The 144,179-nt window shown below is 40.7% G+C and overlaps 3 protein-coding genes across 13 annotated transcripts; 2 read left to right on the plus strand and 1 right to left on the minus strand.

Moving 5' to 3' along the window:
• Positions 1-16,136: 16,136 nt before the first annotated feature.
• CMPK2 (cytidine/uridine monophosphate kinase 2) lies at positions 16,137-22,456 on the minus strand. Its single transcript, XM_074819997.1, has 5 exons — positions 22,084-22,456; positions 21,663-21,777; positions 20,686-20,887; positions 19,297-19,530; positions 16,137-17,529 (listed from the first exon to the last, which is right to left on the minus strand). The coding sequence occupies exons 1-5, from the start codon at positions 22,177-22,179 to the stop codon at positions 17,409-17,411; spliced, it is 768 nt and encodes a 255-aa protein (XP_074676098.1). The 5' UTR covers positions 22,180-22,456; the 3' UTR covers positions 16,137-17,408.
• An 8,861-nt stretch (positions 22,457-31,317) lies between these two features.
• RSAD2 (radical S-adenosyl methionine domain containing 2) lies at positions 31,318-40,116 on the plus strand. The gene is made up of 6 exons (XM_074819998.1): positions 31,318-31,837; positions 32,040-32,201; positions 32,660-32,889; positions 34,196-34,345; positions 36,262-36,294; positions 36,846-40,116. The coding sequence occupies exons 1-6, from the start codon at positions 31,495-31,497 to the stop codon at positions 37,008-37,010; spliced, it is 1,083 nt and encodes a 360-aa protein (XP_074676099.1). The 5' UTR covers positions 31,318-31,494; the 3' UTR covers positions 37,011-40,116.
• A 1,195-nt stretch (positions 40,117-41,311) lies between these two features.
• Positions 41,312-110,312, plus strand: RNF144A (ring finger protein 144A). Of its 11 annotated transcripts, none has more exons than XM_074819999.1 (9): positions 41,312-41,491; positions 79,546-79,631; positions 81,898-82,043; positions 97,359-97,463; positions 97,673-97,733; positions 98,826-99,033; positions 100,887-101,034; positions 102,334-102,423; positions 105,580-110,312. In XM_074819999.1, the coding sequence occupies exons 3-9, from the start codon at positions 81,909-81,911 to the stop codon at positions 105,709-105,711; spliced, it is 879 nt and encodes a 292-aa protein (XP_074676100.1). In that variant the 5' UTR covers positions 41,312-41,491; positions 79,546-79,631; positions 81,898-81,908; the 3' UTR covers positions 105,712-110,312. The 11 variants fall into 11 exon arrangements, with proteins under 11 accessions (XP_074676100.1, XP_074676106.1, XP_074676108.1 ...); XM_074820007.1 differs by lacking the exon at positions 79,546-79,631 and adding an exon at positions 56,508-56,559 and having other exon boundaries at positions 41,329-41,491; XM_074820000.1 differs by lacking the exon at positions 41,312-41,491 and adding an exon at positions 50,525-50,645.
• Positions 110,313-144,179: the final 33,867 nt, after the last annotated feature.

Genomic DNA, 144,179 nt, shown 5'->3' on the forward strand with positions numbered 1-144,179 from the left:
GCCTTTGTACTACAAAACCCAATCTTTCACCAGAACAGACATTAAAAACATGCACAAAGACTGTGCCAAGGTAAGTGTCTGCACTGTTTCGGCCACTGTTGGCAGAAATCCAAGGTCTAGGTAAACTGTTTTGGAAATGGTTCAGATGCTCAGGCAACGTCTAGTCTACAACCAGCATGTGACCTTCACCTGCTGCCATGAGATTTCCAACAAGACAGCTGGCAAGTGAGGAAGTCCATCAGCCCACGGAGGCTCAGAGGTGTTGATGCTGCCCTTCTGCAGGCATCAGCTAAAGCAGTCTGAGGATGGCCTTTGTCTCCAGGGAGAAAATATCTGCAACAGTGAAGTTTTTTCAGTCCTGTCAAACTGAGAAGTGTTTTCCATATGCTGAAGATTTGTTGTTTTATTTATGATGCTGTGATGGCGTACTGTAATGAAACAGTGCAATATGGGCTGTAGTCTCACTGGAGCAGAAAGCAGAAATTATCTTAATTTATTAAGATGAAGACTTTAAGTATTGCTAATTCCTTAAAATAATTCCTAAATGAGGTAACTAAATCTACACAAGACATTCGCTTCCAGTCTGTGGAACAGGGCTGGCTCTCAATGTTGCAGTGACGAGGAAGTTGTCAGATATCTCTGATGACAGAGACTGCATAGATGTTTCAATTTAATCATGTACAGAAAAATTTTAAAGGTTTTAATTCTAGTCCCCCTCCATTTCCTATAAAATTCAAGGGTACTTTCATTAATTGAAAGACCTGACAGTGATGTGAGATTTATAAATCTGGACTTTAAATTAGGTAATTTACATTACTTGGGGTAATCCAAAGCACATTCTTAGTTTGACTGGCAGAGGCTTTGTGTCCCAAAATGCTGAATTCAGATCTTTTTCACAGGCCTCTTGGGAAGACAGCTTGGGCAGAGACTGCTATCCCAGAATAGGCTACAGGCCTCGGCTACATCTGCATGTTCAGCTGAGCACTGGTGCAGGCTCACCTATAATTGTTAGCACAGTTATGAGGATGTTTAATGAACTAATACAGATGTCTCTGTTTTCAGGATGACAGCAGATGACTCAAGAAGCTGTAGAGACCCCACCTTCTGGATGTTGTCAATCACCATTTACCACTCCAGAAACCAATATTTGATATTTTCAACCCTTAACTTGAGGGCTTTAGAGAGGTTCCTAAAGTGTGACGGTTTGTTTGAAATAGTACAAGCTATAGACAGATCTTTCAACCACTGCAACACCCAGATGCAATTTCTGCCTCAGTTCCTTCAACAGTTGTGCATGTTTTCTGCACACTGGACTGAATCAGCTGGGACATCACAAATCTTGTGTAAAGTTTCTCCTGGAGAAATGCTGCTGAATCTCCTCCTTATCAAGGCACAATCAATTTTGCTAATTTGACTAGAAATCTTAGTGCTATATTGTCCGGTAAGAGCTATTCAAATGTTGCTAGTCCGTGCATTGAACTCGGGCATGATGACATCTTGCACTTACATTCATAAGACATGAAAAAATTAAGCAAGAGCTTCATTGCAAGTGTTTAGTACAATAAGTTCATAATTTTAAATTCATTAATTGCAAATAAACAGACCTGTAATAGGTGAGGAACACAAACAATACCAAGGAGTTTTTACATCCATTATATTCTCACCTTAACAAAGCAAAATTATTTAAAATTACTTTGGTGGCACAACAAGAACTGGTTGACTATAGAAGGGAAGATACCACTGCTTAAGAAACAGTATTTGCCTCACACTAGTAGGTAAAATCTGTCTCATGCACTCTTTTTGGCCATCAGTTGTTTTTGTGATGGAGCAGCGGAGGGTGTACAGTTGGGAAAAGATCTTTTTTTAAAAAATTTGAATCTCCTACTTTGAATGTCTGATAATGCAGCCAGAGAATGCATTGAGGGGAGCGTGCCGATGAAGCACCTGGATGAAGTCAACCTAGCCAACATTTTTTTTAAGTGAAAAAAGTAAAAGGTTATACAAGTAAGTGCAAGAGCAGCTTCAAGAATACACACACACACACCAGAGAGTACCACTTGCCTTGCAGTCTGCTGCTGGGGCAATGTAACATTATCCAGCCCTTTGCATGGGTCTCACAGCAAAGCCACAGTTTGGCCTTGAAAGAATAAATCTCCATCATTATATTATGCCCAAATTGTCAGTGTTAACAGGCCAATGGTTAGTTTTGGAAGTCACATGGTGTTGCTGGTTAATATAATGGCCAAGCATGTGTAAAGTGGGAATTCTGAATATCGCGGCAGGATATTTATAACTTAACATAGCTTGTCAAGGCAAAATTCAGCGTTACTGTTAGTGGCAGAGTGGTGGCAGAGTCTATGTTGGGTTTGGGGGCCAAGGAAGTGGAAAAGGGGACAGGAAGGTGGAAAGAGGCAAAAGTTTCAGTGAAGAAAGCTTAGGTAAGAGGATGCTAAGGAAGAAGTGTGGCAGAAAGGAAAAGCAGCAGAGAGATATAGATGGAAATGCTTTCCTTTCCTGCTACTGCTGGTATGGGAATAGGGGCAGCAATTTTGTCTGGGTAGGAGGAGTGCATTCCTTCAAGTAGTAACTATCCCATATACTCCTGCATGGAGGCTGGAGCTGGGGAGTATATGAGGTGGAATAGCCTGTCTCAAGGCAGCTGCCTGCTCTGACCCTGCCTAGAGCACTTTTGAGATGTCCTGCCTTAGATTTTGGCTGTCACAAACAGCTGGAGCTCCACTGACTTTGGAGTGCCACCTCTTCCTTTTCTTCTCTCATCCCTGTAAGCAAGAGAGGCAAAGGCACATTGCATATGTCACGTGTTGCGAATGGGAACAGTCACTTGTGAGTTTTTAAGTCACGTGTTCATTGCAGAATTCACATCTTGTTTAATGGCTGCGCTCACTGTGCTCACAGCATTGGCTGTGCATGTCAGCCTGCAAAGTTGTGCCGCATTCACAGGGGAGCCTGAAAGGGTTAAGAGTCTGGCTGGAGCATATGCACAGCTGCAAGTTCAGATGAACTCTTGCAGACATTGTCCTTCACTGTTTGTACAGGGTTCATTTTCTACTGCGCTCCAGCACACTCACATACCCCTGCTCGCACACATATACACATATGAGTACCCCTCTGAGAAGATTACAGTAACCAGCAGTTATAATTTTACTTAAGCCTTTATAACGTTTTTAATTAAAAAGGATTTAGTGCTTTTCTAGCATGACATTTGATTGCACTCTAGATAATGCACCCTTGCCGATTCTGGCAGCAGTAAAGCGTTTAGAAAATATATGAAATATTTTTATAAGGAATTTTGCCTGATCTGTCTTCAGTGAAAGACACAATGATTTCAAACCATGTGTATTCTTGTGAATAAAACAACAACATATGTCAGAGCAAGATAACTGAAGAAAATCACCTTGTCCAAACTACTGTCCATTCAAAACTGTGTTTTCATTCTTGCTGCCTAGATTCATGTTTATGTTTCATATAAGAATTTACTCAATTTTTTTGCACCATTTTGAAGTACTGACTGAAATAAAGCCCGCTACAAGCTGCTTCTTGCCTGTCTGGAAAAGCCTGGGTCTGATGCCCTTGTCATCCATACCATTTTAATTTATTTGACTTAATCCTGATTTTCATCTCAAGCAGAATCACAGATCCTCACTCTTCAGAAGCTGTCAGAATTATGCTTTATTATTATTTTTATCACTATTAATATTTATATTCCTTTGATTTATTTGCATGTATTCCTTTATCCACTTTGGTCAGCAATAATCACACTTCACTTAAACATGGTACCTTGTTAATCTCTGACACTGAGCTCTAATGATATGCTCTTTCCTGGATTTATGCAAATTTGAAAGCAGATATGCTGTTACTAAGGTCCTCACACACTTTGATGCCATGGATGCATTTCCAAGATCAAAGAAAAAAATTCTAACACCACTGAAGTAACCTGAAGGTAGCCATTGACAAAAAGAGCACCAGGTCTTTCTCAAAATAAAAGATCTCTTAGACAATTATTTGTTTGTTTGTTTTGTTTTGTTTTTTTCTAGTTAGGCAAAGATTCTGACATTTCAGACTGTTTCCACCCAAATTGAAGCAAAAAAAATTTTTTTTTTAATCAGCTATGAGCAAAAAAATCCTGGGTAAAGCCAAGTTGCCATTATTGAGCAAATTAAAATCTTTTCTTTTTTTCAACTTGTAGCAAAAACTGTGTATATTTTGTGATGAAAAATATTGAGAAAGTTTTACTTTGATTGTCTCTTTTCAAAATAAAACTTCAGTGGAATACCCTTTTAGAAAGAGTCAGTCGTGGGAAACAAATCAGTAATTTCACGACAGATTTGTCTATGGCTCCATCAGGATAGTATGCGAATGCTTCCCAAATGGATTTGTCCTGATAGCATCCTTATGACATGAATAGTTCTCACCCTTCTTCTGCTATGGATGAGGAAAAAGGTACAAATATTCACATCAAAACCTTCTCCTCATTTGTTAAATCCTGATTTGAAATGCCAAGCCCCAGATTTTTTAGCCAATGTTGTTTTGTGGTGCTTTATTTATCATAGGGCGCTTTTTTTACTCCGAGCATAATTCCCACTGACTCCAGTTGTCACCCTGAAAGCTCAGTGTGGCTGCAGACCAGACACCAGATGTCCCCTGGTAGGCACTACAATGAAGAACACATACACTTAGTTACCACCTGTGAATAAAAAGTGATTTATGCCTCTTGCCCAGGGATGTAGGGTGACCTGACCCTGCAAGAGCCCTGGGGCTTGGCTGGACCTGCCTGAGCCTTGGCCCATCTGCCTGCACAGAGAGAAGGAAGGATGGAGGTGACTGGCAGGGGACAAGCCGTGTGTTGCAGGAAGGAGGTGGCTCCTCAGGGGACCAAGCATTGTCCAGGAAGAATGGCCCGAATTCGATATCTACTTGAAAAAATTGGCCCCACATTGGACCTGCTGTCAAACTGTTTCTTTGGAGGGGCTGGGGAGAAAATTGTTACCCCCACTGAGGATTGCACAGGGCTTCACAGTCCGAGGGCAGAATTGAGTATCGCTCTGCTTTAACAACCCATCCAGCCTTCCCCTGGCTGCAAGCCCTTCATTGCTTTCTATTGTTAAAGTGAGACAAGGGTTGTTTTTAACAAGGCTTTGCTAAATCCCCATATTGATCCATTTCCTGAACCCCATGTATTTCATTTAGTGCACAAGGTGGGGATATAGAAGAAAACATTTTGTTGGACTGAACCTGGTAAATCCTGTCTTGTTCACCAGTGGCCGGAGCCTCAAATGACAACAAGCTCTGTCCCTTGGCTCCATACAGAGCGTGGTCCTCCATTGTGCACATTTGAGTATGTAGGTCATTGTTTTTGGCTCATCCCAAATTTTTTGATCCTGAGGCTGATACCACAAAGCTCTTCTAACTGCCCGGCAGTCCTGGTGGTGAGCTGGGAGAGCCAGCAGAGGCAGCCCTGTGCCGTTGTGCCCGATGCCTGATGCTGGATGCAGATGATGAGGCTGCAGGGAGACCTCTGCTCAGCCGTCAGATCGTGCTCTCCAATGGCAGCATCAGGTCTCTTTAACAAGCCTCCTCTGAGCTGCCATGAACTGAAAGGCTGCTGAGGCTTATGACTTGGCCAGATGTTGATAGCTTTTTTTCAGGTGAACAGTACAAGCATGTTTCTGACACCTGGTCAGGAGTGGCCCACAACTCAGGTCTCAGATGTGGTGCAAACTATGGAGATACTAGAGTCCTTCAACAAAATGGTGGCTGAAACTTTCTAAAATGGGTGAAGCAGCTCATCTTTTCCTGTATGCCATGCTGGGGAATCAGTGCACCATTTTTGAAATGTTTTTCCTGGATGCTGTCTAACACTTTTCCAAAAGCATTCACCCAGGGCAAGCATGCTGCAGGGGATATTTCAACTCAGAAAGAATGACAACGTTATGAGAAACTAAAAACGGGGTCTTAAAAGGACATATTTCAGGCAGCTTTCACCGTAAATACCACTACTTAGACTGTTTAGAAGCAGCATGGACTTTCACAGTACATGTAATTTTTGAGGCACCACAACTGATTTTTCAACAGTAAATTTTTCCCCTGCTTTAAAATCAAAACTCAATACAAGCTTAACTGGGGAGGTAACATGTTACCTCCACAATGAAATTTTGTAATATCTTTAACACCAGTAATTCATATGACTCCTGCCATTATTTGTGGCCTGAAAGATATCAGAAGAAGGAGGGGGAGGAATTCCTACTGACTTGAAAGAGGTTTTAAGAACCAGTGTATTATGGAGTACAGTCCCCTTTTTCTTAATGACCCAATTTGGTTCAAAGAATGCTTCAAGGCATTCAAAAATGCTTTAAAAGCAGCAGGTTCTCAACTACATATGTCAAGTTGCAGCCAAGAGTGAAATTTTATAGCTCATTGAAAAATAAGATCGTATTATGGAAAAATCTGACACGCCCTTAATTATTGCAGCCTGAACGAACCCATTACAATAAAGCAAACTGATAAAACTCAGGAGACACAAAAGACAGGTCTGTAATAGGAAGCCAGATCAATGCCATGCGTGCCTCACTGCAGAGCTCTGGGGATCTTGACTTTTTAATCAGAATACCTGGCTTGTAGCCTCAGCAGCATGCCTTCTGCATGGCTGCATGGAAAACCAGCCCAAGATACACTTGAACAAAAACCAGCATCATTAAAAAAAATCCAGTTATTTTATGCTAGTTGTAACAATCAAAGCTCCTGAGCCCCAGGTACCTGCAACATATAATCTTCTTACACTCTTTAGTGTATTGAGCATGTTCAGTTTCTCTGTGAGGGGAAGAAGTTATAACGCATTCATTTCAGACATACAGAGTAAATGGGGCATAGGGGAAATAGGACTACAGTATAATTTAGGTACTTCAGTTCTGCAATTTTTCTGAGTATTAGTTACCTAATTATCCCTGAGGATCTGAGTTTGGGTGATTTGCTCACAGTCACACAAGAGAGCAGTGACAGAAAAGGCAAACCTTGCTTCAGCAGTGCTGTTGTGAAGATAAAGTGCTTAAATTCTGTGCAACCGAGGGTCATATTAATCATGCTATTTAATATTCCTCTTTTCCTTTTCTCTTGGAGGGATGGTATAAAGGTACTTGTAAAAGCTACATCTTTGTGTCATTCGGCAGTTTAGCAACTTAGCCAGTGTTCTCTATAAAAACAAATCAAGAATTGAAAAAAACCCAACGCCTACCACATGTAGCAGAATGGCTTTAAGTTATCTTTTGATTTTCCACCTTTTAATGCAACCGCATACCTTCTGAGCCAGCCCTCCCTGTTCTTCCAGCTCTTTATGTTTTATGTGTTTCTATCACTCTAAAGCTGACTGTGCTTATCCAGAGGTATAACCCCCTCTTAAATCACAAACTGCCTTATTTAGTGCTCTCGCTCCCTCTCGTGGCCCTATATTATCTGTACACCGACTCTAAAGGATGCCTTGCAGAACTGCAACCAACTTCAGAAGAGGCAGAGTTAGTCTAATGTGCTGCAGATTTCCCTTTATGTGCAAGCATGCTTGATACACTGGATTAATAGAAGGAGTAAAAGAAAAGAAACTTAAAAGAAAAGGAACTGGCATCCCAACAGAGTTAGGCACGCAAATGGAGCAATGTGGGTGGGTCAGAGCCTGATGTCTGATCCACAGCGCTTCCCTCTTTGATGGAATTTATGGCACGGTGCGTTTTGAAATCAGACTGCTCACATCGCCCGTGCCAGATCCGCTCCCTGAGTGGGGAAATCTGGGCAAGCGGCAGGAAAGTCTGTGAGGTTCCCTCAATGAGGCTTCCAGGAGATTGTTTTGTCAGATGTTGGCCACCCTGCAGATAAAGCCTCAGGGTCTGTAGATCTCGGAGGGAGCCTGCCAAAACCAAGAGTCACCTACCTTGGGTGGCTGGGGCTCTGACCTCCCTCCCCACCTCCTCCCAGACTTTGTGGAGGGGAACCTGGCTCCCTTCACCTCCCTTCGAGCCCCTGTGGTCCTGCAAGAGGAGGATTTCACAGTACAGCAGTCTGCCTCGGGCAAAATTCACTCCTCAAATTCACACTAAAAATCCTTTTTCCAGAGGTCAAAAAAGAGAATCTTAATGTCAAGAGGCAGCGCTCCTTTCTGTATGAGTCTCTGCACAGATCACCAGGGACAATAGGTCATGTGTGCAGGCAGACAGCCAGTGATGGAAAAAGCATGCAATCTGAGATCCCTGCTTCTGTCTGGGATGGGTAGACAGCTCTTACAAAAGAAAACGTTTGACAAAAGAAATAAGAGATATTTGTCTAAAAGAAATGCTGTTCTTTCATGCCCTTTTATGCTATAGAACAGATTATGAAGACAGGGAGGTCTTCTGAAATTCATTTAAATATTTCCCATACAACTCCATTGCTTCAAATTTTTGATTCTTTTTATTGAATCACTTGAAAATGAGTATATCTTGAGTCTGTAAACCTCTTCCACTGCTTGAAACAGGGTGAGACACTTTCTCACCACTGACCAACATGCAGGACCTGCTAGGCTGAGCCTCAGCATGCGTGCAGCTCTTGAGCTTAGTGCCCAAGGCTCTCTATATTTGAATATTAGATTCCAAATCCACCATGTGGATCCTGTTAATTCCACACTGAGAAAGAATATCAGAGCTCAGAGTGATAATCTGTAATGGACCTAACCCAAATCCCTAGTCGAAGCAACCGTGACCTCTGAAGAAGTTCAGACCCAGATCCAGACTTCTGTGACGTACCCCAGCTCCACAGGCTGTGCCTGTAACATTAACACAACCACAATCCCAGGAGACAAAAGCAAACCCCAGACTTGTTGATGCCCCATCTGTGCTTGATTTACTGAAACTGGATTCAGGACTTTCCTTATCACAATTGGCCATACTACTTGGCATGGCTGGAAGCAAAGGACATGATTTGTTTTTTTCCTGTGGTGTGCTAGTATGTTCCTGTCTATTTTCTTCCCAATACTGTAAGCCAAGGTAAAGCAAGGTTTGATATTTACTAAAAAGCTGTTTCGCTGTAGGGTGGAAACTAGAACAAAGAGCTTGATTACAGAAATCTTTCAACTCCTCCTTCCTACTGGTCATCTGTTCACCCCCTCTTGGGTCAATACCTCCAATTCTGCTGCTATTTTCTGCTCCTTAACCTGACAGTGGGAAATGTTAAAATCATTCACCTCTAAAATTTTTCCTGTGGGATATGAGCCAACACCATCTACAATATATTCATTTCTCTCTCAGTAAGTACAGCTGCTGAGGAAGAGAACAAAACAAAAGCAAACCCTCAAACAGAAAGGTGAAACAATACTGAGAACAAGCATCCCACAAAGCTTTCAAGCCTGCTGTGGTTTTATTGATACAGTCCCCTCTGTGAGCAGGATTTCTTATTGCTTTAGCATTTATAGTCCTGTGCGAAGGCAGCGAGAGATATATGTATGAGAGAAGTTGAGCTTCAGAAACTTCTTGAGCAGTTTCTTGGGCTGCTAGGTTTGGTTTAAGCATTTTAATCATGTCCAAAACACTCCTTCTATCCCTATTGCTGATGATTTCTAAAAATTGATCAACACATCATCTTTTTGCTGTCTGCCAAAGATGAAATCAGAAGTTTGAATGAAGTACCTGCATTTTACATGCAGAATGTAGACTTTGATCAAGGAACTCATTACAGCAATTACACACAGCTTAAAGGTCTCCAAAAGTACCGAAGTGGAAAGACTGAGTAGAAGGTCCGTATTAAATCCTTCTCCCCATCAGATGCATTACTCACATCTGCCCAGGAGTGCAACCACACCTTGGTGGTACCCTTCCAGTGAAAAGACTGGCCAGGGCTCACCCACCAGCCTTGAGAGCACCAGGACAGCAATGCTCCTCATTTGTACAACAAATTTACAAAATACATTCCAGGGAGGCATAACCACTGGTCAGATCCTTACTCTGCCTTCAGAGGTTCAATCCCTTGTCTCTTTTCTCTTATAAGAGTCAGGCTAAAATTGCTTTTGGAGTAAGAGTGTTCTTGCTCTTGTAGTCCTGTGGGGAAAAGATTAGGAAATCACCACCCTTGTCTTTCCTATGTGAGAGAAGTCACGCTCTACTAGAGGATCACAATACAGACTGAGTAACATATGCAGTGGTTTTAGAAGTGTGCTAAATGGCACTCAGATCTAGGGAGGCAAAACAACATATGTGGAGCATTGCACCCGCTGGAGTGTCCCTTGCATGGATCAGGTTATGCATGCATGGGTCATTTCTCCCCACTGGTGAGCTATACAGGCAGCCTGGGTGAACTTCTGGGATCCACTGACCCACAGTTGCCATTCCTTAGGGATGCACATGAAACTTCCAGGCATGAGGCATTTAAAAAAAAAAAAACTGTCATATAACTAAGCTATGTATTCAAAGACAGATTTAATTCCCTATGCCTTCCCCCAGCACGGATGTGCACACATACACACGCACATGCACACGTACACGTATACACAGTTGAGGATGGTGTGCATCCAGCCCAGGATCCTTGCGTACTTGCAATCTTGCAATCTTGCATCAGTGTGATTCTCTCATCACTGATGAGGTTTTGAAACAGAAACGTCTCTACCATTTGCATTTTCTTCATTTTTTTTTCCATTGTTGATTTTGTATGGAATATTTACTGTGCTTTTTGTGGCATGACCTTTCAGGAGGGAAATGTGTGTTCCTCTGAGCCTGCCTTTTGTTTGAATATCCCCCATTTCTCCTGTCTCGTTCTTTATTATGGCATGGGCTGAGCAAATGTAGAGCAGCTCCCAGATCTCCCAGGTTGTTTTGTTCGTGTTGGAAGACTTTTCCTGTTTTCCTTTGCCCTCCCCAAGGGGCTTTCTGCAGCCTTCTGCCATTTTGTTTGATCGGGTTTCTGAGGCATGGGCAGTGTCCCAGGGCTCTGTGGTCAGGGTGGACATCAGGGACTGTTCTGGCCAGTAAATTTGTGTGTACCATTCTGTAAATGGCTGCAGACCATTCTGCTCCCCTTCTCCAGGACAGTTCTGCAGCTGCTCTTTTGTTTTGCCCTGAAAAGAACTGCCCAAAGAAATTCTTTGGAAAAGATGAGGGTAGCAACCCCTGTCCGTTCTGAATATTGTGAAGTCATCCTGAAAAACCACCCTGTAAATCCAGTGTCTCTGGAGATTTATGTGAGCACAGATTTTGTCCCAACAGATTCAGATTTATAGGAAAACCTTTATAAAATGCCAAGCAATTTCTTCTAAGATCAAACACTTTGAGAAAGTGAATCTATTTTTGGTGATCTCTGGCAATGCTACATATAGGTGCTTCCTTTGAATTGCAGCTGCAGATAAATAAGTTCTAATTTCCTATGCAGAGCCCACATTCAGATAATTTCCTAGCTGTCTGCCTAGTGAAACTCCCACACAGAAAAAGAAGAGGCTTTTTACGGTACCTTGAGAGCAGTTTGTTGCACAGATGATGCATTCTCCAAGGGAGGCAGCTGTAATTGTAAAGTAGATGAACTCTAGAGCTGAACTCTGCTGTGTTACAAGAGTCATATGGGAATGCTGATGGTAGCTGAGGAGTTGTGCTGCTACAGGGAAGCAGAGTCAGACCCAGTTAACAGCTTTTGATCCCAAATACAACAGTTAAACCCAATGGCAGTTCAGAAGCTGGGAACTGCTAAATAAAAGCTAAATAAGTGCTTTCCCTTCGCTAAAATAGCCTATATTGCATTTACCAAACAAATCTCGTGGAAAATGGAAAAGCAGAGCAAAACCCATATTGTTTGGGCAATACACATACATAGTACACAAAAATAATAGATGAACATTATTAAGGAATGTCTATATAGCTCATTTGAGAACAGACACACTCCAGTAAAACATTGCTGTAGAGTGAGAAAGCTCAAATGAAAATATTAGCACAGAAACATGTTTGCCAACCTGACGCAGAAGCATTACATACCATTTTGGAGGGAAAACTAAAAATAGTTTTAAGATGTTTGGGGATTTCTTTTTTGGAAGGACAAGATGGGTATCAGAGGTGTCAGAACTTGTGTTGCCAGCTGGAATGCAGGAGGGAAAGGGAAGTTTCTGGGAGCTGCAATCATGTACTGGAGCATTCATCCTGAAACCTTACAGGCTGGGAACAAGGAGTACATGCAGCTGGATACAGGTCAGACTTCAGAGACAGCAGAAGCACAGTATCTTCTGTGTGTCAACAAACTGAAATCTGCTTGCATCAGCAGGTGAGACTCATTAGCGTGGTGCATCGTCACAGAATCACAGAATTGTCTAGGTTGGAAAAGACCTTGAAGATCATCCAGTTACATACCACTCCAACCTCATGCAAGTCTGACTGATACCACTAGAGTCAAGGAAAGCTTATTTGGACATGGTCTTCTACAAGAGTGTTTGTATCAGAGTGTTTGCCTCAGAGTTGCTGGCCTAGGAGACTTACAGCTGTGGGACGTGGTCTAGATCCTCTGCGGAAGCTGTGTCTTCCATCCTTTCAAGAAAAGATGTGCCTGCTTGATTACAACATCTTTCGCAAAAAAATGAAGGCCCAAGTAAATGCACAGGCTGCACTAACCTTTGACCTGTACAGCCCCAGGGGTGGGGAGAGCAGCAGAAAAAGTAAATTACCCCACTGGAGCTCATTCTGTACCTACAGAGTGCTTAAAATGGGGCTTTATCTGGCTGGCTTTTTTCATAAACAATGAATTTGCAGACGTAGCATTTTTCATCATATTTCCCCTACTTCAGAGTACATGACATGCACTGTCTCTATGGCTGAATAAAAGGTCATGACTGACCAGCTGGTAACACAGAATGCATTTTTCCACTAATGACAGGGTATTCTAGCTTTTGTTTCACATGACAATGACTGCATATTTACATAAACCCTACATCTGTTTAGTTAAATTAAGCCAGAGGGTGATGATCTTTGTCTTTACAAAAGAGCTGATTTAATTTTATTGAACATAGCTTTCCATTTAAAAGATCAAAGTCAGTGCAGCCCCCTGCAGCAACAATTCAGTCTTACGTGTTTCTTCAAAAATTCAAATTACGAAAATAAGGGAACTGGGACTGAAAAAGCTAATGAATTTTAACAGACAACTAGCAATTATTCATTCCTTTAAAAAAAAAAAAAAAGGAAAAGGATAATGGGCTTGAAGAGGGACATTTTTTCTTCCATCAAAGTCCCATGGAATGTCCTGACTCTTCTGCCACTGAAACTGTCAGGAATTGATAGTGGAGGCAGCATGTGCATTTTGAGGCAAATTTCTAGAAGCTGGTAATGCTATGCGGAAAACACACAAAATACAGAACAGTGAAGAAAACCTAAAGAACTGAGCTCTCTGGCTATCACGTGTTAGTCCCAAGCACTCAGCACAGTAAACTCCTACTTGATAAAACATCAGTTTGTATATAAAGTCACTTGTTATCTCTATAGAAAATAATGGTAAAAGTCATGACTATGAAACTTTATCTGTAATGGGGATATATATTTCATGTCTTCTGAAAGAGCCTGCATGTCACTGCCTAGCATCTGACTTCAAGGAATTAGTCTTTTTCTTGCAAACTTTTATTTTCGGGAGAAGAATGGCTGAACATGAGCCTTACATTTCACTGCTGAAATTTGGTAGTTGCTTACAAGTGGTTACCTCACCTCTCAGGCTGACAGCAGCACTTAACTACTCCCAACACTGGGTGAGAGCACCATGACTACACCCCATGCTACGGCAGGATGGGGCCAAGCACACACCAAAATGCAGTCTAGTCTGCTCCCATCCTGTGGTTACCCCCTTCAGAAACCTGGGAACATGGACCAAAAGGAGCTGTAGCATATTCCAGGTTAGCCCTCAATTGGGACACTGAGGAAACCGGACCCAAAGTCTGTTTTGGTTCCAAGGAAACCTTTCCAATAGATACATGCTGCTTCTACACTGCATCTATTTAATACAGCCACATTAGCATTTCAGCTTGGATCAGGAACGCACTTCTGAAGCGTTCCTCCTGACCACCCCTCCTCACCACCCTTTGCTTCGCATCGTGGAACATCCTGGCGTCTGTGAACTGGACTCCATCCATCCAAAGCTAAACCAAATCTGGTGTAGGAGCACAATTACTGTGCTACAACCGCTAACACAAGACCAGTCAATGTGATAAGATTCGAGCTGGTCTGAAATATATCTCTGAAATACATGAAGGGCGCACACTGGGTCCTCTGTGCCAGTTCCTCTGTGCTACTGATCTGCCCTACTTGTTCCAGGCCACCTGCTAATATAGGCACAGCCCAAAGAGGCTGCACTGCTGCTTTCTAACCCTCTCACTGCTTAAATGGGTGAATAGTGCCATTTTAGGCACCATATGGTATCCCTGCAGGCCTCCAGCTGCCACTCTGCAGATCAACAGCTCAACCAAATGTCTCGTGTCATATCTGGCAGCCCCATGCAGACATCTCAGATACCTTAGGGAGACTAACTGTCTGTGGATGTCTATGTTTAGGCAACTGAATACCATTTTATTTAAGTATCTATTCCCCTCTAGACCAAAAAAATAGAAGCAAATGAGATTAAAAATGAGAAGAGAGGTGCTTGAATTACTATGGTGAGTTCTATAAAATAAAATAACATTTCTCATAAAATTCTCTCACCTAAAATTCTTGGAGACTTTTTTGTAACTAAAAAGTACACAAAGCTTAATTTGGGCCAACGAAATTATTGGTTTGTACTTCAGGAAACATCTGAACTTTACAAATAGCATTTATCATTCAGTAAGGGCTGGTTTCACTGACTTTAACAGAACTATTGAGAAGCTTGAAACTAAGTCTCTGTGTGTGTACTTTACTGGTCTAACACCCCAGATGCTCTGAGGACTGTAGTATCAGGATCTTTGCAGGATCACATCCCAAAGCTAGGTCTGTACTTGTAAGTTAGTAAGTAACTAAGTTTGCTGGGGTAGTAATAAAAGAAACAGGCTTTGGCATGTCCTCTGCCCTGAGGATGACTGACAGAGAGCAGCCTTCATCTGTGCTAGCAAATTCCTGGCCTCCAGGACGCGCTGGCTGCAGATAATCAGAGATGCTCCAGGGGCTGACCACGCTTGGGACTGACAGAGGCTGATGGCCACAGGCCAGCGCTGTGTCATGGGCTGATCCCCCAGTTTTACACAACGATCGCACTCCAAAACTGCAGAAAATCGGTCTTACCTACCAAGAAACAGCCTAAGTTTCTGAATCTGCATGGAAATACTTGGAGCTTCAGATCTTTTAAGCACTGAAGCCAAAATTCTGACCTCTTGTGGCCATCAAACTGCCAGCAAAACAGTTTCTAACACATGAAGCAGGTGATGCTCTCGCTGGGTGTACAAGAGCCAGCATTTGTGTATTCCTCCTGCTCCTCTCTCAGACCTGCCTGCGTTTCAGCAGCCAGCGACAAACCTCTACATTTGTTATAAATGTAAATTAAAGTAGTAGTGCAGTCTTTTTAGACACTGTGGACAAAAATGTGGCAGAAATGGGAAATATGGGAGTGATTATGCACACCAATATCCTGCATGTGGCACACAACCTCTTGACGACCTTTAATTCTAACAAAGACATGAGAAACGGAACATTAGTTTGGTCTGCCTTGTTTTGCTGTTCTGCTCGTCTGCCTAAGCAACTTTGGGTTAAAGAAAAACATGGACTATGAATATATACTGCATGTGTGCAATTAATAGTGTCTGATGCCACTCGTTGCATATATATTATCAATGCTCTTTTAAATACAAACCTATACTTTTAAGAACTCAACATTAAAAACCATGCCTCATGTTTGGCTTCATGTGCAAGTTTGCATAAGGAGAAAAGGCATTCAGTGGTGTTTCTCAGCTCAACTGATTTCTAACCTGGAAAAGCTAAGGCTACACAATGTTTAGGGCAAGCACACTGCTTTTACCCTAATTACCCATGTGCAGTGATGCCCCCTATATGTGAATTTCCAGGACTGAATACTTGAATATTTCAGAATTTCTAAAGTGGAGCACCTAGAACAATGTATTTTCTGTCTGCATGTATGGCAAATCCCAAGGCCACTGTTATGCAAATAATACACCAAATACAAGAGCGTATATTACTAATATGTATAAATGTATTATATTAATTGCATATACTCACAAACATTAAACAGTGAATGAATAAAATCTAGTTTTAGAAGTTTTTCTTTCCATCATATGAATATCTTGCATATACAGATTGGATATAGGAACTGCACTACTGCGTACATTTTTATTTACAGGACAGATTCATTGATAATTGCACTTGCTTAACACAGAGAAGTAAGCAAAAATAGTGCTTTAAATCAAATTTACATTTTAGTTATGTTCTTTCTGGATCTGCAGTTCATTTCTGACCCCACAAAGGCTTATCCATGTATTTAGTTTTACATTTAGCAGTAACAATAGTGTAACTAATGTACATAAAAATAAGTCTTTGCAGAGCTGAAGTCTTGATGGTAGACTCCTTTCACATTCAACATGTGCAAAAACCCACACAAGAAAGAAAAGGTGAAAAGGTACAATCATTCCCATTCCTCAGATTCTCAGCAATTTTTCATTTCACATTCTCTTAAAAGAACACAAATACACATTAGCAAATATTAATAGGATAGAGAAAATGTTTTGTTCAAAAGTATTTTAGCAATCATTTATAATTTAATTTCAGGTTCTTCTCAGGTCTCTGTTTCTAACATGCCAGCATTCTCCTGTTTCCCTCTAAAATGAATTGGTATTTCAGTTGCATATGTTGACAGGCTTGGACTTTATTACTTAGAAGCCTAGATGCGCACTGGCCCTCACTTACGACACATTTTTTCCAGGATGCCTATCACAGCAGCAGCTACTCATCCTCTAGTCCAGTAAACAACACTGGGCCACTCGATTATCTGTTCCTAAATGTTATGATTATTTTATTGTTTTACTGATGGATGACATTTCAGCCTCTCCTTGGGCACCTAATGCTCCTGCTGCAGTCCAGTGCAATCTGGTACACAACAGATGCAGGAACAGGTTCTCCTGGTGATGAAGATGCAACATGATAGTGTCTTGAAATGTCACAGTGACAGGGAGCACTTTGAGGTACTTCATACCATAGTATGTTGTGGCTTTACTAAGACTGTTGAATAACATGTGCGTAGTATTTTGCCTTATACAGAAAAGTACAGTAGGCAGCAGTGAAACAGATAACCTGCACAGATTACTCTTGACAGAAGAAAGAGAAGATTATTCCGTGGGATGAAACACATAATGGCATTTTCAGGTACCAAAACAATAGGGGCAATAAAAAGCATCTTTTAAGTGCACTAAAAATTATCTTTTAAGTGCTATTACACAAAAGTTGCTTTCACAAAGCACAGTGTTTCTTAATTAGCTGTAGCACTGTCTTGAGAACTTCTTCCTTGGAGGGGCTGGCATCAACCTCTTGGCATGCAGGATTCACCATCCTTCTGTAGGACTCTTCAACTCTATTTAAAAACAAAACAAGAGAAATGAAACTTCAAATTACAGGGATATGAAATGGCATTAGTCATCAGTCTTGGGAGAAAGTGTTCACACTGCAGAGACAAAGGAAAAAAAATCTAATATGAAGCTAAGAATGAAATCTATTGCAAAGAGCAATAAACTCATAGTAACTATTACAATATGAACCTCAAAGGGCATAGTTTCCTTGACATTGATTCCCAGAGCTCTATCCATATTCACATGGCATGACATTAAAGTATTTCCTTCTTTACAGCTTTGCACTGGATACAGTCTGGTATAGCAGTACAGTGGACAGCCTGCTTCTAACACCTGAATTAATTTATTCAGAGCCTGCTAAGGTGTCTCTGAACTATATGGCAAGGCATTGTGCAGGTGTGCTCACTGACTGATCTCAGCTTTGAGTTACTGGATTACAGAGTTGACCCATCGTTCAACCCTTTCCTCTGATCAGCTCTGCTAACCGAGAAATAATGGGATGAAATACAGGATGAATACCTCCTTGCTTAGACTATGAGCCTTCTCATTATGCAGAACTCTTCCACACTTAGCCTGTGAGAATGTGAATATCATTTTCTATGCCCCCACAATTAATAATGCCAAACATTCAGGCCACAAGTCATAAGACGAATCAAGCAAGATTCTGGATGTTCTCACATCCAGGTTGACATAATTAACAAGTAGAAATAACCAAAGGCTTTCTGACAGAAATAAGAAGTAACAGAATTAGAACATGCAAGATTCTTAAACGGCAGAGCATGTTCCCTAGCTCACCCATCCCTCTCCAGGTTCCACTATATAAACTGTGTGTCCGCACAGAGTTTCTGTCAGAATTAAGCAGTGGATATTTTTAAGGTATATCATCACCAGCGATGTTAAAACCCTACAGGTAGATTTCAGCTTTGCAATTTGTAGATACGGACACTGACATTCAAGTGTCTATAACTGAGGTATCTACATGAGCACTAGGTATTTAAGTTTCCACTGCAGACAGTGATAATCTAATCAATACATTAGGCAGAGTCTAGACAGCAATTCAGCACACCCTGAAGTCGGATACCTAAGGTGCAATTCAGTTGCTTAAGCAAATGTATCTAGTACTGCTTGAGATTCTCTCGACTATCTCTTTTAGCTTCCAGCTGCTGGACCAGAAAGTGTCCACAGGTTCTGCATCACATCTGCCAGCTTCATGCAGATGTCTCAGACCATATCAAATGGCTCTAGATACTTATGCTTAGATCACTGGGTTCCAAGCAGGTGGTGAGCTGAATCACTTTGAAGGCTCCATTGAATGTATTGACTATACTGGGACCTGAGAGACTTAGCACAACTAAAAACATCTACAAAAGAAGATCTAAATTTTACTCTCTTAATCTGGAGCTCAATTCCAGACTTTTCTGGGGAAGTTGTATGTTTCAACTTCTTGCCTCCCAGTTCTGGAATTTTTAGGTCTCTCTCCTTCATGACCTCAATGAGAAAAGTGCTACAATAAAAGCAGCAAGTAGCAAAATACAAGTATTTTAACTCAAAACTCCTTTGCAGGAGAATGAAGCTCTTCAACTTCAGCTTTCAAACAATTTCAGTTGGAAGTGACAGAATTTACCCTCCTTGTCAGCCATGAACGCTTTCCAAAAAAACCTAACCCAAAAGCTTAGACATAGGAAAACCTTGTCCCAGTGAGTGGGACGTTTGCTACTGACCCCACAGGAGCCAAGATTGCCTCCATCCTCTTATCCCTCACTAAAGTGTACCTTTGGCGAAACAAGCTATTAGCTTCCAGCTCAGCTTCCTCCTTTGTTTTCTCCAGCCCCCGACGCTGAAGTCTCTGAACTCGTTCCTCAGGGTCAACAGTCAGGAGAAGAACAAGATCGGGTTTAAGCAGATCCTCAGGCCACTGGTACACCTTGTCGTTAGCTGGTGGAAGATCCTGGACTTTCCCATTTATTTCAGTGGCAATTGTGTAGGCAGCTGTGCTGTGCCAATATCTGTCAGGAAAATACAGAATGAAGAGAGAAATTTTAAAGAGGACACTAATTCTTAGGTAATATAGGAGACAGGTGTCGCTGTAACAACTGCAATAATGACAAGGTAGGTGACACTGTGATTTTGAAGGGAAATGTAAAGAACAGTTCTGTGCTATCCATTATTTCTTAACAGAGTGCTAATACTCAACACAATATGCAGAATTACTGTGAATTTTTAATTAAAACATATGGCAGAAGCTACACATTATGCAAACTTTGTTCCAAATAATCCTATCACAAAAAAGTCTTCTCATATAATGAGAGAGGTCAAAAGAACAGACATTATAAGTCAAAATCCAATACTCTTGAGTTCCTTCTTTGTAGTTCCCATTCTACTTCATGCAACAGACAGTAGAGAAAGTGCAGTCTTCAACCACATGTGAATGAAGACAGATTTTAACAGTTGTGCATTTCACTTGCATTTAACGTTCCCACCACTATAAGTCACTGTATTTTATACATTTCAGTGGTTTTGAGGCTGGTTAAAAACAGCATTCACACACATGCAAACAACTGTGTATGCGTGTTGTGGGGGGAGGTTACAGTACATCTACTGAAACAAGCCAGGGCTTTCAAAGTGCATCTAGACTTTCTTTATTAAGAGTAATACTGAAAGCTGCCTACATTAGTGAAAATAAGAAATATATAAACAAAACCAAAAAAGTGGGAAGCATATTTCTGGCTTTATATCCTCAAAGAGTGAGTCTACCTAAAACTCGGTCATTCTAATCCGCCTGTATCCCAGACCCATCTTACAGACAGACATGATCAGCAGCCCTGATTCTCCTCAGGTTTGTCACAGAGCCCTGGTTTGGCTCAGGCTCCACAGCCCATACCTCCACTATTCCTAACTGAAGATGTACAACTTTTCAGGTGTCCTAAAGACAGTTATGAGTATCACACTGATGGAAGTCCCCCATCTTACTGTTATCATAAGTATTACTCTTTAGAGTAATTACTATTTATCTGACTATCTGCAAAGTAGCACTTCCAAAAAAAAAAAAAAAAAAGAGAAAAAAGAAGAATCCTAGAGACTATCATTGACAACTTCTGTTTATAACACTGAACAACCGTATGATAGCACTGACGTTAAGATGACTTCTTAAATATACAAACCTGTCTATGATCACCGGTGCCTGAGTGGATGCTTTTGCTATTTCTGAAGCAAGAATGTAGTTGCCCGCAGCATAAAATGCTCTTTTAACGGGTGCTGGCTCATCATCAAATATTGTCCTCCACTGGCTGATGCAAGCTGGTGGGGAACTTAGCAGAATGCCATTGAGGGTGTCCTTAACAGACTGGGTTACAGTGGTTTTGCCTGCATTCCATTTAGAGGAGGAAACATTTGTTATATTGTATATCAGATATAACTGAGTTTTAAAAACTGGAAAATGCTTCTACCTGTTCACTTGGAGCACATGTTCTGACACCTGACTATGTAACCTGAGTATCTTGTCATAAGGTTTTCAGTGGGAAATGATTATGTCTGGTTGCACTTCCTACTCCAAGGGCCTTCCGCCCCTCCCTCTTGCCAGCTTTCAGTCTTCACTCCTCTAAATGCATTAAATGTATGGCAATTTCTCTACATACCCATTTATAATATTTTTCTAGGTCACAGTTCATGTGGATGTTGACATGCTGTCACCCAGTACTTTCTTTTTAGAGGGAATTTTCAGTCCTCTTTAACTGAAAAGTCAGAAAACAAAGTTATTCAGAGGCAACTTGTACTTCTCTCTGAGACAAACTGCTGCCAGTTTCCAAGACTACCACTGCTTCAGTTCATTTATTTGAAAACTCTCTGGTAAAAGTATGTTTTATAATCTGCACAAGAAATTTAATTTTCAGTACTCTACTCTTTGTATTCTTTCGTTTACATAGATAAGGAATTCATCCACTGAATGAAAATTAGCATAGGCCGTTTGATCTTCTACAAGTAAGAGAAGATGGACTGGTATTTATAACTACTGATTCTTTCAAATCTGTCACAGGTTTCCAGGATTTTTTTGAATTTTTAAGCCTCACGCCTGGCTGAAGGCTGTTGCTGTTTCCAACAATTTCTCATGTGCGATTCTTCAACCGTCCATTGCTCTTACCTGTGGCATCCAGCCCCTCAAAAACTACGACGGGAAAACCTCCCTTCTTCTGGTGCTCAGGACATTTCTCCAGCAGGTCGAGTAGGGCTCCAGCCTCCGGGATACGCGCCGCGCACTGCAGCGAGAGATGCGGCCCCTCACACCCGCCCGCCGGCCAGGCTGCCGCCCGCCGGCCGCTGAGCCTGGAAGAGCCGAGCGCGGGCACCGCTGCACCGCACCCCCGCACCCCGCACCCCCGCGGCCCCGCACCCCGCGGCCCCGCCGGCTCTCACCCCCCGCACTCCACCTCCGCACCCCGCGGCCCCGCACCCCGCTCACCCTCCGCACTCCCGCACCTCCGCACCCCGCGGCTCCGCACCCTGCGGCCCCGCCGGCGCTCACCCCCCGCACTCCCGCACACCGCGGCCCCGCCGGCGCTCACCTCCCGCAGGCGGGCGCGGACGGCGGGTGCGGCGGGCGGCAGGACGCGGCGGGGAGACCCGGGGCCCGGCGGCCCCGCGGCGCAGCGCCGCAGCATCGCCGCCCGGAGCCGGGGCCGGCAGCAGCGCGGAGAGGGGCGGGCGGCGGCGGAGCCAGCGGGAAACGAAACCAGCCGCGCCGGCCGGGAAAGCGCCTGTCCGCGGAGAACGAGGGCTGCGCCTCGGAGGGGAGGGTTTTCTGCCTCCCCCCACCCCCCCGCTGGAGTGGCACTGGAGTGAGCGGGCTTGGCCTCCGCGGGAAATGCTCTGTGAGTGGATGGGCTGGAAGTGAAAGTGAAAAAGAAGGTCTTAGTCTCTGGATCGGTCTGCCCCTCCCCCCCCGAAAAAAAGAAAAAAAAAAAAAGGTCACAAATAACACTCTGCTGCTTGGAATCGGCCCAAAGTCATAAAACAAATGAGCAAGTCATAAAACAAATCGAACTGGTTTGCTGTGTTTCAGTGCCCAAGTAGCACCAAGCTGTCCAGGGCATGTTGGTAACTTAACCCCGTTATTTTTTCACTCAGTGCCTTTGATAACAAGGCCAACGGACTCAAATCATTTGGGAAGTAAAACGGACTTTTACAAACCTGCGGTGTTTTCATAACTTTGTGATGGCTAATTTCAGCTTTCACCAGCTCAGGGGCAGGAACTAGAAGCACCGCAAATAGCTGTAACACTTATTTAGTTTCATGTCAGCTGCTATGAGTAATGTTGCCCAAAATGTGGATTTTTCAAAAGATGTAACTTGAAATGTAGGTCAACCTGCACCTCTGCAGAATCCTGCTTCTCCCTTTCAATAGTTGGGAAAACTGCCACTTAGAGAAATTTAAAGTTAAGCTTCTGATGCATCTTCGGAAACATACTCACAAGCAACTACACTCTACAAGAAATTCCTCAGAAACTTGATGTCTTCATCTGGTCAGCTGCACAAATATCTTTTGCTTAGCGCATCTGCAGGGAGAGGGGAGCAGCTGGTAGGCAGTATCAGTTAGCTTGAGATCAGCTCTACTAGTTGGAAGCTGCCTATGCTGAGGAAGCTGGTGGAAGGCTGGGCCAGAGCAGGAACTGGGAACACAGCCTTGGAGGCTCTGCAATACAGTCTCAGCAGCAAGTACCCAAACTAGCTTTTTCAGGCAAAATGCACCCTTTTTCATACCTAAGAACTCTTGCGTCATTCCACATCACTCAAACACATGGCTATGGCTGGGTATGGATGCCAGAAGACACAGGGTACAACACGGTTCATTATACAAGAAGCCAATACATGGTAATTTTAAGAACATAATAATATGCACTACTGAGTCAGACTATTGGCTCTTCTCACCCAATATTTTATCTGGCAGAATTACATGCTGTGCATAAGCCTGGCTTATCTGTGATCCCTTCTCCTAGTCCTCATGTTCCTCCAGCATTCACAGTTACCAAATTAGGTATGTTAGACAGCACATCCTCACCTCTTCCTTTTAGCACCTATTTATGGACCCTTGCTCATACATCTGTCTAAATCTCTTTTTGACTTCGCAATACAGTCTACCTCCACAAACCCCCATGGTCTCAAATTCCAGCAATGCACCTGTTGCATAAAAACAATTTTATTTTATAAGTTTTAAACTCATATCCTACCTTCAACAAGTGCCCCTTCTAATAATATTACTGACTTTGGTGAATAACAGATCAACATTCGGCTTATCACCTTCATGATTTTGTAAAGCTCACTCAGATTTCCCCTTCAGCTTTTTCATGTCAGAAATGAGAGACTAAATCTCTTGTAAGGCAGCTGCTTCCATCCCCTTGATCATTTAGATACAGGGATAACTTCTTTAACTCTGCTGAAGTCCTGCCAAGACGCGGAGACCTGAACTGTGTCACTAGTCAAGGTATGGTTACATGTTTCACAGAGCAGCAAACTAATGCCATCTGCCTTGCTCTCAATACTTTTCTGGATGATACTAAGATTTTTGTTCACTTTTTTTGCTGCTGCTTCCCACAGAGCCAATGATTTCAGAGGGGTAACAGCAGTGACTCCAAGATCTCTTTCCTGAGATGAAAGTGCTACTACTGAGCTCAGCATTAGGTATACAAGGTTTCATCTATTTTTTCTTTCTTTTCTTTATCTACACTGAAGCTTATCTGCCAATTTTCTGTTAATTCATTTTTTTGATGTCCAGTTGACTTGCAGATAAATTTTGCTTCAAAAGCCCTTGAAAAGCTGTCTGTCTTCATCACTGACTTATCTGGCTCCTTGCTCTTCTGTTTTCCTGTTTTCCTGATGCCACTGTTTCCTTTCCCCTCCCTGCTGACTAAATGGAAAGAGCTTACTTTCATTTTCCCTTTTCCCCTCCCATGGCCTTGATACAACTGTTTACAAGCATTCCTGAGCTTAATTGGTGGTGCATCTTTCTTCATTTATAATATGCTTATAAGATCATTTATAATAGGCGTGTGATGTCTGTCCTCCTGGCTAATTACTTAAAAGTATCTTCTTACAAGATTTTAGGTCTTTCTCATCAGATTATACACAAAGAGTTCAGCAAAAAATGTAGGAAAAGAGAGTTGCCTTTTATGTCCAAGACAGCTCTTTGTATGTAAAATCAGTGTAGAGAGTATGAATCTGTTTTGAAATTATCTTATGGAAATTATTTTTCAGTTTCTTCACAAGGACCTTTATAATTTTGTCTTCTGTATAACATGAAATGATGTTGAAGAGCAAATGTGCTAATTATGTGAAAAACACTGTTCTGGAGCCTCTTCACATCTTCGAGGGCCCACTGTACTTGTATGTAGGTATAGGAAAGAGATACAGACACAAGAAGCCATATAACCATTCAAAAACTTTTTGATCCACATGAACTGGAAAAAGAAGAAAAAAACTGCAAATAAATCAATCTGTAACTTTAAAAATTTATCTGAGTGCACAGTCCTATAATGTAGATAAACAGCTGTCTGAGACACAAGGAATTACATAAGTCGAAGGCCCATACAATACATAGGTATGTAAAATACACACAAATAGAATATATGTATTTTCATGCAGAATAAACTTTAAAGGACACCAGTAAAGGGCCCTGCAGTAAAGATAAAAGGTGTGCAGGTAAGATCATAAGACCACAGAAGTTAGTATAGTGTCAGGCCCTCCTCTTCTGCCCATGACAGTGGCCAGTGCCAGATGTTTGGAGAAGAGTATGGAAAGGACACAGAAGGATCCTTCTCACATCTTGTCCCAGATTCTGGGAGTCATCTGTTCAAATACTTCCTGAGCTGCAGATCACATACATGCCATTAAGGGCTCATGGTAGACATCTTTCAAATGTGCCAAATCTGTGTCTATATTATGTGTTTCATGTGTTCCATAACTTGATGGCATGTGGGTTTTAACTCTCTATTTTGTAATTTCAGTGGCACCCCTTGGATTTGTGCATCCCGAGGAGGGATGAGTCACTGCAAGTACAAGGTCCTTAACAGAACCCCATTTATGGTGCTGCAGATACAATGGAGAAGACACCAATTCCAGCTGGGAGTGGAACAAGAAGAAATACATTTATCAAATGCTAAAAATGACATCTGCCATTGTGCGACTTGCCTGGATGTCCTTGGACCATTTCTGGTCCTCACAGGTAACATGATAACGGTTCTTTCTTTAACCTTATTTATGTTTGTCATGGTTTGAGCCCTGAGGACAACTGAGCACCACACAGCTGTTCATTCACCCCTTCCCCCCCAGCGCTGGGAAGGAGAAAATGAAGCAAAAGGCTCAGGAATCAAGATAAGGACAGGGAGGGGTATCTCACCCGTTATGACTATGGGCAAAAGACAGGCTCATTAGGGGAAGGAAACAAAAAGCATCACTTTAATTCAAAACACTAATGACAACAACACTTAGCAGACAAAATAGGACAGTGAGAAGCGTTACCACATCTTAAAAACACCTCCCCCCACCCCTCCCTTCTTTCTGGGCTCAGTTTTGTCCCCGATATCTCTACCTCCTCCTCCCAGCAGCGCAGGGGACAAGGGATGGGGGGGTGTGGTCAGTCCTGCCACTTCTTCCTGCAAGGAGGGAGGAAGCCTTCCTCTGCATTCTTTCACCTGCTCCACGTGGAGTCCCTCTCGTGGGAGACAGTCCTCAACAAACTACTTCTGTCGTGAGTCCTCTCCACAGGATGCATTCCTCTCAAGAAGCTCCAGCGTGGGTCACCCCCATGTTTTGCAATCGTCCCAGTGCCGAACTACAACAGGGAAGGGCTTCTTCTTTCCACAGAGTCCCAGACCTCCTTTAAGCACAGCCGCCTGCTCTGGTGTGGGGTCCTCCACAGGCCACAGGGGAATCTCTGCTCCACTGTGAACCTCCATGGCTGGCAGTGGGGGCGGCCCTGGTGTCTCACCACGGGATACTCTCTGCTCCAGCGCACCTCTCCCCCTTCCTCCTTCTGCTTTCCACTGACCTTGGTGTTCACACAGGTGTCCTTCTCATAAGTCCTCCTCACAAGTCTCCACCCCCTTCTTAAAGACGTTACCGCAGAGGCGTGGCCACCATTGCTAATTGGCTCGGCCTTGGCCAAAGGCGGGTGACTTGGAGCCAGGGGAGCTTTGAGAAGCTTCTCACAGGGGCCACCAATGTAGCCCCCTCACCCACTACCAAAAACCCCACCACACAAATCCAGCACAATGTTACTGGCATATGTCACAGAATCACAGAATCACAGCATTGTCTAGGTTGGAAAAGACCTTGAAGATCATCCAGTCCAACCATCAACTCAACATTAACAGTTCCCAACTACACCATATCCCTCAGCGCAATGTCGACCCTACTCTTAAACACCTCCAGGGATGGGGACTCCATCACCTCCCTGGGCAGCCCATTCCAACACCTAACAACCCGCTCTGTAAAGAAATGCTTCCAGTCTAAACCTTCCTTGGCGCAACTTGAGGCCATTACATGTCAGTAATTTGCTTTCCTTAGCAAGATACTGTTTGACTGGAACTGCCAACTAGACACACTGGAGAAAGCAATCTCTTTATTTAAATAAATAAAAATACATTATTTGGATAAATAATATACCATTGTTTAAAAGTTTTGCTTTCCTAGCAACTAGGGAGCACAACCGTGTTATCCATGTTTATCCAGTTGGATTCTTCCATGCTAGTTGTGTACCTATGTATCATCCAGTGCACCATTAATAACATTATTGACTAATTTTTGAAAAATTGTATTTATCTTTAAAAGTTTTTTTGGTGCAGATTTGTAGAACTGAAACATTTTGAGTACTGGGACTCCATCATACGACTGTAAAATGACTTCCTTAAGAAAGAAAGGGAAGGAATCAGACTTTCTACTGCTTTCAAAGAACATCATGCTTTCCTGAGCCTCTTCTAGAAGGCTCCAGGACAGAAAATTTCATTACATTTCTTGCTTGCAACATTTCTTGTAGATCCAAAGCTAGTGTATAAAAATGCACATTGTGTTTCTGGTAGGTCTCACCATAGAGTCTGTGAGCCACAACAGTTTGGGAACTAAAATGTGGAACAACTTCCTTGTTGCTGCTAGGACATCCCAGTTTACTCTGTGGGGCTTTTCAGTAACGCAGAGAGTGACATCTGCAAACATACTTAGTTGAGGCAAAAAATGGACACAGCTTTTATAGCTGTCATTTTCTATGAAAGCATAGATAAAATGACAGAGAATGGAAAGTCTTGAGTAAGCTTGAGTGTTAGGTTCTCTGCATGTTTTGTTCCTTGGAACAGAGATCTTCCCTTTCAAAGGAAGTGGTAAAGTTTTTGTTTACTGATTCACTGAGCAACAATCTTCTGACATGTTTTTGGAGTGTTTGTGTATCAGATCTAAGTCTTGTGTTAAGAGAAATTGGTAATCATCAAGGATTTTTTACTGATTTTGGAAATGAAGTATTTCGAACCTAATTTTTCTATCCAGCTGAGGCACTAGTCAATGAGATCAGGGCTGAGGCTGCAATAGGTCAAGGCCATTGTGCCAGTCTCAGTGGATCTTCTACAATTCTCAAACTTTAGAAGGTCAGGGAAGTTTCTGAGACAAGGTGAGCTAAATGATAGTTTAACAGTAAGATCTCTATGCAAAGCTATATGCAGAAATCGTGAGCTTGGTGGCAATCATACATATATATATACAGACACACATATATACTCAGACACAACACAGAATATTTCTTGAGATGCACAATTTGAAGTGTTGCATTTCTCTTTAAGATCTTATGCTTACCTTTATCCTTAGTGTGGTGGTTTAATCCCTGCCGGGGTCTGAGACCACATGGCCGCTGCCCCTCCCCCACAAAGGGAGTGAAATACAAAGCCCCGGGGCTGAGATAAGGGGAGGTTTAATACAAGAGAGCAACAGCAACACAACAAACAACAACAATAACAATAACAGTAACAATAATAATAATGAACAGAGCAAAATATCTACCAATACAGCAGTGAGATGCGCGATGGCATAACACACGTGTTAACCGACCATCTCACTTGGGCGCCCAGATGTGACTTCCGCATGGTATCTGAATAACCCGGCTAGAGCTCCCCCCCATTGCTGGGGAAACTTAACCCTATCCTGGCTAAAGTTTTCCACCTCAAAGGAGAGAGAAAGGCTGTACTCCCTATATCTACATTGGCTCAATTTGACATGAACAAAAGATAGCAATGAGGTGAGAAAGGAATTTGGATTGGATCCAGAGAAGATATGAAATGGGATAGAGTTCCTAACGTGAAGCAGAAGGGGTGTATGGAGCAAGGGGGAAACAGTGTACCAGACTTCTCCAAATTAATTGAAACACTGAAACAACCATGGAGCAACTTTGATGTCCAGTTTCAGTCTAAACTTGCACTCTTTTCTTACTTCTTTCACAATTCCATGTTCAGGTTTGTGATCAACAAACCCTCTACTTCATTAGAAAATCCTGCTTTCATCCTTAAGCTTGTGTCTTATGTAAACCTCAAGAAACTGGAAGGGCACATGGATAATTCATCCCAAGGTAACTCACGGAAATAGTCTCTGCTGACAAGATCTGATTTTGGAAAGCCTCAGGAACTGAGATGTTTCCCATTATGCTGCAGCAATACATTTGTGAGGTGGTATTACTGGGGCTAAGCACAGCAAGAAGCCTCCAGCAAGTAACAGCTGATAGAGATAAGAATAAAAACTGGCTGAAGGGGAAAACCTGAAGCCCTGTTATTCACTGATCCAGACATTATTAATCCAGTAGATCATCTCTAGGAAAGTGAAGGAAAGGTGATGTGAATTTATGGATAGCAAATGACAGTATTAATTAACATAAAGGAAGCACTTTTTATTCACAAGTAGGTTTTCTTTCCCATTAAAATTTGCAAACAGGATGATGCTAGTTCTCCTAACTCTTTTTCAAGGGAAAAAAAAAGAAGTCAACATGAGGGCAAGACTGCTATATCAGCAGTTCTGGCAGGTCAATGGAAGTGAATGAAGCTCCAATTTAAGCCTGCCATAGCCAACATGCAGTTGGTAGGTGTTGAGATTTGAGTATGGCTCTCTATCTTGTCAGCAGGGGCAACACTAAACTGCCCATGCAAGAATGAGGACCAACATCACTTGGCAGTATGAAGCTGAAAAGCTGTAGAGGACCTCTTGGTGTGTCTAGACACACTGGAGGACTGCACATAGCAACTGGTGCTATGATGGAGGTGCTCCTTCTCCAGCAATAGCTGTTGTGCCACTGAGGAATTGAGGAATCCAGAGAGACCTTGACAGGCTTGAGAAGTGGGCCTCATGAAGTTCAGCAAGGCCAAGTCCTGCACACGTGTCAGGGCAATCCCAAGCACAAATACAGGCGGGTGGCGAATGGATTGAGAGCAGCCCTGCAAAGAAGGGCTTGGAGTGTTAGTTGACAAGAAGCTCAACCTGACCCAACAATGTGCACTTGCAGCCCAGAAAGCCAACCGTATCCTGGGCTGCATCCAAAGAAGCATGACCAGCAGGTCGAGGGAGGTGATTCTTCTCCTCTGCTCCACTCTCATGAGACCCCACCTGGAGTACAGCGTCCAGCTCTGGGGCCCCCAACATAAGAGGACAGGAACCTGCTGGAGCAAGTCCAGAGGAGGGCTACAAAGATGATTAGGGGGCTGGAGCACCTCCCTTATGTAGGACAAGCTGAGAGAGTTGGAGTTGTTCAGCCTGGAGAAGAGAAGGCTCCAAGGAGACCTTACAGTAGCCTTCCAGTACCTAAAAGGGACCTACAAGAAAGCTGGAGAGGAACTTTTGACAAGGTCATGTAATGACAGGACAAGGGATAATGGCTTTAAACTGAAAGAGAGTGGATTTAGATGTAAGGAAGAAGTTCTTCATGGTCAGGGTGGTGAGGCACTGGAACAGGTTGCCCAGAGAAGTTGTGGATGCCCCATCCCTGGAAGTGTTCAAGTCCAGGTTGGACGGGGCTTTGAGCAACCTGATCTAGTGGAAGGTGTCCTTGCCCATGGCAGGGGGATTGGAACTAGATTGATCTTTAAGGTCCCTTCCAACCCAAGCCATTCTATGATTCTGTGAATATGGGAATTGGCAGCTTGGTCCCAGTCTCTCCCGGTGTTACCATGAGGGGCAGCCATCTGCCCTGCCAACATGTCACTTCAGGCAGCTGCCAACTTTTTCTGTTGTTAAGACTAACCTTATATTCAACTTGGTGCAGTAGCTTTGCTTGAGGTGCTTTAGGCAGTATTGGAGACCAAGAATTAAAGAACCTTCAGGTACTTCCTTTTCATGAATGTGAAGTCATCAGGCTCCCTAACCTGGAGTGCTCTGCAATGCAAACTTGTTTAAATTTACAGTAGCTCATGGCTGTCTCTGGGAAGGATGCAGCGCAGTTATACAAGCTCAGCTTTCCCCGTTTCACGAGTCACGCCGGTTTTGACCAGAAGAACTGAAGCCACTGAGCCCACACACATCGATGGGGTCCGCAGGTGCTGAACAGCTACCGGCCCCGGGCCGCCGGAGGTTTTCGGGATGGCCCGGCCCAGAATCCGGGTTGGGGGGCGGGGGGGCATGGGGGAGGAGGGAAAAAGAGAGAGCCAGGCCCCGCGGCTCGGTGCCAAGTTTCTCTTCTGCGGGAAAGGAAAACGAAACCGAGCGCTTCCCCGCGCTCCGGCGGGGCGGGGCGTGTCTGGAGGGGCCGCCGCGCTCTTAAGCGCGGAGCGCCGGGCGCCTCGCTGCGGTTTGCGAGACGAGCCGGGTCCAGCCGAGTCTACTCTAGTCGAACCGAGCCCAGCCGAGCCGCGACCAGTCGAACCGAGCCCAGCCAGAGCAAGTCGAGCCGAACTGAGCCCAAGCGGGTCCAAGTGAACGGCAGCGCATCGAGCCGAGCCGAGCCGAGCCGAGCCGAGCCGAGCCATGGCCCTGGGCTTGCTGGTCCGGCTGCCGCTGGCGGTGGCGCGGGCGGTGCTGGCGGCGCTGCGCGGGCGGCTGGGCGCGCTGTGCTGGAGCCTAGCGCCCCTCTCCCTGCCCCTGCCCCTGCCCCTGCCCGGCCGGCGGCGGGTCTCGGCCCCCAGCCCCGCCGCCCCGGCGGGACCCCGGCGGGAGTGGGACGACGCGTCCCCGACGCCCACCAGCGTCAATTACCACTTCACCCGGCAGTGCAACTACAAGTGCGGCTTCTGCTTCCACACGGCCAAGACCTCCTTCGTGCTGCCCCTGGAGGAGGCCAAGCGGGGGCTGGCGATGCTCAAGGAGGCTGGTGAGTCCCGCGGAGGGCGGCCAGTGGGAGCCCGGCCGGGGGGATGCGCGGCGGCCGCGTCCCGCCAGGACCAAGTGGCGTCGAAGAAGTTTTGGCGAGCGGTGTCCCCCGCTAGCGCTGCAGTCGGGAGGAGACAGCGTGCGGGAGGAGCCGGCAATAGGCAGGCAGAGGTTCACAGCATCTTCCTTTGGTCCTTTTCTAGGAATGGAGAAAATAAATTTCTCGGGAGGAGAACCGTTTCTTCAGGACAGAGGCGAATTTGTAGGCAAACTGGTCCAGTTTTGCAAGCAGGAGTTGAAGCTGCCAAGTGTCAGCATTGTTAGCAACGGCAGCCTGATTAGAGAGCGGTGGTTCAAGAAGTACGGTAAGGGAAAACCAGCGCGCACCAGAAGCACTGGCGGGTTTGGGAGCCTCCTCGGGGCAACTTCACCGAGAGACGGTTTTTGGTGCAAGTGGGAGGTGGTTGGTGAGGCGTTCATTTACTGTAAACACAAACCAAACGTAAATACCAGTGAAATATTGTTAATTGTATGTTGTGAACATAGGCAGTTTGTACTATTGCCTCTTTGGTATAATAGTATAATAAAATAATAGCTGAGACTATCTCCATAATGCTGAGGACACACACGCACACACAAAATAGGCGTTTTGCTGCTGCTGCTGCTGCTGCTGCTGTGGCTTTTGTGGTTGATGTGATAACTCCACAGAACTGTATTTACATGGCACTTTGTGACAGATCACAAGGAAGTGAAAGTGGGCAAGGGTCCTGCCAGCTTTTACTTGAGAGACTGAATATTAATCAATTTTAAAAATTGTTTTCAGGTGAATATTTAGACATTCTGGCAATTTCATGTGATAGTTTTGATGAGGATGTCAACGTTTTAATTGGCCGTGGTCAAGGAAACAAGAACCATGTGGAAAATCTGCATAAACTGAGACAGTGGTGCCGAGAGTATGCTGTTGCTTTCAAAATAAATTCAGTGATCAACAGATTTAATGTTGAGGAAGATATGAATGAGCAGATCGAGGCACTCAATCCCGTGCGCTGGAAGGTAAGAAAGTAGTGTATAGCATGGGTTTCCTGTTCAGAGAAAAGTGATAGCAAAGTGAAGTCCTGGAGTTGTCTGAACCTCTAGTGACCTCAGGCAGATTTCCGGCTCCAGCTGAGGCTAGTGCTAGCTGACTTCTTGTCAGTGTTACATGGTATTGAGACACATTCTGTCTCTTTCTGCATTTAAATGGAACCCAACATGTCAAGAATCCTTCTTGTTGTGATATTTACAGGAAATTACCATTTCAGTATAATTAGATCTATTTTTTTTACGATATTAAAAATAAGATAGAAGGTCTTTAACATTTGAAAATGTGTCATAGTGTAGACAAAATGAGGAAAAGTTAGTGTACAGTGATACATTAGAGTTAATATATCATTAGCAATATGTAAGTGTACATTAGACATCAATGTTCTGTTATAGAGTATTAGTGGCGAGTGTGCATATAGTATGATATTTTCTACTGAAAGTGTATTAAATACATTATGTTATCAGTTTGAAGATGGATAATGTGACTTACAGATATGGGAGAACTTGTGGAATAATTTCTCATTATTTGTTTCATGGAAATTGGTATACACACATGATTTCCCAGGGAAAAAATATCACTGCAAGTGAAATCTTGGTCCTACTAAAGGAGTGTAAGGAAAATATGACATACATTTTAATATTTTATCAAGCTTCCTGGCCTACTTTCTTAGCAGGGTTACAGAGCTTGTTCATGGCAAAGGCATCATTTTTCCCCCAAAATCTATTCTGAATGTATTTGAGGACTTGGCCTTTAGAAGACGCTCTTAAATAGACAAACTATTATATTTTGTTTCTGGGGAGTCATCCCTGTCTTTTCTGTGATCATCTGAAGCTAGTTAAACTTACAGTCACCGATCAGGTTAAAATCTTTAAGAATAAAGATTGAGTTGATAGTCTGCGTTGTACATAGCACTTACTGATATTTATAATACAGCCATACTGTTTGAGATTCAATCAAAAGCATATTTGAGCTTTGATTATAGCTCAAATACCTTATTAAGACCAGAACAGTTAAGATTTCTGTGAAAACCTGATCAGGAACCATGACTGTATAGTTACATTTAGAACTATGTAATGTTAATTTGCTAAAAATAAATCTGCACCGTGCCTTTCGTGTAGTATTCACTTATCACAATTTGTGTCAGTGTGGCTCCACTGACAGAAAAATTACAGACATTGCTACTGAGACAACTGAAGGTTTTTGTCATGGTGACAGTCTCTTATACTCAAGGCAAGTGAAAACATAAAATCTTAACCGGGTGCCTTCTGTCTTCAGGTATTCCAGTGCCTGCTCATCGAAGGGGAGAACACTGGTGAGGATGCCCTGAGAGAAGCAGAGAAATTTGTTATCAGCGATGAAGACTTTGAACAATTCCTGGATCGCCACAAAGATGTCTCCTGTTTGGTACCTGAATCTAATCAGAAGGTAAAATTGAACCTGTCCTTTTGTAACTTTATTTTCAAATAAAGTTGGAAAGATGGAAAGGAACTAGAAACTTTCATGGCAATTAACACTTTCTCTATTAGTATTGGCTTAGAAGAGGTACAGTACAACATTGTCAGCAACCAGTTTTGTTATGGTGGAAGCCAAGGTTTTTAATTTTAAGGCTTTTTACTGGGCACTAAGTTATTAACAGAAGAGTAAAAACTCATTAATCCCAGTCCTGTGGAAACCACCGGGAGTCCTCTCACAGTGTCGTGTGGGCTTCTGCTCAGTGAGATGGATGTATAAAGTATCAGCACGGGAACTGGAGAAACTTGATTTTTCCATAGCTGAATGGTGAACTAAACCATAATTAAGCCCTTTGGAACTGAATAGCTCTCTTCCCCACCAGGGCACAAGATCCTCAAAAGGTTGAATGTTAGTGTAAATGCGCTTCATACTCTAAGCATAGTTTTCTAATAGAGATTCACCATGATGTTACCCTATGGCAGTGTCATTGACCTGCATGAAGTAAGATACCATCCCAGTCAGGATTATATTGAGTATCGAGGAACAAGAACTAGTATTTTTGCCTGACACATCTTACTGGGTACTCCCTGCCTCAATAAAGTCACAATTTTAACACTGTCTGAACTCCTTTGGACTGCACATTCAGGCTCTTTATTCACAAGCAGACTTCAGAGCCCAGCAGTTAACTTGATGAGCTGCCATCCAGATTACAATGGCTCAAGTAAAGGACTTTAGTGCCTAAGGGTGGAGCTCAGGACATTTTGTAAGATCCCTAGAGACCCTATACATTGGCATGAGGAGAGTTTGAAGACTCACTGTTAAAAAAGTTTATGAACTGAGTGAGGAGATACTAAGTTGAACCAAGTTCAGGAATGCCTTATAAATCCCATCTCGTGTTCCTTTTCCTCTCCACAGTTTAAGACTCTCCATTTACAGTTTACTTCTTAATGTATAGAGAGCTCAAGTGAGAAGACTGGGTTGCCTTTACTGTGTAAGACATAGAAGTAGGACTGTGCAGTCTAGTGTTTAAGGCATTTGGTGGGAGAGAGTACTCATCAGAGAAGGTGTATTAGATGAGAACCCAGAACTGTTTCTACATTTTGTTCCATGTAAGAAGTCCTACAAAAAAAGAGTATACTTCCCTTAGTAGGTTTGGTTCTGGAAGACTGTTTCTGATTTCTGTTAAACCTGTGTGAAAGGTGGACACCAAATTGACCAGATTTCCTGTTCTACACAGCTGCAAGCTCCAGCTACCCAGAGAATATTAGGGAGGATCATGTAGGAGATGCCCAGTTAGCTGAGCAAACATGTCTTATTTCAGCTGTTGGCCTATTTCTTGGTGCAGACCTGAGAGCTTTTTGAGCTGGGAGAAGACCTTTGTCTGCTGGGAGAAGACCTTTGTCTGCTGGGAGAACACCTTTGTCTGCTGGGGTGATAATTAAACACCCCAGCTTAAATGGTCATGTCATTTATTTTGGAAAATGACATAATCATAGAATCATAGAATGGTTTAGGTTGGAAGGGACCTTAAAGATCATTACAGTATGCAAACCAGTGTAAGTTCTGCTAGTGCAGAAGGTAATAGAAAACTTGGATATTATTTAAAATGCCTTTATCCAGTTGGGCATCCACATTTCAGTTAGATGTTTGAGAGGTCATATTCCAAGGATTACTGGTTTATTCATTTATTAAATCATGCTAGTAATCCTGTCATTTATATCTATAAATTCGATCCAAGCTCCCTGAAACAGTGTTAAGACACTACCTGTTTTTATTAAAGATTTGGATCAGGCTTTGAATGTATAGTTGTTTGTTTCAGCCTCAGTTTTTCACTAGAATGGAATTTTAGTTTCTATATTAATTTAGTTTTTTCTTTTTATCTATTACAGATGAGAGATTCATACCTCATTCTGGATGAATATGTAAGTCTTTGTTTGATACTTGGTATTTATATGCTAATATATGTATGTATACCACAGTGAAAACCAATTCAATTTACTGTGCATTCTATACAATAATTTTACCATGAAGTACAAGGAATAGACGTGATTTCTTGCCATCAGACATACTAAGAACTTGAATGTAAGTATGACCTAGGGAGGAGTTGCCATCAGGTTGCATGTATAATCATTGCATCACAAATCTTAAAAGTATAGATGTGTATCTTTGCAGGGCATCTTTTCTGGTTTTCTTTAATTTAAAAGTCTTGAACGTTAAGTTTCAAAAAGCCTACTTAGTTTACATGCAACTGAAGAGCAAACACTTAATCTTCAGGAATTATGGTGTGGCTTTGTTCCTGCTAAAATGTGTCAGTGTGTCTAACCTGAGCTTCTGAGCCTTCTAAGGACTACAGTGAAACTGTTCATGCACTTACATAGGCTTTTGTGGGATTGCAGCACAGCTTGTTTAACACTGTAGAAAAATTAAGCTTTTACAAATTGATTTTCTAATGTCTTATCTATTGATGTTCCAGATGCGTTTTCTAAACTGCAGAAAGGGACGGAAAGAGCCTTCCAAGTCTATCCTAGATGTTGGTGTACAAGCAGCTATAAAATTCAGTGGATTTGATGAAAAGATGTTCCTAAAAAGAGGAGGAAAGTATGTGTGGAGTAAAGCAGACATGAAATTGGACTGGTAACTCAATATACTGAGTTAGGGCAGGTGCATTATGTAAAGAAAATGGTGTGTATATATGTGCGTGTATATACGTATCTAATGCTTTAAACTACACTTGGTATACAGAATGATATTCAGTGTAACTCTATATGTGAATGTGTTATACGTTTTTAGAATGTAGATTATGTTCTTATCTATTGATTGGTTGAACGTTACCAAGTACCTTCAGAGCCTTCATATAAATAGATCTCTGAAATCAACTTTCTAGTCCATTATATGAAGGATTTAAGGTCAAACCAATTACATAATGTCACTCAGAAAGGAGTTTTAAGATAGTACATAAGTGTGCATGCCAGAAAACAAATCAAAGACCACCCCAATCTCTCATTATAAACAGCTGTAATGATGGACGAGTGGAAACTCTTACCAGGGAACGTATTCTGCCTCTTTCTATGGACAGGTGAATTGCAGTTCCTCACTAGATCACAAGAGGGCCAGCTGGCAGTCCTTCGGAAGCAGCCCCTGCCTTTTTCAGGGGTAATAGAAGGTCAGAATCTAGGAATCATTATCTGCAACAATATATTTAAAAGGAAATCAAGATGAAAAAATCGGCAATTTTCATTCTTTAAGAGTTAACTGTAAAATCGTCTGTTGTTCTTCTCCCTCTCCTCCATACACACACGTGATATTTGCAAAAATGTGGAGGGATATAATTTTCTGTGAGAATGTATTTTTAGTCATGAATGAATATTATATTTGTCCTAAAACATATAAGTGCATTTTACCCAATGACAAGTAACTTCTTATTTCACACTGGCAATAGCCTTAGTTCTAACAACTATTTACAGTGAAAATAATGTTTGCATTTTATTAATAACTTCCTCCATTTTCCTTTTAACTGCAAATATTGATTTATTATTTGTCATGTTTTTCTCTCCCCGTACATACAGTTTTGATGAGATTCCTTCTGAAATTAATTAATGCTATGTGACACACCTAACATGTTTCTTCTGTTGCATTCAGGCTGTGTTATTCACATGTTTTTTTTTATTTTGCTAAGCCATGGAATTACGAACAACAAAGTTCATATATCACATAACCTTGCTTGGCTCAGGAATCATTCTTGCTTGCTGGTTACAAATGTGCAGGTATTACGTGAAATTAATTGGGTTTTGTGATTTTAAGAGCTGGCAGCATCAACATAAAATAGAGAAAAGTCAAAACCCCCTGAAAAAACAATAATCTAACATGCTGCCCTTGTGCTTGGTTTTCTGGCAATTGTTATGGCATTGTAATTGCAGTTCTCCAAATTTAACTAGTCCCATCCCCCCCACCCCCGCAAAGCTCTGTATGAAGGGCATGGGGATGAGCATTGCACAAAGCACAAGTGAGCTGACACTACTCATTCGTCCTGTCCATTGAACTCAATGCCTGGACTGTCTCACACATTCTTAAATATTTGCAGTAGTTGGGAGCTGCAATTACACATTCTTTCATTTTTCTGATAACACTAGTTGATTTTTTTAAAGAGTTTTTCAAGAGAAATGTTTTGCACTTGCCTAATGCATCTTCAGAGTTGAAGGGGAAAGCCTTTAAGTAGGAGCTGCTACTTCTGAACAAAGGAAGGTGCATTTCTGAATACACTGTGAAAATGTTTCCATTTATAATTCCTTTGGTTTCTATTTTTACTATTCTAACTGTAAGTATACTGTCTCAGTGGTGCTCTTTTGTCTCTTTGTATTTTGCAATCGCACACTTCCTAGACACTTACATTTCAGTATTTTTTTTTCTTGTATTAATACTAAGTGACATTCAAAATGTGGCCCACACACATTAACCCCACAGTCTTTTTGGCAGCTGTTTCGCTGACCTCAGTTGGAGTTCTGCCTGAGTAGCAACTATGGGCAGCGCAAATTTATGTAACTGTGGGGTTTGACTTCCTCTGCATTCCCATTGCTCAAATGTTAAATCTAGCCTCTTCCTCAGCATCTACACTGCATGATAGAAAAGAAGCATTTTCCTTTGCTGCTGGCTCAGTCCCAGCATGGGGAAAGATTTAGTGCATCAATGTACCAGTAAATCTACCAGCTTGCTGCTTCTGCAGAAAATGCCAGCTGTATCACAGCACGCAGATGTGAGGTACACAAACTCCCATTCAGATCCAGAAATCCTGCCATTCTTGGCTTTGCATGTTACTCTGTAAACGGCTATTCTTTTGCTGCAAGAGATCCTCTGTGCCTACGGAGGAAGCTGCAGGATAAACAAACTGGAGCTGAAAACGTGAAAATCCGGTAAATAATGTAAAGGCACTGAAGATAGCTTTATCAGAAGGTTCTAAATTCTTACATTCTTAAAATCTTAAGGATTTTACATCACCTTTTGCTACCATGCACAGTTAAGAAAAAGTTTTTGCTTTGTGTGATACTCTTTGCAAAGGAAATGCCAGTTGTGTAGTTTGACAGACAATCATTGAAATTAATGAATTGGTATTTTCATATGCAAATTTAATTTTTGTGTAAAATCTCAAAAATTTTTTTGGCTACAGTTTGATTAACCTTTTTTTTTTTTTTAAAAAAAAAAAAGTCTATAAACACAGTTCACATTGGACCAGAAATGGACTTTAGGCTTTCATTCTGTAGATGGGCCTAACTTTCAGCATGGAACTAGGAAAATAGTACCGAATTCAATAGGGCTACTCCCAGGCTTAGAGATTACATGTACATTGTGACCCTGGAGAGTCAGGATTTAAATTTAAGTCCTATAAACACAGATACGCTTAATTGTATTTTCACATGTAATCTCATAACTGCAGCTAAGCACTTGCTAAAGATGCTGAATTGGGAAGGAACTTACACTGTAGTCTACTAGCATTATGCAGGTGTTCATATTTGTAAAATTTGTAGAGAACAAGCATTTGTGAGAATGACTTCAGTTAAAATTATGAATATACCTTGGGTAATGAGTAAAACTGTTGTTTAAATGCATTTTAAGATGTCTTCAGTGTGAAGGATGCTGATATATTTAAATGTTACATATTATGAATTTTTAAATGATACTGGTACATAATTAGTGCTAAGTATTTTACATGAGGATGTCGCACGTTTCAATAAATGTTTCTATTTTCTTAAGTTTGCCTCTAATTTATTTTTTTTAAATTTTTAAAACATAACCCAGAGCCATACTAGCAGAATGTGTGACTGCATTCACAAGAGACCTGTAATTCTGGATGCAGTCTGTATTTAGCACAGGAGGCTGCTTGCACGGTGCCAAGGGCAGCATCTAGGCCGAAATGGAGAATAGTGGTGATTCCCCTGGTGATGAAAAGCATTTGTTATAAGCTTGAGTGGACTGGGCTGTGCTGGGAGAAGACAGCTAAAATATATCTTGTGCTGTTCAGATGACAACCTTTACGAAAGACACAACTGCCCATAAATATCTGAGGAGAAAAAAAAATTATGTTCTGTTATAGTAAATAAGATAGAAATGTTAGTCTATTTAGTAAAGACTTCTCAAGCTCATCTCCTGTCTTCAGGCTGCAGTACAACCTCTCATATACTAGTCAACCTGAAATGGAGCTTTTCTCCGTAATTGGTTGGTTGTGGGGTGGAGGCTTTGCATCCCCCCCGCCTCCCTTGCCTTTGCCAGGTTTTTTCCTGCACATTCTAGTGGAGCGAAGGTGCCCGGGAGCAGAGCTGCAGCAGGATGCTCCCAGCCTCCCCCTTCCCCGACCCCACGACCTCCGTTACGGAAGAAAGCCGGTCGTTGCTCCATACATAGACCAACAACAGGAAAGCACCTGGTTTTGCTAAACAGTGCTTGCAGCAGCCGGGCCCATCACGGTTTCCTTACGCTTCCCTTCTCCCCTTCCTCGCAAGCAAGGCAAACCCTCCTGCCCTCCTTTGGAGAATCAATCCACCGGCGTTCCTCTCCTGCCGCCGAATGACCTGCTGGGCCGGGGGGCGTCACCCTAGGGCAGCCTGAGGGGCGAGTCCTTAAAATAAATGAAAAAAACCCCATGGGAAAACCGTCGGCGCGGCAGGGCGCGCCCATGGGAGCGGCCGCCGCCCGGACCCGCGCAGAGAACGCGCCCGGCGCTGCCAAGCGGGAAAACCCGGGATCCCCGCGCCGGGAGGCGCCGCCAGGGGGCGCCGCTGCGGCGGGCGCGGGCGGGGCGGGGCGGGGCGGGGCGGGGCGGGGCGGCCGCTTCAAAGCGCGCGGCGGTGGCCGCGCGGCGGTTAATGGCGCCCGCCCAGCCGCGGGCGCGCCCGCCCCCGCCCGCCCTCGCCCCACCCTCCTCCTCTTCCTCCTCTTCCTCCGCCCCCGCCGGAGAAAAGCCCGGGAGCGGTGCCCGCCGCGCACACTCCGGCTCCGCGGCTGACGGCGCCGCGGGGGGTGGAGACCATGCCTGGGGCGGCGGCGCCCTGCCGCGGCTCCGCGGGATAGCGCGGGGCGCCGCGCATCTTCCGCGGGTCGCCCCGTGCCGGCAGAGGCTGGAGCGGCGGGGTAAGGCGTCCTGGGCAGCGGGGGGTGGGGGGGAGCGGCAGGAGGGGCGAGGCCGGGAGGTGGGGGTGCCTCCGCCGGCGCCGCTGAGCCCGGGGCGGGGTGGGGGGGTGGTGTGTGTGTGAGGGGGGTGTCCCCGCTGCACGCCGCGGCGGTGGGGCAGCGGCAGGCGACGCCGAGCCGCGCGGGTCCGCGCGAGGCGCCACATCCCTTTACGTAAGGGGCCGCGCTCGGCGCTTCCCGCGGCGGGCGCACGTGCCCCGCGGCGGGGCTCCTCCGGGGCGCGCGCGGGGGGGGGGCGCGGGGAGGGCCCGCGCAGCGGCACTTCTGCTGCCGGTGGCGGGGGGTGCCCCGGGCACCAGCGCCTCCCGCTCCCTCCGCCGGCGAGGCGGGGGGCGGGCGCCGGGTTTCGGGAGCGGTACCGGGCGGCGAGGCGGGCACGGCAGCCCCCGGGCTGCCTCAGGGGGAGGGGTGCCGGGGTGCTGCCGGCCGCGCGGCTTCCCGCGGCTGCTGTCGGGCACGGTGACCTAGGCTCGCGTGGTTTTTGTTCTGCCGTTCCCCTGGATGAGCGGAGGCTTCTTGAAACAGCTCGGTGCCTCGGAGTGCAGTAGCCGCTCTTCGAGGGGGTGAAAATAGTAAATAAAGGGGTGCGTGCACCGACATCCACAGCCGGTGTTCTCAGGTACAAGTAGAGTGTGCAGTTTGGAGAGAAATTGGTTTGCTTGGGTTGCAGGGTGGAAAAAGTAGGAGTAGGACTCGGTTTTTTCGTGCTTGTATTTCTTTTTTTTCTTCCCTCACTGCACAGAAGAGATGCTACCACTGACTTTTTTGAGGTTCTGGAAGAAACCATATGATAACAAGGTTGTGCCCCCCCTAACCCTGGATCCCCAATGTCTTTTTGAATCAAGGGTATCTTCTCCTAAAAATCAGGCCCTGTATCACTGTTTTTATTCTATAGAATAGGAACAGGGAGTGTCAGTGGGGCAGGCTGGTGGAAGAAGGTGGAAGCTGTTTGAATTTCCACTGTATTCTTGGAAATACTGGCATTTCTGCCCTGGAACATATTATTCTTTGTCCTACAACAAGCCTCAACGATGATTTATAAATAGATCCATTTGTTTATATTGTTCCCCGTGTAGCCAAACAACTGTTTACATTGTGAAATGGCTTGCTTCATTTCAGGTTAGCTTATCAGAGCTGACCCAGGAGTGGCTACAGCTGAAGTTACAATGTTCTTGGGCAGAGTGCTACTGGAGAGATTATATCAGTGGTTCAAACTCCTGGTTGCTGGCCTCTCTGTTTGCTTGTGTGTGCTTCTTGTATAGGCATGAGATGAACTGAAGGGGTGGGGTGGGGGGGAGAAGGGTGTGTGAGGATGTGGTGTGCTGAAGGGCAGATTTGTGCCTTTAAAGAAACTGGTCTGTTTATAGTCAGATGGGACTTTACAGTGTGGGAGAACTTAAGTGACTGTCTCCTGGTAATGTTAGGGCATCAGTCAAAGGGAACTTTGAACAAAAGGGACTTGAAGTTTGTTAAATACCTGACAGAAGCAAGATCAAGTGAGAAGAGGGTGGTGGTGATGAAAATATTTGCTTTTGCTTAGGAGCTACTTGAAAAAGACAAGATTTTTTTTTTTTCCCCTGGATGAAGTTTTATTCCTTTTCCTGGCCATCATGTCTCATTATCCTCTTGTGCAATCATTATCATGTTCATGAGGGGGACAAACCATCTGTTATTGAAATAATAATGCACAACGAGGGATGTTTCAATCTGAATGAACCATCCTTCAGATAAAACAAAGGGTTGATTTTCCCTTCCTTTCTAAATCACCCCCATTCCTATTCTAGGAGCTGCTAGATCAAATCATGTGATTATTGCCTGCAAACAGTTATTGTAGATTTTTGCCCTTAAAGCACAGTATTATAAACTAGCTTCACTTACAGTCTGGATTTTGCATATTTCAGTATTTTAAGGCAATAATTTTTTGGGGAGAAAAGATTATGTATTAGCTTAAGTGCTTTTGTTTCTATCACTTTTTCCAGTACTACATTCCGAGTCTTTGTCACATTTGCTATGTTTTGGGTTTTCTCTATAACTTCTGACAACTTTTCTTTCACTTAAGCCAAAGGACAAGGCTGCTGTCTTAGCCATGAGTTTTGGCTGCAGTGCCATGCTGGGGGTATGAATGGCTTCAGTGTATCTGGTGTATTTACAAGAATGCTCTCATAGGCTGGCAGAAAACTGTTGTTTGCCCTCCCAGTGCTGATTCAGGGAAAAATAACAACTCTGATCATCCCACAGTTTGATCTGAGCACGTAGACCTTTTCTCTCATAGAGACCTCATGTGGCAGGGAAATGAGAACCTGTTATATTTCTCACTATGTTTCCTGTGGACTAGTATTAATAGTTAGGCAGTTGAGTTAGTCTGTGGTTTGATTAGGAGATTTGCTTTTAACTGTATTGCTTTTTGTGTCTTGAGTTACAAAAAGGAAATGGAAACCAATTATAAACCAACCCCCCACTCAGTTTGAATGGTTTAGCAATTCTCGTGTGCCTAACTTAGGCTGTGGTCAGCTGTTCTTTTTATAAGACAGGATCCTTTTCTGTTCTGCTTTGCAGAAATGAGCTCATAATATTCATTCTTCCCTGACCTTTTGAAGGAGATCAGACAAAAAGATCATAATGATAATTTCTATTTTTCACTTCTGATGGGTGGGAGGAGCTGTTGAAAATACACTTGCTCTTCTAGCTGCCTTCTGCAAAGTGAAGGGAATGATTTTTCTATTTCATAATCAAATCAGATCAGAAATGCTTACAGGTTTTCTGTGTGTGCAGTAAATGGATACTGGAGCTGGCAGTGGTAGTAGAAAATGGGTTTTCAAATAGCTTGATTGTTTGCTGATGGTGCCATTTATGGTGGTGACACCATAAATGTCCTTTCTCAAGAAGGCTGAAGAAAATGAGGAACAGAGAAAGTGAATGTGTCTGGTAGTCTTATTTACTGTGAGGAAAGAAATTCTCGTTAGATGATTCTTGTCTTGGCAAGACAATGTTATTTCCTTCTTACAGCATCATTTCCATCTTTTCATTCAAAGAATAGCAAGTGAGTGGTAGCTTGTTGCATTAAAATACTTTGCTGCTATCTTCTAGGTACTGCTATGGCAGTTTAATACAACTACATCCTGTTTACATTGAATAGAAATGACCTATGATTGAAGAAATGGACTAAAGTTTACTTAATATAACCTTTTTGTACTGTGTGGTATCCAGAAGATCATCTGAAATACTTGGGAGCAAAGATGGGTCTTGCAGGTTGTCTGGAAAATAGCAGCTTATCAGGTTCAGGCATAATTTTCTTCACTATGTAGAAATGCTCAACTTTGTTCACAGGGATCACTGCTTTGCTTTTGAGTAGCTAGGTTCCCAAGCTTTGGAGTCTTTAGATTTACTCTTGACTTTCACTTGGAAATTTTACTGACTGTTCTGTTTCTGGAGTATTGGGGTTATTTCCTGTTATCATAAACCTCCACTATGAATTACAATCTGTGAAAGCCATCACTGTGGTTCTTGGAGAAAGTTCAGCTGACCTGCCCTCATCTTAACTCCAGCCTCTAGTAAATAGGTTGTACGCAGCATAAGAATTGGATAATACCTGAACAACTGTTGTATACATCCAGCCCTTGTGGAGGGCTTATATTTATCTAGTGAGGAATCTCTTATATCTAGTGAGGAATATGAAGATGAATTTAGGAAAATATATTAAGGCAACAATCCATTATTTGCCCACCATAACCTGTACGTGATCGACTTCTTCCTATGCTCATTATTTCTGCTATTGCTGTTCACCAGACGGTCTGCTTCATGTTTTATTGCTGATGAGAATCCATAGAGAGGCAACCATGTGTGGATTTCTTCATCTCACAGATATTAATCTCCTTTTATATATAGTTGTGTGTATATGTATATAAAATAGGTTATATATAATTTTTGTAAGTTGTATAATGTTACATATAAAAATATTTTTTACACTTGAATTTCTCTAAACGATGTCTGGTAGGGGGCAGATATGGCAGAACTGTCAAAAGTGATCACATGCTGTTCCACCTACACTGGCTTTCCTGAAGCACTCATTATTATGACTTCTGGTGTCTGTCTTTTTCTCAGCACATTGCCCTTGAGCATTCTCTGCAGATTTGGGTATGCTGATAATGAAGCTTTCATTTTGTCAAGCAATGCAGACTCGGAGTAGTTTTCTCCTGTTGCAGGTAATTGGTATGCACAAACTGTGGCAGACCTGTGCAGCCTGTTCCTGGTGGGGTAGCAGAAGCGGCAAGGAAGCCGGGTTATTGTTGATCATAGAATCACAGAATGCTTTGGGTTAGAAGGGACCTTTAAAGGTCATCTAGTCCAACCCCCCTGCCATGGGCAAGGACATCTTTCACTAGATCATGTTGCTCAAAGCCCCATCCAACCTGATCTTGAACACTTCCAATGGCAGGGTCGTTGAACTAGATGGTCCTCAAAGATCCCCTTCTAACCCAAGTGATTCTATGAGGAACATGGGGCTATTTAAGTTTTTCTGGTATTTAAAAGGATCTTCCTGGCAGATCAGTTTTTCTGTTCCTACCATAGATGAACCTGATAGATGACCGCTGAAGCCACACATGCAGTGTGGTCCCCAGAGTAACTCAGGGTGGTGGATCTGCTGTGGCCCTGAGACTGCAGTACAGCCAGATGCTCTTGCTTGAAGGACTTTTGGGAAATGCCCAACTGTTACCAGGTACTCAGGGATGTTGTTACATGGCATCAGGCCCTCCCAGGAGGAATGCATGCTTTTCAGGCAGGGCTGCCTGCCCACAGTGACCTGTACACGGGCTAGGTGTGATGGTGTGGGTATGCAGAGCCCACTCTCTGCCCAAATGCTTCCTCCCTGGAATGGCAGGAGGGGTCATGCCATATTGCTTAAGGCAATTGTATTTTTCTGCACCTGCTGATTTAGACAATGTTTATGTCCTTTTAGAAGGAAAATGAATGTTGTTTAACTCTGGTTTTTCTTCTATTGCTACTTAAGGAAACAGTTTTCCTTTAATCTCTCTATACCTGTATTAAGAAATACCTCTATTCAGATGGAATGAGAGTGATGCTCTGACTTGTGTGGTTAGGCTTATGTCTTCAGTGTAATCTTGTAACAGCAACGGCAAATTCAAGACCAAGCTATTTGCAGTCAGTATATACATATTTTTACTTTGGTTTTCTGAGAAAATAGAAATTATGTGCAACTCTGTGAATGTCTGTCTCTTGCTCTCAATAACTTTCAAACCTTTTGACCAATTCCAGTTGCATTTGTGAGAGGGGTAGAAGCTTATCTCCAATAACCCTTGCAAGTTTTCTGGCAGTAGGCAGCCGAGGCAGATGGAAAGATGCCTGCTGAAGGAGAGACTGCAGTCTGAACTCTTCCAACTTTGACACACATTCCTAGGAAACTGGATTTTGCTGGCTCAGTTGCTTACAAATCAATTTGTATTGTGCTCCTATTTTTTGACCCTATCTCAAATTAGACTGTTACTTCCTCTGTGGGTATTTTTGTAACAATTTTGAATATGGAGGAGGATCAAGTGTTTAGTCTTTAGTCCCAAATTGCTTTATAATACTGCAGAAAGTGCATGATGAGAAAGGAAAGGCTCTTCGGCTTTTTAAACATTATATTCTAATAGCATTCTTCATCTATTATAATAATGTTCTGCTTATGTGAATTCCCTTCTGTTAAAATAATTATTTTAAGTCTTTTTTATTAATTTTATCTCTCAGTAGCAATTCTTTAGACACCCAGAAACTTTGAGGATTCCTGTAGTTGTCTTGTATAAAGGTTGTTGCCTGAATGGAGAATGTTAGTTGACAGGACACAAACTGAAACAGTTCAGTCTTATTTCTGTATTTCTCATCTGTATTTGTTTTGCATAAACATACCCTGTGTGACCCTTTCAATTAGCTGATCACTTTTGCACACTGATATCTGTTGAATACATCTGATGCTCTTCTGTTTGTTTCTTCATGCTGTTTTGATTAATGTTGCACAATCACCTTCCTTCATGTATAATGTATTTCTTGTCATGCATTTGGAGCCCAGAGAAGAGAACACCTACACCTACTTTCTTCAGATTAATAATGCATTACTTTTACCTTTGTGTGCTGTCAGTTCTTTTGTGGAAAAAGTGATGACCAAATGTACAAGACGTGTTAGATTTGTGGAGAGGTGGTCCATATTTAAATTAAAAAAAACCCAACCCACAACTCTTAATAAAGCTTTCCAATTTTTTTCTGAGGTCTTTGTACTTCTGATATTTGTTGACATCTTAGATTTTGACAGGTTTGCAGATGACATTTCTCTCTACTTTGACACAAGCACAACCTAGTAATTTAATCATTGTTTACTAGTTGTGTGAGTGTGTGGCTTTCTAGCAAAGGTATTGTGACAACATTCACTAGGTTTCACTAACTGCAGCTGGAAAGCTGGGAGAGGTGTGATAACCACAGTCATAGCTGTGGGATACATGTGCCAGCTCAGATGAGCTGCTGGTGCCCATTGCATCTTGAGGTATGGTTTCAGCTGATCCTCAGGACCTGACTTGGAGCTTGCTGGGCTCTGGCTTGCTCCTAACACCAAGCTGGGGTCACAGCCCTTGTGCCTCAGGTAAGCTGCAAGTAAAACAGACCAGGCAACTCTTCTTATTAATCACAGAGGTGAAATCTGTAAAGACTGTTAAGCACAACATGGCGGTGAACTTTGTCGTTGCTACATGTGTTGACGCTGACCACTTCCTAAGGGTGCAGTGTGTATTATCTAATCTGCAGCTCTGATGGTAAACAGTTAAAAGCTTTATAAATTCATGGATTTTCATTTGTTCATACTCACCTGCAGAGTGTAAGTTTATCTTGAGGCTCCAAGCTAGTTTGTTTTTCTTGTGATGTGACAGTCCCCGGCCTTGGGAAAGGTTATGCTAGGAGCATTTGTGCTGTGTGAGGCTCGCACTAAACAGTGCTGCTGACCCTGGCACCTGTCCATGCTGTTGTTGGCTCCAGTATGTCTGTTCGGTTGTGCCCTGTACTTTGGATCCACATGGCTCTGAGGGACCTGTTCTCCATAGTGGGAGTTCATCCTTCTCTCTGCTGCAGTTTCTCACCTCTGCTGCCTGCCTGAGCAAATGCTGTTGGAGCTTGGCTCACATCAAATCACTGCTGTTGGTGGGCATCAGCTGTGGTAGTGTTCAGAATGTGTAACCTCCCATAGTCGTCTCCTTCCGTTAGGTGATGTCCCACTGGAGCAGCAGCATCAGCCATGTACTTTGTATGGATTTATGTCTGAAAATCCATTCTCGAATATTTTACCAGTGATTGTTATTGAGGGTGAAACATACAGTATTTACTTGTTTTACTGTCCCCTTTGCATCTGTGAAGAGTCATTAGTAGGGTGATAACCCACTTCTCTCTCATCTTTTGTTCTAGGTTGACATTGCCTTTGAAAAATCTCACTTCAGAGGGAGCAGCAATGTAGTTCTATCTTCAGTTCATGTTAGATATTTAGCTTAAAATCAAGTTATGACAAATCCTTAGACAACTCATAATCCAAAGAGTGTGATAGTCTTTTTAGCAAACTGTCAGTTAGTGCTAAATATTTTCACCAGTCACTTCACATTTTCATTAGCTCCTTAAACAGCTGAAGTTCACAGATTTCAATGAAATATAATGTCTATGGCTGTGTTCCCTGCCTTTCAATTTAGGCTACTGCTATGGAGCTTTATTATAGTTAGTTAAATGTGTTTTCAGGGACTGCTCTTACTTGGGAAGATCACTGTTTTGTTTTTTCTTGTCTGAAAGGTCTGCGTGGGTTTTTCGGGGTTTCTTTTGGTTTTTGTTTTGTTTTCCTCTCATCCATGATTCTACTGTACTGGTCTGCAGACCATCGCAGGCTTGTCCTTGTTACTTAGTGGGAATTGTTGCCTTTGGATGGGATGATTCAACATAGCTGCCAATCTAAGGAATAGTCAAACCATCATGTCCCCTCATTGTGCTAGTAATAGTGATGTTGCTTGCCAGAAAAATGGTACAGTGCTGCTAGTGGCAGCTTCAGGAGGGATCACTGGAAGGGCAGTAGGGTTGTTCAGGATGTCTGTTTTTTCTCTCACCTTGGCATCTTTTCTCATACAGATTCATTTCTCACCCCTTGAGACTGAACCATTATTTTCATTGAAATAACTGTGTATTTCTCATTGTGGTATCAACTAATTCTGATCTTGAACTCTAGAAGAAGGGTGAAGGTGGTGCCTTTTCTTAAAAAACAAAAAACAACAAAAAAACCCCAACCAAACAAAAAACCCAACAAAACAGTTTGTGTTGGATAGAGTGTTACTAAAATTACAACTTGGAGAGTGCCAGGGTAAAACAATATGTGGATGTGCACATCAGGATGTCCTGTCAAAATCACCTTGACTAACATGAAAATCCACTTGTCTTCTCAATACCAAGGGAACTTTCATATGACTCCCTTAGCATGGGTGACATGCGAATTATCTAGCATTGCTGGTTATAGATGTTTTGAAGAATTCACAGTATCTGGAGTTTGATACGAAAGAGAAGAAATTATTTTTTTCCTAAAAAAAAAAGAATATAGTTAAAGAGACTTGAGGGAAGTAGGCTTAAGACGGTAGAAATCTGTCAGTCTGACAAGGTCTAGATATTTTCTAGTTTAAAAATTTCTGATAAATGTTTTATGGACTTTTTGTTCTATGGGTTTTGTTTCTTTAATGTTCGTGAGTTATGCTAAAAAGTTGTTAATCTGGGGGTGGGGGTTCAGGGAGAGAATCTGAAGCAAATGAAGAAAATAACCTTTAACTAAAGTACGACTTAATTGTTTTAGAACTAGCAGCCCTATCTTTTTCCCTATGTAGCTGTCTGCATTACTGCGAGGCCCGTGTAAAACTGTTAGCAAGTCAAAATGCCTCATTCCTTCACATCGAAGACTGCTTGCTTGCCTTCCAGGAGGGGAAAACCAGCACATACAGAGCAAGGCTGTGGGGTCAGTGTTTGATGGAAGAGAGCAGCTTAAAGGACTTACTGAGCACTACGTGAAGCTAAAAGTGAATGGCTTGCCTCTAAACAGGTACTTGGAGGTGGTGTTTGGGAAGATGGGAGGTATCTGTTCTTGAAAGTTGCTGAAGGGCTGGAGAAGGTTAGTATCTGACCATCAGCAAGTAGGTCTTCCAAGAAATGTGTGGGAAATATTTTTTTAATAGAACGTGTAGACCTGAGCTTAGATGTTTCATGTTAGCCAAAGTCTTTGTGTCTGCTGTCCAAAGGTTCCAGTGCTGGAGTGGGAGAAAATCAGAGGTTCCTCAATGAGATCCCTCCCAGACATCCATCAGAGCTTTATTTCCACTCAGTGGAGATATTCAGAACTCCAGTACTTGAAAATGGTAAATGCTGTAATATGACAATAAGAAATAATTTAAAAGACTTATGTTCCTATTTGGTATGGACATCTTATTTTTGAATACATACATCAGATATAAGCACATCATGTTCTGATGCATTTGTAAATGCTCAAGGGGGCTTCATGATAACAGTATCTTCTGTGATTCCATCATTATATGCTTAGGGAGTCTAAGTGCCAAATTGACTTTTTCTTTAATTGAGGTGTCTCCTGCCATTTAAAACTAAGATATACCTACAGTGATAGGAAGTCTGCAGGGATCAGAAAAGATTCCCTGATTTGCCTGAGAACTTTTTTCTCAATATACTGTGCTCATATTTCTCTAAAACAACAGTTACTTTTCATAATAATAATAATACAAAGAACCTCCTCCGGTTTCATTTTTTTCCTTCCTACTCAGCAGCCATTCAGTACACTGAAACAAGGAAATGAGGATATTTTGAAATAGGGATACTTTGCATAAATTATTTCCAAAAATACTTGAGGGTTTTGAATGTTGACATTTCCTATGGATGTTAACAGTTAAGTAATATAATGAAACTATCAAAGAAAACAAGATACAAGTTCCTCAGAAAAGAATAATGTAAATATAATGTTTTTCTTCTCAATGCAGTATGCTTTGGCAGATGTCATCTATTTTGGGGAAGCACCACATATGCAAAGCACACAAATGCAGAGTGGTTTCAGGGCAATCTATTTCAAAACAAACAAGTATTGGGCATCTGATGGTACATCTTGAAAGTATATGAACTCTTAATGTGTAAAGACTTGGTTGTCTGTAAATGAGCAAGCAGTACTGTATGACAAGAAAGATGTGAGTTATTTAAGAACCTTCTTGGAGGATTGTCTGGTGTTAGCCATGGAGGCAGCCAGGCTGAACAGGGGCCTTTGACTACTGTGGTGTTATGAATTACAGCATTGCATGCCATGCTGTAGATGAGTACACAGAGAAGGGACTGTGAACCTTGTATACAGAGCTGTATTCTCCTTCCTGACAATTCTTGCTTGGATCATTCTCATCTTCTTTTACACTCTCTCTCTGTTCTTCTTTGTGTGTAGGGGGATGTTGGTTGGCTTGGTTTTGAGGCTACATGGGAAACTTGAGGCAGAAAACTGAAGATAAATTACATATCTAATGCCCTGTTCCATTAAAGGACCATAGTCCTCTCAACTGATACAGCGCCTTTGGTAAATGTGCTGATGCAACACAAGATACAGGGGAAGAGCACTGACAGTCACTGCATAGTGCTAATCCAACAGGTGTAGGGGAGTACCCCCACAAAGTTCCAGGGATATAGGGAGAGTATGCTTTGGGATAAGGCGGTTATATCAATTTCTTCTTGCCTCCTATTTTGCCTTTGTTTTCACTGTGTAGCTCAGTGCCAGTCAGCAGTGATCAAACCATTGCCAAGTCTGTCCATCTGGCTGTACTCTATACAAAATGCAGTTGTACCTCTGTTAACCTCTGTACCTCTGTCGCATGCTGTGCAGACATTTTGTGGCCTGAAAGGAGTTGGCCTGTGTGATTCTCTTCACCCAATCAATGTCTTGTGTGCTCAGGTTTCAAGGGGGAGTGTAGGTGCTTCAGGATTGCAGGAATGGGAATCTAGGGCATTTAAAATGAAAATGAAAATTTCCTTCATAAAAAAAATACTACCTTTTTTCCAGTCGAATACTTTGTGTGTTTCAAAGTATCACAGATGAGCAGCAGCTTCTCTGGTCCCTTTGTGATTGACTGTCAAAATGAGGTCAGATTAAATCTCCGTGGAATTCTAGGTCAGGCTGAACCTGCCCTTAGACTCCTGTTTAATTTCTCTCTAGTACCTCAAATGAACAATAGCTTTACAAAATATTTGTAAATGGAGGAATTAAAAAATGGATTTATGTTCTCATACATGTCTGAGGGATGGATAGAAATTTTCTAGAATTCAGACTTTTTTACATCACTTGGCACTTCCATCCAAATCATAGTCAAATTATTTTAATATTTCTCCTTAAGAAACTAGACTTTCAAGCCATGTGGAAAACACATTTTTTTCCTACATCATATTAAGACTGTTCAAAGTGGTGTAACATGCCTGTATTTCCCTTCCTCTATAAGAATATTTCATGAACTTTACTGCATCTGGAAGGATTAGAAAACCTTCTCTAGTAAGATAGGTATGAAATGCTGATTTCTGTTAACAGTAGATTTTGATTGTTTGTTCTTCACAGGAAGACAGGGAAGACATTTTCCATTCCAACTTTTTAATGATCAGGGGTGTGTGTGTGTGGAGTTGCCTTCTCATGAAGGCTTAATTGCATGTGCTTTCCCATTGCACATATTATAGTAAATCTGGTAGTTAAATCCAAGTTAAGACCACCCCTTCTTAGAAGTCTAAAATGACAAGGCTTCTTTTGCAAGTGCATCTAGGAATTAGTAGAGTAGTAATAGCTGTCAGGTTCAAAGCAAACCTAGTAATTAAATCTTCTGGCTTATCATGTTAGAAATGTAATGTATTTCCCTGTTTTCAGCACACAGTATCTCCTGTATTAGTATGAAGGGATCTATTAAAATACCTTTTATCACTATGCTTTGAGGTTTTCTGTCTTCAGGAAATCATGTAGCTGCTTTCTGTAAAAAAGCCTTTTAAAGAGCTTCTCACATCTGATCTGATAAAAAGGCATCTTATTGTCATGAACCAGCCAGATGAATAACTGTTCAGCTGTGGTAATCTGAATAACACTTCCCAAGAGAAAATTATCTGGGATATGTAAACCTGAGGGAAGGAGGGGAAGAACTGTGGCAGGTGATAGCTTTAGACTCTGCTCCAGGAAGTCCATGGGAATTTCACCTCCTGGCTTGAATGGCAGTGGAGTTAGGCTGGCACTGAACAGCAAGGAGCGTTACCCGAAGCTTGTATGCACTTTTCTCATCACTAAACTATACAGTTCAGTTCTGCCTAAGTGTTTCAAGGTGTAATTTTGTAACCTCTCTGGCACAGGGATCACAGGACTTTGGTTTGGTTATGGCATGTAAATACCTTGCACAGCAGAATTTCCCTTTGAGTGTGGTGTGTCCCTGGCTGCTGCAGGAGCCGTTGATGCTGAGGGATCTCATCTTTCACCCTGTGGTTCTTCCCTCTTCTGTAGGGGTGACAGGGTAGGACTGTACGAAATGCAGTCTCCTGACAAGGCTAAGGAGTCTGGTGAGGACATCCCATTTTGCATAATCATACACTGTCACCACCATAAGTAAAGGTGAGAATCCAAAGCTGAAATTCCTCTTGTGCATATAACCTGTCAAACTTCATCCTCTTCCCTATGTGTCCTTTAGCTTTTGTCCTTGGACCCTGTGGCTGCTGGACTGTCAGCTGCATCATCAGCTCTGACAGGATGAAGTAGAGGGAGATGAGTTTTACAGCAATTCATGCCTCCTAGCTGCTCTTGGCCGTCAGAAAAAACAGATGAACCATGGGCTGTCACACAAATATAGAGCAGATCCCACAGCCTTTCTTTCTGCATCTGTCACTGGTCCTGTGCTGAGCCTGACACAGGTTTCCTAGTTCTGCCTGTCAGTTTGTGGTTCTGTACAATAGAGCTTTCTTGTTGGGGAAACCATTACAGCATGTCAGCAAAAGCATGCAGGGTGAATGGAGTGGCAGCTGACTGCAAAATATAAACAAGTAGATGTCTGTGGGAAATAAACTAGAAATCAAGATGCTCCAGGACTGGGCCTAGACCAGACACCATTTAACAGTTTCATTTGTAAGACAGAAGCTTAAAAAAAAAGCCACCAATTATGCTGTTTACCAGTCTGTCGTTCCCAGATTTTAATGATAACTAAGCAGTCACAGAGAATGATTTCTTTCTTTTTGATGAGTAAACCAAAGGTAGGCATGCAGGGTGTGGCTGAATGCAGTCAGATTTCTCAATGACAAGTTTTCTGGACAACCATAGCATGAGAGACTGCAACCTGGAAAGCGGCAACTCTGCTAAAAGTATTAGGGATCAGGCTGGATACAGAACTTTAAGTTACCAGTGCACTGTTGCAGGGAGAGGAGAGGGGGCTAATTTAATTCTTGGCTGATGGGATATATAAAAGAAACATTTTTCTCTCTACACAGCATTAATGATAGTAATACTCAAATTCTGTATCTGGTCCTAGTTTTCACATCTTTAAAAGGTCTTTGGAAAACCTGCAGGAGGTATAGAAAAAGAGCTGCAAGAATTATCAGTGGTGAAAAAAGTTCCTGGTAGTGATTTAATGTGGAAAGGGTGGGGTGTGAGCAGCTTTTTTTTTTTTGTCCCTGCATTTGTCTTATTTGTAATTTTTGGATCCCTGTCCAGATAATTTTAGGACAGACTTCATCTCATCCAAAGACAAATGTCTAAATAAAATAGGTATATGGATTGATCTGCCAGGTCCATCTCTGTGACATAGATTGCTATGTTGGTGATGGAGGACAATGTCACCAGCTGATCAGAAGTAGACAGCTGGCTCTTGAACATTAGTAAAAAATGATCAAGATAAAGCCCGAGAAGGTTATTAAAATTACAGAGAAGGAGTTTGGGTGTTTTTACGTGAATTAAATAGCAAAAAAGGGTTGAAATGGCAAGGCGGCATGTGGTGAGGATGACCATTGCTTATGTCCCTTCAGAAATACTTTTCAAAGTCAAATTTTGTTGGTTGAAGCCTAAGGAAAGGAGAAATCTTGAGTGCCTGGATGAGCATTTTAGCTGTCTTTCAGATCAGAAGGAAAAGACTGCATTTTTATGTATATTATGCATCTTCTTTCTACACGATTTAGACATACAGGTTGTTGAATATAATGATCAGCCTGCAGGCTGGAGGACTGGCAGAATGCTGGCTAATCAAGGAAGAGCCTCTTGGGAAAGCCTTGTGTGGGAGGGGAGATAAGAGGTTTGTGTAGAGCTCTGTGTAGAGCTTAACCTAGTCGCTGGATATCTCCAAGGAAATGTCAGAGAGGAGGACTGAAATTTCCCATTTGGATAAGGAGAGCGAGCCCTGGAATAGGAGGTAAATCTGTGAGGTCCCTCTGTAGAGAAGATAACTGCATTTTTGTGGCTGGAAGAAATTGCCCAGGAGCAAACAGGAGGAGAGACAAATGCCGCTGATAAAAAGGGAATTGTTTCCTTAGGATCCCTCCTGCCTTTGAAAGATAGAAGCAGGAGAGGGGGCCCCAGGAAGGCAGTGTTGGTGGAGCAGTTAGTGAAGTGCTGAGTGGTGCTGGCAAGGGCAAGATTTTTTAAGAGGAAGAAAGAGGTCAGGAGACACCAGAGTCAGATGAAGCTGATGCAATGACTGAGAGTACTGGCCAGGACAAGTTTTGTGCTAAGGAAGAAGGGCTGGCAGAAGAGCTGGAAAACATCAGTGGTAGAGCTGTAGGAAAGGAGTTTGCAGGCAGCTTAAACACTAACCATACCCTGACAATATGAGAAGAGACTGAGCATCTTAGCTGCCTTGACAAGGAAGTATCTTGTACTTTCTTTTACTTTCCTTTTTTCTATTTTCCTCTTACTCCCATTTAGAGCACGAGAGGCATAACCAGAACCACTGGCTGAAGATCTAAATGGAAAGCAGGTGAATGACTGTGGCTCTGCAAACCAGTAAATTTCCCTTTCCACCAGTGGAGAAAGTGGTGGATCTCTTGAGATGTCCAGCCCAAGGCAGGTCATGTGTCTGGGCAGTATTTGTTAGTCACGTACAAGTTACTTGTCTTGCTTTCAGGGTACTTGGGAAATGGGTAATAATTTGTGGTTGTTCAGGTTAGCAAGCTAATGTATCCGCCAGTTCTTCTGACCCTAAGCTCCAGGAAGATGTTTTCTTATTTTATAAGCAGATATACCATAATGAAAATAGATTTTGTTTGTCACTTTTTTCCCCCTCCTAAAATGTCAAGAGAATGTGAGAAGAGAGCAGTAACACAATTTTGTCAGATTTCCTAATTTTTCAAGCAGGATTTGTGGCAAAGAAGCAAGTAGGAGGGGAAGGTTAAAAGAGAGGAGGATGTGCAAAAAGGGAGGAGGGAACCTCTTTTTGATGACATAACTGTTGGCTGAATAACTGATCAGTAGCCTAGAATGCTACAGTGCATATATATATGAGCTTGTTTAAGTAAAGGTTGCCTGAACTGTCAGGTCATTCCTTTAAGTACTGTTTTTTTTTCTAGAAGTATGGTAGATATTTTTTCCATATCAATCTTCCCCCCCCCCGAAAATCAGTGGTGGATGAGAATGTTGCAGGAATTAAATGCTCATTTTTAGAAGTTCCAAAGGTTAATGCATCCTTCAGTAATTACAAGTATTTTTAAAATGCATGTTGGTTAAAACTTAAGATATGGAAGACCAGAATCTTGTGTATTTGGCTATATAATTTCAAGCTGCATTTTTTAGATTTGGTAATGAAGGACTGGTTTTATGTTAAAAATCTACATACTCAGTTTGAGGATATAGGTTTTCTGAGTATTCATTAGAAAGGAACTGAGCTGATGATTTCTCTCTCAGAAATAACACTGTTGGTTAAACCTGAAAATAGGAAATAGTTTAAAAGTAGGACTCTTGCCAATTGCTGTGTTCTGAATTCCTTCTCTTCCCTGGCATTTCATCTCATTTATTAAAATCCTCTGCCTGCAGACTGATTTTGCTCAGAGTAGTGGGCTTTGTTTGTGGTTTTGTATGTATGTTTTTCTGGTACAGTTTCTAGTAATGCTTTGCTAAATGCATTGAAAATTGTCGTAGTTCAGTGTTAGTTTTGTATACAAGAAGTCCCTGAACCTAGTGCTGGGTACAATTTGTGATCCAAACAGAGTATGTTTTCCTGAAGTTCTGGATCATGGGGGCTGCAGCTATGTAAGATGATAGTAAAATGCATTTTTTTTTTTCAGGCTCAGAAATCCATTGCATAAAAAAACCCAAAACGAACCAAACAAAAAACAAACTCAGGTGATGGGATTAATCTTCCCAAGCTGATAAATACAAACTAAGCCAGTAAGTGCAGAGACTAGAAAGGGTTGAGGTGAATTTTGTCTGTCTTCCCTAAGACCACTTGTGCCACCACACAATTTTAAAAGCTCATGGGCAGAACAGAACTGTTAGTTCAGTTTTATACAGTCAATCTAAATAAAGTCTGGCCCTTATTTTTTTGTTTTTCAGACTTGTCTAACACTACCTTGAGCCAAATTCCTAGACTGGTTGGTGCTTTCTCATGAGATCCCTGTGACTGACAAAGGAGAGATTGTTGTGGTAGGCGTTTGCCTTGACTGTCTTGACAACTCTTGGCCTGGGCACAGACAGATGCAGTTCCCAATGCAGCCACTCTTTCATAGGACTCTTATGTCAACAGGAGCTTGGGGGTGGGGGGGAAGTGCTTGAGAGATGGGTTTTATAATCTTTCAAACTGCTGTTTTGTTACCCCATAAAAATCAAAACCACACAGCCCAAACTACTACACAGGAAGGAATTTGTCAGAGTTCGCTTTTAATTATGGAGGTCTAGAATGAAAAGGGTTGGTTCATTTACCATTTAAATGTAGGAAAACAACAAAATCCGCATTCTAGTTAACTTCCTAGCAAAGTCCAAGGCGCAGAGAGACACTTGTTCTGATGAAGTTCAGTAACTCTTTGAAGCACAGTTTTACGGTACTATCTAAAATGGGTTCACTAGGCTTTTAGTTTTGTATCTCTATATAACATATATATAATATGTATATTTATATCTCTAACACAGCCTGTTTTGCTTTGATGTATGGTCCTTGATTTAATAGTTTAATGTCCCACAATACTACATTTTCAATTTTAAACAGTAAATCCATACTCCAAATAAGGAAGTATGATAATAATAAAGTGATTTTTTTTGGCATGGCTACAGATCTATATGTACTCCATAGTAAATAGTTGATATACTTGCTAAATGTATTTCCAGTCAAAAAAAAGTAGCACATGTTTATCATCTTGTCTTCTGGAAGGCAGTAAAAATTCTGTTTAAATAATTAAAGTCTATCCATTTCTCTGTTTGGAAAAGATCATCCTGTAAATATCACTAGAGCTGAAAGTGCTGCATTATGCTTACTCTAATACATGGCTATATGCAGAAATAATGACATTTTTAGATTCTTCATTTGCCTGAGCTCATGATTTGCTGTTGGTAGCTTTCCATTTTCCCAAACAATGCCACTTTTGCATGCATACATATTCTGGAAATAGTATTGAAAAGTATATACTTACAGACTGGCAGGTTTTAAATTTATTTTTCTCCTTTCCTTTGACACTCATGTTCTTGGCTTAATTATCAAAGTGTAATGGTGTTCTTGCTTGACTTTATCTGATCACATGAAAAACCTCTTGTGAAGAAAACATAATCATTCCCTCATTGGCTTGAATTTAAGTATTGAGGTTTTAGTAGCTCAGCTTGAGTAACATGTCTTAGTGTAAAGAAGTACTGTTTAATTGTAAAGCTTGTTGAAATCATTTTCATCTGGGATTTTTTTTCTGTTCACTTTTTTAGTACTAAGTGCAACAAAAAAATTTATTCATCTTTTTTACTAGCAGAAAAAGTGGGGCAAGAAGGAAGAGAGATTAAATTGAATTTAAAACCAATATGTCTGATATTGTTTTCTATATCTCTTGCTTAAAAAGCAAATTGAGGTTCAAAAAAACAATTCTACAGTTTCATTGCTTTTTATTTTAACTACTTGATTTAAAAGGAAAGGATTTCTTGGGTCCCTCACAATTTGGACTGTAGATAGTATAATTCCTTTCATAAACTTTGAGCTTACAAGTAAACAGTATTTCTGTTCCCCTACTTTTGGAAAGCTGTAATGGAAACATATAATGCATCTCTGCTTCTTAGAAACTTGAAGAAAATGTCTGTAATAAATGGACAATGACAGGTTTATACATATCTGTAGTTGCGGTCAATGATGTCTTTTTAGCTTAAATAATTCCTCTGTCATTGTGTGATTTACATTAGCCTGCATCACGTGTATTCAGGGAGTGACCCTATCTCTTCTTGATCTCCATGTGCAAAGCTAAATAAGCCAAGGTCTGTTAGCCTCAGCTCTTCATCCCTATCCCTGAGAGTCCCATGCCTTCAGGCATAGTGCTCTGCCTCTACACCCATTCCCCACCATGTTCTTAGGAGCAGTGCAGCTTGCTGTCACCTCCCCGTTTGTTTAGTTTTCTAATGATGTGTTTCTAAAGATCCTCGAACCTCTCCAGGCACCATATCCCATGTTCTGAAACACAAGGGGAAAAGTGTGAGTAAAGTACTTTCAGGACCTGTGTCCAGTCTCTTGGAAAAACATGCAGAGTTGGTCTTTTTTTTCTTAAAGAAGTAGACACTCAGCGTAGTGTCATTGTTCTGGCAAATGTGAAACAACTGTGGACTTCTATGATCTTTTGTGATCAGTGTGAGACCAGCTCTGACATATTATGCACATACATAGCTGAAATGTGCCTTGAGTTTTTGAATCTTTCTTCTGCCTGCCAACTGTATTTCACTGAAATGGCTCTGAAGGATTACTGAAATGGAGCATATCCTGGCAGAGGTCTGTATTGGAAAATATTTGTGGCATACGGATGATCATGCGGTATTTGTGTAACGAACAAGAACATACCATACATATTTCAGACTATTAATACAAAGCAGAGGAGTGTTGCCCTCTGATTTTCCTCATCTAGCAGGCAAGAGTCTGCCACTGCTGTCAGTGTGATAGTGAACATAGTGGCAGAACTCACTGATCGTTCCTAAGCATCTAGAGAAAAGCTTGTGTGTCTTGTCATCTTTAGAGATGCTTTCATAGATGTAGCTTGTTCCTGCTCATTAGTAGGGAGAGAGGGAGCAGATGGGGAAAGTCAGAGTTTGCCAGTAAAAGGCAAAATTCTTCTCTAATGATCTAGTGTGTTGGCTTGAAATTGTGGGGCTTTCTTATGGAGTTGTTTATTTCTTTCTCATTGTTTATGACCTTAAAATAGTTGTAATGCTTCATTTTGCTGTGGAAGGAAGCAATCAAAATCTTTATCTGAAGCAGAGCCAAAATATAATGTTTTCTAAGTCTCTGTCTGTAACCCTAATGGCAGCTGAGACCTCTATAACTGAGTCAGTATACCATAATTTAGTGACAAGTGTGCAGTGTGGATGATCTAGCTCCAGTGACACATTCATAATTTGTATTATTAAGTCTTGCAGCAGTAGCTAAAGGCACAGCTTGGCTCAGTCCAACATAGAGAACTTTGATAGCTAAAATGAAATTTAGTAAAGATATAAATATAATCTGCCTACAAAAGTTGAGTAGTGTTTTTCAGCCTGTGACAAGAAGGAAGAACTGCACTGCAGGGGTGACAAACTCATTCTGTGGTGACAGCTGCAAAGTAAAGTTTGTTTTAATTGTAGTTCATGAAACAGGATGTAAACTTAAACCTATTTATTGGCTTTAGTCCACAAAAAATCTGCCCCGATAGCAAAGAAAGGTTTGAAGGTGGGAAATTACTACTTTTAGTAAGCAAAATTTTTAAAAGTAAATGATATCAGCTCATTCTAGAGCCATCTGTATTCCTTCGTTTGCCTGGTTGTTTGTATGTGCTGTCTGTGGCTTGTTCAGAGCAACATGGAATGGTTCTAACCAGGCAAGGGCTTCTTAGTCTTCAAAGTTTTTAATTCTTAGTTCTGAATCTCTCACTAATACTACAGAAGAACTTAGCGTCTTATTGAAATAGCTGTAGGTTGCATTTCTGTATTATTTCAAATACTGGAGGGTTTTTTCTTTTTTTTCTTGTTTTGTTGTTGCTAGGAGGTGATTTTGTTTTAAACCTCGTATTAGTTGCTAGTAAGTTCAGCTTTAATAAGATGTTTTGGGGTAGTACCATATACCAAAATCTGAATGGGAGTTATTTCTCACCTTCTTTTGCAGTCTGTAGAACTGAAGTCTGGCTGCAAATGGTTACTTTTTGAGCAGATTCTATGTATATGTGAAATTGGCTGAGTAGTTTGTTCCAGGTTCTGTATAACTAATTGGCGACTTTTATGTTAAGACCCGGGGATTGCAAGAGTCAGTGGACTTAGGGATAGTTTTTTTTTCCTCGTGTTCAGTGAGTGAGAAGGAACCAGAAGATACTGACTACTGCAGATGCATCAAGCAACAGGGAAAAGCAGCAGGATTTCAGTTCTTAAATCTGCTGGAATGTACTGGCAATATATGAAATAGGGAAAGAGGCACAAGTGAAGACACTTTGCTGCTGTGTATTTTGACTTTCATAGAGAAGAGTTAGGCAACCACTGCATACCAGTCCTTGTAGCAATTGTCTTGTGCAAAAGGGTCTCTTTGCTGCATAACAAAGTCAGTTCCAGAGCTTTCACAAGCAGAACTTCCACTTTTTCTACTTCTTTTGAATGCAACTTACACAAATTCATTACAGCAGTATCTGAGAAATTTTCTTGACCATTCCTAGATTCAGACATGACAGTGGGGCTTCTAATTTTATCTCACTTTTTCATTTTCCTGTTAGTATATTGATCCTAGCATGGATTGATAGCGCTCTCTGTGTTTACTGTAATCTCAGTATTACTGAATATTACCGAATATTCCTTCCATCCCTCATAGCTAGTAATTCAGCTCTTCCTTCTTTTTCTTTAATTCTGGCTTGCTTTCTGCATGTCTCAATTCAGTTTCACTTTCCTATAAAATTTGCAGGTTGGCATGAAAACATCCTGCAGGATAAGAACTGCCAGTGGGAATGAAGCTGCCAAAGAGCTCTGCATCTTGGTGAGGGGACCTGTCAGCTTCATCCCTTTCCTTTGCCACAGTGGTAAAAGGCTGATTTTTAGCTTGCCATATTGATCAGTAGTCCTTTTAATGTCTCTGTCATAATTCTGAGGTGTTGGTTCCCATTTCGGTAAAGACTAGAGCACAGGGCTGAGGAGGAAGCAGGTTGGTGGCTGGTCTGTCACAGGCACAGGCTGAGCTGCACAAGCTAAGTAGTTTTCTCAGGGGCTGTGGAAGAAACTTCTCCAGGAACTTGGAGCCCTCTCAAACCTCACTGCCCTCTGTTCCAAGCACAACACCCGCTTTTCAACCATGCTTTCTTTAACCAAAATGCAAAGCCAATATCCCCAGAAGAAAACATTTAATTTTGAGTATTAGTAGAGAAGGCAGGAGAGAGTACAAACTGGCTGTCACAGGATAATTATATTGCCTTGTGCACTACATACCACTTTGCCTGCTTTTTCTATCTGCTAAGTCGCCAACCACTGTTGGCATTGCAGGAACACAGGCCTTCTGGTTATTTCAGGTCACTAGCAGGTATTGGAGTACCCTCCTCAACTCAGCTTAGGTCATTCAAATCTATGGTTAGAAGTTAAGCCCAGTTTGTCACTCAGTATTGAAGTGTTGTGCCCAAGTGCAAGAGCCTGTATTGCCGACCAGCACCTGGGGGAGGAGGTCTTTGCTCAGCAGCCTGAATTTTTGCTCTAGTGCTATTTTTCTCTGACTATAGTTGGTTCCTTTTATACTGCTTTGTGATTATTTTTTTTCCTACTGATTTTGGTCATGTTTATCAGGCATTTTTACAAATGGTTAGTTATTTTTATTCATTTGCTAACAACTACATAGTCAGAAGCCCCATGTGGTCAGCTTATGCTTTATATGTTTTTAAATCTTGTTTTTGGATGTTTCCTGATCTGCATGTCCTTCTCATTTTCACTGTGTTCTGTAGACCTTCAATAGTGAGGTTTGTTTTTTTTCTTATTTTACAGTATGGGTAGACTACAAATGTGCTGGTAGTTACTTCCATAGTTGCTTTGTTAGTCATATTCCCAAACTTCCCATTAACTCAACTGTGTGACTTCCGCTATTAGACTTCAGTGGCTTAAAGCTTATGTAGCGCTGCTTTAGCTTACAGCTGGTACAGTATGTCTGGTGCAAAAACTTCCCTATTTTCCATTTAGAACAGAGGTTGGTATGGATGAAAGAAACCCTGAATCTCCCATCTTCTGTTGTATTGTGGGGTCTTCCTACACTGCTCTGCTCTGACCTTTCCCACCTAAGTGAGCTCTGAAGCCCACCAAGTACCTTTGTTCAGGTTGTGATGCTCTTGCTCCAATTTGTGCTGACTGGTGTAACAGAAATGCTCTGCCTTTGTGTCTCCAATTTTTAAACAAATGGTTTGTTTCAACTCTTGGAGAAGCAGCAGCCAGCTACTGGGGTCCTCCCTCTTGTTTGTTTTTAAAGTAGCACTGCTTTGCTCCTGAATCTATTTAATTGGTTTCCTGCTGGAAAGAAACTAAAGGGCTGCCTTTGCCAATTAACTAGGGGAAAATACCGTATTAGTAAACAATGGAGGTTAACCAAGGATTTCAGAAGTGGAATGTGGGATACTTCTGATGGTTAAACACTTTTTCTTTGGTGGGAGATTCTTTTCATTAAATATGGAATAGGAATTCAAAGACATTCCAGGGTTCAGTTCCTTCCCTCTGAAAGTTTTCTTCCTGTCTAGTTTTAACACTGACAGCCTATTTAATCCTAAAAGCATGTAGAGCTCTTAACTCCTAGCCAAGCACTTACTGTCCTTTGACAAAAAAAAAAGAGAATGACTTCAGGCTTGTGACACAGCTTACTCATGTAATAGACTATCTTTAGGAACATTAATAGCCATATTTTAAATTAAATTTTTATTATTGGCCTCCTAGATTGCTAGGTGCAATAAAGCCAAACAAGAGAGAGCAACCAGATTGAGTTTGTTACTAGGAATATCTAAAAACAAACCACAAAAGCTAATTTTAAGCAGTGGATTGCAATCCATGTTGTTCAGTTTAGAACCTCTGGAACAATTCCTTTCCAAATGTCTCTATTTTTAAACTGGTATGTCAGACCACTGCGACTGCTCTTTCATGGTCTCCTTAACATAAAACACTATGGTGACCATTAAAGTAAATAGGAAAAAGCAGCAATTACAGAACTTACCAAAAAAGATTCATTTCTTAGTACAGTGGATTCCCTCTAAATAGGAGGGTATGTCTTAAGAGCTGGGTGGGTGGTGCGTGTGTACCATGTTACTTGGCTGGAACCATAATGAACGACTTCATCTGTGATCTTCTCAGAACCTGAGAAGAGGGCAGGCTTCTGCGGTTTATGTCTTGTTTGGCTTGGGAAAGCACAAGCTGAACTTGGAAAGATTCCTACCATGTAAAATGTTCAACACGTGGCCACTGGAAAGTGTAGAGTATCTTTAACTACCATTTTTTAATAACTTTTTCTAACAAAATTTTGTTTTACTAAGGCTTTCCTGCTTTATTTTTTAACCTTAAAAAAAATTAAATGGTTGACGTGATTGCTTCTGCTTTTTTAGGCTGTATACAAAAGGGAGGAAGCTACAGGAGTCAGAACTGCTCAGACAAATACTGTTTCAGGATACTACTTGACACTGAGATGGGTCTAGAGAAAATGCTTGTCCACTAAATTCAAGTATTTATCCGTTTTTTGAGGCAGAGAATTTAGTACCAAGTCTATTAATAATTAGTTGAATTGTTTTATAACTTTGTATTGATTTCACTTTTGAAACCTGTGGTCCACTGCAGTGTGCACTATACAAATATAGAAGGAAAAGTAAAATCTTTTTCCCACAGAGGAGTTTGCAGTCTGGGGGTGATACTGACCCTATTCTGGGTATCTTACAGTATGGAGAAAGACCTGACCTAATGTTTGAGGTAGGTTGTTTGATTCCTGTTAGTAAACTGGCTGTGACAGTGCAGAGTAACCATCTGAGTATCTGTCAAGCTCCTGAAAAGTTTTTTTTCAGATGTAACTGATGTTCAAGTTGAGAGCCTTGATGTAAATGTTTTACACATGGAGAAGCATGTCTTCAAAGAGCTATTGGCTGTTTCATGGGTGTTGGTTTTGTGGGACAAACTTTAGTCACCTTTTAGATAATGGACTGATCACTTGGATTTGGGGAAGGAGCTCATTTGATCAAGTGGCTTAGGGAATATATTGTGTATATCAATCCTTTAAGCATAAGTGTTGCTGCTTTATTTTTTATTTTTTTTCTTTAGGAAATAAAATTGCTTATTTCTGGTAATCTTAACTTCCTTTAAAAACCATCAAGACTCACTGAAGAAAGCTCTTCTTTTGACTGTTTTGTTTTTAAAGCTCTTCTTTATAAACCCCCCTAGAATGATGACCACAAACTTAAGGTGCCCTAGAAATGTTTAACTTCTTTCTAGAATAAGTCAATGCAAATTTCCCTCACTTTATGCTTCAATGCCAGATCTCTCTGCTGGGAAACTGAAAAGAATTAGTACATGTTTTCTATCCCTGTGCCCAACATGCTGTCTGCTAGTCAGCAGGTCAGCACTGTGACCCACAAGAAGCATGTAGCAAGGTCTGTGTTTCAGTATCCTTCCTGCCCACAGTCACTAGCAGGTAGGAGTTACAGATTGAGTAGAATGCAGGTGGTAATTTACAGAGACACAAACCAAAACTGTTCCTATGAATGTGCAGTGTGGGATATACCTAACATGCCAGAACTGAGTATCTGTTGCGATGTGTGTGTTGATTTGGGGAGGGGTTAATAGGGTCTAGGAATGCTAAGAGGCAATGTAAAATGTTAGCAGGCAATTTCTATTTTGTGAGTAGGCTGTCACTTTCACTACATGTCAAATCTATAACAAAGTCAAGTATTCTGATCGCACCGGGTGTTTTTGTATTGCTTCATTGTTCTGAGGTGTTCCCTCTTTAGCAGGATGAATTATGTGGGTATGTAGAAGGTGTAAGGGACTGACTTAAGTACCTTCAGTTTTCCCTTTCTAACAATGCAGTGACAGGTTAGGCAATGTGCTTTTTTATTTTATTTATATTTTCATTGCAATTCAAATCAACTATGGTGATATCATGTTAGAAAAGCTTTATTTAAATTATTTTTTTGATAGCTTATTCTATACTGAGTTGGTATTTTCTGTTTGGGTAACTAAAAAGCAAAGTCTCTTCCATAATATTAAATATTAAAAAACCAAAAAGTCCTAATCAGCTCCACACTGTCCTTACTAAATGAATTAATTGGCAGGGAAAGCCATTTACAAATGTAGAACTGTCAGTAGTTTGTTCTTAAGGTTTTGTTATAAACGAGGAAAGAAAAACTATAGTTCAAGTTCCAAAACCACCTTAATTTACTACAATTAATCAATGAGTAAGAGGAGAAAACTAAATGGAAACTAGAAGTAATAAACCAAGGCCCAACACCTATTGATTTTTACGAGCTGTACTCAAGTATACAAAGCAGTATGGAGAAAATTCTGGTAACATTCCTCTGCATGTGTTCTGGAAATCAAAGGCCTGTAATTTACTGGTACTTGTTATCTAGAAAACTATAGCGTGGGGAGCCCTGAAGGGAGTGTTTCCACTGTGGTCAACCTGTGCTCTTTCTTCCCTTTATGCTTTCTGCTGTCTCTACATGCCCTTAGTGCTTCAGCCTTTGGTTTCCGTCTTTCTGCCCTTGCTGCTGCAGAGGCATTATGCGTGGTCTCTGCCACACGCAGATGGGGTGCTACAGTGCTGCTGCTTTCTGCAATAAAGGGGTATGCGTGTTATATGTATGTGTTATACTGCAAATGTTGTTAAATGTGGGGAGAGGGGAAAAAACTACCACTAACAACAAAGCAGAAAGCATTACTATGCAACAGTAGTATTACTGTGAAGGATTAGAGCTGGGGCTGATGTTGAGGCTAATACATTAGACCTCTGAAAATACTGCAAATGCTGATTCTCACTCTGCAGAGGGAGAAAAGGAAAACGTGCAGTCAGGCAGCTAATGCACTACTCATCCACCCACCAGCCTATGTGATGTGGTAGGTACCAGCTGATGTGTCTGAAGCATGACTAAACTGGGTGAGCTGTGCAGTTATGCAGTAAGTTTGAGGCAGAAGAGGTTATCAGTAGTTTCTTATAACTCTGGTGATGTTCTAATCACTAGATCATCCTTTTTTTGGTGTGTGCAATCTTAGTGTTCATGCTGACATAAGAACTTTCTCTTGATTGTGTTTGTTAAAGGTGTTCCAAGGTCTGTGCTAAATGACTGTTTTGCTGATTAAGGATACCAATTAAACTCAGACACCAGAGTGAAAAGAGTAGGCGTATTTTACTGGGAATAACTAAATAATGTAACAGAGTAATACAGAAAACATGCAGTAAGAAAAGACAGAATAATGCACTTAAAGCAAAAAAATAAGAAAATACAGAGTAATGCATCAAATCATTACTACATGAGAAGAGAATAGTGATCTAAGAAAGATACATCACCACTTGCATACGTTACCATCATCCAGATCCGCAGTCGCTGGGGAGCCCCGGTTACAGTGAGGATTTGGAGAGCCTGTCCTGGCAAGTGGGAAGTCCTACGTGGTGCGTCCATCCGTAGGTGAGGCTTCCAAGTTGCTGCAAGCAGATCCAGCCTTATATACTAAAAATCAGCAAGCCAGAATAGCTGGCACCTTTGTTTTGAGCGGAAAATTTCTGGTTTCATTCTGCTGTTGGATTCCACCCAAAGCCTGGCCAGGGCTCGGGGGGGAAAACCAAGGGAGTTTCTAACAAGGCTGAATATGTGGGTTCTCGGCCTTGAACAAGGCTGAGAAAGGAAAGCTGGATACATTCTCTCAGCATTTCATCCTCACTACTGATTGTATTCTGTCTAAGCTGCATCTTTCACTAATGAACATACATACTTCGTTAATGACTACATCCTAAGTTAGCAGCTTTGGCTCGTGGCCTGTTCAGGCTTCAGTACTTCAACGCTTTAGCACTTTTTATATCAGCATAAGTGGTTTGTTATAACTTAGTACAATACCTACTAGCACAATGGTTATCAGTTATAAAATATACAGGATTCATCTATAGGTCAACTCTGGCTTGGGCCTGTTGTCCAAGCCTTAGCACTTCCATGACTTGACTGGACCATTAATAAGAAGGGAGGAAGGAATGAGACCAAATTAAACATCTACTCCTAATCAAAGTGTTATTACATAGTAAGAATGTGTCTGTAGGTTCCCTAGGCCATGTGAGTGACAGGTCTGTGCCCAGGCATGAGTTGGCTGAATGTCACACCAGATTGTGGAAAAATGTAGTTGGAGCAGGTAATCCTGTAATATGTACAAGGAAACTTGGGAACAAACAAGACTTTATTCACCAAGCTAGCATGGCGGAGATATTAACATGGAACATAATACAATTAAATTCTGTAACATTGTGCTTTAAAAAGGTAAACTGCTCCTCTCCCAGAGAGAAGAGGAAAACTCATTCCAAGCCAGTTTCCTAGTAGGACACCCTGACCTCTCTTGTTTGGCTGACCTGGGCTATCTTCCCGTGGATACTGTGCAGTGAAGGTGAGACTAAAGAACTCTGTTGTGATGCAGATGATGTGATGGGAAGAGGGCAGGCTGCTTCAAGCAGGAGGAAGTTAGAGCAACAGTATTATGTATAGGAAAGGAGACAAAAAGACAAGACTTCTAGGAGGGTTCAGGGAAATAATCAATTGGATTTGAATAGTGCACAGAGACTTTAATCCAGAGTCATCAGGTTTCTCAGAGGAGAAGTTTATGTCCTAGCTGATAGGTATAACTTACCATGTGAAGCATCAGATGATATGAAGGGTTGACTATTTGGTGACAGTTGCAGGAATTCTCAAATCTTTTCTTCTGTTATCCATTTTTAAATTTGGTACTACTATTACTATTAAGAGAAACAGTAACTAGTACTGTTGATCAGGCTAGATCCTGCTTGCAGGATGTACTGAGTAGGCTGTATCAGAGTTTTCTTGGTGTTTGAGAGGAAAAAAAGAAATCATCTTACTGAGCTATAATTTGTCCCATTGAACAGCCCAGACCATTGGATTTGTTGTCAGGAGACGTAATTCTTCTAGAAGGATGTGGTGGCATTTTTTCTGTTCAGGTGTTCTTTTTCCTTTGACTGAGGTGCCTGGTATTAGACACATGATATCCCTCTGAAGGCCTTCAAAATCACTCCTTCCTCTATTCAGTAGGTAATGTAGGCAGTTATCTTAGAAAATCTGCTTCTTTAGGCACCAACAATAAGGTGACTATTTTAGGTAGTCCAAATCCCATCCTAAGTTTCTCCTTATGCTTAGTCAGGTGTGTCACACCAAGATGGTGAATGAGTTTGTATACCATGATATCTAATTCAAATCCACTGTACTTTTCTATTCTCTGAAGATTAGAAGGGCAGTTCTGGGTCATAGCTGATGTACAGTGCAATATGGTATAAAAGAAGCTGTTACTTCTACAGAGAGGCTGTCCAACTGCTAGCTAGAGTTTCTGGTTTTAGATATGGTTTTGGAAAAAGTAAAAGTAATTTTCCAGATGGCTGTAATTACTGCACAAAACATTTCTATGAAGTTTTACTCTTTCTATGAAGAGTCTTTCTCTTTTCTTGTACTTAGCAATATTTTTCTTCCTAGTTCTTTTGACTAGATGTGCTCTGTTGGTGGTTCTCCCTCTTAATATTGTTAGTGGAAGATAATTCTTCAGAACAAGGGAGAACTTCATGCTAATCTCTGAAGGGCATGAGACTGGGAATTTGCTGTCCACATTGGGAGCTGTGAAAAATGCTCTCTTACAAATATCTGCCTGGAATCTGGTTGTTACTGAGTCACAGGACCAAAGAGAGCTGTGGGTAAGTTAACCAGACTTCACCCCACTCTGAATGCTGTTTTCAGCTACCAGCATATCTGATTTGCAGTTCAAGTGTAGCATGTGAAGGGATGGTACTTGTGTATGTGGTGTCTTACAGCTAAGGTATGAGCGGTTATTAGAACCTGAGCTCCACTGCTAGTATACAAATGACAGACAATAAGAGGGCTTGTGGTGGGTTTTTTCAATCCCATGTACTTTGTTGCTTTATCTGAGACTTGTACAGCACTGGGCAGTGCACTAAGCATGTATTTTGCTATAGTTGCAAGGGAAAAGAGAATTTTGATTTCCTTTTGACTGGTGGAAATGAGAGAATTGCTTAGCTGGTCTCTCTAAGTGTCTCAGCACTAGGGCTCCACTCCCCTTGCTTATATTCACATTTTCTCAGTAATTTTGCATAGCTCTGAATGTGGCTTCTAACTTTAAGCTTCCAAGGTTTTTCTCTTCCCTCCAACAGAGAAAAAACTCACAGATCTCAAGCTTGGTGGTATTTTGGCTTTGTGTAAACACAGCTCTTAATTTCAACTGTGGAAAAGGAAAAACCTTTTGATATATTAAAGTTTCAAACTGCTCCTTACTGATCTATTGCTATTGCGGAGTCAGCTTTGAGTGTACTAATTCATCAGTTCCTTGTAAGCAGAGAGGAGGGAAAGAATAGGAGGAAGCAAGGAAAGGGGTGGATGGGGAAAGAGTTGTGGAAGAGAAAATAAAAACATGGGAAAATGTAAGGGATGGGAGAAAAGGCATAGCAGAGCAGGGTTTTTTTACTGAATGTTTTATGAGTTTCTGGAAAATAATATAAGAGGTAACCCTAGAGAGTAGTGGAATTGTCTGTGCCCTTGTTATTACTGTGGCCTTCACAAGCTAGAACATAATTCAGTCATGGGTGACTTCCCACTGCCAGATAGTGTTCAGGGGTTGTTGCAGCTGTGAGTTGCATGTTCAGGTTACAACTGGGTTTGGTTAAAACCAGTCTCTTAGGTTGTCTTCATCTTACCTCACTTTAAGACCTCTGACAGATGTTGAAGTCTGTCAGATTCACTCTGGGCTCCTTTCAGTGTGGGAAAGTTAGGACCAGCAAGAGGGCAAGGCATATGGGTGGAAATCAGCCTAAGGTTTAAGGTAGTTTAAGGCTATTGGGTTACCTGTAGCCAGTAGTTGAGCTCTAGTTGGTATGGCCAGCAGAACTGCCAGAATAGTTGGCACCGTGACTATAATGAGAGCTCATTCTTAGCCGTGTTAATTCGGAGTAGGACTTAACTGTGTTCTGAGCTGCCTGCCTTGACTGATGAATGCTAGCTGTGTAGCCCTTGGTGTACGCATGGTTTTGAGCATAAATTCTGTTAACAAAGGTGGTGGCTACAAGGTGCAGAATACTCTAAATCTGAAAACTTAGTAACCATCAGCTTTCTTTCAGTAGAAGCAAAGTCTGAAAACATTCAGCCAGGAAAATGAATTTAACTTTCTGATTTTTGTCTTGTGATAACCAAAAAACCCAAGTCAACAGGATGTTGCTCTTTCACTCTGAAAGTCTCGTGGTTGTTGCCGGCATCTGCTGAAATGGTTATTCATATCACAACTCCTTTTAAAAAAGACTACACTGCTTTTGTTATATTCAACTCTCAGTGGAGAGGGAAGGTTTGGGTTTTTTCCTGAACTCTTGTTCCTTTGGTCATGATGCCGATAGGTTGTTTTAATCTGTGCTTGATCTCAGAGTCTCTCAACTATTATCAGTCATGTAGTCTTGGTTCTGGTTTGTTGAAACCTGGGGAGAAGAGGAGCAGTGGAGTGTAGAATGTCACTCTTCACATGGAAAAAATCTTTATTTCCTAGATTCTGTGTGCAGCTGATCTTCCTGTCTCTAAAATACTTAAAGAGCTTAAACATTTCAACTGTTAATGATTTAACCTGTGGTCTTCCACACTTTTGCATGGGCTTAGTGGTTGCCACAATAATTCATAGATGGTACCTTGGTCTTGACTCTAGTATTCAGAGGTAATGTTTCATTATATTCAGATTTATGGGAGTTTTTAATGAGGATCTAATGTGTTCATGACTCTTAAAGTGAGCAGATGAGGTGGGCAGGCTCATTCTCTTCTGACCAAAATGTGTTGCATTTGTGCCACTTTCAGATCCAAATGATACACCTGTGCTACAGCATCTAGCCTTTTCTCCAGTATGATGGGAGTGGAATTTTTCTGCTCAGCGTGAAGGAGGATGCTTTTAAAATGCATATCATCTTGGCCTAGCTGTTACAGATTCTCTTGAGGCCTTGTGTCTCAGGCTGCTGAGAATGCCCTGAGGTGTGCTGAGGATCTGGAACTCCACTGCTGGGAAATAGGATGGTGCAAGGACTTCCCAGCTCTCTCCCTGAGGTGCTCTGCTGCTCTAGGACTCACATAATCTTTTGGATAGCAAACATTGATTAGACACATGAATTCTGAGCAATGTTCCCTTAATATTACACATCTCTCTCCTTTCATTCATGTCATATTTTGGGGATATTGAATGTTTGGGGCATATTGCAGTGGAATTCCACTTCAGTTGTTCTATTCTGTACAACAAAATACATTTCTTCTGGGAACTTCCAGGAAGAAGATGTTTTTCCTCCTATTTTTCTCCTTATTTCTCCCCTGTCTTTCCTGTGTGATCTGGCTTCCTTCTCACTCTTTTTTCTTTTTATTAAATTATGTGGGGTTTTTCTCCATATCCTTGAATAATCCAATTCTTTCCCTTCTGCCTGACCACAATTTCTTTCAGATGGAATAAAGTGATTTTTTTTAAAAAATGTTTTCAGCCCTGCCTATGGGGTCTGAATAACAGCCACACCCAGTTTATTTCAGGTTGCTGTTGTTTGGCAGTGCTTCCAGAAGCCACAGTGGCACCAGAGCTGGTGACAAGCACAGGAAAATGCAAGGTCAGAAAAGCCTTTGTCTCTGTCACATTATTCAGCAGCTGTATTTTTTGGGATACATGAAAAGATCTTGCCCTCTGAGGTACTTCTGCATGGACAGAAGATGAGCTTGTGGCATGTCTATTTGTAGTAGTCTTTAGAAGTTGGCTGTTTAAAAATCTGTTTGTTTTCTGTGTTTGTCTCTGTAATATCTTTCCCTTTCTACCTAACCATGCATTTGATAGGTCATATCATCATATACATCTATAGATCTAAAAGCTGTCCATTACTTTTATAATATTAAAAATCTTTCATGGTCTGTGCCATAATCAAACCAAGTAGTGTAAATTTTCTTTTTTTCCTTATATGATACTAATTTCTCAGGAAGAAAGAGCAAGAAAAGTTGTTAACCAGGTATTTAGCAAATAAAATCTTTTTTTAACTTCCCCCAAACAGTGACTTTTCCCAGAAGCAGTCCAGTAGATTTTTTTTCCACTCTTGATGCTATTGTTCAGATGCCTTTTACTACTGACAAACCAGCTGTTCTTTCTGTCGTCTTTTTCTTCTTGGGCATTGGAATGTTTCAATGTAATCTTTATATATGTATATAATTTTATGTTATATATACATGTGTGCATATATTAGATATTTATATATATTTTAAAATATGCTTTTTATCAGTCAGGAAGGTAAAGCAAAGAAGCATAGTGGCTATTCATGGGGTGGACTGAAGTCCCTGGAATAATTGTTTCAACTCAAGGAAGAGCCTGTTTCCCACATGCTATATTGGCCAGGAGATTGAAGTTGCTGACAGTGCTCTAAGCTTTGACATGGTCTTTTATCTCTTCTGGGCTTAGGTCCTGGAATAGCTTGAAAATTAAGAACAGAGATGGTGAGCTTGAGTTGATGGTTAGCTGATGTAGGGACTTAAAGGCCAGGTCTGAAGAGTTCACATAGACTGTGTGTTGACATGAATTTCTGCAGTATTCTCTACGAACTGAAGTTTCTTAGGTGTGGAAAGGGTTATGCCTGAAAACAGCAGCCTGTTATACTGATGGAAGACAGGACATGGCATTACTGGTTGGGGTTGTCTGGACCTCAAAGGATGACTGATCTGCTGGACTTGGCACAGTTGATGGTGGATCAGATTTATGAGTGAGCCTTAAGAGTTAGGTAGGCATTTGGCAGGATTTAAGAACTGAACGAAGGAGGTACTAAACCTCTGTAAGCTAGTCATCTCTAAGCAGTCATCTCTAAGCACCTAAACATCTGTGTAAATCCAGTCTTCTGTGTGTTAGTTTGCCTGACATCTAGCAGAGAGAATTATTCTACTTTACCTCCCAAGCAGTTTTGTGAGGATGAACACTCAGAGACAGTTAATGCAGTGACAGATGTCAGTAACTAACTGGGATTGATAAGTGAGAGATACTAAGTCTGCCTGCCAACTTTTATAATAATAAAATCTACCTAATGTGTGAATTTATTCATTAATATGCTTTATAGAGGGACTTTTAAATGGCCTTATCAGTCTATAGTAGAGTTGTATAATTAAAACTGGCAACACCAACAAAAAATAGTTGTGAACGGGTCAATTATGTCATGCAGACTTTTTTTGTTTCTCTAGCCACATAATCCTTCTGAGGATTGTTGGAAGAGCCTAGGGACAGAGAAAAATGGCATCAAGTTCAAACTCTGACAGAGTATAATAATCTAAGGTGTGGGACTGTTGCTCAACACCCTCAGCCACCAACCTTGATCATGTAAACTAGTCTTTGCTGACTTGGGGGTTTTGGAGATAGCTATCAAATAATGTACAGCGAGCTACAGCTGTGTCTACGTAGGAAGGCTCAGAATTGTTTAGGTTAGAGTCAGAATACTTACTTAATAGATGTGGTGGGCAGTGCCAGTTCCAGAGTGCAGTGTAGTAGCCTTTCTGCAGCTGACTCTGCTTCAGAAATATGAATTTTTTCCACATAAGTAAAAAATCTGGAGATTTTTTAATAGATTTATATTTTTATAAATATTAGATGTATAAATATAATATGTAAACATACTTTATATATTAAGTATATAAAATTGTACTGTGACAGATGTGTTTGACTTCATGTAGGAAGAAGTGTAGCCTGGATTATACGTATACACACACGTATACTGATTTACATATATACATACAAAACTAAAACTGTACTATAGCAGATGTGTTTGATTTCATCAAGTAGCCTGGATTATTTTAACTAGAGTTATTCTGACAAAGAGGGACAACAGGAATGAGAACCAATTTGAAATCCTATTTCAATCTCTTCCTTTAACTTCTAAAAGAGCTGGTTTCTATCATGTCAGTAAATTAAGAATAAGATACCTACTTAAGGCAGATGACTTAAGTGTACCTGATTAACTAGCTGTCTTGTAGGAGAGGGAGCTGAAGCCCTTAATTTAGAAATTAAACCCAGCCCTGATCTGAAGCTGAAATTTAGATTCTGTTGAAAGCTCTATTCTGAGCTTTTCTTGGTGAAAAAGAGCCACTAGTTAAAGCGTGCTGTGTATGGCTATTTTATTCAACCATATTTTCTAGTCACTTTTTTCTCAAGTAGCTGGTCATGTATCTGTGAAGTGTTGACAGTGTAACTGCAGCTTGACTGTACAGTGCCATGAAATACTTGACTATAGTGCAGTAAGAAAAATGATACTGTTTTATGATTTCTTCCATGCAAGTCATTCAAGAAAGTTGTGTTATTTCCTGCTTTCATAGAGTTTTTTGCAGTTTTCACAGTATTTCTGTTTCACTGTTTTCTGCAACTTCTTGAAGCCTGGAAAGAAAGAATTGTTCTATTCTTGACCAGAGATCAAGTCAGTCATTTGTTCTCACTTGAAAATGTAGTCTGTGTAGGTGGACCAAAAACTAAGGGATTACTGTTCAGAAAGCCAGTTTGTATTCATTTAATTCATTAATTGTTGTGGAGAAATAATGAAAAATTCCTTTGCCCTCCATACCCATCTCCCAGAACGTGTAACAGTTATGTTTTAAATATATTAACAAGTTGTTACAGCAACAAGACTCCAGTCACTTCTGTCTCCCTATGCAGTGGTTCCTTTTTTTTTGCGAACATGCACAATGTTGCAGAATTAAATAGTAGTTAGGTTATGGATTATCTATGAAAAGACTTTTCTCTGAACAACCTATTACTAAAGCTATTTCCTATGCTTCACAGAATCACAGAATCGTCTAGGTTGGAAAAGACCTTGAAGATCATCCAGTCCAACCATTAACCTAACACTGACAGTTCCCAACTACACCATATCCCTCAGTGCTATGTCAACCTGACTCTTAAATACTTCCAGGGATGGGGACTCCACCACCTCCCTGGGCAGCCCATTCCAACGCCTAAATACCTGTTCTGTAAAGAAATGCTTCCTAACATCCGGTCTAAACCTTCCCTGGTGCAACTTGAGGCCATTACCTCATGTCCTATTGCTTGTTACTTCGTTAAAGAGACCATCCACAGTTCTCTGCAACCTCCCTTCAGGTAGTTGTAGAGGGCGATGAGGTCTCCCCTTAGCCTCCTCTTCTCCAGACTAAACAACCCCAGTTCCCTCAGCCGCTCCTCGTACGACATGTGCTCCAGACCCTTCACCAGCTTCGTTGCCCTTCTCTGGATACACTCGAGTAATTCAATGTCCTTTTTGTAGTGAGGGGCCCAAAACTGAACACAGTAATTGAAGTAATCGAGTAATCGAGCCTTACCAGTGCCAAATACAGGGGTAAGATCACTTCCCTGTCCCTGCTGGCCACGCTATTTCTGATGCAAGCCAGGATGCCATTGGCCTTCTTGGCCACCTGGGCACACTGCTGGCTCATGTTCCCCCATGTCCCTCTCTGACTGGCAGCTCTCCAGCCACTCCTCCCCAAGCCTGTAGCGCTGCTGGGGGTTGTTGTGGCCCAAGTGCAGCACCCGGCATTTGACCTTATTGAAGCTCATACAGTTGGCCTTAGCCCATCGCTCCAGCCTGTCCAGGTCTCTCTGCAGAGCCTCCCTACCCTCGAGCAGATCAACACTCCCACCCAACTTAGTGTCGTCTGCAAATTTACTGAGGGTGCACTCGATCCCCTTGTCTAGATCATCAATAAAGATGTTAAACAGGAGTGGCCCCAAAACCAAGCCCTGGGGGACACCACTCGTGACCAGCCGCCAACAGGATTTAACTCCGTTCACCACAACTGTTTGGGCCCGGCCATCCAGACAGTTTTTTTACCCAGCAAAGCGTGTGCCCATCCAAGCCATGAGCAGCCAGTTTCGCCAGGAGAATGTTGTGGGAAACGGTGTCAAAGACCTTCCTAAAGTCAAGGTAGACAACATCCATAGCCTTTCCCTCATCCAATAAGCAGGTTGCCCTGTTGTAGAAGGAGATCAGGTTTGTCAAGCAGGACCTGCCTTTCATAAACCCATGCTGACTGGGCCTGATCATCTGGTTGTACCGCATGTGTTGTGTGACGGTACTCAGGATGAGCTGCTCCATCAGCTTGCCGGGCACCGAAGTCAAGGTGACAGGCCTGGAATTTCCCGGATCATCCTTCTGACCCTTCTTATAGATGGGCGTCATATTGGCCAATTTCCAATCTGTCAGGACCTCCCTGGTCAGCCAGGACTGCTGGTAAATGATGGAAAGCGGCTTGGCGAGCACCCCAGCCAGCTCCTTCAGCATCCTCGGATTGTATCCCATCTGGTCCCACAGACTTGTGTATGTCTATGTGATGCAGTAGGTCACTGACTCTCTCCTCCTGGATTGTGGGGGGGTGTTCTCCGAGGCTCTGTCTTCTGACTGAGGAGGCTGGATTCCCTCAGTACAACTAGTCTTGTTATTAAAGACTGAGGCAAAGAAGGCATTAAGCACCTCAGCCTTTTCCTCATCACTCGTTGCCATATTTTCTTCTGCATCTAGCAGGGGATGGAGGCTCTTCCTGGTCTTTCTTTGGCAGTTGATAACATTTCTTGTTATCTTTGATTTCTGAACCCAGATTAATTTCTAGCTGGGCTTTAGAGCCTGATGTCAGAGCCTGTGAAGTGTTGATGTTTGTACTGAATTTGGTAATCCACACTAAATCTCTAATGAACTGAATATTTATTGGGCTAAGATCTGTTCAGGAGGTAAATTGGACTATAGTTCTATACCTTTGCTAGTTGTATTTCTTGGGGCCTCCTAGCAGGTAGCCAAACCATGAGGCAAAATTTTCTACTGGCTCGTGCTGTAACTGGTGGTGTTCAGTATGAGGGTACACCAGTACATATTTTTCAATATTTTGTTCCTCTAGAGCTCCTTTCAGTTGCCTTCTCTTTCTTCTTGATGTTACTCTAAATCATCCCTGAAGCATTCATTCCACATCACTAGAAAGTATGAGAATACAATCTGAAGCCATAGGAGACCACACCTATGGAACAGTAGGAGTCTTGATCTGGTTCTGACAGAAGGTGTTTTTTTCTCTGCTCTTGTGAGTTTGGGTTTTTTTAAGAAAAGCTTTCTTAAGCATCATGGTGTAAACACAGAAGCTTATTATTTAGTTGCAACACTGCCAGATGATCATGAAGCAATATCTAGCCTGTGCTTTGGAAAGCTTCATTCTCTGTATTCATTTACAGGGATACCCAGCAGAGATGCTCCACTGGGATGTAGTAGCTTTTTGTACATGTTTTCTAAGGCTAGGTGGCAAGTTTCTTGATCCTTGGTTTAATGCCACCAGCGACAACAGGAATTTCCACACACCACCACCCCCTGCCCCATAGTGAATGGAGGATTTAATTATTAAAAGATGATGTTTGGCAAGGAGGGGTGATCTCTACTACTGTTTGAGGCCACATTCAGGTTTTGCTCTGTTATCACCATGGCTGAGTTCATCATGAATTATATGTCAATTGTATGGGGCAGCCAATTTCTGCTGGCCTGCTGGATGTCAGCTTGAAAGAAGTTTCACTTTGATTCACTTTTGCTTTGCAGGAGAAGACAAAAAGAAATTACCACAGTGATACCATAAGCCTCTGTTGAAAGTGCTGGGGAACAGGTGTAAGCCTTGGAGCAGAAAGGTTAATATTTTCCCCTTTATCATTGCTTATTGACCCACATTGATTATATATAAATTTATTTTTTGTCTGGATTGAACTATATCAGTGTATTTGGCGAGTTTTTAGTCTGAACTGTGTCAGATTTTACATCTGCCATAAAACTTGCTAGGATTTTGGTCTGCCTAATGTATGCAAGTGCATCTTTAACTTAAGTTTATCCCTCTTCATTGTTCATCTGCTAGTTTCATCTGCTTGCTGCCTTAAACAACAGATGTGCAATAAACTGGGCAGGACAAGCAAAGGACACTCAAACTACTAGCAAACAGAGTTAGTTCAGGTGTGTTTGATTACTGCTTCTCAAATACTTCATGAGTCTATTTGCAAATATCATATAAACTAAAGTTTGGAAGAAGAAAATTATTTTCACTGATATCTTGTGTTAAATGGAAAAGTAGTGGCAGTTGACAGGAAAGAAGCAGTCTAATAGCCTTAAAAATCTTGGGATTTCATTTGTATCACCATGTCTAACTTCCATGTTAAAGTCTCAGGAAAGACTGCACAGCACAAGTCAGATTTTGTGATGCAGAGCCATTATTCATGTGCTGTTCCGCAGGTCTGTTTCATGTATTTCGTTTGAAACAGTGGGGAGCTTGTGTGTGGGCTTTTGGTGAAGGTGATCCAGAGCATCCCTGGAAATGGAGTTGTTTAATCTTTCCTCTCTCCCCCTCTCCTCCCTGATGGCTGCACTAGAAATAAGTATGATTAGGTTCTGCTTTTTTTGGTGTCTTTGTGTACCTTTTAAAGGGCATCTTCTAATGAGTTAGACAGAATGGAGGGCTAACATAAAATCCTCACTTTGTTTCAGAGAATTTAGAGACCTTGGCGGAGTCATGTCCACAATTAATTGAATATCAAAGACTCAGACTTCACAAACACTTCTTTGTACTCTCCATGTGATTTGTTTGGGGACAAAAAGCATATTTTGCTTCAACATCTGCCTAAACCTAGTCTAGTAAGCCTTAAAAGTCATTTGTTGCAGTTATGGAGGTCTTGGAAAGATCACACATAATGTAAGTTAGATATAAGCAGTTCCCACAAGTGCCAGTGGGAAAAAAAAAACCCAAACAATATAAAAACCACCTGTAGTGATGGTTAGACTAGTGTAACTGGCAGTGTGGGGAAGGTAGGGAACCAGCTAATTTTGGGAAGGAGGGAGGTGAGATAATGTGGACCTCCCAGCAGCCTCAGGATGTGAATTTCTCACACTTGGAAGGTCAATGTCACAGTAACAAAACAATACTAGTAAATAGGATGTTAAGGTTGGATATACTATGCAAATTAACCTAGGTGTTTGGAGGAGTGTGTGGATTTTTGTGGTTGTTTTTTTTTCCCCCCATGTGTGTAACTTGTAAATTAGCTTTCTTTGTGGGAATACATTTGTTAGTGTGAGATTATTTTCTTTCTGGTTAGCCATTTTACAACTCCATCTGGACACTGAAGCATAGGATATAGATGCTCTGTGTGGTCCTATCCTATTGCTGTCTTTGAGGGTGATATATAGGTATTTTATAGCCTCTTTTTATGGCTTTATTCTTATTTGCCCCTGTTGGTTGTTGCTGCAACAGTTGTGCTCTCAGCATATTACAAGGATTGGGAGAAAAATGCAGGCCAAAACTCTTGAGTGTACTCAGAATATTCATTGTTCTTTCTAAAATTGTCTTAGCAAACTGATTGATCTGTCATGCTCTTAGAACAAAAAATATCTGCCTGAGTTGCAATATCATCAGGCTGGAAAAAGGGCATAATAAATGGTTGGTTCATGAAAGACCTTGTGAGTCTTGCCTGGGTAGCTGGAGTTGTGGGGGTTAAGGAAGGTATTTTAAGTGATAAAGAATGTATTTTCGTTGATGGGTAATCAATGTTGGTGAGAGAAAGCTTGTAACTAGTGGTCAAAATGACAGGAACTGCGAATGAGATTTTTGCATGTATAATGTCAGATGAAAGTCTGTGACCTAAGGATATTTCCTGCCTGCTCTCATATTTTGTTACTATGTTATGTGTTTTGGGTTTTTTCCTTCTGCTTGCTATATGTATGGTCTATCAGGTAGGGGATGTATAGCCTACTGCAAGTGCTGACACTATCAAATTAGCCATTGCTGTTTATAGGGGTTTTTTTACCAAAGAGCTAACAGGCAGCAGCTGACAATGAGATTTTCAGTGTCAGAAATGTACTGAGTATCAATATAAGGAAATGATGGAGTATCTTTATTTTTGTGCTGTTTTTCAGACTGCTCTGCAATGACTACAGCAAGATATAGGCCTACCTGGGACTTGGTACTTGATCCATTAGTGTCCTGCAAGCTCTGCCTTGGTGAATATCCTGTGGAGCAGATGACAACAATAGCACAATGCCAATGCATCTTCTGTACCCTGGTGAGTTGGCTTTTTTATTAGGCATAAAAAACAATGCACAGTTTTAACTGCAGAGATCATGTGTGTTTCTGCTGAGTAGGTTTCACCCTGAAGTATTGATGCTGCAGTGGAAATAAATACTGTTGCTGCGGACTTGACACAAATGCTAGCAAGTAAACTTTTCCTGTTTAAAAAAAGTTTTTACTCAGCACTTCAGTATTCTGCTGTATAGTTACCTCCTCACCTCCTTAGCAAGGTTATTCACACTTTCTTTTACCTATCAGTATCTTGGATTTGGGGTAGTGGTTTTTTTGGTTGATTGTTTTTTTGGGTGTTTTTTTTTTTAACTTTAGCTTAGAATGGAATATTTCAGTTGGAAGGGACCTACAAGGATTGTCTAGTTCAACTGCCTGACCACTTCAGGGCTGACCAAAAGTTAAAGTATGTTAAGGGCATTGTCCAGATGTCTCTTAAACACTGACAGGCTTGGGACATCAACCACCTCTCTAGGAAGCCTGTTCTAGTGTTTGACCACCCTCTTGGTAAAGAAATGCTTCCTAATGTACCGTCTAAGCCTCCCCTGATGCAGCTCTGAACCATTCCTACGTGTCCTGTCACTGGGTACCAGGGAGAAGAGCTCAGCACCTCCCTCTCCACTTCCCCTCCTCAGGAAGCTGTAGAGAACGATGAGATTGCCTCTCGACCTCCTTTTCTCCAAACTAGACAAACCCAAAGTCCTTAGCTGCTGCTTATAGGATGTTCCTGTCACCAGCTTTGTTGCCGTCCTCTGATTGCATTCAAGGACCTTCACATCCTTCTTAAATTGTGGGGCCCAGAACTGCACACAGTACTTTAGGTGAGGCCGCACCAACGCTGAATACAGCAGGATAGTCACCTCTTGTGACCAGCTGGTTACTCTGTGTTTGGTGCACCCCAGGATGTGGTTTGCCCTCTTGGCTGCTAGGGCACACTGTTGGCTCATATTGATACTGCTGTGAACTAGCACCCCCAGATCCCTTTCTGCAGGGCTGCTCTTGAGCCACTCCTCTCACAGTTTATACTTGTGCCAGGTGTTACTCTGTCCCAGGTGCAGAATTTGGCATTTGGACTTGTTAAACTTCATCCCATTAATCATTCCCCAATGCTCCAATTTATCTAGATCCCTCTGCAAGGCCTCTTGTCCCTCAAGAGAGCCAACAGCACCTCCCAGTTTGGTATTATCAGCAAACTTGCTAATGGTGCATTCAATTCCTGTATTGAGATCATTGATAAGTATATTGAACAGAACTGGCCCTAGAACTGAGCCCTGAGGAACACCGCTGGTGACGGGTCACCAGTCAGATGTAGCCGCATTCACTACAACCCTTTAAGCCCTTTCCTTCAGCCAGTTCTTCACTCAGCACACTGTGAACCTGCGCATCCCACAGTTGGACAACTTATCCAGAAGGATGCTGTGAGGGACAGTATCAAAAGCCTTACTGAAGTCTAAAAAAACTACACCCAGCACCTCCCCTTCATCCACTAAGTGGGTGACCCTATCACAGAAGGATATCAAATTAGTTAAACAGGACTTTAACTTGTGAACCCATGTTGACTGTGCCCAACGATTGCATTATTCTTTAAATGCCTGTCAATAGTACCCAGTATAGCCGTACACACACTTGTAACTAGAAAAATATTTAATGTATTATATATTCTAATTTCACTGTTTCATAATTACAATCACATAATATGTTTTCTTTACTATGTTGTACAAATGCACGCCTGGAATAACGAGAATCTTGTCAGTTAAGTATAAAACACTGTTTGGTGAGCATAAGTGTAGTATGTAGCAAAGATCACCATCACAAAATGTTGATGTTAATTTGTTGTAAATGTTGGTGTTGTTAATTTTGCCATGGATGCAGGTACACCAAAAACCTTGTAATGATGGTTCAGCAGTGGAAAACTTACAGTAACATCAGTAAGAATATAATTTCTGGGATACATGATGCTTAAAGACTTTAACATCATGTCATAAACTCTTGAGAAATTATAGGTTCAGTCATGGGATCCGGTGATTTTTATTTTTTCTAATTCAAAAGTCCTTTTCAACAAAGTTAGTGCTTTGGTGGGTTTTTTTAATGTTGAAGAGCAAGGATTTTTTTAAGTAGTCTTTTCAATCTTTTTCTTCATGGAAATATTACCATTTTTTTAAATAATAGTTTTTCTGATGGTTATTGAGAAGATATAGAGGTTGCCGGTAGAACAGACAGCTCCTTTTTGTTGCTTACAGAAAACAGCAAAAAAGCAATGCAAACAGCTCAGTTTCTAATACGTGTAATATTCTAAGAACTCAAAGTTGTTGCAACCAACTTTAATGTTGATGTTCCTTGGAACAGAGGAAGTGAGCACACAGGCAGATAAACAGATACAGTCTGTTGCAAGCACTGTGCCTGTCCAATTAAAAAATAAATATTGCTTCGTTATGCACTTTGAAAGGAGTATTTGTTCAATCATGCAAAAGTGTATAAAATGGGCTTCATGAAAAACAGAATAATAGGCTTCATGAAAACTGTTCTCTACTGTTTAGGATTTACAACTGAGTTTTCTGTGTCTCTCCCTGTTGCCTGGATGTGGAGAATATTTTAATTTAATTTTTTCAGTAACATGTAAGGGGCAGCAGAAAGGCTGGATTGCCAGATATGCATCTTTCTCTCCAGCTTGTTCCTTCTGACATTTTCTGCCATCACTGATCTTCCATTTCTTCTTGGCAGAATACAGTTACTCTTACTGCTGTTTTGAAAGATATAACCTGTTACAGATATTAAAGGTGTAACCTTTGACGGTAACCTGTTCTTAGAACCTGGCATAAGTAAACTTACTGTCATGACATTGAATTCTTGTGTCGAACTCTATTCAGGTGGAATCATCAGTCCATTTTTACCATTTGTGTTTTGTTTTGTCTTGAAATGCTCATTTGGCTTTGTCCTGTTTAAGCAAATCAGCATATCTTGTCTGCCTCTTCTCTGCCATTTGTATGAGCTTCACTACAATGACATTTGAGTTCTCTGAAAACATTATTTGCCCTGAATTTTTTCAGTGAATTAATAGGAAATAATATTACCCTTGCTTTCATTGATGGTGGTGTGGAAAGAAATAAGAATCAGTCCAAATAATTGCAAGAGCAATAGCTATAAACATGTTACAGACCAGGAATTCAGTGTGACTGAAACCCAGGACCTCCATCTCTACCTTGTGAACAGCCTGCAGGTTAATAAATTGCCTAAGAAAATACTCCTGTAATGAGTCAGGCAAGACTGTTCAGCGCATTGGCAATGGTTAAGGAAGAGTGTGACAACTATGCACCGATTCCTTCACTGGTGTTCCTCTATATGCAGTCCTCAGTATGAACTGTGTTTTGTAAACAGCCAAATTAAAGTTATTAGAATACCAGCAGGGGAAAAAAATATCCTTTTGACTCAAGACTTTGGGTGGAGTGTACATACAGTAGATCCAGTACACTATACTAGGCTAAGTGGAAATAAAGAAATATTTGACCATCTCAGTTTTGTTCTTGGTGGATCAATATATAATTTTGTTCTGGCTACTTGCTTTTATGTAAATGATCTGAGGTAACTGATGGCCTCTGCAGTGATATGAGCAAAAAAGAAAAAGGGATGTCTATCACAAGTGTGAAAACTATTTTTGCTGCAATTCTTGCTCCGATCTCTAGCCCTTCTGTCTAAATTGCAGCAAGCTGAGACAGCATGAGTATGTATTACAAAGAGATCTTTCAAGTGCCGTGCTACTGGCATGTAGGCAGAATTTAGATCAACATGCGGATTTCTCAATCCTGTAATATTTCTGTTTGCAAGTCTTTACTCTTTATAACCATAGAAATGCTGTGGTAAAGATCTCATGAAGGACTGTCTTCTCCCAGCACTTATGCACTAACACAACATTGCTATTCAGAAAGATAGAATGGGGACACTGTTTCCTTTTGCTCTCTGGCAGAGCTGTGCGTGGATTCAGTAGAGCAAACTGCCAGTGCTCTGCTGATATGACATAGACGCTACAGTTTCCCATCGTATTATCTTGCCAGTTGTGGCTATTAGTGCAATACTCCATTATGGTTTTTATTGTTATGATTGTTAATGCACACACAATGCTGTGAACTCTCTCAGGTTTTGCATATCTCATCCATTAGGAACGTATCCGTTGTTGGATTGCTCGAGGAACCAGAGGAACAGAAGTCTAGAGAGTAGAAAGGAAAACAAGCTATCTACTGTTGGCTGTTCGTTTTTCTGAGTATTGTCAAGGGGCAAACTAGTGTATCTTTTCTTCTAGAATCATGTCAGCAATAGGACCAATCTTAAGTGTGCTTTTCAAATTTTGGACCAAAATACTTGAATGTCTTGCTTTTTATTAAATCACTTTTTCCTACCTAAGTAGCACACAGTACATAGCTAGTAACCTTAACTTTTGAGATAGTCATTTAGCAGTTGCTTGCCCCAGCAGAAGTAATTGATTTTGCATGTTTTCTATGAAAAGCTGTCCTTATGGAAGGAAAGAGAGTAAAACAAAGAGAGCATCACTTCTTTCTTTTTGTTTAATTTGTTTTGTATTAGTTACTGCACCAAAAATTTGTGGTTATTACTTAGCCTTTGCTTTTTTGGGTTTTGAGTTTGATTACTCATCTGCAGTCTACCTTGTTACTGATGGAAGGAGAGACTGCTATTCAGATATGTGAGAGAGAGGTCCTACAATCAGAAAGAAAACAACAAAACTAATGTTAAGATCTACCTTCTGCTGCTTGTTTGTGATTTCTTGTTGGCCAGCTGTGGACATGTAGATCACCTTTGTGGTGTTTGAAACTACCACTGCTATGTCAATTTTTTAGTAGATACTGGTACTCTGATTCTTACCCCTAGGCTCTACCTTAACTCCTCTGGTTAATCTTCCCTGGACCTTTAGATGTCCCTCTGAGCTTGGTAGAACTGCGATTTAAGCCTATATCTAAGCGTGTTCTATCTCAAGTAGCATGGCAGTGGAATAGTGATAGACTCTACCAGCTATCGCTAGCCCTCTTTAACCAGGATTACTGCATTGGCCTAATCATGACTGTTCATACACATACACTTCATTCTAGTCATTCCCCTAATTGAGCTTCTCCATAGGCTGAAGACCTGAAAGGAAGACCCTATGATCAGCAAAGCAAATATCATTATTCTGTCTACAGCTGGCAGCAGGCATCTTTTTTTTTTTCTTGTTGTCATGCTTGACTGGAAGCACATAGAGCTTTGCTGACTTCTGAGTTGAATGACAGGAAAAAACATGATTTACTTAGTGTTATCCCTCACTCCGAATGAGGCACAGGTTGCCTCAGCTTCTCTTTCCCCTGGGGCAAGGCAGATATCATGAGCAGCATGGATGGGAGCAGGTGGGCTTGGCTGCTTTCCCTGTCCTGCAAGATTTGTCCCTGTTTGCCAAGGGAAACCTGCCTTAGCAGGGCAGCACCAGGTTGAGGCCAGGCTGTCCCCTACCTCTACCAAGAGGAGATGCCCTGCTTGCTTTGAAATGGGAGGGAGCAGGGAAACCTCATGGCTTGTGAGGTTTTACAGAGCTCTGGGTACTTAGCAGCTGTAATGTTTTCCTGTTTCCCACCAGCCTGCTGGCAAAGCTTAGAGCTTGCTGCTTGTGCTCACTTCCCCCAAACCTTAGCAGAGAACTGATACTAATCTTGACATGTGATGTGTCAGTAGAGGCTTTATGGTTAGAGGTCACTATGTGTTTGCATAGCAATTCACATGGTTGTCTGGGTTCTGACTTGTCTTGTAGGTGCTGTGATGACAAAACTCCTTGCTTAGATAATAAACTTGCCTATTTACAAAATAATTAATGTACAGTTGGGAACTGTATAACCCTGAGTGAAAACTAAACTTGATACAGAGCCTTCAGCTCTCCCCTCTCCTGTGTGATGTTACTAAATGAGATCAACACTATTTGTCTTCAGCGGGGTGTTGGGAAAACTAGTTCATTTTTGTTTGCATAATGTTTTGCATGTGAAAGTGAAAGGTCCTTTCTTTGCTGCAGGTGTATTGTCCTCCCACTCAGAAATATTCTTTCTGTTCTGAAATAGAATAAAACTTTCTCAAACCACCATATTTGGGAAGACAGAATTTTTCTGTTGTTGTTTTTGCCTCCTGAATATTTGAGTTTTATCCTGCATATGTTAGCATTTGAAAACAAATTTCTTTTTGTAAAATTTATTCTGTGTGTTTCTACCAATTGCAGCCCTGAATAAGTGAGAACAAACAGCTTATGTAAAGTAATTGAAGGGTAAAAATCCATCATGAAAAAAATGCTTACATGTATGTGCACTTGAAATATCTATTCTATGACAAAAATATGCATGAACTGCAAGATTAATATCTCATTTGGCCATTTTCTGCTGACTATCTACTGATGTGAAAGATTTTTCTGAAGAAAAATTGTTCATCTTCTATATATCTTACAGTACACACTCATATATAAATGTGTATATAAACTCCCTCAAAAAAACCCCAAGAACAAACACAACCCACCATTTCAAAGGATAGGAGGCAGCTGTAAGTCTTCATTGCCTTCTGTTTCTCTGTTAAGATGTTCAGCTGGAAACAGGCACTTGTTTTTTCAGGTTTAGTTCCCGTTGCTTGATCCTGCTTGTGACTTCCGCAGCCATTTATTCCTGTGTCTCAAAGGGTATTTGCCATATTCTAATATTTCTCAAGCTGAAGAAGTCAGCAGGGCTCCCTTTTCTGCATCCTTGATATATACATTTCTTCTTGCCTCACCTTCATCATTTGTTGATTAATGGCCTGATACTGACACTTTTCTGTGCTCAAACTGGCACACTTAGTCCAATGCAGAGGGTTTGGAGGCTGCATTCAAGCAGAGGGGTGCTCCACCTCATTCCTAATGTGAGTATCTTGTCTGTGAGTTGTTTGCATCAGTTAAGAAGCGTGTACGTGGGACTGCTGAGATATTTGGGTGTACTGTCAGAATGTATTTGGACAGATGTAGAGCCAAAACAGCAAAATTTCTGCTGCTGTCCCCAGGATAAATCAACAGGCATCTTTGCTCTAACCACAGTGGCATCTGCAATGGGCGAGTCCTTGCTCCTGGCAGGCTGCTGGCCAAGTCCCATCCTGAGACTCTACCAACTCATGGGAGCACAAGGACTTATGGACAAGACCAGTTTTTACAGCTCAGAAAGGATGCTCAGATGGTTTGTCCCAAGACATGGAAGCACATGGGTTGTGTTTATCTTCCCCAGCCAAGACACCATTTGGCCATCATCCCCAGGCAAAATGATATGACTGGATTTAGGCTGACAATATAGGCTGTAGCAGGGCTGCACAACAACTGGTGCAGTCTTTAAAAACTGATAGCAGGGCAGGAGGAAAAGGCATTTTGAACAAAAAAGTATTTTTAAAAAGAGTCCAAGTGTTGGGCAGGTAGAAACAGGAAGCCTGTCAAACAGAGCTTTTTCAAATGCCACTTTGTGGAGAACATTTATCACCTGTGATGTTATCCATCTCTGGTCCTGGCTGAGGTCCCTTTCTTGGTGTGTACCTTCTTGTTCACAGCATAGGAGACCAAATTTGGGCACTAGATATTTCCCTGTTGCAGAGCTCTGGAAAGCCTTGCAGGTGCTTGTCTTAGAGTCAAGGTTTTGTATGCTTGTGTAGCATGATTTTTGTCTCTGCAACAAAACAAAGGATATAAAGACCAAATGTGTAAGACTATTCTCTGTTACTGCTGTCATATTTTTAGATCTGAAGTACTGCATGTCAAGATAAGGGACTGTTTCCTCCTGTGATTTATTCTTAAGGATGATGAATCAGCTGCAGTGTTAATAAAAATTGGAATTTTGATAGTAAAAATTTCTTTGAAAATAGATAACTGTCTCTGAGAAGATGTCTATAGAAGTGGAAATGATCTATTAAAGTTCAAAGTAGTATCACAAACATCAAGCATGTCTAATGTACATCTTTCTGAGATCTAGATGGTTTGTGAGGTTGAATATAGTTTATGTCCTTGGATTTGGTCAGTATAGCTGACAGTATATCTAATAAAGAAAAAGATCACTCCCATGGTGATGTGTATGCCTCAAACAGATCTCTGTGATTAAGTGTGCATAGATCTTTTCCAGTAAGTCATTTGTCAACCAAGTAGGTTAGGGATGATACTAAAAAGCCAGATTGTAGATCTGCTGTGGAGAATTGTATATGCTGGAGCAGCAATGCAAGAGTATTTCAAAGTTGAGCCTGTGATTAAATAAGAATACATTTGAAGAAGGATTATAACTACTACTTTACACAAAAAGGCCATGTAGTAAGTTTGAAAGAAGCTTAAAAGCTCTCCAAGGAACCTACTATTTTTCTTCTTTTCTCTCACATGTTTTCTTGCATGCTCTAAGGGTACCACGGAAACTTGGCAGAAAATACTTTTCTTTTTCTATGAAACACGAAGATTAAAAGTACATTGATCTTATTACCAGATGAGCATTCCTGTTGCTTTTAGAAGTATCCAGCAACATATTAAAGAAAGGTAGCATATGACAATTTTATATATGGCTACAGGAATCCATGCTTTTCAGGAATAGGGAAGACTCAGGCTCAAACTTTACTGTTATTCTTCCTCTTCAGAGACTACCCCAGCTGTAGGCTTATTTTAGTGGAGATTTTCATCTTGGGCTTGTTCAGACTTGTCTAAATGGAAAGTCTTTCTAGAAAGTGACATCTTCTTCAGGGAAAATCTCTCTAGCTCAGAGTGAATTTGCTATTTGGACAAAAGAGAGGGGAGCTATTTAGCCTCCACCTGAGACATGGACACCCAAATTCATATCTCTGATTTATTTGTAGTGAGAGGCATTTGCTCACTCATGCACATTCTCTTCCCCTACCCTGGTGAGTATAGCACACTGCATCACTATGTACTATTCTCATCTGAAGCTAAAAAATGATCATTGCATCACATTACCCAAAAGACTTAATGGACAATGTATCTACCAGTATAAATACCTATTCACCAGACTGACTGCGGAATTAGCTTAGTGGAATTAGCACAAAGCAGTCGAGTAACCGTGGTATTACACTGTCTTATGGCAAGAAAAGGTGTCACCTCCTCAGTATTCATTTTTCAGTAATATAAAGAAAAATACCTGGTATGCAGAGCATAAAAATGTTACAAAATACTATTAAAAGTAGTTGCAGTAGTTTTGTTCACCTGCGTAGCCTCATCATGTGAATTTTGAGCTTTGGCTTAATATCCTTTTAGCACAAAAACTGCCCATAGACCAAACTGTAGATTTGTAGCTACAAAACACTGCTAAGTGTGTGCTTCTCACTCAGTATCCTTTTATATTCTTCATATTCTTTCCTAGAATGTAAAGCCAAAAGGGTTCTTTACGTTCATCTAGCCTGATGTCATCTGTAATGTGTATCATAAAATACCAACCAGCATTTCCTGGCTCTTCATGTGGTTGAATGCAAGTTTATATAAATATGTGTGCGTATATATATACGTATGTATATTTTTAGAAGTTCATGTAATCCTGGTTTGCAGATTGTATAGAATTTGCAAGACTTCAGGAATTTAGTCTACATGTTAATCATCTTACTCGGAAACATCTTCTTGTTCAGTTTCATCTTCCTTGCCAGTATTATTTTCTATTTCCCCTCTTTGCATTGATACTTAGGCCCACTAATTCTAGAATCAGATTTTTTGTTTAAAAAAAAAAAAATAAAATCTCCCTCACTGAGAAAACATTTCAGCCCTTCCTCATGTTCCTGAAGCACAAAGCAAAACTCTTAGTGATTGTGTGTCCAAGGTGAAGGGTTCTTTACCTGGTTAATATTTGTGCACAGTAGTAACTGCCTTTGTCTCCTTTCAATATTCACCTTTACCAAATGCATTGCAAAAAATTAATTCCCTTTCTTGCTTAGAACTTGGTGAATGCTAGATTTCTTTCCTTTTATTTCTTCTTTTTTCCCTTTCAATTTTATCAGTAGGTGTTTGTTTTTTAAAAAATGTTTTACCAATACCAGCATGTGATGATTTTGCGTGTAGTGCATGTTTTGTTTTAGGATGGCTGTGGCCTAGTGCCAGCACTAAAATACATTTAAAATTTTAAGAAATAAATCAAATGATACCATGGTAATATACTTGGCTCTGCAATCCTGTCATGCTTTTTTGGCCTTTTCAAATCCATTGAGTTATAAAATTTCCCATATGACTTGGCACTTGCATCTGCAGCATTAGTGTAGTGAGAAGTCTGCATTTTGACAAAATCCACCTAACAGTTCTTAAGAAAATAGTACAGGATAATCTTATTGCCTGCCTAACTCTCAAATAAAAGGTGACATCTTGAAAAGCCATTTCTTGTCCCCTATGATAGTAGTAATAACATGTTCTTAAAAGTAAATTTGTTGTAACGCTTCAAAAAGGTATGTTCTTTTATTTTAAAAAATGAAGAAGTTCACCAAAAAATATCTTCAAGTGTTTCTAATTACGTGCATTTTGTGTTGTAAAATTACCTTAGGCAACAAATGAACACATTTTTTTGTCAAAGTAGGTGGTAGATAAGTGTTGCCCCACATTGAAACACTGAAAGTCAGATTCCTTCTCATAAGTTATGATAGTTTTTATTTGGTTTTGGATGTCAGGAGAAATAAGTCAAAGCACAGTCATCAGAAATAGGCATAATTTTTGCTCGAATTCTCCTAAAAGAAAATCAAAACCCAGACATTTTAATTCTTTATATTGAGATTTTGCTGCAGCCTGTGCAGGTTTGTTAGAGTTAAATTCAGCAGAGTAAATTATGTGTTATGGTTTGGGAATTAAGCAAAATAATAACCATTTTGATTCTCATAGGGTATTTTGATCTTTATAACATTAGAAAAAAGGATGTGCAGCTGTAAATCAACAGCACATCAATGGTCACTGAATCTACTTTTCTGTGTGGTGCAATCCTTGATGTACAGTGGTTAGAAGTACAACTAATCTTGCAGAGCTTTACATATTAGGCTATGCTTGGCAGCTTCAGAAAGGAAGTTGTTCCTTTATTAGCCATCTGTCTCTTGGGCTGAGGCAAACAAATAAAAAAAGTGTTCCTAATTTACATAGGCAACTGATAGTAAAACTGCTGCTGCATTGGGCTCTCAGCTGATCCTTGTGAGAGAATGGATCTGGGCCAAAATTCCTCAAAGTGGATGTGCTCCTGCCTTTTGTCATGGGGACAGCAAATGACAGTAGGATTCTTGGATTACCAGGTGGAAGAAAAAGCCATCCACACACTGGAAAGGACAACAGTGATGTGCAGAAAGAGGACAGAGCAGGGATGCACAAGGAGTGTGCATACAAAGGGAAAAATATGGGTGTAATGCTCAGGAGAGCTACCTGGTCTCTTCTGACCAATCTTAGCAGCAACTGGGGCATGCGATGTATCTTGACCTATGGTTTGTATAACCTTATATAAAGTTTTAAAATATAGGTTTTTATATATGTGGGTTTTATATATACTTTATATAGTCTATATATATACACATATGTTGTGCAGTGCTTTGCTTTCCTTTCTCTACAGGAAATTACAAAAATTATATGGCAGTTTTCATGGGGTTCCCTGTGTAACATTCATATATGGTATTATATTACAATCTTCTTTTAATTTAAAAATATATGAAGTTGTAAAGTGAGTGTTAAGGTATAGATCTGTATAGTTAAGGAACTCAAACAACCTTAGTAGTGCCCTAGGGTGCCATCATATAATAATTGTTCTTTTCCTCCCCTGAGTCATTTGGTATGCTGGGAGTATAAATGCTGGACAGAAATCTAAGATAATGCAATTACTTGTTCACTTGTTGCAACTGCAATGTGAAACAGAGTAACTTGCCTAAGGATTGTTATAAACTAACATATTTTAGTTCTGGATTGGGAAAGAAGTAGGAGCACACACATGGCTTCTTACTGTAGCTGAATGAATGACTAAAATCTAAGACACTTGGCCCTCTCCTCTTGCTGGCTAGGCAGGTCTTCATTATTCCAGGTGAAGATGATTGTCAAGAGTACAGAAATGAAGTACAAAACTGAATGCAAAGGAAATGTTTTCTCTTATGATCTACTTAATTCAGTAAAGAGTTATTTTTTGTGAAATACCAAGTCTTACTCTGGCTTCATCATGTGAGACTATATACATAAGCAGAAATGTACAGAGTAACCCACCATCAGTTTTTGATAGGTTTAGAGTATCTCCAAGTGTGACTTACTTAAATATTGTTACTGAAGTACAATGAGGATTTTTTTAAAGAAAGAAACAAGGGGATTTTAGCAAAACACTGCTTCAGATAAAAGTAACTCTCCATTGACATACATCCATTAAAGGAAGAATAAAGATTCTCCTCAGCATACTGGTTTTATAAGGGTCAGTGTACAACACAAAGCATATCTTGTGACCTTATTCCTTCCTCTGCCCTTAGGTACCTAATTTCCATTCCTGTTTTCTCTGAAAAATTATGTAATGCAGTTCATTCTGAAAGTTGTTTGGGGTGACTTATACTCCCATGTTTTTCATTCATCCTATATAGTACTTTATTGCCTTAATGTAAAGGCTATGAAGATATTTTCTTCCAGCATGGGGTCAACTACAAGCTGCATAGAAAATGATCAACAGTTAATTTGTCATCTTTTTGTAGTTCTTTTGTAATGAATTTTTCATAGTATATGACTGAGTACCTAATCCTACTTTATTGGTTTGCTTGCATGATGGTGCATTTCTAGTACTGTACTAGTTTTAAAATTTTCTGACATAAGTGACACATCTTGTGTCAGCTCTCAAGAGAAGATGCTGGTACCCTGTGCTTCAAATTCTCTTGCAACCACTTTGGGTTACTTCTTCTCTACTTGAGAAGTCTCTGGAGTAAGGAAGTTCTGAGTGGACAGGGTGTTTTATCCTCTGCCTAATTTACAGCGATATTTCATGGCCTTGAGACAGCATCTGTGTTCCCAGAAGGTGTAGCAGGAGTGCACTTTGGCTTGAGCTGGTTTTGAGGAGATAGAGGCCAGTGCCACATCAGGGGAAGTGAAAGGACTTGGACACTGCTCGTGGAAGGAATGAATTATGTCATTCCTTAGAAGATATAAGGAAAGGGAAACAAATCGAATAGGCTTTGGCAGTGGTCCCAAAGAGCTTGAGGAGGAGAATTAACCATATTAATGATTAATGATGGTAAAGCTCATTCAGCTTGAAAAGTACTTTCTGTAAGTGCTGCCATTAAAAATGTATGCATTTTCATTTTAATCCACATTTGGTGTCTGCAAATGGAGGGGAAAGGAAAGAGCCAACAGTGTCATTATAGTAACACTAATACCTCACTACAGCTGAAATCACAGTTTGCCAAGGCACGCAACCTGGGATCTGGTTCTTGCAGAGCTCAGCCTGCTGTGGTTGCTGCTAGTGGTTCTCTTGAACTGCTCCACCACCTGCCCTACAGAGCTCTAAGTGAAGGCTTGGAAACCTTCTGAAAGTCAAACATCTACTAAGTGAAAGTTGCCTTCATTAAATCCCTGCTGATAAAAGAAAGACAGAATCTGTCACATGTATTTTTTACACATGTAAAACTTTTAGAGATATCAATTATCTAGCTTCTGTTTTTCTTTTCCAAAAAATAGACCTGTTGTCTCTGATGAGTAGGAGACACAGAGATTATTTGTTGTGCTATCGAGGTGGTGGCATGTTGCTGCCAGAAAAGCTGGGTACCAGAGCAGCAGCAGAAATGGTGTGGGCAGGAAGTAAGGTTTTTGCTGCAATCAAGCTGCAAGATGTAAAACCTAGAATAAAATGTTAATATAGGTGATAGGGTGTCTGAAAGGAGCTGAATAGACATATCAAGAGGCAGAACAGGAAGAGAAGAGGCTGAATGAGTAGCATCAAAGTCTGGACCTTAGCAATTACGAGCCATGTACGAAGGGTTAGACTGGAAATGTGCTCGTTGATGGGCATTGGAAGGAAGAAGCAGCTTTGTGCTCTGACCTGCAGATAGGTAAGCTGGGCTTGGCAAGGTCGATGCAGCCCATTGCCTTCCCAGGCTGATGGTGAGTCGGCGGCTGCATACCTTTTGCAAGCTCTGTCTGGAAATAGTAATTGAAGTCCCTGATTTGCCAGCTTGCTGCAGAGTGTGTAATCCTTCTCGCCTCCCACCAGCTGTATGCTGAGCTTGTTTTGTATCTTCATTTCACTCTGCTGTTGGTCTAGCCTCGCTCTTTATTCGCATATCTGGTAACAGAGAGTTAGGGACCTACTTTCAGTAACTGTCTCCAGTTTGCCACTGCCAGCTGAGCTCACAAGCAGGCTGAGAACACCACAGGGTGACCCATCTACTGAAAAGCAGACCCTCGTTTGCTCTTCCTGTGTAGCATCAGGCTGGTAGAAGTTGCACGGTATCTGCAGAGAGAAGGATCTCTCTTTCTCTCTGTCACTCCCCTTGCCTCCCCAGCAGATACCTGTGCAGTAGCTCTCACCTTGATGAAAGAAGTGTGGAGGTGGAGGGGGGTGATTGCTCTTCAAGAATAACAAGGTTTGGTCTTAATTTGCCCTTAGTCTAAAATACCTACCTTTCTTCTTTGTTTTGTTGACGGTTGTGCTGTGCTCTACTGTTAGATGCTATGTTTTCAGTTATGACTTGGGTAAAATGCTGTGGTTGCTAGGGGAGAAAAGTATTAGTATTACCAATATTTATTATTCAGTCCCCATGGAAACTGTAGTTCTTCTGGGAGTCCTAATTCTCACATTTTTCCTTCCTATGGAAAAGATATATCTTTAACCATGAAGTTCAGATAGTTATTTTCTAGAAATAGAAGGCAAGATATACCACTCCCTTTTGCTCTCTGATATGCTTGACAGATGTCTGTCTATGGGTAGTTACTGCTTACTAAGCTGTGTTGTGGTTTCCAGTCACATGAAGATTTTTGGAATGTGGTTAATCTAATTTTATCTTAGTGGTGTTTTATTAATTTTTTTCCCCTCTTAGCTCCCTGTTTGATTTGTCCTTTTCCCCATTATTGTTATTTTTTAATTTGCTCTGTATTTTAAATTGAGGAAGAGTCATTTGATGGGAAAATGAACTTGCTGTTTTCTATTTAAAGGTATAACCATGTCAAAACTGTGAGCATGGCCCATGGCTGTAAAAGAGACACAGTAGTATCTGTTTTTTTTAAAGAAGTTAGAGTTCTTCAGATTTTCAGAGGAAAGCTGTTAAAATACTGAGTGGTTTATTCTTGGTGGGATAGTTAACTCAGTCTTTGGCTCTCTTACAGTGCCTGAAACAGTATGTGGAACTTTTGATCAAAGAAGGTCTAGAAACAGCAATCAGCTGCCCTGATGCTGCCTGCCCAAAGAGAGGTCATCTGCAAGAAAATGAGGTACACTTTTACTGCAAATAGGTGGTTTTTTTTAATTTTATTTCCAGGATGTTTAAATGTGTGTTGCTCTGTATGTTGCCATTGTTGTCAACATACGTTTTTAATAATTCTCTACAGGTCAAATATTTTGTCTCCATTTGTTGAAAATGCCTTAGGTTATTGCTGTTCCTAATTGGAAATTTGTCTTTTCCTTTTCCTTCCTTCAACAGATTGAGTGCATGGTTGCATCAGAAATCATGCAAAGGTATAAGAAGCTACAGTTTGAAAGAGGTAACACATGTAACACCACCCATTGCAAGGCTGGGGAAATGGTATCACTCCAGAGAGATCCCATAAATCAGAATCTGGCTCTGCACATGTTCATGCAGCAGCATTGTGCATTAATTGTTTGGTCATCACAACCTGGACACACCTGCCCACCCCCCCACCCCCCACCCCCCGCAAAAACCCCAAACCAACACCAAATAGAAAACATTGGTTCTGTTCTTGCCTGCGTGATTCCCAGAATTGCAACATTCTGAGAATAAACTAAGGAAAGAAAATTGCTATGTATTATATTGCTCTATAACTAAGGGAGGGAGTGACTTCTATTTTGAGCTTTGCTGTTTGGGTTGATTACCAGTACTCTAGGGGCTGGGGACTAGACTGACCCCTTTTATGGAGCCAACATTATCTTCTGTGATGGCATCTGGTGCAGAATTGCTAGGCCATTCTGTGTGTAATACCATGAACCTTGTTAATTTTTATGAGGATAAGCTGACTGGGTGCCTATGGGGTTATGGTACTGTGTGGCCATAGAGAACTTACAGTAAGGTTTTGCTGAGGGCAGGATCCAGCCTAGAAACCCCTGAAGTCATTGGTAGGTTTTTATTGTCTTCACTGGGCTTTGAAACATGAAATAACTTATCAGTAAGCAGCCTCCAAGAAAGGGATGAAACTGTATAACAGTCTTACACTACTGTTAATCATGTGGTTACATTAGGGCAGAGGCCAACTTGAAGTAGAGTCCTACTGGGCAAGTCACTGTAAAAACACTTTCTGGTGGGTTATACCTGCATAGTATATGCTCTATTTAACTTCAGGTACAACTGAAGAAAAATACAACATCTCATTCTCAGAACAAATTTAGTTCAGTGAATGAAAGTGGACAATTAATTCAAACTCAGGAAACTCACTTTAGTTTGGTGCCTGTTTGCAAAGCAGGCCAGATTTATGTCTAAGTGGGTAGCATAAATTAAAAGGCTTCTTTTGAAAATGTGCGTCTTCAAATGCCTTGCCAGTCAACCTCAGCTGGAATACATTGTTGTGGAAGGCTGGTCTTGTAACTGCCTTTGAAATTTGTTCTTTCATGTCCCTTTCCAGAAGTGCTTTTGGATCCGTGTCGGACTTGGTGTCCATCTTCTACTTGCCAGGCAGTTTGCCAGCTCCAGGAATCAAGCCCACAGGACCCCCAGCTGGTCCAGTGCAAAGCCTGCGACATTGAGTTCTGCTCTGCTTGCAAATCTAATTGGCATCCAGGTCAAGGCTGTCAAGAGAACATGCCAATCTCTTTTCTTCCAGGAGAAACAAGGTAAAGTATTGCAAAAGATCAAGTATTTAGAAACAAAACACTCAATCTTTGAACAAACCAGAGTATGAATAGCAAAGAGGCAATTTCCTGATATTTTGTTTTAAAGCTGTTTCCTTCACTTAGTCATTCCTGTTCTTTTAATGCTGTATTCCAAAACTGGGTAGCTCTTGGCAGCCTCACTCCTTGCCACCACTCCTGGCAAAGCACAAAGGAGCTGCTTGAGTCTCTGTCAACAGCCTTTTTGCCCCAGTGGGAAAAATATGATATCCAGTCAGCCCTTGAGCTTCCCTTCAGATAAGATCTTGTTGCTGCTGGTATTCTGGACAGTGTGAGGGTTGGTAGCACCATGCCAGACAGTGATTTTTAGGATACCCTGTCAGTCATCCTAACTGCTGCACATTTGGCCAATGATCTTAAGTTCTGTTTCAAGCTGTTTCCAGTGGCATACTGCAGCCAGTGAATAAGAAAGGCCATTATGTGTGTGTTCCACTTAATATTTGGGCTTTTTCAAAGATAGTATAGCAGTTCAAGGTACCATTAAAGCCCTGGCCAGCCTTGGACTTAGCTATTCATAACTTGTCTTCTTTCAGGCTTTGCTGTAACAGATGACTGGCTAGGATGCTGTCATGATGAGTTCCTGGTCAAATATAGTAACTTTTGCACATGCTTTTTGTGTGTGCTTGACCAGAACTGAAACTCACTAAACTTCATGGCAAGGTAAAAAACTTTGTCTATGTTCCTTAGTGTTTTGGTTGCTCTTAGTTTTTATTTCATGCTTCATTTTTTACTCCATTGAGGTTTGTTTTTTCATTATTTTGGAGCATAATGTGCCAGTAGCAGTTTGTGTTACCATGCTTTTGGAGTTTCATAGTTTATGGATTCAAAGCATTTTTGTGGAATACAGTTGCCCCTAGTGTGACTAACGAGTGTGTGTCCTTTTATCCTGTCATTGGGCAAATCAGTTGATCAATCAATCAAGGGTCAGTCCTGTTTTCCAGCAAACTGTTGATCCCCATCAGTCGTTCTTGTATCTCCCACTGGCAGTGGCTGCAGGAAGTGTCATTTGTTAAGGTACATTTTAGTAGTTAGGTTGCATAAAACCTGCATATGGTGGAAAGCTACTCAAGGGAAATGAATGTTCTTCCAGTGTTTCCACATTCCTCTGTGTTGTGCCCACTATATGATGAACTTGTTTTGCACAGTTGTGCAAGACAAAAAGAGGCGGTGCTGACCCTGACTCATGAACAGTGTTAGATCATTAGAACAGTGTTAGAGATGAAGAGATCAGCTCTGAAAGAACAGTATGCCCAAAAAACCTCATGGTTCCTGATTTGGAGGGAAATTCCTAGGGAGGATCCTCAAAGAGGGCAGAGACAAGCAATCTCTCCCTGTTGCCCCAGTCTAAAGGAATGTAGTCTGGGCTTGTTGTGCCATCATGGCTTCCTCTTCTGAGAAAGAAGAAGGAAGGGAAAAGGAAAGTGGTCTAGACACACAAAGCATTTAAGTGTGAACTAGCTGCTGCTCATCTGATATGTTCCAGGATAAAATTTTATAATATCTATTAGTATCACTAGATAACAAAAGTAGTTGGTAAAATATGAGGTAAAGAAAATGTCCTGACTCTTACGTAGGCACTGGAGTCACTAAACATTTTTTTCTAGAGAAATATTTGAAAAATAAAGTATAGCCAAAATATCTGAATAATGAAATTCAGTTGAATACTTGGATCTCTAGTAATTTACCTTTTTTTTTCTAATGAAAAAGTAGACTTACCTTCTTAGCACCATTCTTAGACGTTCTTCTCTAAACTGACATGGCCACACATTTTACTAATTCCTGACTCTCTCCCACAGTTCAGTTTTTAAAATGGAAGAAGATGATGCTCCAATCAAACGCTGTCCAAAGTGTAAAGTTTACATTGAACGAGATGAAGGCTGTGCCCAAATGATGTGTAAGAACTGCAAACATGCCTTTTGCTGGTACTGTCTGGAATCTCTTGATGTAAGTATATCCCAAGCATTGTGGTTCTCAGAAGCTTAGAAGTTCGTTGCTTTGCCATCCAGCTGTCTCATTAAGCAATTAAATAGTAGCTCACTAGCTTCTGCCCAGCTTGGTGGACCACAACCCACCAGAGCTGACGCTGGTAATGTTACAGGAATTGTATGCTCTGTTTTAGTTGTCTGACCTGCATGATCTTCGCATTTTGCCTATGTGAGTCAGTAAATAATTATTAAAAAGTAAAATTTTATTAAAATATTCTGTAATCTTTACATGGCAACTAACATGGGGGAGGAGTGTTGCTGCTTTTTTCTTTCCTAATAATACTTCGTTTAGTACTGACTTTTCAATGTTCACCTTCTCAAAGGAGTTACAGGATGAGTACAGTGATGTTTTTTGTCTGTGGAAGTTTAACAGACAAACTCTAGATTTTGTGCATCACCATGCAGGAGACTAGCAGTCAAATTTGTTAACCGTTCGTTGTATTCTGTGGGACAAGAAATAGATCTGACATGTGAAAAAGAATACAGTGTTCTTCTAACACCAGGAATTTGTCAGCCTTAAGCTGCTGCTGTTGTATGTTTATTTTTTTTTTTTTAAATCAGGCTGTTATCATGCCCAAGGATCAGAGTATGTACAGTATACAACATGTGTTTCCATGTCATCTGTTTTTATTTTGATCATTATTAACAATACCAAAGGAAATGTTTTAGGTTCCTGAAAACTACTCTTGACTATTCAAATTGCGTGGATTACTAACAGTCCTTAAGCCACAGGCTTCTTACGTGCTCAGTTAAAAAGCAGTGTTCCCTTGGTACTAGGCCTGCTATCTTGGCTGATTGTGAGAAGGTGGCAGGACAGATAGGGACGTAATTTCTCAAAAATCTGTATTGTCCTTTTAGTCTTCAACTAGTAAAAGGAACCAGTTTTGGGAAGTTTGTGCTACAAGTATTCATTTTCCTTTGCTCTTTCTGTATGTGTGTAAAATATGTGCAATGGTCAGCTTATCTTCTTAGATCCTCTTGCTAAACTCCATGCTAGCATTTCAATATGCATCTCAAGAGCATTTGGGAGAAGAGTTCATTATAGATATATAACACTTGCTTAAACAAATCTGTTTGTGAAGACACTTAATTATAAACAAAGCACTTTGGAAAGGTTGGACCTGGCCATATCCACTTTACTAAGCTTTTATCTTCCTGTAAAATTCCAGGTTCTAAGTTCTCAGGAAATAGTATTTTATAACTTGAAGAACAGTTTGTACTTCTGTTTATGGCCTACCTTTTCATTTATATTTTGTAGGATGATTTTCTCCTTATACATTACGACAAAGGACCTTGTCGAAACAAGCTGGGACACTCCAGGGCGTCTGTCATCTGGCACAGAACACAGGTAAAGCTCAGATCTTTAAAAGGTTTGTACAGGTTTACTATTGTCATAGTGCTGTCCTTTACCTTACTCATTTTAACACCTTAGGGTAAAATTCAGTGCTGATGGTAACTGATTTTCATAGCAGATTTAAAGAGAGCAGTAGATTGAATGGAACAGTTAGCTCTCCCAGAGAGGACACTCCTTGGCACAAAGCCACTGAGAACTAGTAAAGGTACATTTGCAGACCCGGTTAAGTGCCAATCCAGATATGTTCTCAGTAAACCTGGAGGATGAACTAGGTTGTCACCATGCATATTATTAACAGGGAAGCTCATCCTGCAAGGGATCTTTAGCTCCAGACCCAGAACTGGAGAGGAATTAGCCTGAGTATGCTCACTATCTTGCTATGGACTCCAGTTGACTCATTCATGTAGGTTGGATAGAAGGTAACCCCTTGAGATTATCATAAAATCATAGAATGGTTTGGGTTGGAAGGGGCCTTTAAAGGTCATCTAGTCCAACCCCCCTTGCAATGAGCAGGGACATCAGTAGGTTCAAACACAGATTCAAATTGACAATTACAGAGAGTGTGGGGATACCTCTTGTAGTCTAGATCCAGTCTTGCTGGAGCAAGCATGAATGCTGGTAATGAAAGAGCTCTCTGCACTACTTTGATGTATACAATATAGATGCCAGTGTGTGACTTGGTCCAATCTACTGCCTTTACAGTCACTTCAGGGATACAAGGACATCTGGGTATCTGAGTCATCTCTTCCTAAATTAACTGTGTGCCAGTAAACACCTACCTTAGCTTGAGATTAAGTGCTTTTCTTGAAGTACAGATTTCTTTCCATTTGAGCATAAACCCCAAGTCTAGAGAATAAAGCCCAAGTCTGGACAAACAGCTAAACTGAAATAGAAGAAGGATCGCACCCTTCTCTCTCCACATACACCCCTGGGTGCCTGAGCTATGGACTGGGTTTGGCTGGGCTTAGCCAATGGTATTTTAGGAAGTGTGTGGGTACATCTTGATATACCTGTAGTATGAGCTGTTTAATCTGATATTTGGAATCTGTTCTTAGCCACAGCAGATAGTGCAAATATGTTTGATAGACAGTATGTTTGATGTTCTGGTCACAGTTGAGCAAGAAAGTGATAACTGTCTACCAGTCAGGGTGTAATTCTGTTAAACCCACTAAAGCCAAATCAACATTGCAATAATTTCCTTATGTTAAGTTTCTTTGAGTATTTATCCAAGGCAAATTGAGGCGAGCCTTTGGTTTGTTGTTAGTGGATTTAAAAAAAAAATAAATGTTTTGGCCAGAGGGAATGGCTTGATGCTGAGTAGGGCAGCAATTTCTTCAGAAGCAACAGAACCAAGCAGAAAATGAGTAAGTAATACTCAGCAGGCAGTTTTGTTTAAAAAACAAACAAACAAAACCACAAAAAAACGCCAAAATAAACAAAAACCCCCACAACAAAACAAAATGGAACTTAATGAGTTCTTTGACATATTGAGAATGAAAGGAAGGTGTAAGTAGGTATCTATTAGCAGTATTCATCCAGTCCACTTGAAATGCTAACTTCCAGCTTGGCTGTCTGACTAGTGCACTCTTAGCCTGGGCTGCAAAGAACTAGGCAAGGGTGTGCCGTCTCCAAAGAGCAGTATGGCAATAGTTGAAGCTTACTGTTTTTAAAGGAGATGAGAATTAGCTTTGTATTATGTGTATAGTAAATAAATGCAAAGATTAGTTAATGGAAGTTGCATTAGATTGTCAGCGCCTCCAAAAAAAACAATGAGTGATGAAACATGCACACCTCTGAAGCTGAAAAAGAAATTGCTCTTGACAAGAAATAAAATTGTTAGGGCAAGGAAGTTCGAGCTTCTTATCCCTGGACAGCCAAAAGTCAAGACTGAAAGAATTTGGCGTAGTAGGAGGCAGCCTGAGAGCAGTGACTGCTGTCCCACAGCGCCATCTCCTGCAACCAGCCTTTCCTCTCAGCCCCCAGTCTGAGAGTCCCTGGATAGTGGAATTGCAAAAAGAAATACATAGTAATCAGAACGGGAAATTGTCCGTGGCCGACAAAAGTACTAGTAAATCATCCCATCTATACCATGGCTAGTTAAATATTTGCCAGATAATTGAAGCAGCATATCTAGCCCTGGCTGGAAGAATTCTTAATGGGTACTGCACTCTAATTTCATTTTGCCTTCTGTTGTGAGGTTTTGATAGCAGATTAGCATTCCACTCCTGCCTTCATTATTAAAAATTATTCACAGACGCTCTCATGTGAATAAATCTAAATTAATTTCTCAAATAATTTGCGGGTATATTGTTGCAGCATTACTCTTACAGTTGGCTATGGCAAATGGGAAACTTCCTCAGGCAATGAACCTCAACTTGAATGTTTTTTAAATAATTTTCCAAATTTATACTCTGTAGAAACTAATAGAGTTTGGCATGCTGACAGGATGGGTAGGTCTGTGGTCCTCTGCCCATACTGGAAAGAGGTCGATCAATAAATATGAATGAAAAAAATGCTTTTAAGTAGAGTTAGGTCATGTCCCCTGAAGCAGCAGGATAGGCTCAGGTCTGACTGCAAAAAGCCATTGCATATGCAAAGTTCTATTATAGTCCATAGCACTTGTAATCTGTGGCTGAGGTCCCCAAGCTTGTGTTCCTGCTGGTGGGAAGTTTCTGGGAGTCTTCCCAGATTCTTCATGAACAACACCAAAACCTTGACTGATTCTTTTTGGAGCTTTTTCCAGCAAGAAGGGGAGCACCTGAAAGTGGGACTCTCTAACTCATAGTTTTTATCCTGATATTTAACATTTAGGTTTGTTCAGGAAAAAAGTATCTAGTCAGTTTCTTCATTAGTTGTTTGAGATATAGCAAAATTCAAAAAGGCGAATAACTATCTGCATCACTTTGTGTGCTGGAATTGAGTTGTGTGGCATGGTTCTGACTGGCGCAATTATGAACATTCACTCTTTGATTTCACTCACGTTTATTGGTCACAGGAGCTGACTGTAGCGTTGACTTGGGGGAAAGTCCTGGCTCTGGGAAGCTCAGTGGCATTTGCTGAGATCCTTTTGAAGGACACTGATGATGCACTGGTGTTGGCAGAATTAGACAATTGCTATCCCTAACACAGTGCTATTCATTTCTCTTGTAGGTGGTCGGAATTTTTGCAGGATTTGGTCTTCTACTTTTGGTGGCCTCCCCTTTCCTTCTACTTGCTACACCATTTATTCTGTGCTGCAAATGCAAATGTAATAAAGGAGATGATGACCCTCTACCTACCTAGACTGAGAGAAGATTGGACTCATCACAACATGTGTTTTGATTTTATTGTTGCTGTTGTTGTTTCCCTCTTGCACTTACATTGTTGTAGCCTTACTTGCCCCATTCTGCTTTTCATTGACACACAGTCTTGGTTCCAGGAACTTTTGTTACTACTGTTGCATAGATCAATTGATAATAGACAAGGAGGGTAGTGGAAGGCAAGCTTGGTGCTAAAGGGAGACCATGGACCCGGGTAGCTATCTGAAATGAAGAGGTGATACTGCTAAAAGTAATGCAAAAAGTTTCTGCTGCCCTGCTGGTGGACCGGGAACTGTACTGAATGACATCAGCAAAACAAGCTGAAAATGCATACAAATCTAAACTTCTGCATATCTGTTCGCTTCCAGATTTGGTGTCTTATTCCTGTATATAATTAAGTTGCCTATCATTTAAATCAGATAGTCAACTTAGTGTGACTTTACCATGTTTATTACACATCTGTTTTTGTTAAAACCATCACAATGTCCTTTTTAGTACCTATTTTTCCAAGTATGACAAAATTAATAAGGTGCATATAGGCCATCCTATGCCTTTCTTGAAATTTGAAGAGAGTTAGAGGGACAAAATTGGTCCTGTTGCCTTCCAGGAGTTTTTTTGAAGTCTTATGAGAAGTGTGTTTGATTGAAAGCTACATTTTAAAAATGAATTGATGAAGCTGTAAGGTTGAGTGGTCACACAAACCTGTTGTCTAATCAAGGTTCTTTTAAAAATGCATTGATGATATTGATTACTGCTGGACCACTAGTGTTTTTCTGAATTGCTATTTTTTGCTGTTGTTTAGGGTTCTGCTACACTTACAGGGCTACGTAACTTCTAATCCAGGTATCTTAATCTTTTTATATATAGAGAGAGATATATAATCCTATTTAAACCAAATTTGTAAATAGCTGTGCTATTGAAATATTTTGGAAGTTGAAGATAGCTTGCTTCTGTCTTTAGCATAATTATTAACAAATACAGGACTAACTTTACTATTTAGCAGACTCTTGGGTTATCAGTGAATCTTTCCTTTTAGGTATAAAGATACATCAGGGTTATCCCTGTAGTTATTAATAAAAATGCCTGGGATATTTGTGGAAGTAGTAATTTACATTTAATATACTTAGCCCATTTTCAGAGTTAATATCATATGATGTATGGTGTATGCTGTTAATAACAATACTGTGACAAAACAAGTTTTTATTTGAAAAATAATCACTTGATTTGATAGTTTTGCGGAATTCACAGTGCTGTGTTTCCGGGGTAGTAAAGTGTGCTAGTCAACATACTATTATTAATCATTGTAGTATCTCTTTAGAAATATTTTGTTGAAAAGCATTTTGCTCTGATTTTAAAGTCTACAATAATTTGACTAATAGCTTCTTGCCGTGAAGTATGAAGCACCTGAAACAACGTGTATGTCTGCGTGTAGTACTGAACAAAAACATTCATTTGAATGGCTTGTGGACTGAAGTTTGACTGTGGTTTTTTTTATCATCGTTTATTTCTGTGCATTATCAATGTACTGAGATGGATGAGTATATCGAAGCCAGGATAACTTTGCACTGAAAATGTATTAAGACCCTTAAATGCAACTGCTTCTGGGTGCTGTCACAGGCTGGGAATATGTGTTCATAGCTCAAGCATAAGGAAAAGACTCCTTTCTATTATCTTTTGTTTTATACTGTCTATCTGTTAAATAAAAAGACTCTAGGGTACAATTTTGGAAAGGGCCACTGTCTTTTTATAAAATTTCTATTGAATTTCTTCTCCCGCTTCTTCCAAGTGTAATGGTATCCAAATTCAAACTGTATCTAACCCCAGATTTTAGTTCCAGGAGCTGTAGGTTATCTGCAACTTGCTTATTTGGCTTCATTTTATTGAGTTCAGCCATTGTAACGCGAAGGATAGCTGGTCTTCAGCAAGTCTGAACTCCTTGTGATATCTTCAGATTGTTTATGGCAATGCAACAGTTCACATCATCTGTTATCAGAGTATTTTTAGTATTTTAGTTATCTTTGTTATTAAAAATTCACTAGTTGTCCAAAAATATCTGTAGGGAAGTCTGGGTAGTGCATTCGATCACTGTTTGCCAGCCTCCAAGGGGTGTGTGAAGCACTGCTGAGTTCAGCAGGCAGTGAAGTGGTTCTCTCACTCTGGCTCTGGCAGCCGCTCAGTCCATCTCCCCAGAGGTACCTGAGCCACCGAGCGCCTGGGTTGTCCCGAGTCATAACTTCAGTGTGCAGAAGTAACAGAAACCCTTTTGCGAAGGACAGCTTCCTGCAGGTAAGCTTGAACTATGGCCTTTCATCCTTGGGCCTGTAATTCTGTTTAACTGCAGAAAAGAAAACCGGACAACAGGTCGTAAAGACTTCATGGGTTGTTAATTTTCTAATTGGGAGCACTAAGGGATTTTGCTGTATGTGGCGGTGGCTCTAAATGACTGATTCTACTATTGGGATAATAGCAGAGGTGCAGTGGCCTGTTAACAGTACCAGAGTGTCCTGGTGTGAGGTTTATTTTCTCTGTGCCTTTCTTAGAGACAGCCTTTGGCAATACAGCAAAACTTGAGTTTTCCACAGTACTGTGTGCCAGTTAATAATCAATGTGAAAATTAATGCATTTCCAAATTTGAAAGAAAAAGAAATACAGACATTTTTAAATGATAGTTTATAATTGATGCTCACAGGTAACGTTATATATAATCAGAAGACTCTACTTCTGTCAGTACATCTCTGTCTCTAATATTAACATAACTTGAATTGCTACTGGAGATTTTTATGACATCTCTCTTGTTTCACATCCTGGCTGTTGGGATAGACTATATGCCTACATATATTTATCAAATACCTAATCCTTTCAGGTTTGCTAAATCTCATTCCATCTGTATGCTTCTTAGGGATTTTTTTGGTTTAGTTTTTTTTATTTTTTTAGTGCTGATTTGTTTCCAAAATAGCAGCTTCTGGCAGTGATGTATTGAGTTCAGGGTGTTTTTATGTTACAGCTTATGTTGATAGTGTGACATTTAATACCCTGAAATTGAATTGTAAATACATTATTTTAAACTCTGACATTTAAACCCCTTGCCATGGAAAAGTGAATGTTTGTCTCAGCTGCTTTTCAGATGAAATTCTGTTACAACAGCTTTGGCTTTTTAGATTTTCACCAGAAAAATAAGTTTCACTGCATGATTTCTGTTGCGTTTTTACGGTTATGCTATTATTTAGGGGTTTTGCATTGTCTTAAATGCTGGTTTTAATAGTACATTGTTTGCATGTTCTGTTGGGGTGAAGTGGTGTCATGTCTAGCGAGCAAGTGTGGAGTCCAGACTCCAGAGGCTTTGCATTTCCCTAGACTAGCCATTCATTAGTTGGGCTGAAGACAGTCCTGAGAGAGATCAGTAGCACAGCCTGCACCGACTTCAATGGCACTAGCACTGGGCTTTCCCCACATGACATTGGACAAGTCACTTATCTCCTTTTATCTCAATTTAGCCATCTCTTAAATGGATGGACCAATGTTTACCTACCTCCAAGGGGGGCTGTGAGAGCAAATTCATTGGTTTTGAGGTTCTTCAAGATTCTGTGATGAAAGATTGTATATAAATGCTTACTGTAGTTTTATGTTAATATTTCAATTTTATTCATATTGGCATTCATCCTGAAACCTCCTACTACTGAATTTAGCATGCCAAGAATTTGGGATGCTTTCCCCCACATACCAAGCAGCATGATCTTTCTTCAAATACTCCAGCTTATGAATTAGGCAAAATCCCAAGTAAGAGCTGACTGGATCAATTCTCAGCTTACAGTTGATCTCCTGACATGCAGGAAACACAATCAAAATTAGTGAAAAGCTCTCTTGTTTATTGAGCTGACAGGATGAAATATTCATAGGTCAGAAAAAATAAAGTGCTTTTGATTTAAGATTGTTATGGGCAGGAAAATAAAAATTACGTTTTGTGCATTTCGTCTGTAGGCCTTTTACTGTATAGGAATAAATATATTTAATGCAGGCTGTTTTCATCCCAGTGAGGTTCAGCATGCATAAAGCTTTGTGCAGATTTGCTTTTTTAAAACCAAAGTTTGTACATTTCACATACATAATCTAAAATTCTGAGGAAAACAGATAGAACACAGTTGTTGATGACAGTGAGATCAAAGACATCAAAAAAGCCTGCATCAGTGCTTAATTGCTAATGCACTTATACTAAGTAAGGCATGCTGTTTGTGTTTAGAGCCCTGTGGTCTTCATTATTGCTTTGATTTGTGTATCTCTCATAAGAATTCCAGGAACATTAGGTGCAGGTACGTGGTACATAACTGAACCTTTCTTGATCATTTTATCATGGATGTATTTTAAACTTGTATAGGGGTAAGCATGAAGGAGTCATGCGTATGTATAAATAATGTATCTGACCAGTGTAAAAATAGTTCTGTTGATGTATTTGAAATGTAAGTACATTTTGTGCCACTAACACTGTGATGTATAAAAGAGCTGTTGAATGCCTTTTAATGTTGTGTTTTGTACTTTGAATCATATTGAAGAGTTTAATTTGTAATTTCAATAGATATTTTAAATGAATGTGTCTCCTGTGATTCTTCCTATTGACTTTTCAGTGCGATATGTTCACTAAAGAAAAGTGCTTTCATTATGGTAGGACTCCCTGTGCGTATCTGTCTCTTGGTCCTTCAGAGCAAGCACAGCCTGTAGCCTGGATACCTCCTGCCTCACTTCTGGGCATAACTGCAGTTTCTGACTCATCATCTCCCAGTTTAGCTGAAAGAGTAAATCTGGGTATCTCTAGAGCTAATCTGACCCACAGCTGGGTCTTTGATCCAGCTCCTGTTGCAGTCCACTGATGTACTCTCTAGCTGGGTGAATGCTGGGTGCTGCTCTGAGGATCACTCTTGAGATGTGTGTGTATTCTTGCAGCATGGGTTTAGGTCTCGTGGAGGTGACTGCGAGTAGCTCGTATTCCCCTCAGTTTGGTGTTGTGGAGGTGAAACTATTAAAGGCAAATCCCTGTCTCCTGAACAACATAGCATACTTAAGTCTCTTTGACAGTGGGAATTGGGAATTTATGTTCTTGACTCCATCAACAGGCACTTTGCCAGAACTGCAGGTGAGGATGCAGTCTTTCTTTCGGTCCCCATAGTTTCTTTCTCACTTGTTAGGATGCAATTTGTCTATACTCATAAAAAAAGCACAGGCACAATTTCTTCAAACAAATGGTGTTCATAACCAATATACAATCATAGAATAGTTTGGGTTGGAAGAGTATAATTTAAAGGTCATCTAGTCCAACCCCCTGCAATGAGCAGGGACATCTTCCACTAGATCAGGTTGCTCAAAGCCCCGTCCAAACTGGCCTTGAACACTTCCAGGGATGGGGCATCCACAACTTCTCTGGGCAACCTGTTCCAATGCCTCACCACCCTGACCATGAAGAACTTCTTCCTTACATCTAATCTAAATCTACCGTCTTTCAGTTTAAAGCCATTACCCCTTGTCCTATCATTATGTACCTGTGTAAAAAGTCCCTCTGCAGCTTTCTTGTAGGCCCCTTTTAAGTACTGGAAGGCTGCTATAAGGTCTTCCTGGAGCCTTCTCTTCTCCAGCCTGTCTTCATAGGAGAAGTGTTCCAGCCCTTTGATCATGTTTGTGACCTTCCTCTGGACCCACTCCAACAGGTCCATGTCCTTCTTATGTTGGGGGCCCCAGAGCTGGACACAGCTGGACACAGGTGGGGTCTCATGAGAGTGGAGTAGAGGGGGAGAATCACCTTCCTTGACCTGCTGGTCACACTTCTCTTGATGGAGCCCAGGATATGGTTGGCTTTCTGGGCTGTGAGTGCACATTGCCAGATTGTGTTGAGCTTCTTGTCAATTAGCACCCCAAGTCTTTCTCCTCAGAGCTGCTCCCAATCCACTCATTGCCCAGCCTGTATTTGTGCTTGGGATTGCCCTGACCCATGTGTAGGACCTTGCACTTGGCCTTGTTGAACTTCATGAGGTTTGCACTGGCCCACTTCTCAAGCCTGTCCAGGTCCCTCTGGATGGCACATCCCTTCCCTCCAGCGTGTCGACGATACCACACAGCCTTGTGTGCTTGGCAAACTTGCAAAGGCTGCACTCAATTTCACTGTCTATGTTGCCAACAAAGATGTTAAACAGTGCCAGTCCCAACACCAACCCCTGAGAAATGCCACTCATCACTGCTCTCTGCTTGGACATCGAGATGTTGATCGCAACTCTTTTGAGTGCGACCATCCAGCAAGTGGTCCAGCTGTCAAATCCATGTCTCTCCAATTTAGAGACAAGGATGTTGTGTGAGGCGGTGTCAAATGCTTTGCATGAGTCCAGGTAGATGATGTTGGTATGCACATACGTGCTTTATACCTGACAATTTAAGAAAAATCAAAGCCACATAATAGCTGCTACTCCGTCATTCCTTCTTTCATTTTCATGGAGCATAATGATTTTTCTCCATAAGGGAAAGATGAGTTTAGATATTTTGTTCAATTAATTGAGCAGAAAATAGCCTATAAATGCCACAAGGGGTTTTGACCTATTCTAGGAGCAGGTATTACTAACGAAGCAATCTTTCTGCTTTCTTCCTTTGCCCTCACAGTCTGTTGCTTCCAATTAGGGTATGTTTTCTTTTAGAGAGGATTATTTCTCAGTCACTTGCAATTATCATGTATTTTAGTAATTTTTAGCTCCTGGGTGTTTCCTCAGTCTCTCTGCCAGGGTCAGCTTACCTTGATATAGAAGGATTTTCTTAACCATACCTTCAGCTGTGTGATTGGGTTTCTGCGTAAGTCTCTAATCGGAGAATCAAGCACTGCAGAAACTGTAAGTGGAGTAACAGGCTTCAGGGTCTCAACTGTCTGAACTAAGAGTGTTCTAGCCCATGTACGTTATAGTACATGGCCAGAGGTGAATAAGTTCTGCTAGGAGGGGCCCCAGCCCCAGAATAACTCCTGAACTGTAACTGGGCATTGGATGGGAGAGTTCAGGTCAAAACCATGTCCGTAACTGTCCTGTAATAACTGAATGTTCTAGACAATTGAATCCCACAGCACAAAAACACTGTGCTAGTTCTAACATTCTACTAGTTGTAGTGGTACTAATAGAGTTGTGACTGTAGATATTGAATTATGTACACGCTCACGTATGGGGGTAGGGCTGGAGATTGCCACTGCCAACCTGCAAGCACAGTGCATCCACAGTGCATTTTTTTATTGTTATTGGAGATCATTTAGGATGTTTCTCATAGGAGATTCTGTGCTTGCCCATTAGTCGTGCATCTATACCATGAGTCTTATTTTATGTAGGATATATAGAAACTGATGGAACTTTTGTTGACTTTGAATGTAAGAGAGAAAAGGCTATTTTGTACAAGGAAGCCTTTTCTACTCAGACTCTGCACTCTGGGAACCAAGATTCAGCCTTGAATCTGACACCACTTAAGTATGAGGTTTGTCTTAACATTCGTGTGTCTGGCCTTAACTGATGGTAGTCAGGGCAAAGACACATCTTCTAGGTCTTTGGGCCATTTCCCTTCCCATCCTATGCTTCTTACTAAGATAGTTGCCTAGTCAACTTAGTTAGCTTTTTTAGCCTCTCAAGATGCTTTCTCCAGTGTGGATTTTTTTCCTCACCCACTCTGATGACAGAAGAAGCCTAGGCAACCATCTTTGTTCTGGCACATAACTATTACATGGCTAAAACAGAGTGAAACAGTCGTAGGGTGCCTTATCACAAGTACTGCTTTTAGATACCAGGGCAGAACTTGGTGCAAATTAAAACCAGGTTACTCTGCTCCTATATGGTGTTTCTGTATGAATGTGTGTGTGTGATGACTATAACTTAACATGTGGCACATATACAAAATGTTTAGATGCTGTAAGTCATGCAAACTAACTCACAGTGGAAATGCACTTGAAAGACTGAATAGTCCAGTTCTTTTGTGGTGCCTGCACAGGAGAGAACAATGTCAAGCTGTATATGGTAACTGATGATTTATTCCTGGTGTTCCTTGGTCCCTTTTTTTTTTAAGCCAAAAATGAAATGAACACTATAATCAGTATATAAATGCTAAATTTAAACCTAGGTCCCAAAGAACAGAGCCCCTGGGAGTAAACTCTAGGTGTCCTAACTCAATGCCATTTTCTAAAATCTGAATGTAAACATTTGTGTCTAGCTGATCTGTGTTACTTTATGCGCAGCATGTCCTTAAATGTCAAATGTGGCTTCTAGTCAGTGTGGCTTATATATGTCTACAGGAAGAAGAAATTTTACTCCATAATTTTGTAGAACAAGAAATCTGATCCTGGAGCAATGCAGATTGCCCATATTAAATAGATTGATAAAGGTTCTGGGATATATTTTGGATCTTTACATGGAATAAAGTGTATTAGGAATAGAATTAAACCACTTTCTCCTTCAACACACTGCCTTTTTTCCCTCAAGTAGCTGGAAAAGTAAAAACAAATGCCTTTAAGCTTGAGTAAGTGGGACTCCATGTATGGAGTGGCTATGAATTGGATTCTCAGAGCCTGTTAAACCAGACTAGTCTTTCCATTACTTTTTAGTGAGTTTGGATTTTCATTTTAGGTGAGCAATGAGCTCATCCTGCTGTATAAGAGAGCATCTGTGACAGAGAACTGTGTTTTTCTTACAGGGTTTTCTCTGCAAGTGCTTCTATTGTCATGATCTGTTTTGTGTGACAATACAAGAGACCAATTTCACTGTGGACTATAAGAGAAAAAAGTTAAATATCATTAAAGGAGAGTGAACATAACGCAGGTTCTGTAGGTCTGACCTGCTTATACTAGTCTAACTTAAAGTCTGCAGGCTCAGTCATTCCTGAGGTCTACCCTACTGTATTTTATTCTTGAGAATGATTACAAACAAACACACATTTTATTTTTTCTCTTTGCTCCCTTGAGATGATTTTTTGGGTTTTGGTGGGTGGCAGAAATGCTTGAGCTGCCTCAAAATCCTGAGGTTTCATTATACTTTGAGAATTACACTGTCATTTTGTGGGATTAGCCACAGGAGAAATGCATGAAATTGTGCAAAATTTCATTTTAAAATTGCCTTGGCAGATGAGCATAATGCAGCATTTCTTTCTTTATTTTCATGCCTCAATAATTATTACTGTACTAACTTTCATGTAACTTCTATGATGGCCATAGGTCGAATGAGGGATGCATGAGTTGGAATATGGATAAACTTTTCTTGATGCCTTAGAAAAGCACGTGGAAAGAGTATTTTAAGCCCTTGCGGTGAGTGGTGCTGCTGCAAGCCAGCAGGGTGCAGTCTCTGAACACCACTGCAGACTTTCTCTGAGAAATCCATATTAACAAGATTTCTATCTCAAGCTTTTAAAGTCTGTGTTTCAAAACCTCCACAGAGTTAATTGTAATGATATCATGGCTAAAAATAACGATGTTATGATAGGCCTGCACACTCTGCTGGGGCTGTTCTAGTCTCTGGGTATTAACATATGTTATTGCTCCTGTTCACTGAGAGTGTATAAACCTTTTCTGAAAGTGAAAAAGCCTAAGTATCTGAACTTCCAGAAAACTGATATACGCATAGAGATATTTAGCTCTGCAAATGCAAAATGAGAGGTTCAAACCAGAGGTCTCTTTCAAAATGCCGTGTTCAGAAAGCACTGATTAATCACACTGAGTGAAGGGGGAATGCTAAGGATCAGAACAGATTAAGTATTGGTTCAAAGCAGATTAAGTATTGGCTATTAACATTGCATCTTCTCTATATTTTATAATTGACGGATGTTGTAACTGAGCCAAATTATTCTCTTCTCCCTTCCTACCCACGCCTGCTGTTGTATCTGTGTTCCTCAATACAGATGTTCAGCTGAAACAATGCAACTATCCAAACAATAACTCTAACCATCCGTTTAGCAGTCAACATGTTTGGCAGGGGAGGCATGCTGCAACGGGGGGTTACTGTGCGTCTTTCTGCCTTTATCTCACTCTATTTATACATGTTCCAATGTTTGTGTGTCTTCCTTCCCCCCATCCCCCAAGTATGTCTGAGTAAAACAAAGTGAAAAGTTAGTTTCTTGTATTTTTTGTGGCCTAGAGGTATGTTTCAGGATCCTGCCAACAGTAACAAAAGCTCTAACTTTTAAAGAAAGTATAATGTGCTGTCCTGTCTGCTACCATCTCCCTGCCAAACTTCCAGGGACTCCTGGGAAACTTCTAGTTCATGCCAATTACAGACTGTTAGGGGTGTGTTTGGAGCATGTTTTTCAGCAGGATCCATTTTTCCTTTTCAGGACCTCACAATTATCTTATGCAAAATGGTGCTATTAGAGGAATGGGGTAGCACAGTGTATCTTACCAGACTGTTAACACTTTGCTTCCACCATGTCACTGCATTTTGTTCAGCAGATTTCCCCAACCTTCAGCACTGATCAGGTGGTTACAGACTGAGGACCTTCTCAGTGCATGATGCCTCTGGCCTTTCAGTGCTGCTTGCAGCTCTTCCTGGCTTCCCAGCAGCAGGATATGGTTTCTAGGTACAGAGCAGCATTGTGTGTTGAAGAATGGCCTTTGGAAGATGGAAGTCTACAGGGGTCATCTCACTGCTTCCCACAGTAGGAAACACAAAGCAGAGAGATCCAGAACAGCAGAAGGGAGAGGCACTGAGAAAGAGCACCTTTCTCTCTGTCACCTCTACCTATGCAGTGATGGATAGAAATGTAAGTTTGGTGCTTAATGCCATGACCCTTACCAGCAATTTTTCTCCTTTCACTCGTGATCTTAGGATGTGCTGCATTGCAGGCTCTGCAGTCAATTAGTGGCATCTCATTATAACCAAGACTTGGTAAGGGAGGCAGAGGGGGGATTGTGACTGGGTTAAAATATAAGAGTCTTATGTGAGAGCTGATCCTCTGAGTCAGCTCCTTTGCACTAAAACTGAGAAAATTAACCCAGATATTTTCTCTGCCATTTCTCTGTGAAAACAAACTGAATGTGAAAAGCTACAGTACCTGCAAGCAGTATCCTTGATCCTTCTAGAGGCATCCCAGGGCTCCTTTGAAACCCAAAGAGTTCTGTAGGGTGCAATCATCTCCCTTTGATAGCTTTTACTGTTGTGTCTGAGAAAACCCCTTCTGAGCCACAGGATCTGGCCAGAGGCTGTGGCTGAGAGGCAAAGAAAACTGAGAAATGCCTGAGGTTCCAGCAACATCTGCTTTAAATCACAGGATACCTTAATGACCCTTCAGGACACTCAGTACTTAAGGTCTTTAAAGTTTTTGATGGCAGCCTCAAATGTGCAGCCTGTCAGCACAGCTCAATAAGGTTGTAACACTTCTTTTGGCTGGATGGACTGTGACTTTCCTTACTCTAACTAGACTATGAAGCTCATAGAGGAGCTCTAGCTGCTACCCAGTGCCAGCAAAGCAGCTGGGAGCTGCCTGCCTGCCCTTTTGCTGCAGCTCACAACACCATAGAGCACTCAGTGGAAATGGTCATGATCGTCTCCACTCATAGATGATCATCTCCAAATACAGGTGGGCAGTAGCTCCACAGAGGTGGCTGCTGCGGTGTTCCTGGTGCCTTGCTTCAAGCAACAGTTATTGGTCTCACTCCTAAGTCTGCATCGGGTGGGATTTGCCAATAAAACAACTAATGATGCCCCAGTGGAAGGATTTTATAGGGCTTTATGTTTCGGAGTACTCAACAACTATGTGTGAAACACTACAAACTGTAAAAGCTCCTGGATACAAGGAGCACTCAATATGTTGAGGGGAAGGAACCTTTTCTGTTTACAGGAAAATATCATAATCTCTTTAAAGGCCATAAAAGCAGTCAGAACATGACTCTAGAGTGTCCTGTATGTCCCTTGAGTAAAATAGGTATTTTCACCCTGAAGAACTCACCCTCTCCTAGCATCTCTGAAGAGCTACTGAAGACTCAACATACGGTTTGTGTGATGGGTGTGTGGGTTGTGTGCTGCACTCTGGGTAATCGCTGCCCCTAAAGTAGCTGGGAGGGGGTGGCGCAGAGGAAAATTAAATGAGGGTAGTCCACAAAGATTAGAAAAGGCAATAATCACTTGAATTGCCAAGAGTGGAATCAGGCAATTTAAGCAAACATCTCTGATTCATTATTATTATTTCCTTCAACAAGCAAGATTTCAAAAGATATCTGGCATTCACCACTCTCCCACTCCACAGAGGAAAACCTCTCTGGTGTTACTGCTGACTTTTGTTTCACTAAAATGGAATTTTCTTGCTATTTTAAACATAAGAAACAAAACCCAAAATTCCAACAAGCTCTTCAGTGCTGCAAAATGCCTGGCTTATTTCTTTTCATGCATGGTGTCATGGCAACAGGAAGAATTCAAAATTAATTATAATCCAGGCAAGATGGCCTCTACTTATATGTTGGGTTTAGCCTGGCCTTGTGATTTTTCTTTTTGCCAAAACATTATCAAAGGTGTTCTTTGCTACTAAGGATTTTTCTTTCTCTGGTAAATAAATCTTGCGGTCACTAATTTGAACATGTAACAAACTACCTATGAAAATTATGACTTTGAATTAATATAAAGATATGAGACAAAATGAAGATTCAAAGGGAAAAGCAGAAAAAGGTTATAAATGATTAAGAGAAACAGATCTTCTTAAACTTTAGTAAACCCTATGAGTAAAACAAGGCATGTTCTTTTTAATAGGAACAGCCCAATGAACATTGCTGTTAACAATTTCTCTAAAAAGATTAGATTTATGGGCTTAGTAATCAGATATAAGAATGTGTTTCATCTGAGAAATGTTCGGTACCTGTCTTTAGACACTCTGATGGTGCACAAAGACAAGACAATGAAAATTCAATTAGGCTTTCCAACCTAACAGGTGTTTCACTTGCTCATTCAAGTACAAAGTCTCAAATTCTTCATTTTTCTCTTCTGCTCTGCATTGCTAGAGTCATGTATTATGTTTTATGTATTATATTCTCCAATATAAAGGGCTAAATTCAAGTTTTTAACCATTAGACACCATTCTTACAACTGGAAAGCCAGCTCTGCAAATCTGTACCAGCAAGGCTATTTTGCATTTCCACCTGCGGATGTACTGTGCAGGGACCACAGCTGGCAGGAGAGCTTGCGAAGACTGAGATTTCCCTGCAGCAGATTCCTGCAGCCTCTGTTCTGCGTAACACAGAAATAACTCCCATATGATGAACAAGCGACCCATTTATGAGGCAGCTTCCCAAAAACCATGAGAGCTGTAAAGGCCTAAATCATAAAGAAAAAGGTAGTTCTGGATTCTTTATATCCATATATTGGTTTTTGAACCATAAGCATTCATATCTGCAAGTTTTCATTCATTATGAAGACCAGAATCGATGTGTTTAAAAAAACCCAAACCAAACAAACCAAAACGAAAACTGAGATTCCGCACAAGCTCCAAAAGTAGGATTTCTGAAGAAATAATAAATCCAACAGGGTGTTGCTTTTTTATCCTTTTGTTTGTATGAAATGATTTGCATGCAGCTTATTTCCTATGTGCCAAGTCAGTCCTGAATTACACGTTTCAGGTATCAGGTAGCCACAAACAACCTACCATTGACTAAACAGGATATTTTCTTTCTTTATAAATGGAAGGAGAAATGCTAATTTTTATTGGAATGGAAACCTGTATTCATCTGGGGGGAAAAAGTGCTATATTCAGGTGTTACTATGCATTTAGTTCTTGACTGAAGAATGAAAGAGAAGACCTTGAACTAAGCTGATAATCCCTCAACAGTTAGGCATTAGGTGGTCCTGAAGGCCTGTGAACTTCACTGTTGTTCAAGCCTTTGCATGTAGTCAGAGATACTTGGAGGACACTTCGACCATAAGTCTCTTCACCCTTACCTACCTCTGTGGTCTCAACACCATTTCTGGGAGTTATTGCACAAGATGTGCTGATGATGGTGGAAGTTCTGGAAGATAATGCCACCCTGGACTTTGGCATTGGGGATCAGTGGTATTGTGTAACTAATCTCTGAATATTGTGACTAATTTCTATGTCAGAACAACAGCTACTCATTGCAACAACTGAGGAAGAACATGTGGGAAAAGTAGCAACAAGACTGAACAACACATTGACACATGTTCTACAGGCAGTGTTGGAGAATTGATCCACTTACCAGATGTATGAGAGAAGTCCAGGTACCTTTCCCAATTCCTCTCGTCTCCACATATGGAGCATCAAAGAGATGAACAAAGACTCTGTTAGCCACATTTTTGAAGACGGAAAGTTACTCACTCAGTTCTTCAACAGAAATATCTGTGGGGTGTAAACACTTCCCCAGGGTGGAGGATGGAGATATTCGGGGGTGTGGTACCATTTTAGGATCAGCTTTCTGAAGAAACCTGGGAGGCTAAAGGAGAGTGAGTAAGTGAAAAGGAAGCAACCAGATTTACTAGTCTGCAATTACTCTGAGGAGTAGTGCTTTAGCTGTGGTTCTCTCACTGTTGCTCTCTTTCTGTGTTTTGTATCTGTACTGCCTGTAACCAGTACTGTTTATAGCCACAGATGATACCGGAGGATTTATGGCATCTGAATTGCTCTAGCGCGTTTTCAGATAGTTCCACAAATGACTATTGCCATTTATTTTGGATATTGTTTTAAATGACTGTGTTTCTTTTATGCACAGACATAATGAGAACCAGGTTTTTTCCATATGGACTGGCAAGTGAGCAGTGATCAAGAGTACTGACGTGTACTATTAACCCCTCTCTCCCAGGACCATGATCCCAAATTGTCCCTTCTGAAAAATGTGGTCCTAGTTAGCAAAACAGTGAGACTTCTCAAGCAGCTGAGAAGAATCTGTATGTTTAATCCATAGTTAACCAGGAGCAGGAAAGCAGTAGAAGCCCAGTATCTTCCTGATATGAGCAATGTTATGTCAGCTGACAACTGGCAGAGTAGATTCATAGTGGGGGCAAGGACAAAAGCTCAAAGAGTTAGGGGAGAGGCGTCCAGTAGAGTACAAGAAGACACTGTATTTAATGAAAAAGGGAAACACACAGCAGTGTAATTAAAAAAACAACACCACGCAAATACACGTGAAAGGAGAAAAAACACCAAATGCAAATTGAGCAGTGTAAAATGTTTGTGTGAAAAAACATTCATACTTTATTTCATAGAATACCTGTGTGAAAGACTATTCTTACTGTGTTTGATAAACTTCCTCTGTAGAAAAGTGTGTACCAGGCTTACTTTGCACCCACTATGCAAATCTGCTCAAGCCAGCACTGCTGGCAGGATACTTTCCCTCAGTGGCAGCAACACTCCCACCTGGCCGAGCACAAATAGACTTGCCTTTGTCCAGCACTCCAGCTGGGGTCACCGAAGAGGGGGCACTTTGCATCTTGATACAGGGCAACTTCAAGAACCAAACCTTGTGATACTGTAATTTTAGCATCTCATAGCTTAATATTTATTGAGTTATGTTAATATAAAGAATGATGAAGCAGTTCCAAAGGTCTCCATGGGAAACTCTTCTCAACCACAGGGGACAAAACTGAATGAAATAAGCTTTGAAATTGAGAAGAATTTGACCTTAGCAGAAGGTGGACTGAAATCAGGGACTGGCAGCCTTTCAAGGGTGTTGTGCCAGGCAGTATTTTCCTGCACAAATTAGAGGTTAAGTATGCAGGTTGGAAGTTGACAGGAGCCAGAGGCACTGCTTCTCAGCCAAACAATGTGCCATGGGTGAGAGGTTCAAACCCCTCAGGAGACAGGGCTGGGAACTGCTGCCTCTCTTAGGAGACTGGACTTTAGACCCCAGCCTATGCTGGTCCTGCTGATAGAACCTGATGTTTTTCCAATAAACTATGGCTGCAAACCACCCTGATTTTCCCATCCTTGTTTTCTAAGAGCATTTTGTTGTATTCAGTGTTAGAAGCAAAATGCTAAAACTAGTCAAGAAATGGACCCAAAAAGCAACCACAGAAGTCACTTGTTTTATATTATTCAGCATCTTCTCTTTACTTTCATTCTATTAAACAAGCAAATCCTTAAATATCTTGGAGAAACTTCTGATTTTAAAAAACAATAAAGGAAGCTATATGAAAACAGCAGTGATGGCTCTAGCAGTGGTCACATAACAAGCAGTAAAACCTTGCAGAAGCACAGCAAGTTTCTACCTGACTTCAGTCTGGGAACTGGGATATAGGTAGCAACAGTGAAAACGCATCTAAAAGAAACAGAGATTGCAAGGCAGACTTATTTCTTCAAAATCTTTATCTTTCTTCCTCTTACATACATACATATAGATTTCCAGTATTTACATTTGGTGTGCCTAATTTCTATTGCTCTGCAAAGTTATTCATTCATTCCTTTCACAGAGATGTAGTGAGGAGCCCAAAAATGAGTTTCTCACCCTGATTCCTGCAGTTTTTTTATCTCACCCAAACTGAATGTCTACAAATCAGATAGCTAGACAGTAAAGCCTCCCATTACATTCAATGGAAAGAAACAGTTACTTCCAGAGGGGGGTTATCTCACAAGTTATGTGAGGTTTAGACTAATTTCTAGGTTTGTTGTCTAAGAGAGATAGGATGAGATGAGATGAACTGCTCACTATTTCAACCCACTGATGTTGAAGAAGCATGGGATTGGCTTCCCATAGCCCAAGCCAGCCTGACTGAAGACTGATATGGGCCTTTCCTCCAAAAGTCACTTGTTTCTTCCCTTCCCAAGAACCAAAGCTGGAGGTGTGGGAGCCTTTTCTGCATGCTCATTTAGCAGGCCATCAGAAGAATCACTGAAGTCACTATAAAATTGCAGTCTGAGATGAATAACTTTTAGCTGCTTAAACTTCCTGAGCTAATTTTATTTCTGTTTTCGTTTGTGTGTTTGCTTTGTGGTACTGGTTAGAGGGTTATGTTCCTGACTGATTACTATAGAGGTCAGTTCCTATTCTGGTTTCTGAGTTGACAGGATACACTTGCTGTTTTCAAGTGTTATTTCTGTGAAAAAGAAAAAAAAAAAAAAGTCTAGAAACCTTTCTGGGATGTGAAAACAGAGTGTTGCACATGCTCTGTATTTCAGCAGTTGAATTCCTGAGGGAAGCACCCAATACTGGAGAAAGTGGGAACAGTGAACTTGATACAGCTGTACATAGAAATGCAAACTGAATTTGATTAAGAGTAAAAATGGTAAACAGTTAAACTTTTGTGTCTTCTGATCTGAACTCTGATTAGAAACAGTCACCTGAACTCGCTATGCAGCAGACTTGCCTAAACTTACCTAAAACACACAGGGCCTTCTTTGCGACTCTTCTGCTTATTGTTTATGCCCATCAGGTATGCAGGTGTGCTTTTTCCAGCTAACAGCTCACAATTTCATATATCCAGATATAGCCTGTATATAAAAAGGTCCATACCAGGACGTTCACAGTTTAAATCAATATCATTTTAGGTCATATTCTGTCTTTCCATTCTCTTATAATTCCCGTGTCTCTCTTCCAGTATAACCACAGAACACCAATGCCAGAAGCCAGATGTCTTCAGTTTGAATATTTATAAGTAGTTTATAGTCCCCTTTGGTTTATTGTTTCTAACTGATCTTTGTTTTTAGAGCATTCATCATTTTAAAAATAGATGAGTGTGTTACATTCAAAAATCATGATGAAGGATAAATGCTTTGATCTTTTCTTATTCAAAAACGTGCTAAATAATAATTCTTCATATGGTGCAACTCTCTAAGACTTGCTGAACACAAGTATTTATATGTTTCTGAGCAGTTTGATATTCCAAAATGATATTTTATTAATGAAAATCAAGTTCAAAAAATATAGGCCAAGCTAAATTCTGTTGGCATTAACAGATTTTTGGCAAGTCTTACCTCTCTAATGTATTTTGGTTAAATCCAAGGTTTACAGCTGCATCTTAGATTCACTTTTGTTTGAAAACATAATTTCCTAAATCTGAAGGCCATGACCTTCAGATTATTTCTGAATTCATATCTGAATCATTTCAGATTATTATTTCTGGAGTAGCAAGATTTAGGATGAAATACCTAATTTTTTTAAATTTTTTTTATTTTGTACTCTAAGTCTCTAACTCAAAGTGAAAAGGTTCTGGGGAACAGAATGAAAATAAAAATAGGGGATTTTTTAGTCACTTGAGTGGTTTTGGGATTCTAAAATTAGCAGTTTACAAGCTGCTGAAATATATGTGGCATTTGAGGAAGGCTATTGCAACCCTCCACATCAGAAGCTGAGTTGAACAAGTGAGAAGATGTCTTGAGAGGATGCCCCAGCTCCTGGCTGTCAGGTGGGCTGTAGTCTGTAATCCCATCTGCACAGGGGAGCTATACTGGCTGTATGACAAAAGCAAGGGATTTCTTCAGCTCTCTTCAGTTTGGACAGTCCTTCTAACAGCCAGGTAGGTGTTGAGTTTCCGCCTGAAAACTGGTTGCCCCCCAGCCAATTGCTTGCCTCTGCAGGTATTCAGTCCTTGAAAATTTAAACTGTAATCTTCTGAGTTATGAACCAGGAGTTATGGAGTCATTTGAAAATAAGTACTTCATATGGCTAAATCAAAGATTATCTCAAAATTCACCTGGGAGGACTTTGTGGTCATTTACTATCACCTTTTCCCACTATAGTATGCTACCTTGCAATGCTTGAGCTGCTTTGTTTTCCTCAGAGCAAGATGTTGGACGGTTGAGGCATGCTCTGTCTGTAATGGATGGGTAAACAGTGGCTTTAGCCTGCAAAAAAGGAGCATGAAGCTAGAAACAAAGATTTACTAGTGATTAAGTTAGCGAAGCTCCAGAACAGGCTAAGGATTTGGGGGTTTCCCAGTGTTAGAGGTTTAATAACAGATCGGGCAAATATTTCTTAGGAAGGTTGTTCTGGTGATGGATTGGGACTTCCTGAAATGTCTCTTAACTCTGCTGTCCAGCAATTCTAAGTCCATGATGAGACCTTGTGTTATTAATAACAAGTCAAGTAGCACCTACTCCAAACCTTCAGGAAAGTTCAGATGTGTGTTTGAACACTTGGGCAAGTCATTATGGCCCCTAAGGTGTTTTATAGTACAGGAAGGCTACCAAAATCTCTCTCCCTGGCGGCAAATACTCAAGACAGCATATGGAGGAAACAGTCTGAGTCTGTCCCAGCAGCTGCTTCACATGATTATGGGGGTGTAGATATTCATATTACTATTAAGTGGCTGTTTGTGAACAAAAGAGGGAAAGTCTCGCTTAATGAATGGAAAAGGCTTTTCCTTGCCCTTCTAACAGCCCACAATAATGGTAGTGAAAATGAAAGGACAGACCACCCTCTGCAATGGGCTCAGTTTTACAGATGCTTTGAGAAAAGATAGTAAGAGGGCAAAATATCTGGCTTTGAAATAGTTTCATCAAAAGCTTGGGGGTGAAGAGAGCTCAAGAAACAAAAGGATGTTGAGAAAAGGGTATTTAGGCAAAACCACCAGTAATAGAATGCCCTGTTTCAAAGGCCTATGTCAAACCTGCAACAGAAGACAACTGTCCAGAAAGTAAGATCTGATGTAGTCACATTCAATAACCTTATTTTCTTTTTGATAACCAAACAGTGGGACAGTTTAGCACACCAGCTGTGCCAGGTTGACTAGATTTAAAACAGAACCAAGTACTTCTCTGGTTGGAGGCAAGACTTGCTGTCTTTGCAGGTGTCAGTTGCAGTGCTTAAGGAAAGCTTTTTAGGAAGGGAAAGAAATAGCAGGCAGTGCTGTTTGCCAAGTTAGACTTACTTGGGAAGTCAGTAGACTAAATCTCTACTTTCTTTGTCTTCTTATTGTTTTAGTGGAGTGAAATCATCTCCCAAAATCCTGCCATACCATGGTGTTTCCGGAATCTAGAGACCCTTTCTAAACCTACACATCCACACTGCACAAAAACAAACTGTTCCTTCTCCCACTTTGTATAGATCAAAGTGAAGATAACATTCGCAGAGACATATTGGCAAGTTACTGTTTTCCAGGTGTGTACTGTATTATTCCTTAGTCCCTTTGGGCTAGCTATGAGCTGAACAATTATACTGCAGAACAATACATGCACTGAGAACCAGTAGTCAGACTCAGTACTGCTCATGCAAGCCTTACACAGATTGATCTCACACAATATTGCACGTGTTTGTTAGACCTCAGCAAGACCTAAACTTTCCCCTACTCCCAAAGTAATAGAACAAAATCCTATTAATGTGTTTTCCTGTGAGATGAAAAGCAAGGAGACAACTACATTTTCATTTTCCCTGTATATTCCTAATGTAAGATAGCAGCAGAATTTACATATGGAGGAGTGGCAGGAAAAGATGTGACTCATAATTTAATCTCACATAGGAAAGGAGGGAAGGTGTTATTCTTCAGGTTGTCACAATACTGTACTTCATTTCCACCCTTCTTACCGGTATTGTATTGTACAGAATGAAAAAAGCAGTCTCAATGGTTGCAAAGAAACAAAACACTACAGAGTAAGACAGAGTATAAAGTCTGACTGGTCATATTCTAAAATAATGTTTCACCTCTGATTGTATATGTTATTACTTTATCTTGTGAAAGAAAAAAAAAAAAAGAGAAAAATAAATCAAAGTAGGAAACAGAAAAGAGCCATGGGAAACAGATGAATGATGACATTCAAAGAATGGCATGAAAAACTGAAGAAATGCTACACAAAGCCAGGAAATTGTCATTTTGCAGCAATGGCATCTATCTGTGATTGTCTCCAGTGCTGTTTCACCACATCCATCAATGAAGGACGCACAGATGTCACCATGAGAAATTCACAATTTGAATCAAGTTCCACAGCAAGCAACGGAAAGACTTTGATTGACTCCAGAGGGCTTTGGATTGGGCTCTTTCCATATCCTGGCTCACTTTGGCTCAGTACCTGCAATCACTGTTATTCTTTTTAATAACAACACTTTCTACTTCTGTACTTACTTCCATCCACATAGCTCAGTGAAAGCTCAGAATATTTCCTCTTATGAGTTCTATTAATATCAACCAAGATAAAGACCTTTTGGCTTGAAATACAAGTCTTCTTACCTTCTACTGTTCTCATTGTCCAAAACCAGCTGAAAATTGTAATTAATTTTAAATAAGAAATTGTAATATATTGAAATGTGTTCTCATTCTGATTTACAACAATATATTTCCTATGAAATGAATATTATAAAGCATAATAACCTAAGAAGTTATTCAGATTTTGAAATATCAAGTCAGAGATCATTCTTCAGTTTTATATTTTACTTATGAAATGGGATTTTCTTTTATACATATGACAGTCAATACTTATCATTAATTACTGTCTGAATTATAAGCTAGTGCTGCCTGTAACACATCATAATGTGAGAGAAATATCATTGAAAACCCCCGTTTAGTCTTTTTTTTTTAGATTGTGGGGGGAACTGCTCTGTAGTAACATAGCAACAAATAAAAATCTCTCTTTTTTTTCCTCTTTTTTTCTTTTATAATCAGTATCTCCTGTTTATGTTACGCTGAAACTGTTCGATCCTTTAAGACAGGACTACACACTATGAAAACTAAAGTCAATACAGTAAAATGTCTCCCTTGAACACAAAAAGTAGTACGAAAGTTGTTCTGCTACATGTTTAAGGAATGGAAAAAATACTTGTGCAGAGCAATATGATAGTGGATTCTTCTGGGAAATCTGTCCTGGATTATAAATAAGTAAAAATTTTATTCTGAATAGACAACCAGTGACTTGTAGACAATGAAGACAAAATATCTCTGCAGAAATATAGACAGTGATGAGCACAAAAGACAGGTGTGTGTATGTGTGTGTGTGTGTGTGTGTGTGTGCGCACGCATGTGTGCAGATTACCTTCCTCTCCCCTGAAAGGGATTTCCAAATCCCAAAAGACAAGACCAACAAAAGCAAACAATAGTACTGCTATTTTAGCAACAAGAAACAAGAAAAAGGCAGCTCCAGCAGGAGCAGCTTGATGCAAAAAAGGGCTTTTATCTCTCCTTCCATCCTGATATCATAGCCAAGCATCATGATGAGACTTTCAGTTCCAGTGCAACAGTACACTCCGTTTTTCAAGGCCAAAACGGATTCTGATGAGGCTGTCTTGATTCATTAAAAATAGCCTTGTGCTGAAGTGGAAGAGGGCTTGTTCCAAAGCCCACTGAAGTCAATAGGAGTTGACTTCAATTGCCTTTGGATCTAGGCCATGGTAATGATAGAGGCACCATGAGGTCATAGTTTAACAACTTTGTTCTAAAGGACAAAGCCTAAAATGTTCCAACCCTCATGAGTTCCTTACTTAGCTGCAGGAGGCTTCAATGGACAGTTTGCATTATGAATTGAATCCACTATCCTTTTAGTTGAGAGGATGCTACTGAGTGCTTAAGTTAGAAAAGCTTGTGGTTGCGGTGGTTAGGGCTGCCTCTAGAACAATGAGGGCTCTCAGGGAGCTCTGAAGCTTTCTCCATAAATTACAACAGTACATCTCAACTCCCTTCTTCAGCTGCCCCCACAGATGGCCTGGATAGGTTCAGTAACTGCATGTCACCGTAGCTGTGATTGCAGAGATCATCCTAAGGGCTTACATCAGTAGTTCAGCATTCAGCCCTCTGCAGCAGCTTTTTCATAATTTTATTTTTTAGATTTGCAAGAAATAAGTAAACAGCATAAATCTATTGAACACTATTTTTTCCCTCTCTCTCCTTTGAGAAGCCTTCTTCTCTTTATCTCTTCTGTCTCCCAGCACCATTACAGTCCTTTGTTCTATCCAAGCAGGTATAGCAGATAACATACTGCTGGTGTCCTGCCTTTGCACATTGGCCTTTAACCATGCAAAGGGAGCTTATATGAGTTTGCTGGGTAATCCTGGGCCAGTAAGGTGTTACTGTTGCTTTTGTCCCACAGCTGTGTTGCAGGTTGTGTGTACTTCAAGACTGCCTTCAAGGAAATGCTTTTCTGAGTGCAAGGATGGGGTTTGTCATTATATTGTTCAGCAATGCCACTGAGCTAGCATGGGGCAGTGTGGGGTGCAAGGTGTTCTCTGATGACTCTCCCAGAATGGCAGCTCAGATGTGTGGGAGTTTGATGACAGGTTCAGGATGAGGCAGGTAAAGTACATGAATGGGACCTTGCTTGAAATTAAGTCTGATTTTGATCCAGTCTGGATCAACACACAGTCTCACATACAAACCATGTAAAACCTGTACCTTTTCCCCAAGATTTCATGTGAAGGTTTGGTTAATTCAAGTAAAAACCTCAAAACATAGGTTCAAACATAAGAAAAAATCTGTGAAGAAACATTACAAATGAAACTGTGACCAGAAAATGGGTCCCAACCATCCCTCTGAAAGGAAACACTATGGTGGATTTCTTTTTCTTCTGCAACAGTTTCAAAATCTAAAGAAATAAAATAGAAAGGAAGAAAATGTTGTGACATTGGGCTAGATTTGCCTGTGCAAAAGAGTCCCATACAATTAACAGTCTAGACCTGTGGAGCTGTGGCTTAGATGATTTGGCTGAAATATCTTCTTCATCATCAGAAATATCTTAAATAAATGTTTCTAAATGCATCAGGTTTTGAGAAGTATTTAGCAACTTATAAAAAGAGATGTAAAATTAGGACAGGTTTATTCCCAGGAAAGAGTAACATGAGCCTTTGGTATGATCAGAAATTCAATATTCCAATAACAACAAAAAACCCCTATCTGTCTTAGGCTTATACATTTCCCAGCATAATTATTTGCTGCCTGTTAGACTCCATAGATACAGTCCTCTGTTTGGTTCTAGTAGTCTGAGCGCTGGTATTTCTGATGAGTTCTGCTGCTAAGGATGCTTGCCGGTTCTTATCCTTGATCAAAGCTTATGTCAGGAAGTATTTTACACCAGTACTATTAAAAAGGTAGCTTGAATTAAATAATATTAGCTAAATAAATAACACAATTTTTATTTTCTGTACATGAAGCGATGCTTTCATGGACAGTAAAGTTTTTGTCCATTCTCACTGAATAAACAGTATTTTTAGTCTATTATCTCCCATCATTATTGTAATGTTACTCAATAAAACTAAATGCTTTATTTGTTCAGCAGGGTGACAGTGTATTTCCTTAACAACACAACATCATTGTGTGCTTTAGGAAACAGCTGCACAAGCCAGTAAAGTGATGACACATACTTGGAATTTTCTCCATCTCTCAACCACATTTTGATGAATATCCCATGAAATGAATAAAAGCTATCTGCTGTAAATGTCGGGCAGGTGCTATGCAGCTGCACACCAAACACGGAAAGACTATTTCATGAGAATCTATCTGCTGTATCTATCTCTTCATCTCTCCATCTCTGCAGTGTGTCTACCCATCTACATCTTTTCTGTCCATTCTGCCTAAATCTCATCTCTAAATCTATTTCAGTCTAATCATCCGCTTGCTTCTATATAAACCCAAGTTTTACTTCCTGCTGTGACTATGTCATTTAAACCCTTTTACTAAGGACATTAAATGCAGCTTGTTTTCTAGATTTGGTGTTGGTTGGGATGTCCTGTTAAAGGACATTCAAGAATTCAGATCACCTTTAGGTACCATTTAATTAAAATGCTCATCAAACTGGAACTGACTTCTGAATTTTGAATATCTGACTGTAACAGCTTGCACAACTCTTGCAGTGCAGAGAATTTTTAAAAGGAGTTTTGCCTTCACATTGCACTGGGCAGAGGCAAAGAGGCATTTTAATGCCATCTTCCCAACGGTTTACTGTCAATGTAGGTATATTTGGCTCAGCTGGCTGACAGACAGTATGTGTTTGCTTCAATGAACCTCGATACTATGTACAGAAATTTCGACTTTCTGAAGAACTGATAGGACTAGGAGAATGTTGATGTGTGCTGTCCCTGTGGCTGTGCTTGGCACATGCTGGTGATCAGACTGGGGGGGGGCAGGCAGGGCTCACTGTCCATAAGCATACATCTCTCCATTGTTTGTGGAATATGGATGGGACTGATACTTTCTAAAACGTGCTTAAAATGAGATTCATCTACCTAGAATCTATTCACACCACATGAATTTATCTATTACACCTAATGTATATCTATGTGGATATCTGTGTGTGTATCTATATGTATGTACACCCACATATCCACATTTGTGTATAGAATAGAATAGAATAGAATATTTCTGTTAGAAGGAAACTACAACATTCATTTAGTCCAACTCTCTATGTGCCTGTTCTATATACTCTAGTGTATAATATGTATGTTTGTGTGTATGTATGTCTCTGTGTAAAGGAGGACCACCAATGCTGCATGTAAATCCATGGTGTCAGCTTGTATCCATGTGGTTGCAAAATTGGGAGGAGTAGCTAATATACCAGATGCTTGTTCTGCAATTCGGAGGGACCTCAACTAGCTGGAGAAACAGTCCAACAAGAATCTTATGAAATTCAACAAAGGGAAATGCCAAGTCCTGCAGCTGGGGGGGAATGACCCCATGCACCAGTACACACTGGGGGCCAGTCAGCTGGAAAGCAGCTTTTCAGAGAAAGCTCTGGGGTTTTTGTTGGACACCAAGTTGACCATAAGCCAGCAACATGCCCTCACAACAAAGGTCAAAAACATCATGGTCTGCATTAGGGCTGCATTGCCAGCAAGTCAAGGGAAGTGATCCTTCCTCTCTGATCAGCCCTGAATATCACACCTGGAGTGCTTGGTTCAGTTCTGGGCCCTCCAGTACTAGAGAGATGTGTACATACTCGAATAGACCCAGTGAAAGACCACGAAAATGATGAAGGGAGTGGAGTATCTGACATATGAGGAAAAGTTGTTTCAGCAAGGAGAAGAGAAGGCTTAGAGGGAATCTTGTCAATGTATATAAATACCTGAGCAGAAGACATAGCCAGACTCTCCTCAGTCGTATCTAGTGAGAGGACAAGAAGCAGTGGCCACAAATTGAAATACTGAAAACTCTGTTTAAACATCAAAAAAACCCTTTTTTTATTGTGAGGCTGGTTGAACACCAGAACAGGCTGCTCAGAGCTCAGAGAGGTTGTGATGTCTCCATCCTTGGAGATATTTAAAACTTAACAGGACGCACTCCTGAGAAACTTTCTCTAGCTGACCCTGCTTTGAACAGGGAGTTGGACTAAGTGATCTTCAGTGGTGCCTTCCAGCTTCAACAGCTCTGTATTTCTGTGAATGTGTGATTCTGTGGATGGACGTGCCCAGAATTTCTTATTTGCTTAGCATTTTGCCTGTGTTTTGGGTCAGTCACACTAGAAACCTGTAAGCAGAAATCTACCTTAAATGCACTCAGCAAACTTCTAGAACCACTGACATCGCCCATTCAGTGCCTGAGAGACACAAACACATGGACTGGCCTCTCTGCTGCTCCACGCTATCTCTGAAGTTCCCCACTAGTACTTTCTCATTTTTCAGTATAGAGGATTTTATCCAACAGTTATATAAACAGTATCATCCTCATGCTTTCCTTGCAATGTCACTGAAATAGTGCAAAAATAATGTAAAATAAATGTTCTCCATTCCAGATCTTTGGGCATTGCAAAGTGCACAAAATTTATTCAAACTAATCCATGGTCTTGACTATTGTCATGGTCCTATGAGTAAGAAAAATTCAAAATCAACTTCAAGCTTACCTAGCTCTCTCTTACCTTGGTTTTACTGGCATTGATTATTTGCACTGAAAAACCTTGCCAGGGAGAAAAGTAGCTGAACTCTGTTCTTCCAACTTTACAAAGGGAGAAACAACACTTAAGTGAACCAGTGTTCAGTTCTAGTACATACCACTCTTGAAAAACATTCTTATATCTGAAATGAACAATAAAGGTATGGACCATTTGTCCTCTGACATGGTAAAAGCTGGATGAATGTAATCATTGCCTGACTTATCCTAGACTAAGCCTCATGTAGTTTCACAGGACAGACATATGAGAATCTTTGTCCCTTGAAAAGATTTCTAAAATCAGTTTCTTTAAACTTCCAATGCACATAATTAAATATCTATGTAAATAAAAATAATAAATTATTTCCTCTGTCTTTAATCAATCAAGTTTTCTTTTTTATTAGTTCCTGAATGTTGAATTTGCATTGGATAGAATTGATAATAAATATTCACCAAAAAGGCCTGTAAGAGCCTACATACATTCCCGTGTTTCACATGAAATTAGAAATAAATGTTCAGCTACCTAAAGGGACTGCTGAAGACCTATTTTTATTTGAATTTTCCCTCCTCAGCTAGCATATAAATGTAAATGGAGCAGGGCAGTTAGGTGTTAGAAATAATTTTATATAACGATAGATTCTCTAGACACATAAAAATGTCTCCTTGTGTTTTTTCTGTTAACTATTTTTTTAATTTCTTCTTCTTGCAATACATAAGCAAAATCAATGAAGCCCTCCCTGAAATACTAATTCCCATATATGCATGAGAAAAATTAAAATTGCCCTTAGTAAGGATGAAACTGTAAGATTAAGATATGTATTAAAAGAGGAGAGAGGTAAGACAGTTCCACAATAATTAGAACTGAAATTTAATTTTTATTTATTTTTTATCATAAAGGAGACTACCTGTGTTTATTTGCTTTTCACATAAACCAGGACATCAGCCTTTATTAAATCAAGGAAGCAGTATAATTTCTTTTTATCTGTAGCACATAATTTGTAGGTAAACATTACATTTTTAGGGACTTGTCATATATGTTTTTCATTAGAGTTTATGAGACAAAATTCACTAAACAAAGAGCTGAAAGGAAATGTTTTCCTGTTGTGTCTGGTTTTCCATTTCTTTTTAATTTTATTTTTTATTTTGTATACATTTAAAACTGAATGTAGCCCTCTGCTTTTATTCTCCCAGATGAAAAGGATTTTTGATTTATGTGCAAAGATTTCAAGCAGAAGTGCTTGTGGGTAAAACTTTCAGTCATAACCTGCTACTGAAAGAATGCTCTACCTGACAGATAAGGAAAAGGAAGTTATTTATGCCTTTTTCACTCCCCAAATGGACTAATTTCATACCATTCTTCAGAATATGAATCTGTCAGCAATACAACTTGTCTTCCAAGCTCTACACTGGTTTCAAAGACTTCAAGATATGCTATAGTCTAAACTAAGGTTATCTAAAAGTAACTCTCTAACTCTAGGCTCATAGATAGCTCAGGGTTTTTTTGAATAACTGCATGCTTTACAGTGAGTCTCACCTGCAAGTGACATGAAAGTTTCTTAAAGGAGCAGCAGTTATGTCCATCACAGATCTTGCACCCTTCCAGAGCAGATTGTAATCCCAATATCATGAGTATTATATTCTCTTCTCTGTGTTTATCTTTCTCAAAGTAACTGACCATTTCCAGTAACTGACAACAGGATTGAAGCAACAGAAAGAGATTAAAATTTCTCTGAAACTTTTTTGTTCCATAAAAAGAAAAGTATAGGATTGTCACGGATGAAAGTATTGACACGGTAATATTTAGTAAGAAATCTAGGTTTATTAATAACTAACAGCAATTTGTTATTATAAAATAATTCAGAAATACTAAAAGAAAGGAAAGCGACTTATTCAGATTCTAAAATGACAAGATTCACACTAACTTACTTAACGGTACCTATATATATACACACATGCATGCACATAACAAAATGGACAAACATACAGAAACAAAGGTGTTTGGATTCAGTAGAATGAACACACAACGGACATACACACACAGAAACAAGGGTACGTACCCACACACACACACACACACACGCACACAGAGTAAAGAGAAGCTAGCTCAAAGAAAATTTCCCTCTCGAGTTTAGAGCAAATACCTCACAATGCCTTGGCATTCCTCAACGGGCGATAATTGAGACTCGAGCACGGGACTTCGCCCTGGCCTTCCGTCTGGAGCAGACGACACCTTAAGGGTTTGGTACCTGAGAGGCGTCCCAGCTCAGGGGAGATGCTGGTCACAGGCCCGCTGGGATCCAGGAGAGCTCAAAGGGTCTCCCTGGTGGTCACCATTTATAGGGTCCAAGATAATTGACTTTTGTCAAATACCTTCTGGTTCCTTCCAGCAGTTACAAAAGAATTAGATTAATGTGCGACTCTGTTATTGTTCCCATTTGACCACATCCCAGGCACAGGTGTGCCAGGCCCTTAGGAGTTGATGGGCCATTTTAACCATTTCCGAGCAATCGGGAGGGGCAGGAGCCAGGCTCGTTAACATTGTCAGTCCTTATCTCCACAGACTGGTGTATAGCTCGGGGGATGTGGGTGGAATGCACCTAGCACCAAGCAGCGCAACAAAGAGGGGCGGGGGTAAGAATTGCACCACCACAAGGATCCAGTAAAGATTACAGAATCAAAGAAAGTATGTTGGAAAGAGCCTAGAAGAAGTAATCCAAACTGCCTAAACCTAAGATAAAATCTCTACCTACCTACCTACCTATTGTGTATAATAGCTGTTTGCCTAACCTGGTACACAAACCTTTAGGATTCTATAATCATCATTGGCAAGCTAATCTGCGGTTTCCCTCTCCTTACAGTCGGAAAACCATATGTAAATTTCTACTGCTGCAATTTAAACCCAAGTCCTTATTCTATCTCCAGTGTGCATGAAAAAAGAAAATTGAAAACAACTAGTACCAAACATTTCTTTCCCTTTTTCAGTAAACTTTGATATAGCTGAAAGTCTCTTATAGTTTTAAGTCTCTCCCTCACTTCTTTTAATTGCACTTAAAAAATAAAAAAGGCAATTAGTTCAAGTTTCCTTGCTAGGTATTTATCTTCAAATTTCTCATCAGACTTGTCAATGACTTCTGGACACTCTCCAGAAGTGCCCTATTTTTCAGAAATACATGTAGAATGGAGCTCTGGCTGAAGTCACATTTTCTTTGAAGTGGAAGGGATTCCATCACATGCCTTCCATAGAGTAAACCTGCTTATTATTACCAGTGTGATGTTAGCCCTTTTGTAATGTATGCCACCATCAATTTATGTTTAGTGTGTGATCCACCATAGCTTCAAGAGCTTTCTCTGTAACCAGTTGATTTCCTGATGTATTTATACTTCACCTTTGTTTATTTCTTACAGTGCCATGTTTTGCACACAACCTTGTTGAACTGTGTCCCATTTATTGCCTATTGTTTATTCAATTTCTCAATGTCATTCTCAACATTAAGAATGTATTCAATTTATCAGAGTAATTTTGAGTTCTAATCCTGATGTATACTATATTTAGAATTCCAGGTTGGTTCAACCTCAGATTTCAGAAACATATTTCTCTTCTGCTGTCCAAATTATTTAATGTGAATACAGTCTGGAGACTACCAGACTGACCACAGAACCTCATATATCCCATCTTTATGCATCTTCCCATCTTGATGTTGCTTAATACCAGGATTAATTTCTCATTTAATTCTGTGCGCACATTTATTTTAACCACATATTCCTAAACTGTTTATGGAATTGGGCTAGAATACAAAGTCAGAACCTTAAAAAACATAGGTATGTCATACTTATTTCTTCTTTACTATCCACACAGCCTTTTATTCTTTCATCAAAGGCATTTCAATAGACTTGATAGTGTTTTCTCTTTACAAATCCATGTGTCAAATACTTACAATCTTTTTTATTTATTCCAGTGTCATTCTAGAACTGAAGTTAAGCTCCACTGGTCTATAAATGACTGAGGATTCCTTTTCTCCTGTTTATATGCATTACACTGTATATTGTCTTTTCTGTCTTCTGGAATCCAGCTATCTTCCATAATGACTAGATTTTCTGGTATTGCCCTAGACAGTGTACTAAGTTCTCTGAAGAGAATTTAAACAGGGTGTCAAATGATTTGAAAACATCTAACTTATTTAGATAGCCTGCAAGTTGCTCTTTTTCTGTGCCAGCTGACTTCTTTCTTCTTTGACATTGATGTTAATTGTGTTAGCTATCTAATCACAGTTGGTAAAGACTAAAGACAAAAAAAACAAAACTCTTCAGATCCATTGGCAACATCTGTCATTAGCCTTCCCTCTCCATTAAGCAGAAGACTAGATCTTACTACTTAAGAAACTGCAGAAAGTTTTCTTGTTACTCTTTTTCTTGTTACTGTTTTGTAATGACTGTATTGAAATTATCCTGTGTTTTGGTCTTTTGGGCATTGCCACTTCATACTTATGTTATTCTTCATGCTTGTCAACAACAATTTGACCAGTTTGCATTTTATATTAATTTATTTCTTAAAAGTGAAGAACTGAAGAGGTAACCCAAGTTTCACCTCTCACTGTTAAGTTCATACATTTGTTTTTAAGGAGAATTTGAAGTGGATCTTATAACTAAAATTATTTTTCATTACAACTAAAGAGAAATTAAGTCAAAGGAGAAAGAAACTTGTGAGGGAGTGAAAGGAGTCTCCTCTCTTTGGGTCTGCAAGGCTGCTGATTACATTATTGGATCCCTTAAACTAGAAAGTTAAATCAGTCCCCAAGGTGGTCACTCTTCCTTATACTTTGCCAGTCATCTTTCTTGTGCCTTTACTTAAGAAACTGTCAATTTCCTTGGACTCCTTTTGCTATAATTGTGTTTCCTAATGGGTCTTACCAATCAGTTCTCTGAGTTACGAAAATCAGTTTTTCTGAAGCCCACTGTCCTTTTTTCCACTGTTCTCTCCTCCATTTCAAAGAATTATCAAACTTCACTGATCATTAAATTGTCTGCCCCTCTTCAGTTTCAGTCATTTTCTCCTTTTTGATCCGAATCAAGTCAAGATGAGGTTTGATTTCCACTCAACACTTCTTTATAACATTTTCAGTATAAATGATAATCTTTTAATCTGATTTTAACCGTCTTAGTCTCTTTGTTATCTAGGTTTCCTCCATAGTCTATGTAGAGAGACAGACTCATCCAGAGGCAATTCTTCCCATCCTAAAATAGTGGTCTAAGACAGGTGGAAAGGTCTGATTCCAATGTGAGCCTACATGACTACTTTAAATTAGATACCTAACTATGGAGAGGCTAAAATTAAATTAAACATACCCAGCTTTGCATTCTCTGTGTCCTGCTGTATTTCTTTCCCAAAAATGCCCTTTCCTCCTTCTGTTATTACCCTGGAGACTTTCAACAGGTCTGTCTCCCACCAGATTCCAGATCTCAGAGTGAACATGTGCATCCTGCATCATATAAGGCAAAATACTTTACACATATCTACAACTGATTCAGTCATTTCCTTCTCGTCCCTCTTATGACCCTATTATGAATACCTCCTCCCCCCTTCAGGAAACCCAAGTCCTCTAAGCTGCACCATCTGGATAGCCATATATTTATCTTCAGGATGTGTCTGCTCAGGCTTTTACCCTCTCTAATGGGATTGATTGAGCTGAGGCTCCGACTCTCTCATCATCACTTCAGGAACCTTGTTGTTTCTTATGGCTTTCTCTCTCTTGTTCCTGGAGAAGTATCATTAGCTCCCAAGTGAATGAGCCACATGGAGGAGGTGTCAGATGGCTGAATGAGCCTTGGCAAATTTGTGAAATAGCTCTGATTTGGGCAGAACCTCTCCATAAGTGTTAGGTCATAACAACAAATGGATGTTTCTATTACTGAGAGAAGTGAGTCATCACCAACCACTACCACCTTTCATTTTCTTTTGCGAGCAGGGGTCATGAACCACTTAACCGTCAGAGCATGTGGTTTTTCTTCCTTCAGCACTGCTGTTGGTTTCCCACTCATCGCCAAGACAGTTTACGGCTTTTTTTTTAAAGCTTGATAGTTTGCCAGCTGAGGCTGAAGCTCCATCTGCCAGCAACAGTAGATCACAGCCAGCTTTCTCCCCATGGAGAAATGTGTTCCTTTTCCTTCTCAGGGGTTTCTGCAGACCTCAGCTTCTTTGTTCTTGGAGTCTCCACATCTAGTACATCTATGAGGTCTTTGCGTTCCCTCATGCTTCTCAGCCCACCCTCCCTTCCTGTAATTCTTTCATTTGATTTCTAGGAAATTACACTTCCTGGTTCTTTGAATTCTGCTATAAACCACATTTACTGAAAATCCAGACTGTGACCCAGATAAAAGCATCTATGGTTGGGATCCTAGTCTGGACATAGCTCCCCTGAGTGCAGGTAGAGGAAGAGCTGGCTGCTGAGTCAGCTCTAGCAAGGACAAATTACTCAGCCTTATTACCCTCTTTTCCATAGCTTTGTAAACTCTCCGAATCCTGGTTTATTCCAATTTGCTTATGAAGTTCTCTCTTGTTTCCATCTGTTGCTGGTTAAGTGATCCCAACCTTTCTATGGCAAGGGGGTTTCTAAGCAAGTCCCTGATTTAATACTTCAAAGCTGAAACTGAATTTTAAATCAACATGTGATTCCTTGTCAGCTGATTACCTGAAAAGGTTTTTAGTCACATCTTAATAATTAACATTAGCGTTTCTCAAGTGATAGCTAACCCTCATGAAGGCTGCCTTGAGCCACCACAGTTAAGATCAGATGAACAGTCTGGACTAAACCTCTGTGCTTAAGCACAACAGGATGTCCAAGGCCCCTCTCATTTCTGGGACTGACTTCTCCATTGAGCTCAGCAGCAGCCCCTCTGCATATCTCCAGGGCTGCACCTAAACTCCCTACCTGTTCTTCTGCAGCTCCTACATTGACACCTTTTATGGTGAAAAACAAGGTCAATATTTTTTGGCAGGGGATGTGAAGAGGAATCTGAAGGAAAGCTGTAGTTGAGTCTGACTTAAGCCATCAGGGTTAGTGGTACTGGAATTTTTTATACTGATTTCGGTAGTCTTCAGAGCAGGCTGATTGTTAGTCAACTTCTATTACAATCATATTTTAAAAGAAAAGTCCTTTCAAAGAAGAGCCACCTGTGATCCAGGTGTTACTTAAATGTTGATAGAAAAAAAAAAAAATTGAATAGATCTGTTCTAGAAAATCTTCTGAGAGTTACTGCTAAACAGCATGGCATAAGACTGGGACCATTATTATTTCAGTCAGAAACCTCAGCAAAGTACTTTGAGAGGTTCTTAAAATCTCAAATTCTAAAAAATCCACCCAGGTCTTTCATCCATCATCTGAATGCTGGAGATGTGATGACAGAGGCAGATGTGGAGAGATTGCAAGTAAAATTAGGAAAGTGGCAAAGCTTATTTTTCCAGTTTGCTGTGTGGTTATTTTTCTACATCAAATCAGAATTATGTCTATGGTATGATAGATTTTCGAGAACAAGGTGCAGTACACACTCTCCTGCTTTTTTCCTGCTGTCATATTTTTCTTCTTGATGAGCATTATTATATTTTCATCTGCTTAAGTCTGACAGAGGTTTTTAAATGCTTTGGTTACCACAGAGCTATCAGTGGTCTCAGTATACATTTGGGCAAATGACCAGAATAGCTGTTGCTAAATGTTATTCATAGGCAGCAGGCAGAGAGTAAAAACCAATATGCTATTTTAATTCAAAAAAAATAGTTAATGTTTTGTTTTGTTTTATTTTTAACTTTAGACTGTTGCTGCATCCTCAGTCTAATCCCTACCATTCCTCCTCCTATCTTGCATGTTTGTACTCTAAATACAATTTCTGACACAATCTCACTTTTCTTCTGCCTGTCCTATCAAATTCCTCATACAGGAGTTTTCCTGGATTTCCCCAAATCTGGTAAAACTGCAGCATAATTTCAGCTTTTAAAAGTGACTATTCCTGTACCCACTGTCTTTTACCAGTGACTATTTATTCCAAATTGTTTTTCACCTAAGCTTATCCCAAATTTTTATGTCTTTAATTAAATATAATCTGTCCTCTTTGTTGTATTGACACTCTTCAGGTTCTCTGAAACTCTCACCAGACCTAATAAAATACTTTTTTAGTAAGGATGCACTGTCATTTTTTTTTTATTTTACAATTTAGTCCTCTCCTGTCCCTTCAGTCACTTTGACCCTTAATTTGCAATTTCCTTTAGCAAGCTCTTTTTTTTCCCCCACTTTTCCTGTCATCTGGTTATGTACAGTTTTCACCTCCACTTTTCCTTGTTTTACTTTCTGTCCCTAAGTGGTCAAGTCTGTTCTCCCACATTTCCAGGGCCAACTACTCAAAACTGACCTTCCCGCTCAGTCAGCCTGGATTTAGTACTTATATAAATAGAAACACCTCTTCCTTACCATCACATTCACCACAATGAGACTAAAAGGCTCTTTGTCTTCCCCCTCAACCAAACTCTGTTGCTTCATTTCTCCAGGGACAGATCTAATACACTGCCTACTCACAGAAAGTTGTGGAGGTGTAGGTTATCTGGCCAGGAGGGGAGCGAGGAGGGACGAGCCAGCATGGGGCATCTGCTCCAGTTGGGTGTGTTCTACAGGGTTTCCCAGCATCTCTGCTCCCTTTGGGGCCTGGTGGAGACTTCTTCCAAACTCCAGCACTTCATGCTGTATAACATTTCCTTTCAGTTCTCACACCAACAATTTTAATCACCTTTCCTTTAATTTGCTGCAGTGTTCTTTTCTCAGCATCCTTTTTTTTTTAACCCCCATCTCCCAATCCCTTGGCTCCATAAGACAAACTACCCCACTGAGGAGGAATAGCTGTACCTGCTGCTTGTCACAGTGATCTGCAGCATCTCCTCTGTACACAGAAGTAAACCAGTGCCAACCTCTTCCTGTGCCACTCAGGTGATGAAGGGGTGGTCTGCATGTGGCACCTGGGGTTCTGGACGTGTCAGTGATGTCAGGTCAGCCCATGGTCAGCAAGGCTCTCTGGTGTGGGATGAGCTCCCTGCCTCTGCAGGCAGGTACTGCTCAGCATGCCCACCAGGATAAGTGCAGGAAATTCATGGACTAATGATTTCAAGGCAAAAAAGGAAGCGGAAGTAAATTGCACTTCTAATGACATGTTTTTATTTCAATATTGTCCCTCACTATATGTCCAACTGATTATATTCTTCCTAGTACCTTTTATTAGACAGACCAAAGCCCTGCTCTTTATCAGTCTGTTTTAGATTGTAAGATCCTTACAACATTTACAATGTAATACCTCTTCTGCTATTCCTAAATCAGGCAAATAGTGGGCTGTAAAGTTTGTAAAACTATTCGTTTAGGAAAGACTTTAATTTTCACTTATCTCTATCCTGATTATCTAGATATGAAAATAAGAGCTGTTTTCCAGGTCGCTTGTATATTTCTGATCAGAAAGCAATTTCAAACTGATTTTAAAGTAAGTCCATTTCAGAAAGTAGAAATTGAGAAACACTGCAAGTAAAGTTGCTTAAAAATAAAATATTAAAATTGTCAGATTTAACTGAATTATAAATCAAGGCCATCATCATACCACTATGTACTTTCTCATTACTGAATATTTATTTAAAATGCTGTGACTAAGTGCCGCGCATCCCTAAATCTGAAGGAGCAATGCTACCTTCTCTATCTTACATTTCAGTGTCATGCATATTTAAAAATGATTGATGACCTTCATGAAGGGTATTAGAGAGATTTATGCAATGCTATTTCAGTTTTCATGATGTAATGTCAATAGATGAAGCAACATCTGTCCAGGTGTTTTTTATATGTAAAATGTGTTTCAACATTCTTTCTCCTGGAATTTCACAAAAAAAAAATCATAAAAATATGTAATCTACGGCTGATGCCAGCATGGCTTTGAGCAGTATGATAGACAGAACCCAGACCAATTGCATTTTGCCATTGATCGAAATGGAACGAAGTTCTCAGCCCATTTGGTTTCTAGCTTCTTATTAGACTGTAACATTCATCACAAAGTCAATCTTTAATATATTTGACATGCACCAAGTCTCTGTTTCAAGGACACGAGTGTTTCAACTTTGAAGAGCTCAGATGCAGACCTGAGGACTGTGGATTTCAAGCTAGTGGGTTTGCTTTTATTCAGTTTGGAATTCTGAATAATAATTACAATAAAATATATTGTACATCTGGTGACAGAATACCAGAAGAACATATAAGGAAGCAGACACCTACATATCTGGAAAAAAAAAAAAAAAAAAAAGACAAGGCAGAAGAATTGCTAACAGTTTTCTGCTTTGCTAGTAAGGTCTTGACCAGATCACTACAGATAGTTTTGAGTACCATACTTCCAAGTACCACGCTACAAGAAATCTGTGGACCAGCTGGAGAGACTGGAAGCTGAATTACAGGTCTAAAAAACATGAGACATGAGGAAATATTGACATAAATAGTGAAAGGGGAGGGGAGGGCAACCTAAAGAAGAGAAACCTGAAGGAAGACGAAATAACAGGCTTCAAGAATGTAGAGACCTGGTGCAGAGAGGAGACGGATAATCTGTTTTTCACATCCAGTAGGGATACACTGAAAGACAAGGGAATTGAAGAAAAGCAGGAGACATTCATGTCAGACACTGGGCAAGTTTACTAAAATAAAATTAGTGAACCAGTGGAAGAGGTTGCTTGGAGGTTAGGAGGTATAGGTATAGTACACATCTATAATTACAAATTATAGTTAGGGTATAATTAGAAAGTATGACCGATCTCATCATACAGCAGTAGGTTTTTGAGGTCCATTCTAATCCTATTTTTCTATGGTTCTATTTTTTTAAATGAAACAGAACTTCAGTGTTTGGCCATGATTCACTCACTATCTGAATAATTTTGGAAAAGCCCTGTGCTAAACACTATCTTTAAATGTGATTTTTTTCATGATTTGTCTACACAGAAATTTACTTTCCATGTTGAGTACACTATTGTATTAACCCTCTGTGTGCTCAGTTCAAGTTTCTCTCTTGGTGGAACTAGCTAGGATCAGAAACGCTCAGAAGAGTAAAATTTGAAGCCCTTGCCTCCTCTGAGGTGTCTCTCATGTCATTTGGGGGACTGTTCTCTGTCCATAAGTGGATGTACCAGAATGATATTTCAAATTGGTACATTGAAGTGAGCCATAACAGCAAGGCAAGTGCCACAAAGAGGCACTCCGCAGACGGAACGTGCAGTGTTTACAGACAGAACGACAATGACATTAAAGAACATGTGGCATTATTCACAGGTTTTGCAGACGGTGTGGATTTTTGCAGCAGTGTGGTGCCAGGTGCTCTGCCAGGGTGCTGAGGTCAGACTGGCTGGAGCCAGCCCGGAGGGGCCTGAGGGTGCTGCTGCAAGGAGCAGTGCTGCCACAGGATGGAGCGATCTGCCCAAAACTGAGAAACTTGGATGATACATTTCACACTGTAAATTTAAAACAGAAATTTCAATACGGCAAAAACATAAGCTGTTTCTGGATGTATCTCAACAAGACACGGCTTCTTGCAGAGAGCAGGTGGAAAAGAGGGAAGAATTAAGTATAAAAAACCAAAATATGCTGCGGCAGTGGTACATGAGGGCGAATTGTCTTAAAGCCTATCGAGATCTCTTGAGTGTCTGTTATGTTCATCAATATTGCTGAACTGAATTGTAGCAAAAGGAACTGCTTCCAGGGCTCTCTGAATTATT

Source organism: Strix aluco, chromosome 3 (genome assembly GCF_031877795.1).
Source record: "Strix aluco isolate bStrAlu1 chromosome 3, bStrAlu1.hap1, whole genome shotgun sequence".
NCBI lineage: Eukaryota > Metazoa > Chordata > Aves > Strigiformes > Strigidae > Strix > Strix aluco.

Bases quoted from the DNA above. Each gene is read 5' to 3' on its own strand.
- CMPK2 (XM_074819997.1), bottom strand. From the start codon at position 22,179: ATGCTGCGGCGCTGCGCCGCGGGGCCGCCGGGCCCCGGGTCTCCCCGC. The intron at 21,778-22,083 runs GTGAGCGCCGGC...CTCTCGCTGCAG, and splicing joins TCCGCGCCCGCCTGCGGGAG to TGCGCGGCGCGTATCCCGGA. The intron at 17,530-19,296 runs GTACACTTTAGT...GTTTTTAAATAG, and splicing joins AATAGCTTGTTTCGCCAAAG to AGTTGAAGAGTCCTACAGAA.
- RSAD2 (XM_074819998.1), top strand. From the start codon at position 31,495: ATGGCCCTGGGCTTGCTGGTCCGGCTGCCGCTGGCGGTGGCGCGGGCG. The intron at 34,346-36,261 runs GTAAAATTGAAC...TATCTATTACAG, and splicing joins TACCTGAATCTAATCAGAAG to ATGAGAGATTCATACCTCAT. The intron at 36,295-36,845 runs GTAAGTCTTTGT...TTGATGTTCCAG, and splicing joins ACCTCATTCTGGATGAATAT to ATGCGTTTTCTAAACTGCAG.
- RNF144A (XM_074819999.1), top strand. From the start codon at position 81,909: ATGACTACAGCAAGATATAGGCCTACCTGGGACTTGGTACTTGATCCA. The intron at 97,464-97,672 runs GTACACTTTTAC...TTCCTTCAACAG, and splicing joins GTCATCTGCAAGAAAATGAG to ATTGAGTGCATGGTTGCATC. The intron at 99,034-100,886 runs GTAAAGTATTGC...TCTCTCCCACAG, and splicing joins TTTCTTCCAGGAGAAACAAG to TTCAGTTTTTAAAATGGAAG.